The sequence below is a fragment of the Pseudonaja textilis genome, chromosome 3 (genome assembly GCF_049901715.1).
Source record: "Pseudonaja textilis isolate UNSWEBS1 chromosome 3, rPseTex1.2, whole genome shotgun sequence".
Lineage (NCBI taxonomy): Eukaryota > Metazoa > Chordata > Lepidosauria > Squamata > Elapidae > Pseudonaja > Pseudonaja textilis.
This window is the reverse complement of record NC_141992.1, coordinates 102,378,244-102,522,422: the sequence shown is the minus strand read 5'-3', so window position 1 is coordinate 102,522,422 and position 144,179 is coordinate 102,378,244. Positions and strand designations below refer to the sequence as shown.

The 144,179-nt window shown below is 39.3% G+C and overlaps 2 protein-coding genes, 1 long non-coding RNA gene and 1 pseudogene across 9 annotated transcripts; 3 read left to right on the top strand and 1 right to left on the bottom strand.

Moving 5' to 3' along the window:
* Positions 1 to 901: 901 nt before the first annotated feature.
* Positions 902 to 3,570, bottom strand: LOC148126240 (uncharacterized). Its single transcript, XR_015743027.1, has 2 exons — positions 3,448 to 3,570; positions 902 to 3,353 (listed from the first exon to the last, which is right to left on the bottom strand). It is a non-coding gene; the product is annotated as an uncharacterized LOC148126240 (long non-coding RNA).
* Positions 3,571 to 3,697: 127 nt separating this feature from the next.
* Positions 3,698 to 18,230, top strand: GORAB (golgin, RAB6 interacting). Of its 6 annotated transcripts, none has more exons than XM_026703428.2 (5): positions 3,698 to 3,825; positions 5,447 to 5,696; positions 6,487 to 6,588; positions 16,116 to 16,256; positions 17,052 to 18,230. In XM_026703428.2, exons 1-5 carry the CDS (start codon positions 3,762 to 3,764, stop codon positions 17,407 to 17,409), a joined length of 915 nt encoding a protein of 304 aa, XP_026559213.1. In that variant the 5' UTR covers positions 3,698 to 3,761; the 3' UTR covers positions 17,410 to 18,230. The 6 variants fall into 6 exon arrangements, with proteins under 6 accessions (XP_026559213.1, XP_087786645.1, XP_087786642.1 ...); XM_087930519.1 differs by having other exon boundaries at positions 3,744 to 3,825; positions 5,447 to 5,700; XM_087930516.1 differs by lacking the exon at positions 3,698 to 3,825 and adding an exon at positions 3,879 to 4,115.
* Positions 18,231 to 40,757: 22,527 nt separating this feature from the next.
* On the top strand, positions 40,758 to 111,384 carry PRRX1 (paired related homeobox 1). 2 transcript variants are annotated; one of them, XM_026703429.2, is made up of 4 exons: positions 40,758 to 41,500; positions 98,487 to 98,662; positions 102,932 to 103,113; positions 110,182 to 111,384. In XM_026703429.2, the coding sequence occupies exons 1-4, from the start codon at positions 41,257 to 41,259 to the stop codon at positions 110,321 to 110,323; spliced, it is 744 nt and encodes a 247-aa protein (XP_026559214.1). In that variant the 5' UTR covers positions 40,758 to 41,256; the 3' UTR covers positions 110,324 to 111,384. The 2 variants fall into 2 exon arrangements, 1 of the variants encoding a protein (XP_026559214.1); XR_015743026.1 differs by having other exon boundaries at positions 40,869 to 41,500; positions 102,932 to 103,181.
* Positions 111,385 to 115,927: 4,543 nt separating this feature from the next.
* Positions 115,928 to 115,989, top strand: LOC148126239 (U6 spliceosomal RNA; annotated as a pseudogene).
* Positions 115,990 to 144,179: the final 28,190 nt, after the last annotated feature.

The window sequence follows — 144,179 nt, the reverse complement described above, 5'->3', positions numbered from 1 at the left end:
CGAAAATAGATGAAGAAAGTGATTATAGTTAAGATGTTTAACTTCCTAGGTTCACACATTCATGGACAGCCTTAAAATAAAGAAACATCTAAATCTAAACAACACACAGAGAGTATCACACTGACAACAAAGATATGAGGACAACTGTAAGGACAACAAATCATTCTATATAAGATAAAGTAAAACCAGACTACTTATTGGAAGCACTACCCGTATTTCCCCATGTATAAGCACCCCCTTTGTATAAGCCACCCCCCCCAATTTTTGGACTGTGAAGTTTTGAAAAAAATATTTTATTAGAGAAACAAGTTATGAAGAAAGAAAATTTACAAAGAAACAAAATTCGACGCTAGATCTACAACTTCGGTCATGACGCCGAAACGGTGCGGGCGACGCTAGCAATCTACGCATCGGAACGAGAGTAGGAACGAAGCATTCAGGCCGATGCCTAGCGTATGCATTTCTATCGCGACTCGCACTCGTAATCGTATCATCACGTACAATTTTACAAAAAAGTATAGCATACTGCTGGAAAACCAGTTTATTCCTACTTTATTATTTTATGCATTTTTCATGTATAAAAAGTGTACCTGCTTTGTATATGCCACCCCCCTACTTTTTGGGCTTGAAAATTTTGGAAAAAAGGGGTGGCTTATACATGGGGAAATACGGTAATAAAGCTTCAATATTTGGATATGTAATAAGAATGCAAAAGAAGAAAATCCTGATTCAAGGAAAAATCAAAGGCAATTAAAGAAAGATGCCAACAGAAGAGCAGGTGCAAAGATATTTTCACAGATGACATGATCATTAGCTCAGGAGAACTCAAAGAAACAGTTTACTGACAGACAATGCTGGTAAATTGTCAATCAAGTCACAACAATCAGAAATAGCTGAACAATAACAAAAACAAAAGGAGGCTCTTTAATTGTTGCTGAACCATTGTCTTTGACCCTCACCATTTACAGACAAGTTGGAATGCAATAATATGTCAAGTACAACATTATTTCTTTACCACATGCAAGTGAACAAATCTACAGTTGAAACTGCATCAGCTCCTACAGATCATAAACTAACCCAGAAAATTAATAGAAAAATGAGCAATAAACCTAGTGTGAGTTTTACATTTTTATTTTAGGACAGAATCAGTATTACTCAATCAACTATCAATATAATCCGCAGTCAGATAAATAATTAGAAACAGGAACAGTCAAATCATTTTTGAGACTGTGCTCATCTGACAGTAAAACCCCACAAAGTATAAACAAGCTGTTTTTCTAAGTAGACACACATTGCATAGACTGAAAACCTACAATTCTAAGCAATCAATTGGCCTTATTTTCAAGTAAACATATATCCACCATGTAATTAGGATATTGAGTGTGACTGCCAGAACCTTCTTTCTCTGTTGAGGATAAAGTACTGTGAATGTACATATGGGTTGTGTTAGTCATGCAGAAGCTGTTAAAATGTTTCAGAGATAAATCTCAGGGATTATACATGGTCATTCAGTTATGAATATTCCTCAAAGGTCTCTGATGGCAGAACTTTAGAGCCTCTGCTAATCCTTTACAGATCTGACAAGTGTGCAACTGTGAAGGGCATGATGGCATATGATTAAGATCCACATTGCCGCATAAGCAGTATTAGTTATGCTTTAGCCTGCTGGATTATTATAACAGTTTGATCTTGTACATGTTGATGAGAGGGGGAGGGAAATTTGAAGGTTCACAGGATTGAAGAAATCTGTCAGGTTTACTTCCAAGTATGTGTATTTCAGAATCAGGCTAAACACACAAGTATTTATAGTTTGCATTGCTATCTAGAAGTCATAATTATATGGACCTGCAATATATTTAACTAGCTATCTTGCACCCTCATCATGTGTCTCCTTCAAAATAAGCCTACCTATGCTCTGAGATGATTGCTTCCAGTAAACGTTCAAAGAGCTGCACATTTAGAAATAAATTACCTCTACTTTGATGTCCCCTTCATAGATCCTGACCTTGTAGCGATCAAGGAGCTTCTACATCCTAATGACATTATGAGCTGTACCACTGGGAGTGTATATTTATAAAAGAATTCATGACCTGTCACAGACAGGAGATCAGACTGAACACAGTCCACTAGAAGTGTCAAACTTCAGAAGTCTATCAAGAAATCCAAATCCATTCACAATCAGCACAATGACAACATGATACTGAAAAATAAATCACATTCACCATCATCCCAGATTAGAAGATAATTAACAAGTTGTTGGGTGGAGAATAGAAGGCAAGTAGAAGTAGCACAAAGGCTTATGATGTGGCTGGATTAAAACACAAAATCCAACTGATTATAATGCCCAGAGGCAAAGAGAAATTAGGAGCTGCAAAAACTTTTTTTGCCATAAATATCAGATGAGAATAAAATCTTCTCTTGCAGATACGAAAGTCATATAAGTGGAATAGCATAATGTTTAACAAGAGTGCATCAAAATCTAAATACGATAAAACAATTTCAATTTGAATCCAAGTGAAGTCGCTCAGTCATACAGTATGGTGTTATTCCAACCAGAAATGCAGAAAAAGCAGAAGTTGAATAGTGCTATGGTAAATTGTAGCACCTAAATATGTCATACTAATTATGAGAAAGGAATGCTAAAGTTGGAAATAAATTAGCATCTGGAATATAGTAGTGGGAAATATATGTATGTATGTATGTGTATGTATATGTATAAAACAAAGAAGACAGAGAAATATTCTTCAACTTATTCCATGTGTGGACATAGGAAGGAAGGAGGGAGGGAGAAGGAAAGAAGGAAGGACTGATGACTTCAAATTTATGGCAGAATTCCATCTGATATTCAGAACAAATGTGTTACCTGCATCTATTTTATAATTAGTGAGTTCAGAAATTACACTAAGCCTGCGGTAAAATAATGCAGCATCTTTGAAGAATGCATCTTTGATGCAAACAAACCCAGCTTTGCCCTATTTTTAATGCATAATGTAATGATGGAAACTGATGAAATTCAGCCCAAATGTCATTTTGCAGCATAACATTGAAAGGTTTCCAGCCGCAGTCCAGGAATGAACCTGTCATAGCCGCTATTTTTCTTTATTGCACCTCAGTGATCTCGGTGGGACTTTTTCCGCCCAACTTTTTCTGCCCAATACATCAGTCCCTCAGCTTTCCCAAAGGGTTTGTGTATTTAAAATTCTTCTTCGATCCAGTACAAGCAGCCACTCCCGGGATCGTTTCTTCTTCCAGAACAAGGGTTTACATCCACGTGACACAGTGAGCCACCAACTGCTAGCCGCATTGGTAGCAATGGAACTGAAGGGAAGCAGGTGTGGTGAATCCAGTGTATTCTGTGAATGGAGAAAAATTGGGCCGCGTAAGCATGGTCCTAAGCCCTCTTGACCTCGGTACTTGCAAGCTCACGTTCAAACTAACACCACCAACCAGACTTTAGAAGCGACAGGGTTGCGCTCCACCGCCGCGCAATCAGATACTCGGCGGCGCGCTCCCGTTCGGTGACTCAGCAGGCGGACCGAAATCGCTGCCTCGGAGATGAGCAGCAAATAAATATATGGCACCCCACCCAAAGCGAGGCGAGGCCGCTAAGTAGAGATATGCCTTTCGTTTCCATGACTGCACGTGTATAGAGACGCTCAGCAAACCGCGCGAGGCCTCAAGGAAGGCCGGATTTTCCCAAGACGCGGGGCGGGCTTTGGAGACGTGGCAGCGGAAGGCGGAGTGGGCCCGGAGGAGGCACTATGGCAGGGGGTTGGGCCGGATTCTCGGAGCAGGAGCTTCGGCAGCTTCAGGGCCATCGCAAAGGTAATCCCAGCGAGGAAAGATGTTAGCAGCAGCACTCGTGGAAGCGAAGAGCGGCGTGGGCTGCTGGGATTGGCGGAGACCGGAGCGGCTGGAATTCCACGATTCCAAAGCAGCTCAACGGTTCCTCTCCTCTGACGTCATCTCCCCGGGGTGGGGGTGGGGGGCACGCGCGAGGCGCATAGGCTAGGGTGGTCTGCCAGAATGGGAATAAGACCCCCTTAATTTCGGAGGAGCTTTCTCTAAGGAAATGCGTCGGGCGTTATGTAGAGAAAGCAAGGATGAGCTAGGAGGTCTCTGGATTTATCTGCCGCAGGGGAACAGGCATTATTTACAAAATTTCGGATTAAGACAAGATTATTGCGCCCACCCCCCCTTTTAATGAATGTAAAAGTAGATCGTTGCAAGATTCAGCCCAAACCGAGAGTCGGGTTGGTTAAGATACAGCACTAGAAACTAAGACCATAAATGCTAGCCCTCCTTTAGGCACAGGAGCTGGGTTCCTTCGGGTCGATTGTACTCTCAGCCCAGCTCATTTACTTTCTGAGTTGTTGTAGAGAAAATAGGAGAGTGTACACTGTTTATGTTGCTTTGACTTATTCAGAATAAAGATGGGATATAGTTAATAAACTATGACAGTTAACTATGGGATAGTTAATAAATAAATGCCATAATATAGGGAGAACTATTCTCTTCTGTAGTTTGTAACGCTTTATACAGTACAAGGAAACAGGTACCTCAGAATATTAACTTTCCCTTACTAGATCCTCAAAATTCTCAGAGGGGGAAGAGGTTTATGAATGAGAATGAGCTTCAAAGAAAGTGCCTTGGCAGAGTAGAATTGGGCTCTTAGCAACTATTTACCCAAGGCCTAAATAATCTCCCAGACCAAACCCTATTTAAGAAACCAGAGTTTGAGAGTCTCTGGGACCTTGCAGACTTTTCCATCATCTGCCAATTTTCCTACAAAAACAAAGAATATAATGAATCTTCTTTCCCAAAGGAAAGTGGTAAGGACAGATAACTTGTTAGAGTCTACATGGGTTTTGACTCCAGCTTACATCAGTCTGAATTTCTGTGGCTAATATTCAGGGAAAATTACTGGTATTGTTATTTGGGCAGAGGTGGGGAGTAAAGATGCAAAGGACAAATCCTTGATTCATGTTCTTTATTGACATTAATTTAAAAAGAAAAACTGTTGTCATGAAAAAAAAGACTTGATTCCAAAATTAGTGCTGGTCTGCAAATCTCAGTTCTTTTGAATAAAAATGGAAAAGTTCTGCCATTGTATATCAATATCCTCTTCTCGTAGATATATGAAAGTATGGCAACAAGGAACTGATGGGCTTAAAGAAAGTTTACCATATATTGCAAATTAGGTCTATGTACTACTTGTAATGTTAGCAGGAGCTGTAGAAATGTGTTTCTTAGTAGTTTGGGCCAATAGTTTGTTTATAATTTTTAAATATCAATTAATACCATGCCAACTTAAAATACTTTAAATAGTTTTTATGCGGGCTAAACTCAGGACTTATGATCTCACATACATTTCTTTGTCAGAAGTGATTTTTTTTCAGCTGTGTAAAACTAACATCTACCTGTTTGTGCTATTTTGATCTGTCAGGACCCCTGTCCAAACAACAGAATCAAGGGACTTCAGTAAACAAAAGCCGCCAATGTCTGCAGCAGAAAAAGGTGCCTCAGAAGATAGAAGAAAAATTGGAACTTCCAGATGGAGCAGCATTGTCACCTCTGGAGAAGGTTGAGCAACAGGAGGCCAGAAGTCAAGAGGTGGAAGTTGGACTTAAACAGTCTTGTAATAGTGACCCAACTGCAGCAACAAGTTGTCCACTTGTGAAAAAGAAAATGGAATTGTTAGTAAGTCTGTGATAACATTGCAAGAATTTTACCATCCCTGATAATTTAATTGGAGATTTTTTATAGTAAACTGACATGCACATATTTTTCAGTGGTTTTAGGGTATTAGGTAACAAGAACTTTCTAAACTTTCTCTTTTTGTTTTGGAATGTTTTGTCTAGTGTACTACACCTGAGGAATTCTATGTTTTCTATAATGTCAGGCCACCTCCCTCTGTAGAATCATCATTAACTAGTCGATACTTTGTCAACTAGGAATAATTATTCTGTGATTGCTGTATGTGACCTTTCCTGAGGTTTTAGTTTGACCTTCAAAGGCTCCTCCTCATTTGCAGAGAGGGCATACCTATAGAAGTCAAAGGAAATCATATTCAGAAGTATCACGCTATGTGCTACTTCTATTTAAGATTACTCTGGGGGCCCTAATCTGTGTAATTTATAGATTTTCTGTCTTTTGGATCTTGTAACACTTGTCCTTTCTCACATCCATACTATTTGATCATGTAGCCTTCTTGAGGAATGCAGGAACTTTTAGGGAGGATAACTAAGATCTGAAGTATATCTAAGAGACCTGACTTTGAATCCAGGCTTAGCATTGGAAAATTTCTTGGGATTTTTCAAATGTTGAAAAAAATGTTAGATATATCAACAATTATTTATTACAAAGACTAGTTTAAGAAATTTGCTGTATTTTGCCCAAGTTTCTTATGAGATGAGTGGCCATATAAATAAAGAGACAAAAAGGAATAGAATTATTTATTGATTCTTTTATTTTGTTATTGTTCAGGCAGGAGAAGTCTCGGTGGGAAATCCTTCAACAAGAGCAGAAACTGATGGAAGAAAAAAATAAACGCAAAAAGGCTTTCCTTGCTAAAGCAATTGCTGAAAGGTATGGGGTCTTATAGCTGGAAAAAAACAGTGCACATTTTGTGTTCTATATTAGTTAATCAAGTCCACTTCATTCTATTTTGCAGCCCTCCTTCTTTAAATATGATAGAAATTAAAGTCTTGTCAAGGTTTTATTTAAATAGTCTTAATTTTAAGTTTCTATGTAACTATTTTTTTAAAGTTAGCTGCCTGAATACCGGCTGGGCCTTATTTTTTTTTGACCCCTGAAAAAACGGGTAGGCCGTCTTTTCGGTGGTGATTTAATTTCCTCCCCCACCTAGAGCAGCCCATACGCACATACCTCGCTGCGAGACCGCTTCTATGGCCCGATGAAAGCTCCCCGAAGGCAGAGTCCCCAGCTGCTTCAGGGCGTGGCGTTGCTGCCCGTGTCCCCTCGCCTTTAGGCAGTCTCTTTCGGGCGATAGAAGCTCCCCAAATGCAGTCACCAGACACTTTGATCAACCGGTAGAAGCGGCCTCAGGGCGAGTGCGCACACACACACACACTCCCCTCGCCATGAGGCCGCTTCTATCGGCAGACGAAAGCTCCCTTGAAGGCAGAGTCCTCAGCTGCTTCAGGGCGAGGCGTGGCTGCCCATGTCCCCTTGTCTTTAGGCAGTCTCTTTCGGGTGATGGAAGCTCCCCAAATGCAGTCACCAGCTATTCAATCCGCCGGTAGAAGCGGCCTCGCAGCGAGGGCCACTGTGAGGCCGCTTCTACTGGCCGATTGAAGTAGCTGGTGACTGCATTTGGGGAGCTTCCATCGCCCGAAAGAGACTGCCCGAAAGGCGAGGGGACACGGGTAGCCATGCCATGCCCTGAAGCGGCTGGGGACTCTGCCTTCGGGGAGCTTCTATTGGCTATTGGGGTATTCTAGCCTAGGCTACCTGCAGGGTACTCCTAAAGGCAAGTTTTCTCCCCATCCCCCCCGCCCTTCCCCTGCCCATTTCTCTTCACCTCGTGTAGTTCTAACAAACGATGTGAGAAATGGCGGGGAAAAGCATGGTTTGAATAGGCCTAAATTTTAGGGGCGGGGCTTAATTTCACCTCATGCCTAGAAATCATGCTGGCCCTTCCTATTGGTGGAGGCCGTATTGTTGGAGAAACACGGTAGTTAGCTACATTCAAATAGTATGCAAATCAGATAAAGACACTTGAAAATATAATCCCATTAGTTTCATAAGGGTTCCTCAAACTGTTTTTGTTCATGTACCTTGAGACTTTTACCATGAGTCCTAACCACCATAGGCAGTGGCAAATGATGGCATGAGTTCTAATTCAGAACATCTAAAATGTAGCAGGTTTCCTTTCCCAAAGTTGTCCTTAGAAAATCCAGGTTGAAAATTGCTAGCTGCTTTTCTTCTTGCAAATGGATATGTGGCCTTGAATACATTTTGTTAAAAAAATTCTCTTGAGAATAATAGACATCCTTTCAGGAGAATGATGCAGCGTAAATGGAAGCTGGTGGGAATATGTAATGCTGTTCAGTGAGTGCTGGAATTGTGGTAGCATGATAAAGGCATTTAGTTTTCCAGTTTTGAGTTTCAGATGCTTGTAGTAAAACTTTTCTCATATTTTAAATTGATTTGTTAGAAGCAAGTATATGATTTGGCAGGAGATATGAAATTTATTAAACTGATGTCTATTTTAAGCACAATTTCTGGGAGCTTCTGGCGGTGATGCCTTAGTGAAAGGGTGAAGGGAGAGCGGTCTTCATCTCTGGATCCCATTTTTTTCACTTTTGGGGACCCTTCGGGGCGTGAGGAGCCTGGAGAGCCAAGCAGAGAAGAGGGGAAGCCTGGAAGACGGCAAGACAAAATGTGATCGCCAGCCAGCAAGAAGGGAAACCCCTGAAAATCCGAAGTGAAAGTGTCTGTCATTTTATTATGGCAGACCCGAGGCCATGGCTGAACCGTGAATGAGGAGGAAGTGAGAAGATTATCAACAGAAAGTGTCATTGAAGTTAAAATCCCAAAGTTACATCCGTGATGATTTGCCAAAAGTACATTTGAACTTGTTTCCGAGGAAAAAAGAGCTTCAATGAGGGGGGATAACCCCATAGTACAGGCGGCGAGACAGTAAGAAAGAGCTGTGATTCAGCACTTTTTACAAATGGAAAGAGACTGAAGGAGTGGGGGTATATGTTGGAAGTGAATAGTTCTAGGAAGCTGAAAGGTGGAGATTGAAATAAGACAAGAACTGGTGGGAGAAGAAGAAAATCCAGGGAAGCCAGAGGAGGAGGTGGCGAAAAGAAGGTGATAAGGGAGACACGCTTGACTTATCTCTGCTTCTTGGACGGAGGGCAATTACGAGACCCATGTGGCGAGCGGAGAAGGAGAAAGTGAAATCCGATCGGGATGTGAGAGCGATACGAAGGAAAGAAAAGAAAGTCTTGGAAGGAGGAGGTGAAGTGGAAGTGGAGAGACGTTGAAAGGATCAGAAGGAAAGTCGGGACGACAGAGGTGAGAAAGGCGAGGCATGGAGAAAGGAGTGACTGAGCAATTTTCAAGCGGAAGGAGATGGCAGGACATTAATGGGAGCGGAGAAGAAGACAATTTGGCAGAGAGTGGGCTGAAAGAGATGATGAAGGAGGATTGGAAAGAAATGGAGAAGGTACGAGTGGACTTATAAAGAGAGAGACTTGGAGGGAGTAGTAGAAAGACAAAGTGGAAGAGAGAAGAGAGTGGAAAACGGTTTGGACTGAGATGGTGAGATTGGAGAAAAAAGAAAAGGGAAACTTTGAGTGAAGTGTATGAACTGTAAACTTTAAAGAGAACAAAATAGGCCGGTATTGAAATATAAGTTTGATTTATATAATTAACATGATCTGTATGACCTGTATGATTTGAATGTATTTGTCTATTAGAGCACTGTCTTAAGGTGATTGTGGGTATAAGAAATCAAAAAGGAGGCTTTTTCCTTCTTTAGTTTGAAATAACTTTGATGGTATAGTTATCTTGACTAAATACTGATTATTAGTGATAAATAATCTTAGAGTAGGATATTAAGAGTTTAAGAAGAATATATATTGTTGTGAGTATAGAGGACCTAAACTTTGACCCCTCTTTTATTGTATAATGGAGAAACTACAATACATTATGTATAGAAAGAAATAGAAAAGGGGTGCTTGAGTAAGATATATAGAGATACATGCAGATATAGATCTTTCAATTGGCAAATACCTGGCTACTGGATTATTGCTCTAAGTTAAAAGTGAATTAAGAAACTAAAGTGGGGGGGCTTTTTTGTCTTTCCTTCTCTATTGGGGTGATATTTGAGGTTATAATTACTTTGATTAAGTATTGTGTATTGAATTAAGGAAATTAGTGATAAATAAGTTTTGATTACAGTATTAAGAGAAGTGTATAGGTGATTATATGTAAACAGAAATTAGATTCTCCCTTTTATTATAGATAAAAGGAAAAAAGAATAAATTTAATACTTCGTGCACAAGGAAAGGCAGGAGGGCTTTGTCCGAGTAGGATGTTGTTAGATATATAGTGATATTGACTTTGAGATAGAGAAAGGGATAATAAGTGGTGCTAATTCTATATAATTAGATTAAAGAGATTTGAAAAGAACAAATTGAAAGTAAGAGATTAGTTTAAAATATATTGTAAAGGAGATAATAAAATAAGTAGAAATAAATAGAGCTTGAAAATAAGACAAGTGCCATGACATCAGCCTGGAGAACAGCAAAGAAGACAACATCCAGTCCAACATTGATAATTACATCACCGGCAGGTCAAAAGGTGATTGAGAGGATGTCAGGGGCAGAAAAACAAACAGTGGCCAATATGCAAACAATACAGGCTTCATTAATGACCATTCAAGAAACTATGCTTAAAATGCAAGAACAGAAACACAAGAGAATATTTCGCAAAATCATATGGAATTGAAAGGCAATATTAATAAATTAGAGGACAAAGTTGATACTATAAGGCAAACAATGCAAAAGAATGAGCAGAAACTAGAAGAGGTGGAACTTAGAACAGTACACAATGAAAAGAAACTGGAACTAATGGACAACAGGATGATGACAATAAATAAAAGATTAGAAGAACAGATTATCCACCTAGAGATGGACCATGCTGCCTATTACTTGAGGGTCAAAACATCATTGAAAGGAGATGAAAATCTGAATGTGCTTATGGCCGAATTATTTGCACCAGCTTTACAAGGGGAGACCCGAGAGATCCTACTAGAAATCAACGAGGCCTATAAAGTTCAAATGAGTTACGCTCGATGTAACAGGTTACCCAGGGAAGTCCACATGCGATTTGCCAGGAAACAAGTACGTGACATAATATACAAGATAACGCGAGACGAACCATTCGTTTATAAAGATAAAGAAGTGTAAACTCTGAAACAGGTTCCCAAGAAGGTGCACGAACAGAGAAAAGACTCTTAAGTTTTTGGCAATACAACTCACCCAGAAGAACATAATGTTTCAATGGTTAATTCCAGAAGGCTTGTTGGTAACATGGCAGGAAAAGAGGATCAGGATAGATAACTTAGACAAGGCGCAAGATTTCTATAAGTAGATTGGAGGAACAGAAGAAGAAAGCAGCGGTAGAGAGGAGCTAGAGACAGAAAGCCAAGAAGAACAACAACAGCAAGATATAGGAGGCCGAGAACAAGAAGAAGAGAACAAGGAGGAAAAGATTAAGAACACACCCGCAAAGAGAGACTAGAATTAACAGAAGACAGATAATATCCCACAAGTAGAAAGACAGAAACAGAAATGAAGCTATTATCGTTAAATGGTCTAAATGCTGGACTTCCGGTTTGTCGGCTTCGGTGACAGCAGGGATTCGCTTTCTCTGCGATCCCTGCTGTGCTAGCTGCCTTGGTGCCTCCGATCCTGACGGATTTGAGGCTAAGGCTGCCCTGTTGGGGCAGCTGAAGAAAGGGGGGATCCGGACGGGGTGAGGGGCGCGCAACCCCCCAGCCGGCAATAACCCCCTTCTCTCAAGACGGTGCAGCGGTGGTCTTTTATGGCCGCCATAAAGAAGCCGGCAACTGGATAAAGAATGCGCAGGAGGGAGAAGGAGTTTTTTTTTTTAAAGAAAGTTTTTTCTTGGTCGAACTGGGACCTTAAGGACATATTTAACACCTGGGAAAGTAATGACTTGGAAGCTATAATGTTCCCGATTGATGTTTTCAGCTGCGAAGAAAAGTGACGAAAAGGGGAAGTCACTCTCCCTCCCTTATGGAATTAACAAATGGACAAGGGAAACCAGCCTTTTGATAGAAGGTAAAACCTAAACTCCTTTGTTATAAGTGGGAAGGAGAGGCTTGGGAAAACAAATCTTTACCCTAAGACTTTGCTGGAGGAGATGCCTTGAAGATAAAGAGAATAGAAATTAATTCTAAGAAAGATTTAAAGCGCAGATTGGACGTTTCTGCTTTCCCTAATTTGACTTCACTCCTAGAAGAGAAACTGTAAAAAGAAGAAGCTTGCACTCTGCCTGGACTGTTTGATGACTGTGGGATTTTGGGACTTTTGGGAACTGTTTTAAGTTTGGAAATAATTGACTGGCTTAATAATAATAAGAGGATACAGAAAGAGAAGAAGAAACAGTTCAAAATGGCTCTATCTCTTGATGAATTAAAAAAACAATATTTAAAAATAAAGAAAGAAGGCAAAGATGTTATGGGAGAAGCCCTTTGTTTTCTAGATATGGCGCTTGTCATGTGTCAGCAAATTAAACAACAGCTGGAAGAAGCCGAGGAAGAAGAAGCCATTTTTAATGAACTAAACGGTGTGACTAAGAAAGAAAGGAGAAAGAGAGGAGTGAAAAGGAAGGACTTAAGAAATAAAAAATGTTTATGAAAGAGAAAAAGAAGATGCAAAAACAACAGAATGCTAGAAAGCAAAAGGAAAGAGGAATGCAACAGAAAGGGGAAATTAAGAAGGCAGAGGTTTGGAGAGGAGGGAGTAAAAGTTTAGGCAGGCTAAGAAGGAAAGGAAAAGGGGAAAAGTTACAAAGGTATAAGACAAGATGGAGAAAAGGAAATTTTTTTAGGGATAATGGGTAATATATGGGATTTTTTTTTAAAAAAAAGGGGGATTCTGCAAAGTACACATGAGTATTGTAATAGTGGTATTTGTATTATAAGTAGATAATCAGAACTTTTTAAGATCTAATAAAAGAAATGGTCTAAATGCTCTAAACTCACCCATTAAAAGGAAACAGATACTATCTAGATTAGACAAACAGAAATTAGAAATAGTATGCCTGCAAGAAGTCCATATTAAAAAACAATTTTGGAAATGTTTAGAATATCCTAAATTAGGTTATTTGTAGCCCTGGCAGATCAAAAACAGAAAGGGATAGCGGTATATGTTAAAAAAGAAATTAAGGCAGTAGAAAAATACGTAGACCCACAAGGGAGAATTTTGATATTTGAACTAGAATTAGGGTACAAGCCAATGTTATTAGTTACAGTTTATGCGCTAAATGACAACCAAAGTCAATAAAGATTTACATGAGAGAATCATTGAGATGGGACAAGATAATGTATGCATTGTGAAAGATCTTAATGCCATAGTAGATATAAGGAAGGATTATTTTAGTAATGCAAAGAACAAAAAGAAAAGGAAAATTTTGCCCAGATCTTTTTTCAATGTGACACAGGAACTAAATTTGATAGATCGATGGAGGAGAATAAATTTGGGGAGAAAAGAATTCACGTTCTACTCTAACCCACACAAATCGTGGTCTAGATTAGACATGGCGTGGATGAATGCAGAACTAGGATACCAACTAGATTTGATAGAGATTATGACAAATGTATGATCATAACCCATTAAAAATAATTTGGAAAGGAAGGAAAAGGAAGAGTAGAAGGTGGATACTTAATCCCCAAATTTTAAAGGAGAAAGATTTTGTAGAGAAAATTAAGAAAGAAATGGAACTTTTTTTTTTTTTAAGGAAAATACAGTGGAGCAAACATCATTACGGAATATATGGGATACAGCAAAGGCAGTCTTGAAGGGGCTGGTAACAGCATATACAGCGAAAAGGAATAAGGAAAGATGGCAAAATCAGAATAAATTACAGGAGGAGGTTAAAGACCTAGAAAATAGATTACAAAAAAAAAACACAGGATGAAAAAATGAGGAGAGAGATGATTCTCACTAGGCATAAATTGAACATTATAAATCAGGAAGAGAGCGTTAAAGAGGTGAAAAGGGCAAAACAGATTTTTTTTGAACATGCAAATAAACCAGGGAGGTGGTTAGCCCATAAATTAAGATTAGAAAAAGAAAGAAGGTTGATACAAGAATTGAAGGATGATGATGGAAAATTAGAATATTGAATGACTGAGAAAAAGAAAATAGTACAAAAATATTTCAAAGAACTATATAGGGAGGATGGAACAATATTTGAAAAGGAAAGGTCTCCCAGAAATTAGAGAGGAACAGAGAGATATTAAATAAAGAAATAATCATGGAATTGAAAAGGGCGGTTGAAAGGCAGAAAAATAATAAGACGCCAGGGCCGGATGGTCTTCCAGCAGAACTATATAAGTGTATTTATGAATGTCTTGAACCAGTGATGTTAGATGTGTACAATGAGGTATTAGACTTTGCCAAATCATCCGATTCATGGAGAGAAGCGAATATCTCACTAATTCCTAAAGAAGATTTAGATCACAAACAGATTAAAAATTATAGACCAATCTCACTCCTGAACGCAGACTATAAAATATTCGCAACAATAATGTCGGAAAGGCTAAAAATTATATTAAATGAACTTATTCATATTGACCAGAACGGCTTTCTACCTTCTAGACAGATAAGGAACAATACAAGGATAGTATTAAATGTATTAGAATACTATGAGGCCCACCCGGGAAAGCAGGCAGCATTGATTTTCTTGGATGCTCAGAAGGCCTTCGACAATCTCAGCTGGCAGTTCTTGATCCAACAGGTCGAAAACATGGGATTTGGACCTAAATTCAAGAAAATGATTGGCACAATTTATTCGAACCAAAAAGCTAGGGTAATTATAAATGTGGAGATTACTGAAAACTTTAAGATTATGAAAGGTGTTAGGCAGGGATGTCCAATGTCGCCTCTGCTTTTTATCTTGACCACCAAAGTGCTTTTAAATCAGATTAGACAAAGAAAGGAGATAATTGGACTGAAGAGCAAAACAGAAGAATATAAAGTACAGGCGTTTGCAGACGACTTAGTGTTTTTTGTGGAAGATCCAATGGAGTCAGGGACCTATCTAATTCAAGAATTAGAAGAATATGGGGTGGTAGCAGGACTAAAAATTAATAAAGATAAAACAAAAGTAATAACCAAAAACTTGATAGAAAGTAAAAAAAAAAAAAGAATTGGAAAGGAAATTGGGATTACAATGTGTCAAAAAACTTAAATATCTAGGAATTTGGTTAACAGGAAGATGCTCTTCCATAAAAGAGGATAATTATATGAAATTACTTTTACAGATAAAGAAAGTCCTGGCCAATTGGGGAAAATTACAACTATTGCTATTAGGCCGAATAGCAGCCATAAAAATGAACATACTACCGAAACTATTATACTATTTTCAAACAATACCTATAAAATTGGATAAGAAATTTTTTCAGTAATTAGATAGGACAGTAATGAAATTTATATGGATGGGGGGAAAAGCACGAATAAAATTTAAAACGTTACAAGATAGTAGAACCAGAGGCGGCCTTGGACTCCCAAAATGGAAAACATATTATCAAGCAACCAATTTTACTATGGGTTAAGGAGTGGATAAACTTAAAAAATAAAAGAATGCTGCAAACAAAAGAAAGGAACATTTTTCCGTATGTGGTGGCAATGTATAGAGCTCAAAAAATACTGGAAGAAAATACAGAGATGGCTTTTTGAGATTACAAAATATAAATTGAAATTGGAACCTGAAATATTTTTATTAGGTATGATTAAAGGGAATTTGAGTAAAGATAAAAGATACCTTATTGTACACATCTTAACTGCAGCAAGAATCACGTTAGCACAAAATTGGAAGAGTGATAAAATACCACCAGATGAAGTTTTGATTCAAAAAATAATGGACTGTGCTGAACTAGATAAATTCACTAATGGAACTGAAAGGCAAAGAGGATCGAGAATACTATGCGACATGGGAGAGAGAAGAGGTGTGAATGGGTGAAGGATAAGGATAAAAATAATGTATAGTCACAAAATAAGAAACATGTATATACAATGACACAATAACTGTTAATGGAAATGAGATTTTTGTATTTTTTGTTTTTAAAGAATAAAAATTATAAAAAAAATAAGAACAATTTCTGTTTTTTAAAATGTTTTCCTATAGCTCAAGCTTTTATTAGGAAAAAAGAATAGAGTTTCTTGGGAATCTCTCTTCCCTCTCTGGAAATAGAGTCTGCTTTTATAATTTACTATAAAAGAACAAACAAAATTTTTGTCTGGCTTTATCAGGCAACCGTATCTTCTATTTAAAAGCATAGTTGTTTATAAGTACAGGTCAAATGCATTTATGTGTTTCTTCCCCAGATCTAAAAGAACTCAGGCTGAAACAGTTAAATTAAAGCGGATTCAAAAGCAGCTCCAAGCTTTAGACGACATGGTATCTGCTGATATTGGGATCCTAAGAAATAGGATTGACCAGGCAAGCTTGGAATATTCATGTGCTCGGTAAGGAACTAAAAATTGATGAATAATGTCAACTTATTACTATTTTTCTTCCTAATAGTAGTATTGTTTGATTTACTACTTTAAATTATAGTGTTTTCTTAACAAAAAAAATTATTTCATCAGCATCTGCTTTCATTATCTTCAAATTTATTTCTTGCTGTAATGCTTGTTAGCTTTGCCCTGTTGTTATATTTTGCTAATATACCCTGTGGGCACAAGCAATTCAAAAATATGACATAATGCATCACTGTCCAGTGAAAAGCTAAATAAAACTGAAGAAAGCTGTGTTGATCACAGGTCTAATTTCTTTGCATTATGGTTGAAATTGGGTCTTTTAAAGTTATTCAATAGATGTTGAAATAATTCAATTACTCTCTGATAATTGTAATACTGAAATATGACTACTTTCAAATATCTTTAGGTTTTTATGTCTTGATTTGTAATATGCAAACTGCCAATTTAAAAAATTGGCTTCCAGTAAGAGATACAGCAAGCAAACAAGAAATGGAGTATGCCAATTGCTGCAATACCAATGCAAAATTCTGCTCCTGGCAGCACTTTCTACCTCTCAGTAACCATTCAGGTTTTTATAACAGAGTGGCTTAAAGGATGTCAGACTTTTAAAAGTGCGAGTCTTCTACTGAAGCTCAATGGAAATCCCACTATCCCATCCCTGCTACTATTGGCCTTTCCTCTGTTAGCTTTGCTATTAATTTGATGCAAGCCTTTCTCTGACCCTGTTGGAATTATTCCTGCTAAAACACTGTAAAAGTAAACATAAATTATTTTTTTCAGAAAGCGTTATGATAAAGCAGAATCAGAATATGTGACTGCAAAGCTGGATCTCCAAAAGAAAACAGAAGTGAAAGAACAACTTGCAGAGCACTTGAGCACCATCATACAGCAAAATGAACTCCGAAAGGCAAAGAAATTGGAGGAGTTAATGAAAGAGCTGGAAGTAGAAGCTGATGAAGAGAACCTGGAACTGGAGGTAGAAGTAGAGCAAATGTTGCAACAGCAGGAAACAGAAGCTAGAAGGCAAGAGATTGAGACACAAAAGCTTGCCCAGGTTGATGTGCAGTGTACAGATTCCCAGACTTTGAGTAAAGGACATGAAAACGACAACTTTAGAAACATTAATGGAGCAGCTTAGAAGTTCCCATACAGATGACCAAAGTCACACAGTAAACTCTGTTTCTGAAAGAAATTATGATCCATCCAGAACATGTCTGATAACATTATTTTTGATATTTGGAGTAATAAGAAGCACTGGCATATAATGACAAGAAGCCTCTGAATTTGTGCAGTTTTCTAGTCTGTATTATTATCAGAGTACAAGTGTGCATGCATATGCGTGTGTATTATATGTACAGATTATCTCTTTTTCCTGCTTACTGTCTTCCTTTTCACTGAGAAACCTGCATGTGATCCCTTATGAAGGGGAAAGGATAATGTTACCTACATAATATTTAAAGTTCAAAGCATCATGTCAGTAGGAATAAGGAATTGTGTATATCTTACATGAAATTATCATTAAATCCTACATTATTTGCTTAGATACACTCTATTAAGTAACTCATTTTTCAGTGCTCATAAATGAATAGAAAAGGACAAGGTTGAGCAAATCAGGAGGAAATCTGAAAGTATTTTCTATTCTTGTTAGTGATTCTGTAAAAAAATGGTTGGGCCATAATTACCTAATTATTGAGCAATAAAAAGGGAAATACCTTCCAATATTTTAAATATATTATTATTGAAATATAAATAACCATTCAATAAATGGATATCAAAACACTTTTAAACTCATATCTGGACTCTCAAGATTCTCTAGTGATTTCATTATTTCACCTTTTTATTTCATTTGTTTTTGCAGGTTTCTCTACCATTCATGTATTGTTGAAGCGCTAATCCTTTGTTCTTGTATAATCAGCACATGCCAAATTTCAATAAAAATGTTCCCATTTTTTAAAATTGGATTTTTCTTGTATTGCCAACAATTATTGGACTTCAGAGTTACATCAAAGACTTTATCATGTGCACTAAAATGATTTCATAGAAAATTGTTAATATTCTTGTTCTTAAAAATGAAAATGTTGTGGTTAAGAATTGTGAAGGCAAGTACAGTATAGCTTTTTTTTGTATTACCTGTATCTCCCCTATGCCTAGCCATAGCCTAGCCGTAAAACAAATTAATTCATGTTAAGAGCCATTGCAGTTGTTACCGGTTTATTTCCAAAGTGAAAAAGTCACATAGACTAATTTGGTATTAGATTAATATTTAATAAGTCAAGCTTACTTATATGCTATAGTGTCATCAGAGAAATTAAACAAGGCAAGCTTTTTAGGGCGAAGGCAGTTAATGCTTTCGAGGACGAGAAAGATTATTTGAAAGCACATCACTTTTGACAAACTTCTTTCTTTTATTTGTACTATAGTAAACTATGAAAAGTAGTTGAATGTTCTTATTATGACCCAGAAAAAAGTGGCAGTGCCAAAGAGGAGTCACTCTGAGGTCGTACTAGGACCATTAAAAAAAAATCACACCATTGTGTCCACCAGCTTAACTTTTTGACCATATCTTGTGGACACCACTACACTGTCCTCTGTATTCAACTAGCATCCATAAAAAAAGGCCAATCTATTCCAATACCTTACTGATAGGCAGATTCAGCCATCAGCCATTTATCTTCTGGAAGTTCCAAAGTGTCCAGACCAATACCTAAGCAGAATCAGAGTAGATATGTTCAGGATTTACTTGATTATGGCACCCATAGAAGAAAAGGGAATAAATATAAGCACAAAAATAAATGAGCAATAATGTCTTTGCTAAGCCTTCCTCATTAAATCTGATGTAGCTCTAATTATATTAGTTTATATCGGATGGAGACTACAAGATTCAAATAACACCTACACGGTAGAAAAGTTATTTTTATATATTTAATTTATATACCCACCCATATGTGATGCAAAAAAAATCTAACACTATGTTGCCATCTAGTGATTATCTTACTTTTGCAGCCTGGATCTAGGAGCCCTAATTAATTTTAATGTTTGTAAGCCTCCCAGAGTTATCTCTAGGTGAGATGGGTGGCAAACAAGTCTAATAAATAAAAATTTGGAACAGAGTGCTTTAGAAACAAATCCTTTCCATTGAAAGAAAGTGTTTATTTTGAAGGCAAAGCAGCCCATGGGTATGACCAATTAAGACTAGTAGAATCTTACAGAGAAAGGCCAATTTCTCTCGTTTTAATGCCCTAGGTAAAGGTTCTCCTCACACATACACGTGCTAGTCGTTTCCGGCTCTAAGGGGCGGTGCTAATCTACATTACAAAGCCGAAGAGCCAGCGTTGTCTGAAGACATCTCCGTGATCATGTGGCCGGCATGACTAAACTAGGCAAAGTCATATCCTGGCATCACCTGTGGCTTTTGTTAGGAATTTCAAAAGGGTACCCTCTTGTATCACATTTTCTTTAAATTTTTGGGCTTTACGCTCACGATTTTCAGCCTGGACATTTTATCTCAGACATTTTTATCCTATTTATACAATAAGTAATTTTAATTACATCACACCCATTGCTTGTAATATGGCAACAATTCTGCAAAATTTTATTAAACCCTTGAGCAGGCACACTGGCTCACACTTTTTTCACTTTCACATTTTTATTGTGTTTTCAGAAGGCTCTTTAATTTTTGTGTCCCCTTAGGCCTTAGATAGAGTCAACCCTACTTAACAATGACCCACCCAACTCCACTGTACTATCACAAAAACTTTTATGGACTGCAATCCATTCTCTCTCAGTCCACCCATCTTACAGAGTTGTTGCTGTGGGGAGAAATAAGAGGGAGCACTAAAGATCCATTTTGTGAACTTCTATATGAAAAATGGGACATATCTCTCATAATCAAAGGAAGAAAGTTTCTTTATTTCATGTTATTTCAGACAGGTCAGAGATGCCAAAGAGAATCCTCAAATGACAGCCATCCCTTTCTGACTGCAGTGCCCTGGTGACTGACAAGGAATATGCTGAAAGGTAGTAAATTGGAGAGGGGAACCATCACTTTGCCAGTTATGACTGGAACCTCTGTAAACTAGAATAGCAATGACTTGAATCTGATAATATAAAGGCAGGAAAGTTAATGTTATTTTTTAAAAATAATTTAATTGATAATTTTAATTAAAATACTAAAAGACAATATAGACCCCCCAAAAAGGAAAGGAAAGAAAAGGGGTGCAAGAAAAAAATCTTAAACATCATGTTAACTCTAAGTAAATCCAATACACATTTTTCCAGTTCAGACAACAGCCAGCCTCCCCCCCTAAATAATGACATGTCACATTTTAACCCTGATCAAATAAAATAACTTTGTGTTCCTTATTTTTATATGAAACAATCTTGCTCTTTAATCCATTCAGATGATTGTTGATCCTTGTTTTGAATTTATTCAAAACTTTAAACATCCTGCTTTGTATGTCCAGCAAAAATAAGATATTATAATTGCTTTCTGGGATTGTCATTTTTATTTCCTTCTTAACTTTTAAAGCCTCATCCATTTCTTAAATGTCTAATGACAAATTCATGTTCATCTTGTTCTCAGATAGACTTTGTTACTTATCTTTTTCTGCAACATCTTTGGGGAACAGACTGTTCCCAGACACAACACTGCTGACGTTACTGATTCAAAATCCTGATGCAGTTCCTCAAAAATGTCTCTAAATGCCATTATAAGTAGCTTGTCTTATTATTCATCCAATATTGAAAAGTTTTTCTTTCCCATGAAAGAAAAAAACATTTTATTTTTAAAAATTAAAGTCTTAATATTCAAAATCCAATTTCCCAACGTTTTTTTTTTGAACTTTTAATATTTTTAAAAATTTCTATAGCCAAAACATTGTATTGCCTTTTGCTGTTTATTTTAAATTCTTAAAGGTACATCTTCATTTTTCTATAATAAGGATTAAAAGTACTCATCTGTTATTTTCAGCCTGGTCACTTTAAAGATGACCAATTCTAAATTCTTTCAAGTAATTAGTGTGCAATTTGTGAAAGGCTTTAGCAAGGGTAGTTCAGTCTCCTCTTCAAAAGCAACCAAATGGTGCACAGCTTGGACCATGTTGCATCTTTTTGTCCATAGTCAAAGGAGTGGTGGAGGATGCTGGAAGATGCAACTTCCAGTTTTCAGAATGATGAATTTACCCTCCTATTTATGATGCCATCTCTTGATGTACCTGGTCAATCTCAAATCTGTAATAAGCAAGGTGCTTTAGAAACAAATTGGAAAGAGGGCTGGAAGTTAGGTTTGTTTATCAGGATTTCTAGTTCAGTTTCAAGACAATACTTGTACAATTGTCATCCCACCCCAATATTCTGATTTTTTTGTTTGTTTGATATAGGACATTGAACATTGGATATATGGGAGCCTGACAAGCTAAGAAGCAATAATGAATCTATCATGCCCAACCACTCTTCTTCTCACTTTACTATATTTTCTATAGTAGTATCCCACCCCTGAAAGGACCTAATGGCAAAGACTGCAATGGCGACAACACCAAAGCAAACCTCTTTAACACATTCTTTGGCTCAGTATTTGTAAACAGCAATGGATCAAGCCCAGTACTTCCTAGTCAAACCACAGACAACTACAATGACCTAATACATATCAATTTTACAGAAGACATTTTTGAAAAAGCACTGCACAATCTAAAACCATCTCTATCTATTGGACCGGACGGAATATGTGCCTACTTCTTAAAAAAGCTACCCACTGCCATAGCCGAACCTCTAAGCATAATCTTTGAAAAATCTTTCAGGACCAGCTCCTTGCCAAAACTATGGTCACAAGCCATGGTCATCCCCATCTTCAAAAAGGGAGACCCCAGCCTAGTTGAAAATTACAGACCAATCTCCTTATGCTGTGTCACCTGTAAAGTCATGGAATCAATTATTAAACAATCCATTATCCTCCACTTAGAGACAAACAACCTACTCTCTAATAAACAATTTGGTTTCAGAAAAAAACTATCCTGTAATCTGCAACTCTTACACTGCAAAAACATATGGACTACACAACTCGATCAGGACAAAGCAATAGATGCAATTTACATAGACTTCTGTAAAGCCTTTGATTTAGTGGTACACAACAAACTACTACTAAAACTACAATCTAATGATATCTCTGGACACCTGCATAACTGGATAGAAGCATTCCTGTCAAACAGACAACTAATGGTCAAAATTGGGAGCGTCCTAGCAAATTCTGTACCTGTCAACAGTGGTGTCCCCCAAGGCTGTGTTCTAGGACCAACTCTCTTAATCTTCTACATAAATGACCTCTGTGACCATATTAAGAGCAACTGCATTCTCTTCGCTGATGATGTAAAGATATTCAACACCACAGACAATACTGCTACCCTTCAAAAAGACTTTGACCATGTATCAGAATGGTCAATCAAATGGCAACTTCAAATCTCAACAAATAAATGCTCTGTGTTACACATTGGCAGAAAAAAATCAGAAAACAAAATACAAGCTAAATAGTCAAGACCTTGTTGAGGATCCAAACTTTGTCAAGGACCTTGGAGTACTCATCTCAAATGATCTAAGGGCTAAAGCCCACTGTAACTACCTAGCCAAAAAGGCATTAAGAGTTATTAATCTAATCCTACGTAGCTTCTTCTTTGGTAATATCACACTACTAACTAGAGCATACAAAACATTTGCTAGACCTATATTTGAATACAGCTCATCAGTCTGGAACCCATATCATGTATCTGATATTAACACAATTGAAAAAGTCCAGAAATATTTCACAAGAAGAGTTCTCCGCTCCTCTACTCATTGCAGAATACCTTATGCCACCAGACTTGAAACTCTAGACTTAGAAAACCTAGAACTACACCGCCTCCGGTCCGATCTAAATATAGTATATAAAACCATACATTGCAATGTCCTATCTGCAAATGAATACTTCAGCTTCAATCATAACAATACAAGAGCACACAATAGATACAAACTCAAGGTTAACTGCATCAAACTTGACTGCAGAAAATACGACTTCAGCAACAGAGTGGTCAATGTCTGGAATACTCTACCTGACTCTGTGGTTTCTTTGCCAAACCCCCAAAACTATAATCTTAGACTGTCTACTATTGTCCTCACCTCCTTCCTAAGAGGCCTGTAGGGGGCGTGCATAAGCGCACCGATTGTGCCTACCGTCCCTATCCTATTGTCTTTTATTTTTCTTATAAGTATCTATCTCATGTATTCAAAACAATATTTATTCTTATACCTGTATCTTGTAAGCCATTGACAAATCAAATAAAATGTAAATATAAATGTTGAAAATTAAAACTTTGTGTGAGAAATTTCATTTTCTTTACTGACACTATTTGCCTTGTTCTCAAAATTAATAATCTGAAAAGCTCTAATTCTGTACTTTTTCTCCTTAATAGTAAAACAGTTTCTCTGCCCTTCCCCATTCTCTTCAACATAAAAATAAATATAGTAGAAGGATGCCAAAAGTAATTACAACTTTGCTCTGCATTACCTCCATACTCTTTTAAAAGTTACTAGACAGTGCTACTTTTTTCATAAAGGGGGGGGGGAGAGAAAGAGAGGAGGGGGAGGAAGAGGGGGGGGCGGGGAAGGAAAAACGAAAATTGAATGATACACCATGAAGTGCCCAGAGCATTTTGCATAGAGCCCCTTATCCCTGGTAGGGCTGATAACTGGACCTTGCCAGGGATGGAGTTCACACGAGGAGGTAGATGAATTTGGGGGAAAGCACAGCCTCTTGGATCAGGTTTAGTGAGAGTTATGTGATGAGGTGGAAAGTATTCACTTTCTCTTTTTTCTTCCTCTCTTGTCCCTGCCAGGTCTGTTGTGCATCTCCTTCCTTAGATCTGGCAAGAATCAGACAGCACAGTGCCCACCCATTTCAATGTAATGTCATTCAGAAAAGCCTCATTTGCTAAATATTATGATTTTGGAGAAACAGTAAATCTAAATGTTATTTCAAAACATCAAAACATAAGGAATAAGAGGTCAAGGATGATTTCCTGTGACAAACTGGGGGTATTTTTTAATGAGGCTGCAACTTTTATTCATTCTGAAGGTAGTGTAGTCTATTACAAGTTAGGTTGATTAATTTGTAGGGAAATTGGTGGGAGAGAATCAATGCCACTGATTTTTGGGGGGAGTGCTGTTTTGAGTCTGGTATGTTATTAAAATAGTCTATGAAAAAGATATTATATAGAAAATATTTTACTTGTAGCAAGGAACAGTTTATTTTAAGCCAGGATAAAAATATGTGCCAATTTACAAGAAAGATGATCATGTTACTCTTTTTACAATATTGTAATCCCTTTAAATATGAATTTGGCCCACCCGAAGATTCCTTATTGTCATTGATGGACAGACTGGAGACTCTTAATGAATTTAATTTATAATAAACACATTCTCTCACACACATTTTTTTCCTTTTCATTATTTTGCAAATGATTGTTAAATATGGCAGATCCCAATATTTTAAGAATTCTTTCTACCACTAACGGTGTAAGATCAACCTGACTCCCCAAATTGGTTCTAAAATGTATCAGTATTTATAACAGATTCTGTCTAGCATACAGCTGGAGTTGAACTAAAAGTTTGAATCTTCTCTCAGCCACCAAGTTTACGCAGTGGATACGAGTAAAGCAGCATTCATAAGATTCCTGAAAGTGGAAATTAGAAGGAATCATCCAGGCAGGTACCTGGGGTTAAGATGTGTAATAAATAATTACTAAGATCTCCAGTCCATTGCTGAATTGGGCCAATACAATAACATTTTGTAATAAGCGAGGGTAATAAAAATCAAAATATGAAAAGCAAACTTTCAGATTATAATCTTCAAGTAAAAATGGAGAGGAAAGCTTTTCAGCAAGGGATATAAATGGTACCTTACGGTAAATTCTGTACACAAGTAATTTTTGTTCAAATGTTGACGGATTTTTTTTTTTTGCAAACTAAGATTGTTCTTTGTATAGGTTATTGTGTTCACAACAAAGTGAATTTTTTTAGCTGTTCTTCTGAAAATACAAAAATTAGCAGTTAATTATATACGTTATATGTGGTAAAAATATGTGGTTAATGAAGTGAAGAGATACCTGTTTTTGATTATCTTAAACCTCTTATGAAAACCTTGATGCCTGGCATGAAAAAGACAATATCAGACCTTGCCCTTTCTTTATATTTTTATAAACTAAGCATATCTAAATATATGACTTCAACTTATCCATATGGTTTAGTGACACTGGTTTTAAAGATGGGTTACGTTTTCATTAAAGCTGAGGCTTGAAGGGCTGAGGACAGTAGCAGCATTATTGAAAAGTTTCCTGAGTGAAAGGTATGGTTGGATCTTCTTCATTAGGATGAATAAAGGCTCTAAAGACAATGCAGGTGGAAGGCACCTATGAAGAACCTTAAGAAGATGCTCCAAGTGGGATAGCAGTGGCATAGGAGGCGGGTTTTCATGATTTCATCCCACTGCATTATTAAAAAGCTTGGTATCTGGTGCTCCTCCCCACATCTGCTCCCTATCTCAGTTAAGCAAAAATGGATGGCAAAGATCCTATACAGATGTAAAATTATGTCTCTAAATGTAATAATAATATCATAGGATGAAGCTATTGGACAGTGGTTTCTTTGCAGCTCCATTAGCATTTATGAAATTCAGTATTTTTTCTGGATTTGCCAGCAAATCCAGGAAAGTTAATATGTTTATGTATGAGTTTGTGTTAGTTTGGGAATTTGGGACTGCAGCTCATTTTAATATCTTTCCTTAGTTGCTAGGCTAGAATTTTTTTAAAAAGTTTATTTTATACACATTAAACTTAATTTTTCTTGCCAGTGAATTTCCACCATTCCACCACAACAAAAACAATTTAAAAAAATGAATACAAATAACAAAACACAGGTAGAAGAAAGATCAGTTAATGTTTATGTACATTTACACAGTTATAGTATTATAACAAGTCCTTTACATGAAGTTGAGAACATTAGGCTCATTGAACTTTGATTTAAATACAGATCACATTTCTTTCTCTGTTTATGGCATTTCCACTAAACGCTTCTCCATAAGCCAAACTATTTCTTCGTAATCTATAATCAGAAACAGGATGGAGATAGAATTCATTCAGATGTCTGGTCATGCAAGTTAGTGCAAATAAACAAGGATGCTTCCACAGCTTACAGCTATTTTACAAAGGGTTTGCCTGTGCTGTTTCCTTAGGACGCAGTCCGGCGAGCAGTGGTGGAACTTTGTCTCCAAATTACTCTGCCAATCTCTCTCTCTCTCTCTCCCTCCCTCCCTCTCTTTCTTTCTCCCTCTCTCCCTCTCTCTTGTTCCTCTTGCTGTTCTGCTCTTATGTCCTGAGTTGCTATGGCTACTTTAAGGTTCATTATTCTTTTGCCACCTCAACTTCATTGGTGCTTATGTATCCCTTTATATCATTGGATGAAATATTATTATACTTCTCAGTTAATAGTGTCTTTGAGAGAACATAAAAAATGGGGAGAAAAATCATTTCTGTCAAATAACAATGAAACCTACATTATAAATGTCAAAAGAACAAAAAAAAAGTCTCCTTTTCAACATTTTTAGAGACTCTGACTTATTTAAAGATAACCTGCCAATAAACATTTTTAACTTATGCAAAAAGGGAAGGGAAATCTTAAACAGTATAGCAGTTGTGCAAATTTGTTAAGATATTAATCATACCAGCTTTTCCTCTGAAAGGTTTAGATAACTGTGATATTTTATATTGTAATGCATGAAATACATTCTCTGAAACTTTAGATAAACACTAAAATACTTTTTTTAAAGGCAAAAAAAGGTTAAATGTTCTTAGGTACATCCAACTGTTTTCTTCTCTACACAGTTAAATTTGTAATTATTACAAGAGCTGTACACTTTGTGCTCTTTTAGATATGTTTATTATTTTAACGTTATGCCATTAAAATACAGCATAAAATTTAATTCGAGGCATAGAAATAGAGAGATAAGGAAGGGGATTTATTGACAGAACTGGAATATGAGGAATAAAAAAGATAGAGCTCTAAATTACTATCCAAGGGCAAAGGAAGATAATAGTGGAGAAAAAGAAAGTTACATATAAGGGAAATAGGGAAAAAAATGAAGAAATGAGAGAATATTTAAGATGATGACCTTATTCTCAACTGAACTCTCAGTTCTATTTATTTATCAGCATTTTGCAGACCATTACAGATAAGTTATATATCCTTTTTCTAAGTTGCTACATGTGATACAGCCTTCTAATCCAAGTCTTATATAGACAAGAATATGTCTGCTTCTCTTACAGTAATGTATAGATTGTTCAAAGATACCTATTTTTGAACAGATCTTAGATGTAAGATCCAATTTTATTTGCGCATTTTCATATATAGCACTCAATTTGAATTTTAATCATGCAATTTATTTGGACTCAGTTCAAGATAGGAAGTGGAACGAAATTTAAAATAGAATTTTAAAAGAAAAGATATCCCTATACCCCAGTCTACCATACAATCAAATGCTCCACCTCTGTCTTACCACAGAATCTATTTTCCAACTTGAAAGGAAAGGCTGTGTCTATAGATTTGTATTGATCTAGTTGGAGATATTCACTTAATTACCTACAAATCAAACAATGGTCACCTTTTCTTTGAACTGCTGCTGAAGCTAGATGGGAATGCTAGTTGGATGCATCTGGATGTCCTCCAAGTCTCCTTTAGTTCTGATCATATCAGCAAACTGATTGCTACTCTTTGGGGTATGATCTCCATCCTGCAGATATTTAGAATGCACGTTGTGTGTTCTCTTGTAAAGATGTTGTGGCATAATTAAAGATGAATCTTGTTCTCTAATTTGAACCTTCCCACTATCAAATTACAGGACACTCTAGTATGGTCATTAAGTAATTTATGGCATAGGTCATCTTCCAATGAATTTCCAATGAATTTTAAGCAGTGCTATGCACAACCCAGCAACATTATATGTTGTAGCACAGTTGGTATCTGAAAGCAACAGACAGCTACTGCTGCCATATTGCCACCTTCTTTATAAAACACTCTCCATACTAAATGGGAGTCCAGTCAAAATACCATCACTAGAATTTTTTTAAATTATAGATTAAAATAAAATTAAAGATTTTTTAACAAGAGAAAAGCAATAGTTAAAAAAGTAAGAAAGAAAGTAAGAAAAAATTGTGAATAGATAAGAAAGGAAAGATGAGAGGGGGGGGGGAGAAGAGAAGAAAGAGAAAAGATCCAATTTGCCTATTAGAGAGTATAAATTCATTTTTATTTTACTCTTTCTCAATATTATATTGTAAAATAATTTATTTCTAAGTCCATTTTCATGACCCATTTCTCCATTGGAGTATTTCAGAGTCTTTTCAAGTTTGCATACATAATGGTCACCCAGCAGTTTTTATACAAAAAGCATTGTTGCATAGCTCTTTTTAAATTTGTCTATCCATAAATCCCAGCAAGAAAAATTCTGGTTTCAGTTGAATGTTAATGTTTAAAATTCGATATATATTTGAACCCAAAACTTTCTGGCTTTTTTAATAACTGTATTAGGATGAAATGACCCCTCATATTGTCCACATTTTCAGCATAGATTTGGGGCATATTTATATATTTTGAATAATTTTTTGGTGTTATGTATCAATGATACATTATTTTATAAAATAATCTTTAAAATTGTTACGTAGTGTAAATTTACCCCTTTCAACCACATATTTAAAGAGCTTCTCCAGAAATTCTTAACTTACCATGGAGTAATTTTAAAGTGGGAGGAAGCTAGAATTGAACTACAAAGCTAGGCTCAAAGAGGAGGGAAATTAAACCCAATTATTAGCAAATGAAGACCATAGCTACAAACTGCCTTATGGACATACATAATTCACCAAGAGCATGCCATCATCTATTAAGGATGACTCTCATCACAGCATTCATTCAAATTCATACTGTACTCAGGGGTCAAGTTGATGGCTGGCTAGTGCTACAGATCCTCCTTGTTTTTGTTGTAGTTTAAATATTGTAATTCTTTCCTAAAGAAAATGATGCTTATTCCAAAAAAGAGCTTCCGCAGCACAGTACGATATAGCTTATCAAGGAATAACTGAGTTGCTGAAAATTCTTGCAGTTCTGCACAACTTTCTTTCTTCTGTCACATTTGATTATTCATAGGCACATAATTAACTACTGTAATGGATTGGAGCTTTGTTGCTATAAGAAACCTAGGAAAGATATCCAAAGAAAGGGTACCTGAATCTTAGAGTTGGTCTGGAGGTAAGGTTGCTGAAATGATCACTTAGAAAGTAGCAGGCAGATAGGAGCAGGATTCTACATTCCTTATCTTTTTGTTGTTGAAGCAGGGATGTTTATAATGTGCATGTTAGAAAAATATTAGTTATTAAAAGTATATGTGGTGATGTGTACTAAATAATGGCCTGTATTCCTAAGTAGATGTATGTAGCATCCATCCACCTAGCAGAATCAAAGCCCATAGCGCTTGTATAATTAGGATATTGTTATAATTTAAGAGTTTAAGATGCAGAACCATACATGCTCAGAATGTTTGCTCTGGGGGATGAAAAAAAGAAATATGTTTGTATCATTATTGAATTTGCACCAGTGGCCATCTCAAGGGAGTGACATTTGACTATTAAGTCTAAGATCTTGCTATGAGCAGAAGCATGAACACTGCACCCTAAGACTTCATGAGAACCACCCCTTCCCACTTCCCAAATAGGAATACAAGGAGGCAGTAATATAAAAGACTTGCTCAGCATTTTCCATATTCATGAAATTATTTTTTCCTCCCAGCAGTTTATAATGTTGAATGATTTTGTCAATTTGAGTGCTGATATTTTGTTATTAGCTGTGCAACCTAATCCTGGAAGTTTTTCCTGATATATTCCAGGAGAACATGGACCAGACTTATTGTTAAAATTTAAGATACTTCTCTACTTATTATTTTCTAAAATAACTCATATCTGTTTCCATGTCCATCAAAATAAATAAAATAGAAGCTGAAGAGAGCAGAAGGGAAAACTGTTTAAAAACATAGACATTTTTTAGTTCAGCTAAATACTGGATTGGCCTTTATCTTCACTCCTGGTAGTTTTGTCCATGTGTTTATGTAATGTTATTTGTGAATGCAACATTTTCCAAATTCAAAGCCTAAGCAGGAAATTCTTTAGCAATATTCCAAACATTTTCATTTATTATATTTTAAAGACATGACAACAGCAATGAAATGTTTTCAAATGGGTAAAGAGGATGCAAATGACAGTGCCTTTTAAAGATTAAATACAAGTTTAGAAGTCAATGAGATTTTAATTAAATTAAATGGTACTTTAATGGGTACTTACTAGGAAGATTTATGGAAACATATAAATTCAGTTTCCATGAGGTGAAGTCTAAGCTTTTAAGAATTACCCTTCCTTGTTTTTTCCTCATGCAACATAATCCCCAAATATTTGTGAATTGTGACTGAATGCTGAAGTTTCCTTTTTCAAAAAGAGAAATGGAAGGTTGAGGGGGGAGTTCACTGGTGCCAATTTGTCTGCCTGTGCTCTGATTATTGGGTGTATTTTTAAGACTCTGTGTGTGTGTGTGTGCACGTGCATGCGCGCACCATCGCGCCCATAAAGGAGAGTGGCTGAAGGGGGAAGAGAGGTTTCTTCCTTCAGGTTTAGTGATATCTGATATCCATCCTGAGTGCAGCCAGAAGGGCAACTTTCATCTCAGGCTGCAAAGTGGGGAGGGAGACCCTGGGGAAGGGAACAGACAATGGGTTTGATTTTCCTTTTCCTACGCCTTTCTTTTCTTTTTGAAAACTTTGCAGGATATCTTTTATTTCCTGTAGGCAGGGGTGCCTTTTTTAATATTTCTAACTCATAACTCTGATTTCCCCTTCCATTTTAAAGAGTGGGATAAAGAAAAAGTCCTTGAAAAGAAGAGCGGGGGGACTAATGTGCACTTATTTGTTTACATATTCTCCCTCTTGACTGCCCCTGTCTCCTGTCTAGAAGTGCTATCCAATGACCCCTGGCACTGATTAAAGTTTCAAGATGACCCCGGAGGGCTTTCGTTACACAGGCTGGTCATAAAAGTTGTTTAAATGACTAGCTTATCCAAACTCTGTGCTTTCTCTATGCAGAGTTTTGAGTCTGTTCGGTTTCCAGGCACAGAGGAACCCATGAAGAACAGCTCCACTGAAGGACCTCTTGGAAGTTTTTCTTCCTCGTTCTCTTACTCAACTCAGGCATCATCTTGATGTACTTTGTGATTTTGTTTTGCCTAGCCTGTGATGGGAACCCAGCCGCTCTATGGTTTATAAGCCATATGGCTCCTATTTAGCATTACAGCATGTGCAAACCCATTTATTACGAGCTATTTAATAAATTATAGTTAAAATCAACCATGTTTTAGTACAATGTGTTATCTTGGAATGCTCTCTCAGAGCTGATCAGCACAATTTGTCTTCTGTAAATCACTGTTCAGGGTCTAGCCAGGTCTAATGTAAAAGGTGCTTTGGGGAGGAAAAGCCACTCATGGCAGCCATTTTGCTCTAAAAATGTGCACCACGTTGTCTCCAAAGTTTGACTGTGTTCACTGACCTGTCCAATGTTCTTTGATTTTAACCAGGAGGTGAGAGAGAAAACCTTCAAGTGTTAAAGAGTGATTTTTAGTTTGAGTCCAAAACTTTTTTGGAACAGCTCTACATGCACCAAATACTTCTTCTGAAAGTATTATTTGAATTACTTTGGTTAACTACATTCATATTCTCAATCAATCTTGTAACAAGATGTAGTGAATGCTGAACACTAAACTGACTTGACTGCATGAGACATGAACTCAAACATGCGTTCTTAATGTTTTGGAGAAGTAGAATAAACTTTGGTTTCAAATTGCTGCCCTCTTGTAGACTTGATTGGACTCTGATGGTCTGCTCACCCTAAAGTTGCCTGAGGTAGTTGGAGTTCTAAAGCCTAATTTTCAACTGCTTGTAGCATTTCTAGATGACATCAAGATGTTTGGGATTTTTAAAAAAAGTTGAATGGACTGTGGAAACTTATCATAGGCTTTCAAAAATCCTTTGAAAAGGGGCAAAATGAAGAAGCCTATAGCGAGTTAAAAAAACATAATGCAGGTAAGTAATTTAAGTAAGACTATAGCTCTTAATTCAGTTTTGCAGAAATAGTACGCATATGAAGCAATTTTGAGCAAGTGAAATACTAGTTATGGAAAACGTTTCAGAGTGTTCCAACTGTTCACAGATTGTTTTTTCTTAAGGCCAGTCGGGGAACATATGGGTAATAGGTTTACAGGAAGTCCTCAACTTGTAAGAGTTCATTTAGTGACCATTCAAAGTTACAATGTCACTGAAAATAGTGACTTATGATCATTTGTCACACTCACAACCACCAGCATCCCCATGCTCACATGATCAAAATTCAGACATTTGGCAACTGACTCATATTTATGATGGTTGCAGTGTCCTGGGATCATATGATCACATTTTACAACCTTCTGACAAGCAAAATCAATTGGAAAGCCAGATTCATTTAACAACTGTGTTACTAACTTAAGAATTGCAGTAATTCACTTAACAATTGTGGCAAGAAAGGTTGTAAAGTGGGGCAAAATTCACTTAACTAATGTTTCACTCAGCAACAGAAATTTGGGGGTCAGTTGTGATTGTAAGACGAGGACTATCTGTATTTAGTTTTGGTTTTGTTTTGTTTTTATGATTTACATTACACCTTTTTTAATCTGCCATTCTGTTTAAAACGTCAAGGTGGCATACACTGTAGTCATTCCTCTATTTTTTTTTTCCAACTGCAATAATCCTGTGAGGTGGGTTGGCTCCCTAATGACCCTAGGAGTTTCTGGGGCTGAAAGTAGACTGTAACCTAGTTTGTCTTGTTCCAACACTTTAATAGACTATAGTCCTCCTTATTGGATACATTCATTCAGAGGATAGGTAGCCATCTCTCAGGGATGCTTTATTTTAGATTTTTGGACCAAGCAGGAGAAGGACTCAGCAGCTTTAATAGCACACTCCAGTTTGAATTCTCAAAAAGCTGCATGGGTGGAAAAAACAGAGTGGAAAACCCAGCAAATTATAACAGGCAGTTATATAGAAGAGGACCACAGTCCCCAAAGACCGTTATCATTGTCATCATCACCACCATCTCATAATCATCAGCTATATCACCTTCTCACTCTCACCCAGCAGGCAAGCTTTCAAAGGCCCCAAATTCCTTAGAGGGACATCAAATAACTAGTGCTAATGAGAGGAAATGTTCACCAGGATTCCATGGATTAGACAAGAGGGAAGAGCAAGTATCCCAAAGTGGGAACATGATGAGCATACAGATTTCTTGAAGATGCTTCTAGGGGTTTAATTTTTGACACACCCTGAAAGATCTCTCACTGTGTTGTGTTCTGGTTGCTTTTCAAAAATATAGACTGTGTGCCTTATGGGGAAAGAAAGGAAGGAAGGAAGGAGGGAGGAGGAATCTATTGGACATCAATATAGTATCTTCTTTAGCTATATTTTAAAGAGTACTAAAGAGTAATTTTCATCTTTGTGAGGTAAGTAATATCACATACTAATTATCTGAATTTTATTTTCTTCTTTCAATTGACCAAACTATTGGTCTATGATGCTTCTGATATAAAATGCTTCAAATACAATCATGGTTGTTGAATAACCCATAATGATTTATTTCTTATAGACTTGTAGACTTAAGGCAAAAACAGATGGCTTACAAAGTACTTTAAAACAATGATACAGCATGAAGTGTGAAGTCAGCCTTACTATGTGCCAGCTCTCAATAACTGCATCGAGAGACTGCCTTGCATCCTACAAGTTAGCCAAAACAAACATTTTCAGAAACTTTTGTCCCTTCATATATAAAATCCCTCCTTATCAGGAGACTGGTAAGTCTTAAAATTAGGAAGGGGAACTCTACTGTAGAATTGGAATTGAAGAATTAGGTATATGGTAACTTTTGGCTCAGAGCGAAGCAGGATTTTTCTGAAACCAGATTTCTGAATGAATAATTTTTTCCTGACAAAACTCATGACAGGAAAAGCCACTTGGGAAGCAATTTGGAGTAGAATAACAGCAGACAGGAGGGGAATTAAATGCTGCTTTCCCACTCCTAATTGCCCTTCTAAAAACAGTTTTTCTCATGGAAATTGTGTAACTTTGTATGCCTGCATGTGACATTTCATTTGGCTCTGAGAAAACCTTGAGGGGAGAGCATGGAATGGAGAAAGAGAAGGGCTTGGATTTTTCTTTAAAGACTCTGAAGGGGAAGTCACAGCATACTGCCATGCTTCCACCATCTGTAGCAAGGTATCTGGGGCTCTGAGAAGAAGTAGAAAGGATAACGCTGAATGGAACGATATGGGCTGGTGGCTAACATAAGCAGCAGGAAGAAGAACTCACCCAACAAAAAGAATTTACAAGAGAGTTCAGACTCATGAACAAATACATGAAATTCTTTATTGGATTTCGTAATATGCCATTTCAAACATCTGTGCATGAGTACACACCAACTTCTCATTCAGAAAATCCAGGATGTCAGAGAGAAGACTTCTGGCTACTTTGAGATATCTTGGAGTATAAATGATTGGGGGGGGGGTGTGGCAATCATGCAGTGCCATGCTGATTTCTGAAAGGGCATCATCTCATAAAAGTATACCTGCTGCATAAAAGAGAAGTATGGGACGAAGTCAGGTTGAAACTATTTTTGCACTGCTATCAGCATAAATGGCAGCAGAAAACTAAAGATTCTTTATCTAGCAGCAATTAACAAACCCAAGGAAGACAGAAATGCCTGGCTCTGGTATTGCCCTGTAGAGTTACCTTATCTAGCATTTTTATTCCTTCTTCAAAGGTTCTGGGTGCTGTTCTATTGGTATCTCCTTGCCCGTTTCTGCCTTCTCATGAGACATAAGGCAGTAGGCCTTCCTCCTGCTTTTTAAGGAGATGATTTCGCTTATTTCGTGGTTAAAATAGCCCATATGGTTGATGTAGCCAAAGGGTGCCAGCACTATGAGAAGCTTGTGGCCTCCTGGGTCTTTGGCTCCCTATATTTCAGTCCCTGACAATTACAATACATCCCAATGCTGATTTTGTTCAGGGTTTGAAGATTTATAGAAAGACGGGTAGCATGTAAATTTAATAAAATAAATACCTAAATTAAATTAATAAGCCCTAACATTGTTCTGTGCATCTTGGCATATACTATAGTCATGCTGGCCACATGACCACAGAAATTTCTTCGGATAACACTGCCTCCCTTGGCTAAGAAACAGAGATGAGCACCTCCTCCTAGAGTCAGACATGACTGGACAGAACATTTTTACCTTTATCTTTAATAAATAAACCAATGAAGCTCACAGAACAGAGGTGTAACATACACAGATTTAGGGACATATATAACTGCCCATACCATTGTATTTGCACCAACTGAAGCTTCCAAGTAATCTTCAAGGGCAACTCATCATAAAGTGCATTACAGTAGTACATATGGGGGGTGACCAAGGCATGAATGACTGACCATAGAGCCTCCTGATTCAGAAATGGGCACAACCCACACACGGTTCAAAGATGTGCAGAGGCCCTCCAACCCATGACAGCCATTTGCTCTTCCAACAGTTGTGGATCCAGAAGGACCTTCAGATTATGCACCTATCAAAGAGGAACTATCCAAAATGTGATATAGTATTTGAAATGGTTAACATTTTCATTTAATGTTTAATTGAAGCTGATACTGTGTCTGTTAAAACATTATCCTAAGACTTAGCTTAATAATTTGGATTTCCATTGCCATATACTGGATATTGTCTTCAGTGAATAAAAATAGTAGAGGAAAAAAGACCAGGATACCCTGAGAAGAAAATTCAGTGGAGACTCATCCCTGTACTCCAGAGTTACATAAAGGAAGGGACATCTTGTAAGTGTCACATAGGCATGGACACAGTCTAACCCTGGAAATGGCAAAACAACAAGATTAATATTACTGGGTTACATTATGTGTAAGGGTGCATACTTGGTTCCTGCCGAGATACTATCCCCATTGTATTTAAGTGCTCCCGCTTAAATAAATAAAAAAGATATTGGTCGAGTCAGTCTATATTTCACTCAGATCAGCATTCTTTGCAAAAATCCCAGCAGCAGTTAGTGGCCCATAAGAAAAGTGGCTATTTGGCTAGTGACTGCTGCAGACGGGATGATGCTGGATTAGATTGAGTCCCTGCAGTACCAACAGTCCTTCCATTTGTCCTGGGAAGACATCATGGGGTTTATTTATAGGCCAGGGGCCAATTGTAGATGCTCAATGAGTATCAGATGTTTTGCATATGCCCAAATTTATTTTTACTATTTCCTTTACATTCATTGTACGAGGACATACATAGAAGAGAAGGGGGTGAGCTTCGTATCCAAGGTTATCTGGGAGAATTTTCTGGTGTTTAAGGAGACCCTGCCTTCAGGATGGAGGCCTGTATCTCTGCTCTGAGTGTGGAAAGAAGCACTGGAGAAATTTTGTCCCTAATTTGGTAAAAGCCTGGCAGCATCCAACACAGCCTGAATGAGAGAGAAGACAGGATAAAGCAGCCTCCTCCCCATCCAGAGCTCCTTAATTAAATGCATGGCAAGAACCAGGGGAAACACATCTGGTTTCAATCTGCACAGCCTTTGATGGCATCAGATGTTCTTTTCCCAAATCGGGTTGGGGGTTGGAAATCTTGGCCTGCCTGTGGCAGCTCTGAGCCCAGGCTGGCTCCTATCACTGAACCACAGGGGCCCTTCTCTTTCCCTGCCATTGGTTGACCTTTACAGCACACTCACTCCCCCTCTGTCCTGTTACTCTCCCCATGCAGCGAGCACTCAAACCCGCTGAAAGAAGGTCCATGTTTTACCTGCATTTTTAACAATAAAAAATCTCTGTTTGGGACAAGTCCACATTGTTTTGGGGCTCCCTATTTAAGAAATTGTCTTTATAAAAAAGCATTTAGTTTGATGAGATGGGAGATCAAATGAGAACTCTCTGCAATTCTAATGTTGCATTACTAGGTGTGATGAAGACCTTTTTTTGGTGGAAACACATGCTATACAAAACCATCCACCGCAGAATCAGAAATGGTTGCAGCTCTTTTGTTGCTGGTAGACCTGCTATGCAAGGCCTAGTTTCTTGCTAGGTAAAAATTGACTAGGCAATAGAGCAACTTCAGGCAAATCAGCCATTAATTTAATATACGGACAGGCACACAAAAACTATATGATGCAATAATTAATGGGTTGTGGTCTGTATCTTCCGTTTGTGTGAAAACACATGTTAGGCATGAACACAAATTAATAATCTGCATTTTCTTCTGTTATCTGTTAGCTTATTCCTTGGCCAAAAATGAAGGGACTGGATTTTGTCTCACTTTAAAATATTCCTAATACTGCTACTCCTTCAGTTCTATCAACATATTTGCATATGATTCTCACAGCCTCATGGTCAAAATGGAAAACCTTTGTTCTAGAATGCCTCTTTTGAGCTTGAACATGGGAGCTGATTCTGGGTTCAGGCAAAGTAAGTATTGGATACCTGAAATAGAGCAGTACAATTCCCCCACAGTCCTCCCAGTAATCAAAGTACAGCCGAGCATTCCAGGCTCTTCTGGCAGTTGGGTCAGAAACTCTTTAAAATGCTTCTGTTTAAAAAAAAAATCAATAAAAGGACCACCATAAATAGCTAGGCCTTTCCGAATACCCTCAAAGCAAACCTCTGGGCAGGGGATTTCCAATTAGGGGTGTTGCAACAATCATGAAACAGCCTTCTCCCCCGACAGTTTTCCTTCAGAAGGGTAGCCTGGAGAAATGTGGGGGATCCTGTCTTTACCTGTAAATTGTTCCCTGATCCCCTGGCCTTTAGATTTGGACAGGTGTATTTTGTGGGGGGGTAGCTGCGGTTGATTTGGTTTTCCTGAGTTTCTCATTGTTGTTGTCCAAAGGTATGGATTGTCCCCCAAATCTATCTATGACTAGTTTGGGGATTTCCTTCACAAAAGCACCACATCCCTAAATAGCAAGACAGACCTAATCCTGAAAAGGAGTGAAGAAAATTGTACTCCGAGTGCCTCAGAAACTCTAGGAAATGCCACACATTTAAATGTTTAAAATGGCTTAGATAAAAGGTTGAAGATAAAGCTCCCTCCGCTACCGATGATGGGCGTATGACTCCTGCAGTAATAAAAGCTAAGACATTTCTTAGTGACAACTGCTGGAGAAGACGAAGGGTGTTCCTGTTCTGTTGTGGGCACCGGGAGAGTTTCTCCTGCAATAGAACAGGCCTTTGTAATGCATAATGCATGTCAACATTTATATCTAGGACAAAGAGAAAGAAATGCCCTGCAGAAGAAAATATTTTACATGGTTTACTGATATGATCTAACAAAAATTCAGCTTGTTTTTATCACCACTGATTGCGCGGATGAGTCTCTTTTACTGAAAGTGATAGGAGTTAAGCTTTGGGTAAATTGGTGCTGTTGACACCTCTTCCTTTGTATCAACACAAAACAATACCCTCACAAAAGGGCAAATCCCTAACCCACTTCTGTTGCGACTTCCTGCCACTCATGGTTCGGTTCAGATTTGCAGAGCTACCATTGTTTTATGCAAATTTATTGGTTTTCTATATTGCTCTGGTCTGTCTTACTAGCCAGCAGGAAGAGATCCACTCTACTTGGCCATGTCACAAGTCAAATATAATAGGAAATTAAACACATAGGAAGATGACTTCAAATCATAGAGTGGTATCTTTGAAAAGTACTTAAGTATGCAGTGCCAACAAGACTCTAATTTGGCCAGAGAATCCAGAGACCATACATTACAAGAAGACACCAGGACAGAAACACAAGAGAGGAGATAAGCCCTGTCATAATTGGTGCACTAGGTCCTCTAGGGAGAGAGTAACATTAACTAGTCAAGGGGCAACCAGATCTCTTCATATGGAAAAAAGATTAAAACTGATAGTTATAGGAAACATGAAAAGAATCAACACATCCCCATTTAAATATCCTTCATTACACTCAGGATGTTGCAGAGAGGAAAAGCAAGGCTGTTGGCTCTCACCAGTTTCACAACTGTGCAAATGCAAAGTTGTCAAAATAGCATCTTCTTTTTGTAAATAAAATAGACCACCTTCTTTTTTTCTGCCTTTTCCTTTCCTGCTTGGTGAGAAACCAGAAGAAAAGTTGGCATTTAAAAACAGGGAGGCAATAGGAAACGGATATGAAAGCAACTCCGGAAACCAAGGGCTAGGGGAAAGGACAAAGGCTGCCAAGAAAGAGTTGCAGTGGGAGCTGCCCACAGACAAGTGATCAGAGGGGAGGAAGTGGGCCCACATGCTGCCAACATACCTCAGACTCACCTCTCTTGGTCAGAACCACAGTTGGTTATCTGAGCTTACCTCCAGAGTACTGGTTGCATTATAGATGTTACTAATCTTGAAACTGTCTTGGTTTAAACAAGGGAAACAAATTTTAATATGGCAAACAAAGTGGCAACATAAAGGTAAAGACTTGAGCCTAGTGTGATTTCTGTGTAGCTTTCTTGGCAATTTGTTGTCCTTTCTTCCTTTTTTCTTAGAACCCTGAGATTTCCTAGTGGTCTCCCATCGAAGCTCCAATCAGGGCATTCTTACCTATAGTATCTTTCTCAAGGTTAGTACAGATCAGCAGGGTGCTGCCATTTGCTGTATACAGGGCTATTTTAAGGCGGGGGCTGTGGAGAGACCAAATCACAATGTGTGAGCCAAGGGCCAGTCTGAGGTCCATTCTAAAAGGCAGCTGAGCAAAAGGCCGAAAACAAGAGCTTCTCACGGAGCCATTCATGTCGGGACGCACTCCAGTACGTAACCCTGCATTGTATTTACCCCATCGGTTAGGTCAAAAAACAAAACACCCGTACGCGCTGCTCTATTTTCCTCTCATTTGTTTTAGCGGCCCGAAGCAACACTTGGGGGCAAGAAGGGAAAATAGAAGAGAAGCAAGCGAAGGTGATTAGCCACTCCCGGGATGGTTTCCTGAAGAGCCTGCCGCCCGCCCGCCATGCAAATGAGATTCTCCGGCAGGACCTTCAACTAATCCTCCTCAGCCGTTAATTAGCAAAGCAAATAAGCAGCCGGGCTTGGGAGTCATCTCCGGCGTCCGCTTGGGCTTCCCAGCTTTCGACTCTTGCGGCGGCGGCGGCGGGGTGGCGGCGGGGTGAGGGGAGGAATACTTGGCTCTTTGCGGGGAAATGGGCACGCGCGCGCGGGGTTCCGGCTAGCGAGGGAGGGGAGTGGATCCCTCAATGCGAGGGTGGGTTCGCCGAGGCCGGAATGGAAGGGGGAGGCGGCGGGGGCGGGGGAAGGAAGGAGGTCTGTGAAACGTCAGAAACAGCACAAAGCCTTTGCCACGTAATTAGAGGCTCCCGTTAAGTCTGGCTCTGCCCTCCCGAGGCCCCTGGAGCTCCCTCACCCGCCGGCTTGCCAGGCTGCGCCGTTACAAGCGGCAAGAGGGTCGCTTGGTCGGGAAGCCCAGCGCTAAGCTGCGCGGAGCTAGCGCACTTCCCCCAGCAGCCCTCTGCCCTCAGCTCGCGGGCGAGGAGCTCCGCTGCGCCGCTAAAGTCGGCGGGAAAGCCTTGGCAACACCTCCCGCCTCAAGGAGCGCGGCCGGCTAGGGAGACGCAGGCGGGCGACGGAGTTCACGCTTCAGGCGAGTTTTGCTGGGACTGAGGAGGCCGAGGACGTGGCTGAGACTGCCAGCTTTGGGCCGCTCCGCGCGGCTTCCCCACCTGGAGCCGGAAAACAACAGTGTCTGGCGGGCTTTCGTCCGAGACTCAGTCCGTCCTCTTCTGCCTTGGCTGCCCTCCTCCTACTCGGCCGGGGGAGGCAAAGCCATGACTTCCAGCTACGGGCACGTCCTGGAGAGACAGCCGGCCGTCCTAGCCACGCGCCTGGAGAGCCCCGGCAACCTCGACAGCCTGCAGGCTAAGAAGAACTTCTCGGTCAGCCACCTGTTGGATCTGGAGGAAGCCGGCGATTTGGTGGCGGCTCAGACAGACGAGAGCGTCGGGGAAAGCGGCCGGAGTCTCCTGGAGTCGCCGGGACTGACCAGCGGCAGTGACACTCAGCAGCCGGACGGTAAGTGTCGGAGCTGCGGCTTCCCGCCGGCCGCGCGTTTCGGCAGATTGTTCTTTGGCCCTCCCTTTCGGGTGCCTGCGGAACAAATGCTCGCCTGACAGCTTAAGCATAGATCCAGGAACCCGACTTCTTAAGACACGCACGTGTACACCCACGCGTGACACGGCGTTTTCCGGGCGGGGTAGACGGAGAAACAGGATTAAAGCCGAAACCCGCTTGCGGAAACGATGCTGCTCTGTTTTTAAAACGATGCGTTTGAAGGGGAAAATCTGCCCATTCCAGAGCTTGGGTATCGCGGTCCCTGCCGGTCAGCAGGAACAAATATCTATTATTAGGACTCATTCTCATGAACGTAGTTTCCCTTATTTCCTTTCGTTCACGAATCCAGACCGGTTTAATAATTACTCCATTCTGACTTCGCCTAACCGGAAGCGCAAATTTATGTCCCTACTTTTTCACATTTTGTGGCGAGGCGTGAAACGACAACGAGGAGCCAACTGAGAGAGGGGGGGCGGGGGCGGGGGGCTTTTTTCTCGGGTTGTAAAGGCTCCTCTAGCCCCGTGAGAGGCCGCGTAAAATCCAAGAAAAACGGGCGTAGGGAATGCAAACCACCTTCAGCTCAGGGATAGCAAGGGTAGAGGAAGCTTCCAGCGGACCCACCCGGTCGCGTCCCACAGTCGAAGTTTTAATGGTCCTCGTTTGTGCGGGGAAAATTATTGGCGGGCACCAGAGACTTACTTCCAAGTAAGCATGCGCAGCATTTGGTGATCAGGCCGCAAAGCTTCCAGGCGCGCGGCCTCTTTCCCGGGCGAGTCCGCGATTCCGCGCGCTCGCCCGAAATAGCTGGCTGATTCGAAGTGCCCCTCCGAAAAGTTTCTGAAGAAAGACAGCCACTCTCCCCGGGCCGGGATCGGTGGCCGAGCTGGGAAGGGAAGGAGGGCAAAAAGTGAGCGGCTCTGGCGAGAGGGCCCTTAAGTCCGCCCTTGAAGCGTGCAGCGTGAGTGGCGCCGAAGGCTTTGCTGCCTCAGCGACCCTCGGCTGGGGTGTGGTAGGCCCAAGGCTGACGGGTGGCCGCTCAGTTCTCGGAAAACCTCTTTTTGGAAACACTCCTGATCCGCCAAGAGAAGCTGCTTCCCACCCATCCACGCCCTTCTGCTGCAAATCGCAGACCCAGCCGGAGCGGGAGACTTTTTCCAGGCATCAGCTCGAGCCGTCAAGCAGAGCTTTGAGGGGCTTGTCTCGCAGGCCCTTCCTTGCTCCCCTCAATTTGCCTTTCTTCCATTCCCCCACCCCCATGCTTCTCACTGAACCCTTTCAAAATCTTTTGCCATTTCTTGACGAGAAGAAATGGAAGCAGTTTTAGCCTTTTATTCAACCATCGCTGAGTTGCTGCACTAACAACACCGAGCTTCATTCTCGCGGCGACCGTGGTTAGGAAACGTTATCAAATCGCTAGGGAGGAAACGGCATCGATTTGCCTCGGCTTCGGAGCGGTTGCATGTGTGACCCGCAGGTTTCTCAAACCTTGGGAATGGCTGGCTCCAAAAGCTGCCCGCCGGCTTGTTCCCAGAGAATGCCTCTCCCCTCGATGTAGTCGGCTCACCTCTGACTCTCCTGGCCTGTTGCCCTGCCCGTTAGGCCGATCAGAGCCGGCCGCTTTGAACCAGGTCGGTCTCAGGAGTTTTAAGGAAGAAATCCCGCCTAAAATAGGGGGATTTTCTTGGAAATAAATACATTGGGAGTCAGAAATGAGTGGCCATCTGTCAGTGTGCGGTTAAAAAAAAGACTGCCAGGAATAACTTCGGGTACTCTCCAGAGTTAAAGGGCAGCCCGGGAAGTGAAGTCCGCGGTTCTCTTAGTGATATTACTTTTTTTTAAAAGTGAGAAGTATCATCTGAAAGGAAATGCTTTTTTCAAATAACCGATTGGGGATGAGAGAGTAGAGTTTGTAGGATAAATCAGTCCGGCTGCAGAGAAATGTTTCAGCGCCATCTAAGCTCGCTGCACAAAATACCCGCCCCCCGTTTACTTTATACTTTATAGGGGAATGCTATTTGGGTGACTTAAATCTGATCCGTCTGCGCTTTGAAATGTTATTTGAGCGGCAGAGTTTAGGCTTAGGATCCATTCACGAAGGAGTTTTGGTCAGAATCAAAAAAGCAGGACTCCCAGCAACTTCTTTTACTGTACATTCATTTCGGTGAAAAAGGAGAATCGTCGAGTCGGGCAAGGTAGAGGAGGTGGCACATTCCCATTATGCCGCCCTAGTTGCTCGACAAAGTGGGCAGATTCGGGAAAAAGTCGCGGTCTCTAGGAGGCCTATAGCCAGTGATCTGGTGTAAGGCTTTCCCCCGGGAATTATCACAAAAGGATGTCCCGGTGGGATTAGGAGACCCAGCGGAATGGGGCACAATGGTTTTACGGCTACGCGTAAGACCGTTGGGTGGACTTAGGAACACAAAAAGTTACCTATTTGCACTGCCATTAAGAAACGTGTGAAGTGGGCCTTCTGCAGGATTTGTGCCCTGCTAAGGTTTCGGTGTAGGGGAACTCAGTTCAAATGTCTTGTTAACTTTCTGCCACCTTGTGAATTTGTGCACCAGCAGACAGTTAGCAGCGCTCACCAACTACCGGCAATCGACTAAGCCAGATATTGTGTCCCCATATAAGGCAGGGTTTCCCGATCTTGACGCAACGTTCCTTGAAAAAAATCTGCCCCTGAGTAAAGCTTCTTTCCAGCAAGAAGCCTCTTCTTTGTCCCCTGAGAGATGGTGGCGGGGAAGATCCAGGGGGGAAAAAGGCACCCAAGAAAAGATCATAGACAGGTCTATGAGCCAGGCTACACCGTAGGCAGAGGGGGGGAAAACGAACAAAAACGGCGTGCTTATTGGTGAACTGCTGTGTTCTGGAAAGACCCTCATCCTTCCTGGGGATGGGGGCACGGTGCCTCTTCCTCTGGATGAAAGGAAGCTCTTTACCCGAGCCCTTCTCCTTTGCCCAAGCTGAGGGGAGCTTACCCGTTTTTAAGGAAAGAGATTGGGGAGAGGCCTCGCTGAAGAAATGATGGGAGGGTGGATTTGAGCGTCCTTCAGGGGTGGAATTGATTTGGAGGGAGGGGAGTCTGAGTTGAATAAATAGATGCATTTGTTGATATTCCATCACTTATTTTTTAAACAAGAGATAGTTTCCCAAAGATACTGTGACTAGGAGAACTAAATCAGAGAACCTGAAAGAATGAAAATGACCCGACTGCATCTGGATTTTGAATTCTTCATCCTTTTCTTTTCCTCCCAGCTTCCCTCACCTTTCCTATCTCACAGAGATAATTTTATAAGACTGGGTTGAAAGCGCAGTTCTCTCTGTAGTTCTCTATTGATCCTGATCAGAGGAGGAGGAATTATTTAGCTCTTGATGAATCACGCAGCTGAGTCTTCCCTTGGGGGCGCAGCGGGACTCCCCAGAGGCAAAGCCCAAGAAAAGTTACCTAACTTAGTCTTGCTGATTCTGAGCCAGCTGCAGAGCATCTTCCTGGGGGGGTGGGGGGGGGATTAAGGAAGGAGTACCAGGCCTAGACTCTCTAACTAAACTGTGTGGCTTTCTCACCTACTGGTAGTGAGAAACAGCTTGTGAATAGCAGGTCTGAAGCTAATCTGACCAACTTGACAATTAACAACAAAACAACTCTCTAGGTAAAAGGATCCAAGCTCTTTTTTAAAAAAAAATGTACCACTGAACAAGGAGTCGGTGTCTTTGAAATTCACTTAATTACATTTTAATTAGAGCATGTCTGACCCAGTTATCACCTGTAAATATACCTTGCCCATGTGCAGCTGACATTTTTGGCACCTCTGACTGGATTTTAAAAAATGTTTATGCTGATTATCTGTGTGATGAATATATATCTGAATCGAAAGGATCTTATAGGACCTGGTGGATTTTGCTTATCTCCAAAGTATGCCTGCCCTGGCATTCTCGATTCTGCCAATCAAAAAATGTAGTTGTGGATTTCAGATCCTGAAGGAGACTGATTTGCTTTTCCTATTGTGCCTATTACTGCAAAGTTTTCCTATCCTCGCATACACAATGTCAATGAGATTTGGGGGGCGGGGGGACTTTAGTACCCATGGCAATTATTCAGATAAAAACAACAAACACAAAGTTGTCAAGATCAACACAAATTTGAGTTTTCCAGGAGGAATCAGCATACCCGTGCAGATGGAGGATTGCAATAATCGTTGCAGAAAGTCCGGTGCTGTTTATCATCTTACTTCAGAACCACTTTCCCGCCCTGTTCATTAAGAAGCCCTTCAACATTCAGCTTCAGTGGATGTCTGCATAAACGAAAACTTTGCTGGAGAACACTGTGGCTGTGGTCCAAATAAAAAACAGAACGCTTGCCCTTTAGGAAATAGTCTTGGTTACCCACTGAAATTGATCCAGTTGATAGCGATTGGGTCAGAAAGAAACATCTGGAATTGGGGGGCAGAGTGCCCATTTACCTGATGTCTCCCCACCATTCTAAAATATCCGCTCCCGACTTGGTTATTAGCAATTGTTATTCGGCTTTGGATGTTTCCACTGATCGAAGAGGTTCCTCCTTTTTTAGTGTGAATTTGTTTTGAGTGAGCTGTTTAGATCCGATTTATTCATCTATTAACCGGTGAAAAAGCAATGACCTTGACTAAAATCCAGCCTTAAACTAAGCACTTCCACTGATTGCGATTTAAAAGCAGTTTCAGTGTGTTTGGCTAAGTAAAGAGGGTTAAGAATGAATAACTCCCCCAACCTCTTTTTCAGGACATTTTATTTGTGCGATTTTCCTTTTAAAAAACTTAAGTGCTTTGGCTGCGACCCAATCTGGTCTAGGGAAAATGGGTAGCCTGCATTGATTCCAGTGATGTTTTTTCCACATAGGGATTTTAAGTACTTCCACTACTAAACAGCTCAGCGGAACTCTTTCCAAATGAATCGATTTATATCCACATTCTCTCTTCAGCGGAATCGATTTTCTGAGGTAAATGGTGGTAGAGTTTAGAGAAATTAATTGTTTAATCGCTTTGAAGTACTCCAAAATATTCGTTCAAACTATGCCGCAGTACTTTCACAGGAAAAAGGGCAGGGAGGCAGACATGCCACACCAGTCCCGGATAACAAATACTTGACGTTTATCTCTGCTCTATAGTACGCGCATAGAAAGAGAGCACATACGTTTTAAACATCCACACACAGATTACTAGCAGTCCACCTCGTGGTTCCCCTAAATCCAATAATTTCCCCCCTTTTCCACTTAATTTGCAACGGAAACTGGTTTCAAGGCCCGCAACGGTAGTTTCTCAACCGCTTTAAAGACCGAGCCGCGTTTTTACCATTGACGTCTCATTTGACCCAAAAGGGAGCTGCTGCGCTTTCTTTTCAGTTCGCGGCACTCAAAAACTTACTTCAAAGTGCTGCCGATCCCCAGCCAGGTGCATTGACCGAGGCAGGGCTATCTTGGTCGTCTCGTCCTGAACATCGGAAGAAACTCCCCTTAGCTCAAGAGGGCAGGAGCCCCCGGACTCGTCCCTTCCCGTCGCGCTTGTCTTAAAGCAGCGGCGGGGAGGGCCACCTTCAGGGAACGTTGGCTTCTCTGCCCCCACCACCACCCCGCTTTCTCGGGAGTAGTGGGAGTTCTTTAGCAATTACGGATTTGATGAGGTCCTAGTAAGGGGCCCCGCGGAATCCCCCCATCATGCGTGAAAGGGAAGCGGAGTTCAGTGGCTAGTGCTCTGGCCGGCCGTTTAGGAAAAGACCGAGTCTTGCCCCAGAATGCGCCGGAAAATTGGCTGCGGAGACCCTCGGCCGTCCCACCTTCCTTCCTTCGTCCGCCGTTTCTTCTAAATATCCCTCCTAACCCGAAGGAATCCGCCCAGCAGGAGGTAAGGGTGAAAAGGAAACTCCTTGAAATTTAGGGTTCCCGCCATACCTTTGTCCATGATTAATTCGCATTTGCTTTGTTCAGCCTCCTTGAATGCAGGCGCCTTATGCAGCGAACTATAAGCTAATTGCTCTCCATGGCTGTACTGCCGAGTCGAGTGGTTGTGGGTGAAGTGGTGCCTCGGAAGCCCAGGAGCTAAAGGATTGTGAAAATCGCCTGATACGTTGAGGTGTCCGGCTACCTTGGTGCAGCTGCAAGTGAGGAAAAAACCTCAACGATATGAAAGCCTCTCAGCAGTCTGTTGTGTGAATTGGGGTCTTCTTTAATACCCCGAAACTAGGGCGGCTATGTCCGCCCTACGTTGGACCACCAGGTAGTCAGCACATCACTTCAGTGACATTTATAGGTCAGAACAAGCCGTTGGTTTCATCGAAGTGTATTTTAACGTGTGGGCGAAGGTAAAAAAGTAGCTCCCACTGCACGATCCTAGCCTAGAGGGACATGAAACGTATCGGAAACAAAAGGGGGCAATTGGAATTAATATGTTTATATTCTTGATTTCTACTACTACTTAGTTTTCTTGTTACTTCTGCAAGTAAGAGGTGTCTTAATCTTAGGCACGGGATCTGCTGCCTTATATGTCGCAGCCCACGGCCGAACAAGTTTCCACAGATATATCGGGGGTGTTGGAGATGAAGTTAAAGTTCTTCAAAGTAAGGATATCAGCCCCAACAATAAATTTTGCAAGAGATGTTGGGGAAATTTGATTGATTTCTTTCATAAGATTCGGCATTCAGAGCCCCGGGGTTCCACTTTGCAGTAGCCAAGGTGCTCTCTAGTCTAGAGATCTGCCCAGCACAGAATAAAGACTGAGCTCTACTGTGGCGTAGTTTCCCTATTTTGCAACCTAGCAGAAGCCCTCTAAAAGACAACTAAGAAAAGACAATTAAAAAGCCTTAGTTGTCTTTTCAGCCAGTTTTGGGGCTGATTAACTACAAGAGAGCATGCAAGAGAGCTTAGCTGGCAAACTTATTTCTACCTAAGCCGCCGCCACCGCTACCACTACCATTTATGTCGGAGGAAATCTCAGGTAAAAATGTTTCTGACTGCAGCCTCGAAGCTTAAATCCAGCCGTTTCGGCTTGCCGGGGTTTCAGAAATGAGGGCCTTCACGTGAAGGCAAACGGGTGAAAGCAAACGGGCGACCAGACTGGCTGGATCCCCTGAGCACCACAGAGTCAAAAGCTGCACCCCCCAGGTCTACGCGGCAGTAGAATTCCCAAGGTTGGGGGAGGGGAGAGTTGACGTATAACAGCGTTGTCTTCGAGCGAGAAGGAAGAGTTAAGTGGTCCTTTAAATTTACCCCATTGCCCTCCACAGAGGTCCGTTGCTTTATAGAAGAGAGCCCGATCAAGAGGCTCACATTTAGAGGCCAGGCGAAATCCACTGTCGGTAGGGACTAAGTTCTTTTCGCTGGAGCCCTATTTGCTTCTAATAGCGGTTGGCTGGGACAGCGCAGCAAAATCAGACAGGCTTCAGGATTTTGGTAGAGCAGCTTTTTCGTACGTCGGGCAACTCCCCTAACTCTCAGCCAAGTTGGCAAAGATTGGAAAAGTCCTCAGCAGAACAATTCCAAATAAGGCTGGCGTGTTCGGAGGGTCAGTGAGAAAACAGGGACCAGATCGGTCGGGAGGACCCGTGGTTCCGTTTTGTAGCCCGAGGCACCCCCACCAACAACTTTTGCAAAGAAAAGATAAAGCGAGGCACGCGCATAGGCCGCCGCCTTGAAATCCTTCGCTGGAATCCAAGCTTCGTTGGATTTCAATGTTTATCAGTCGAGCTGGTGAGCACGATTAAAGGGCAGAGTATGGAGAGACGTCTTCTTATTATACGATTGGGTTTTCGGAATATTATTGGTCTTTCAACACGCGAAAAACACTCAAGGAACCACAGCACAAATAGTAGGGTTGCCTCAAGTCAGGCATTTACCCCTACCTCCCCGCAAGCTCCCAACATTTGGGATAGGTTTCCTCCAACATTGTGTTCTCCAGGGGCGAGATTTCAATGTCCATAATGCTCCAGCCGCATTTTCTTGGGACATACGATATTGGATTATAGAATTTCCTATGCTCCAACCTAAACAGGAGATTGGAGAAGCTGGTCTAAAAAAATTCGTGGTTCGGGATAAAATATGCCAACAAAACTTAGCTCCACTGTCTAGAAGCTACTTATTTTTCAGATTTGATTTCATTTCGGTTTGGGTCTCTTTTTGTCCTGCAATTTTGATGGAATTTAAGTTTTTTACTCCCTAGAGATCTCGGAGAAAACAGTTTCAAATGCTAAGTATCTGAAAACTTATGGTAGCAAGAACATCTTCACTAGAATCCCGATAGTAAGTGTGAAACTGTAATCTTATGTCTGTAGAATTTTATGACTGAAAACCACTCCCGAGAAAGATTTTAGAAAACATGACTGTGTGCAAGCAAAAAGTTTCCTTCCCAAGAAAATTAATCAGAATATTGCCTGTATCCTATTTCCATTAAGAATTAATATTGTCATATATAGTATGTCTTGAAAGATGCTCCGTCGCCTGAAAATCACCCACATTAAATCTATTTACTTCCTCTGATTTCTAATATTTTAACTACACTGAAATGACGCCTCTGTCACACAATGTGTGATAGTTTTATGTAGAATAAAATGTGGTGATGGTTCTTGGTGATGCTAAATACTTTGTTTTGTTTGTCTTCCTAAAACATGTCAAATGCACAACATAGTCTAGTTATCATTAACTTGCTTTATAATTACACCTTTCTGTTTGAACTTGACTGTTGGACATTCTATGAACCTTTTGTTTGCTGTCCTCTGGCTTTTATTAAGTAAAGTTTGGGTGGACCCACTCAAAGTCAAACAATTAAAATCCCATTAACTTCAATTATGAGATCATAATAAGATGCACACACACTCATCTCCTTCACATGGTCAAACCAGCCTTCCTCACAAAGGAGGAAGCAGATTATTTGGGTTCCTAGCTCACTATCATGGACCTGGAATTGGAATGATTGACTTTATCAGTTATAGCTCCATTTCCAGAGTCAGATAACAGATTAACAGTTGGAAGGGACCTTGTAGGATATCTAGTCCAACGCCCTGCCCACCCAAGCGGGAGACCCAGCCTACACCATTTCTGACAAATGGCAGTCCAGCCTCTTCTTGAAAGTCTCAAGTGATGGCGCTCCCACAACTTCCGAGGGCTAAGCTGTTCCACTGGTTGATTGTTCTCACTGTCAGAAAGTTTCTCCTTGTTTCCAGGTTAAATCTCTCCTTGTTCAGTTTCCATCCATTGTTCCTTGTCTGGCCTACAGGCACTTTAGAAAATAGCTTGACCCCTTCCTCTCTGGGGCAGCCCCTCAAGTATTGGAAGACCTCTATCATGTCTCCCCTGGTCCTTCTCTTTACTAGACTAGCCAAGCCCAGTTCCTGTATGTTCATAAGTGTTCAATAGGCATATCTTGCATAACTAATTTCACTCTTTCTTGAGCAGCAGGAATTCCAAGGGTCGGTCTGGCTGGCTGCTCTTGACCTGGTATGATGACTTATATGTGTTAGGGCCTATTATAATTTTTGATTCTGTAATATTGTTATGCTATAAATCTGTTTCATGTTATCAAAATGAACCCATAATGATAATATGTGCCTGACTGTCATTATGGATGCACCTTTACAATGAAAATAGATTATACATTCTGTTGAAATTTTCACAGCCCAAAATCCAGATGTACTGAAACATTTGAAAGAGTGTTAGCTGCCATTAAAATCAGCAAAACTTCAGAGCCGTTCATTTGTCTGAATAATGTAACATTCCTAAATATTTGGTCGGTCGTGCAATCGTGCATTGCTGTGAAGGAACTTAATATCCACTCTCTTTCTCCACTGGCCATGCCAACATTTTCATTCCCTGTGATTTTCCTACAAGTGAAGAGCTCTGAAATTGGTAGATGTGGTAATATAATGCATTTCCATTTCTCCTGTACCTTCTCCCATTAGCCGCCAGTAATTTTTAAACTCTACAACATTTTTTCCATCGAGATGTCTTTATATTTCTGTTGTAGTATTTACTTAGTGCTTCTTAAATATTACAGTTTGGAATATTATCCCTCCTGTGCAGTGTGAACCATGAGAGATAGTGATAGAAGAGTTTTTCTTATGCCTTAGGGATAAAGACTTGAATCAGGGATGTCCCAATGCATCACATGCAGCCTATTTCAGTGTTTTGAAATGGGCTTGTTTCCATGCGTGCAATTATAAGAAAGTATCTTAAACTCTCCATTATTCTTTCAGTTTATGAATGAAAGTATAATAATTACCATTAGCAAACTCTTACATAGTATAATTTTTCCCCCAAATCAAAAAGCTGACATATTAGAAATACCAAAAGAATCTTTATTTAACAACTGATTTGTCAGATAAGAAAGCAGGAGATAGGGAATTAGAAGGTTGTGGAGGATCTAGTTGTGTCAAAATCACATATGAGCACTTTGACAAAACACAGCTAGTTAAGTTAGACAGAGGACTTAGCAGCAGGAGACATATTTTCTGAAATTATTAGACTCAGCTGATGAAGTTGATAAGAGGCCTAACCTAAAGAAGTTGATCCTTGCTGTGGTAGATCTTAAAGGATGTGAAGTAATGCATCTCTTTTGTGAACTAAATCAGAAAATACTTTCAGGATATTATAAAGAACAATTCATAATATTTGAGATCACTAACATGCTGATTGTTTGAAAGAAACTCATTCAAAACAGTAAGCATTTTGTCAGAACCCAACCTGAAGCATCAACTGAATTTTTTAAGAATGCCTGTGAATACATCAGCAACATTCCAACGGTAATGAAAAGACTGCTTGATCTTCTCCTAAATGTTTTCTTTTTGCAAAAGGTACCTCTTGAAAACTAAGTTCACATTCCAGAAATAGAATATTTAATACAATATTAGCATTTCATGGTTTAACAGTGTTCAGAAAATTACAATTATGAGCAGAGGATGCATTTTTATTAGCCAGATTTTCTTTTTAAAAAAACCCACCAAGTTTATATCTTGCTCTTAGAGGACTAACTTGTTTATTTCCTCTCTGGGCATTCATCACCTCTGCGCTGCATTTTGGTACTTTTTTTTTTCCCTGTGGAGGTTGATATGCTGGGCATTTTGAGCTAGAAACATTTCACTTTTGAAATAGTCAACAGGAAAGAACAGCATAGTAGTTCCATTGATCAACTCTCTCATTCAAGTTTTTGCCTGGTTCTTTATTCCATTCAGATTTATTTTCCCTTGGCTCATGTGACTTTTCCAGGGCTGCTGGATCAAGCCAGGAGGAAAATTAAACTCCCCTCTCTCTGTTTTAATATCAGAAATTTTTAAATGCTGGATTTGAACCTGGCAATATCAGCAAACTCTTCCCTGTTCGAAAGATGGTCAATTTTTCACTCTCTGCAGAAATCCCATTCATTAAATTTTTTTATTGTACTTTGTATTTTTTAATTATATTGGACTTATCAGTATATTTGACTCCTATTATTAAAAACACCAACTGCTTTCTAGGCATTGTGTAATAATTTTTTTTTTAAAAAAGGACACACAGCCTGCTGTTAGATTTTTAGTCTAAAAACAACCTAAAGAAAAAGGGAAGGAGAATAAAATTAAAAGCAGGCATTGGGACATTTCAGTTACAGAAAGGCCAGGTGAAATAGCTATTGGGGAGATATGATTGGGACAGAGAAATCAAATGCAGATTTTCCCAGCTGAGATGGTGCCCTGAATTTCCTGGATCTTTGCTCAGGGGTATTCTGTTCTAATAAGTTCTAATAAAGGACAGTCCCGGGAGAGAAGAAGCCAACTATCTCTTTGTCCCACCGAAGCAAATGCTACTTTACATCTTCCTGTAATGCAGCTTATCCTGAATCCCATCTAACAGATTGGAGTTATGATGCTATAACTCTTATTAGCCTGTGAGCAAAATATAAATAAGATGCAGGAGCTGAAATCTAGAATTTATTCTACAGTGATACCTTCTTTTAAAAATGAAAGGTTAAATAAACATATCAAGAGACAAAAGAGTTGAGGGACGTTCTTGGCAAACAGGAATACAAATTCTAGCAAGTCAGAAATGTCAGGATAGCAAAAGCAGCACCTCTTTCTGATTTTCTGTTTTGCTTCAGTCCCATCTCATATGCTTAAAACATGTCTCTGTAGCAATGGAAATATTCTTGACTATATTTTAATGCCACTGGTGTGTATAATCTCAAAGAAGTCATCTTTAGTCACAATCTTTGGTACGAAGGAAGTTTTTGTTTTATTAAAAACAAAACTGTAGGCTTTCTTGCACTTTTAATTGTTGAGAAATTCTCATTCATAATATATATATATATTCCTGTTATATTAGAAGTATTTTCCATTCACCCCTCATATGGAAAACAAATAAACCAAACACCCTGGCAGTCTTTTAAGCCGTTCCCAGCCTGCTGTATGCTTATGTCCTGTATGCTTAAAAAAAAGCTATTTATGTTGCAATGAATATTTGCTATATCACTAATATAAAAGTGCATAATAAATATCTGTTAACACATGAATTAGCATATCATGACAGATTGTCTTTCATGAGTGTCAACTTTTTTATTTGCACTAAGTGTTCATTCTAGATGGCATAATTGAATGAAGTATGAAACCACGATGGTAGCCCAAGGGAAGAGTCCATTTTAAAAGCAAAACTAACCATTACTCCATCAACAAATCAAGCCTTTTCCTTTCCCCAAATTGCAATGCAGGTTAGAGACAGATGTTCAAAGTACCTAAAGCAGCATTTATTTTTCCTCAGTTATTTAAGATTTGAAAAGGGCTTAGAGTTTGTAACAATCTTTCAAGAATCCAGTGTCCTGGAGTGTCACTTGTTAAAGTATTTCACTTCTTCTTCAGAGGTAACTTTTTCCATGAATTTTCTGAGCAGAAGCTAAGCTGAACATGGGCAGAACTGTTTGGGCTGATATTTGTCTTTACCACATAAACATATGGATATTGTAAATTCTTCAGGGCATAGTTGAATCTGGCTTTCTTTGTCTTGCTTACATGAAAAGCATCATGAAAATCAAGGGACCTGTCCTTCCTTCCTTCCTTCCTTCCTTCCTTCCTTCCTTCCTCCCTCCCTCCCTCCCTCCCTCCCTCCTTCCTTCCTTCCTTCCTTCCTTCCTTCCTCCCTCCCTCCCTCCCTCCCTCCCTGGAAATCTGAGAGAAGCCCTTTCTTGTTTCTTTTAGAAAGTCGTTCTTATCTTCTCCCCACTGGAGGAGGTGTTATATTCACCAAGCGGTGATAATAGTACCACCCAAGAAATGGAGAGAGCTCTACCTGTTATGAATTATGATTGCTTAACTGCCAGAAATAAGCCAAACAAGAAAATGGTCAACCAGAAATTCTAAGAATACTTATTCAGAATTATTTATAAACATATAAAATTATTTTTAAATGGAAATGGCTCCCAATTCATTTTTTAAACAATTTAAAAGGCACATGAGACATGGGAAAACAGTTTGCAAATGTCTGTCAAAAATAATTTGAATTCTTCCTGGAATAAAACCATGCTTCTGAAGGAGAAGCAGAATGACAGGATGGGGGGAGATATGGTTGATCTCCCATGAGAGTCCTTTCAGCATAATGGAAGTAGCAGACAGATCTTTGATATTTGAATCAGTTGATCACAAAAGAACAGCAGAACCACATGAGAACAGATGATTCCTGGGTCTGTTTAAGTGTTATGTTAAGGAGGAATTTCTAAGCATTGGAACTAGAATCCCAAGAACTGGAATTACTAAGGATTGCCTGTTCCAGCAGACCACATTTTTGCTGCAATGTTCAGTAGTATCGAAAGTCACTCAAAAGGAGCGCTATTCAAAGGTAGCACTGTAGGGGGACAGTCCTGAGGTATAGGTAACCCTCAACTTACAGCAGTTCATTTACTGCTACCATTCAAAGTTACGTCACTGTAAAAAGTGACATTGGCCGTTTTTCAGTTATGCCCTTTCCAGCATCCACTATGATCATGTGATCAACACTCAAATACTTGGCAACTATACCTGTATTAATATTATGCCTCTATAATCACACCTGACTTAGTGTAAAAGCACACCATTGTCATAATAACTCTTGGACTTTTGTTTATGAGTCCTTTTGCAGAATTGCATGCAAATGTCAGAAGCAGAATTGCAGTTATTAAAACCACTTATTTGGCTGTCAGGACTTTCATCTGTTTTGGTCCTGAACAGTCTGAAGCTTACGTGGTCAGTCCACCCTTAGTTGCCCTTAACATTCTGCCCTGTTCACAGCTAATCCTTTAGCAAATTCTTGGATGAAGGTTTGCTTTTTCCTGTGTAGGGATGGTAAGTCATGCCCTTTTGGCCTCCAGCCCTGGCACCTAGACTGTTTACTTAGCACTGGGCAGAAAAGGTGAGGTTATTCTAGAGATATGCTAGAGTGAGAGGCCATATCTCAGGGAGTGGTGACAGAGCAGCTTCCTGATCTCTGTGGTTTTCCATGTTTGCACTGAGGCCTGTGATCTGATTCCCCCTCAGCAAGCAAATTGTACAAACGTTTGCCTCCAAGCACTCTCTCCAGCAAAACCTCAAGACTGTTTTCCCAGCATGGGATATTTTTCTTTCCCTTTTGGACTCAGCAGAAGCTGCAATGTGGCATGAAGTAAGGCGCCTTGGAGACTCCAGGGCTGCATGATGTCATGATGGATTACAGGAGAATATCAAGGGGAGAGGGAGAGAGTGGAAGACAATGAAGGAATTGGCACGGGTTGGGGGGGGGGGCGCTTAAGGCAGGAACTGAGTAGCAGCACTCAGATCCGCAAATAGGCAGGTTTGGATAGTGTATAAGAAGAAAATGCACTGGCAGCAAAAAGTCTAATTTCTTTACGTCTCCCCCATTCAATCTTCCCAATTTACAGCTCAGTCTGATAAGGCCTTTCCCTTCTAGCCCTGTTCATCAGCATCAAGCTAATTTAAAATAACACTAGCATCAACTTGGCTGTTCCCATTGCTTCTCTTGTATCTGTTCCAAGACACTGATGAAGGATGTTGCCCTGACTGGAAAAAAATGGCTCTTGATACAGGCAAAGGGAGGGAGGGGTGTGTGTGTGTGTGTGTGTGTTTCCCTGTTTGATTGGAGTTCTCTTTTAGCAAATGATCAAGCAGTACAGAAAATGTCTGCCAGTTGGGGCCCTGCAGTAGAAATGGGAAAGGTGAGACATCAGGGTTCTGTTGGGCTGGGTTCACTAGGTTGGTTTGTCTGCACCTTCATTCTGGTATGTCCCAGATTTAAATAATATGTCTAGATGAGGCAAACAGACAAGCCACAAAACCCCAGTTCTAATTCCTAATTATTATTATTATTTTTGCAAACAGTGCATTTCAGAATACCATTATGCAGACAATAGCAAAGCCTCTCCTGCAAAATGAAATCTAGGAGATCTGCTGTCTTCTTCTTTGTGCTTTGTCTGAAACCTGGAGGTAGCAGGGGCAGGTAAACATGAACGGAATTGAGGAAATAATATGCTAGTGGGGAGGGCAAAGGCTGGGAAAGAAATGGTTGTGGTGGAGGTTGTACAGTGAACAGAGGAGACCTCACTAAACACTTTTCTAATTGCAACAGATGAGCTGACCTTGCTGACAAAATAATTGAGGACAAAGCATTCAAATTTTAATATTTAACTTAATTTGTTTGATTTAGGTACCATGCAGTTACAAACTTCACTCCTTGAAGTAATGGTAGGATAGTATCTATTTAGGAAGGGGAAATGCTACTTTAAAACCAGTAGATCTAATGATGATTTAAAGCTGTTACACTCAAGTGCTTCATGAGCTGGAGGGCATATACCCCTTCTTTGCATTTAACATTTTTTCTCTGGAAGCATCCATTTTCATGTTGATCTCACAACCATGCCTTCATCTCTTGCTCAAAAACTGCAGCTAGTGATATTTATTTTTTGTTGTTATCCAAATTGTGTAATTGCTATATGTGAGTGCTCTAAGTGCTATGTGGGAAGTAGGGCATGCAAAACTGCCCAGAGAAGCCCAGAAGGAGCAGAATTTCATCAGACTCCACTCTATTCCTACAGCAGGATCTGATTGTTGGATGTCTGATTTGCAAGCTGGGCATACGCTAAAGAGCGGGTCAGAATGTCAGAGTAGTAAACCAAGAAGGGAAAAATTGCTGTTGTCAGAAATGATTGTGTCATGATAAAGGACAGGTGGAGACAATACATCTTTTGGTATTTCAGCAATCTAACCTTCAAATTTGTGCCAGGTGGAAAGTACTTCTTCTGCCAATCTAGATGAAGTGGCTTCTATTGCCCACAACCTCATGACTTCCTCATGCAGAATTAAGGCCATACAGGTTAATGGCTGAGCAGAACCTGTTGCATTTAGAAGAATTCAGTGTGTAGAATTGATTAAATACATCAGGACCCTGCTGAACCATTATGGAGGTGTGGTTTCCAGTTCAGATGATATTGCAAAAACCTTTCTTTTCCTCTTGGATAAAACTAGGACAGTTGCCCCTGCCTGCTACAATGAGCAATTTGAGATGGTAGATTTAAAGAGTATACTACTGCTTATTACCAGCGCTGGATAATCTTCCAGTAGATTAGGTTACGTGGCTCAGATCTGTTTCTATTCATCTGGCTCATTTTACTTATCCAAAATTTCCCTCCAAGTTGCTTTCCTCACTTGGTCTGTCACCTGCCTTGATCAAACCAGCTGTTCAGTTGTCTCAGTTGTTGCATAGTCCATCAGATTTCAGTTACCATTTTAAAACTGGTTTAAAAATTACTACCATTCCAATTTTTTGTTTTCCAACAACTATATATTTTGATTAGTAATTTGTAGTAATTAAAACAAAACAGTTTGCAGTTACATAGAATAAGTCTGTGATCTGGTTATACTGTTTAGATTCCTGCTGCACTATAGAACTCTACAGACTTACAGAAGCAACTGTCAAATTAAGCATTTCTTTTTCACTGTTTATCTATGAATGTAAAATAGAAGGCAATATCATTTCCTGAAAGATTACATTTCAAAACATTTTCATAAGAGAAAAGTAGTTAATACTGTACAGGACAGCATTTAGTTGATTACAAGGACTATCAACATCAACACTGATACTCACATTTCACCTGAATCATTGCTTAGCAATGGTTTATTGGATAAATTGCAATTAGTTTAGTTCATACAATATGCTAAGCTACAAAACCAAGATTTACAAATTGCAATGTCTTGATTAATTTAAATGAACTCAGATATGTGTTCATTATTGCATTTATTTCAGCCTGGAGCCTAAGAACTCACAAAACAACAAGAACTGTTTCATATTTCACCATACTTTGGCACAAAAGGTCACTTTTATTACACCTAGTGTTTTCTTTTTTACATAAAACGACAGATTTTAACTCAGTTTGATTGAACATGAATTCATGTTTTTTTTAACTTCAGTATGATTCTTTAGGAAGAAGAGTATGTTTTCAGTATGTTTTTAGGAAGTATTAATATACATTAGATCTTATTTAAGTATAATATTTGATTCTGAACTTTAAATTCTAATTTTACTTAGAAATATGTGCTATTCGGTTAAAATGAAGTCATACAAAAGGATAGTCCTTTTAAAAAAGATATAGACAGGATTTTTCTCTTCTCAATAGAAAGTTGCTTAATATGGTAAAAACCTGTTAGAATGACATAAACCTTCTATAAGGGTTCAGTGTGATACCTTGTTTTCCATCCTTGTCTTTCAGAAACATATGCTGTTGTGCATTTGGGTCAGTCTGAACTCCTGGTGACTATCTGGACAACTCCTTGCAGTTTTCTTGGCAAGAACTTGGAAGTGATTTGCCTTTTCCTGCTTCCTAAGGCTGGGTGAAAGTGACTGGTCCAAGTTCACCCAGCTAGTTTTGTGCCTAAGGACTGGAGGGATTTGAATTCATGGTCTTCTGGTTTTTAGCCTGATGCTTTAATCACTCTCTATTTCTGAAACTTACCTGCCAATTAAATTGAACTCTTGCAGACTTGATTCAAGATGAGCATGAGGACAAAAAGTGAGCAAAAGCAGCATCAGAGACTTTGAATGAAAGAAAAGTGGGCTGGGGAAACTTTATCTCTAGACTGACGTGTTCTGAAAAGACAACAGAAATAAGAGCTCAGTACTGCAAACTAGGTCTAATGGAACAGAGCTGGATCTTTGCAGAAAAACAGAGGTGGTAGAACTTAACAAAACAACCAGAATATTTGTATAAGTTGGAGTTCTTGACAGATCTTTGAAATTATACAAACCAAAGACATGTCTGTGTTCTATGAAGCTTTGAATGCTAGCCCAGGAAAAATAGAAAAAGCTCTTTCCAGCAAATCCCTAACCAATTATAGTCTGTTTTCCTTTACAGAAACAGAGAGCACTGATTTTCTCCTGCCTGTCCTTCTATGACAGGTAATCCTCCTTCAATGATCACTTGTTCAGGAACTGCTTGAAGTTACAACAGTGTGAACTGAGTGATACTTATAATTGGTCCTCAAAGTTCTAGGCTGCTGCTTGCACCTCCACAGTCATGTGATCATGATTTGGACAATTGCAGTGCCTGATGGTTACATGGCCGCCATTTGCCAGCTTCTCACCAGCAAAGTCAATGGGAGAGCCAGCAGGGAAGCCACAAGTTGCTTTGGTTGCACCTTCCCCCACCTGGTAGCAGCCACCCCCAGTTCTGTCTTCTGGCCTGCTTGCAAGCCATCTGGGACTCATTTAACAACTCACAGTCCTTGCTTAACAATGGCAATGAGGAGTGCTGGGACTGCTGTCACTAAGCTAAGTGGTGATGTGATGTCTACCTTTATCAATAACAGAGAACACTTTCTAGGATAATTTAAAGAAATAGTGCTATGGAAGTGAAAGTAGCTAGGGTCATAGGTGGCAGTCATTTTGGCGGGAGTCTTCACGAGTCTGTTATCAAAGATTTTCCAGGCTTTTTGAGCAAATCGTCTCTTCCTATTTTTTCAATTTATTTTGTCTTGTTAAGAAATAAAGATACAAAGTAGAATTCTATGCAATTCTACAGACAGCAAGAAATCTGTTTCCAGGTTTCAACAATTTGATCAGCAATGAAAAAGATGGTTGAGCATTTCAGTTCTTAATGTTTAAAAATAATCTCACTTGATTGCATTTTGTCTTTACTCTTATCTGATTCCTTGAATCTCACAACTAAGTGTTAATGAATTCAATGGAAAACATCACATATTTGACAATCCAGACTAAGGAAGTAGTTGTACTAGTATCACATTCTGAAGTTTTTGTACCTATAAGTGAGCAAATATTCATGCTTCACAAGGCAAGGGTATGTTCAGACAGTTTCAACATATATCTGCATTATTGTCCCAAAATGTATGTGGGTCTGTGTGTGACGGGAAAAAAATATATGTAAAAATTGGAGACTTAGAATTCTTTTTTATTGGCCTAGTGTGATTGGATACACAAGGAATTTGTCTTGGTGCAGATGCTCTCAATATGCATAAAAGAAAAGATACATTCATCAAGAGTCAAGAATCATCAGGTCCAACACTTAATAACAGTCATAGGGTACAATAAGCAATCAAATCACATTAGGAAACAGTCCATATAAATCACAAGGATACAAGTGACCAAGTTACAGTCATACAATCACAAGGGGGAGGGGATGGGTGATAAGGAGAGAGGAGAAGATTAATAATAATAGTAGTGCAGACCTTGTAAATAGTTGGACAGTGTTGAGGGAATTATTTGTTTAGCAGAGTGATGACTTTCGGGGGGGAAAACTGTTCTTGTGTCTAGCTGTTCTAGTGTGCAGTGCTCTATAGTGTCGTTTTGAGGGAAGGAGTTGAAACAGTTTATGTCTGGGATGTGAGGGGTCTGTAAATATTTTCACAGCCCTCTTTTTGACTTGTGCAGTATACAGGTCCTCGATTGAGGGCAGGTTGGCAGTAATTGTTTTTTCTGCAGTCCTAATTATCCTCTGAAGTCTGGGTCTGTCCTGTTGGGTTGCAGAACCAAACCAGACAGTTATAGAGGTGCAGATGATATCTATTCCAAGATATCTAACTTTCAACCCTTATCTCAGCATCTGGAATTGGTCCCATTATTCAACATTCTTTGAAGTAGGGATCAGAAGTTCAGAAAATGAACTGTTCATTTTTTTTAATCTCAAGACATTGAAATGGATTTGCTTTATCTGGCTTCTTTCCTTGTCATAAAGAATTATAGTCTGCCACTCCAATAGGTTTTATTTGGCTTTAATTTGTCAGAGAGTTCAAGGCAGGTTTTCTTTTTAAAATAAAAAATTGAGATACAGTGAAACAGTGTTTCTTACCTTGGCAACTTTAACATTGGTGGATTTCAACTCCAGAATTTCCCAGCCAGTTATGCTGTACATCTATTTGCAAGGGTTGAAGATTTTTTAGATTTTTTTGGTTTGGGCCTATACAAAGGCTTCAAAAAAGAACTCTACCTCTGCTTGAACCATATGAAAAGCTGCACAATATAGTCAGATTCCACTCCAAGCAAAAGTGGTTTGGACACTAATTACTGTGGAAACAAGAAAAGTGGCTATTTAACAGAATTGTTTTTATGATCAGTGGATGCTTATCAAGGGGTGAAATTTTCCTGTTTTCAGGGAAATAAATGCTGAAATTGTGAAGACAGAATTCCATAGATGTGCATTTTTGTGTGGGATGGAGTTTGTCTATCTATCCCATCCATCCGATATAGTGTATATGGCCACCTATTTTGTAAAAGACAGCTTTACAAAATTCAGAGTTTGTTTCCACCCAATTAATCTGTACAATCCTTGGGCTCCCAGCTTCCCATTTCCGGTGCCTTGTAAGTCTAGCAATCTTTTTTTGTGGTGATCAAGGAAAACAGGTATAAAGCCAATATTGCATAAAATATTTTGCTGTTGAGATGGTCCCTAAAATCTTTGACTACACACTGATCATTATTTGATTGCATTCCTCTCTCGTTTGTTCCAAAAGTTTGATGCCAGCATCAGCTTCCTCTCCCCCCACACCCCCAGTCCCAGCACAGTATTCACCTTTCTTCAATGCTGAGGAAGATGGAGTTGTACATAGAACTTCCTGAGTATCTTATTTCATTGAGGTCATTTATTAAGGCAGACAAAACCATAAAATTAACCCAGAGCAACCCAACTTATTTGGATTGGTGTAGAGCTTGTGTACATTTTTATACTTGTAGTACTTTAAAGGTTCAGATAAAAAGACAATCAACTAAATTATCAGCAACCAATCATTATCATCTGGTCATGTCTCCATATCTCCAAAGGCCTTCTGAATTTGAATAAGTGACTTTATTACCACCCGAAAAGCAGGAGTGCCCAGGCCCTACTTCTCTTGGTTTCAGATTGGTGGATTTCCAATTTTTTTTACTCCTCCCACTTCTGAATGAAAGGCAGGCACCAACTTCTTTCCTTTCCTTGAATGGGTGTTTGAGTACATGTGATGTTCATACACGTTTCATGCAGCCTTTGTATACATGTTATTGACTTGCTGCTTCTTTTTCTTTTGTCCTCATCTGGTGCATCTATTGGTAAAAATGAAAAGAAAAGGCCACAATTTTTTCACTTTTTCTGTCACTCGGATTTGAAGGGGTGTTGGGGTTTGAAAGTTTCTGTACAAGTAGTTCTCAGCTTACGACCAAAATTGAACCAAACATTTCTGTTGCCAAGTGAGACCGTTCTTAAGTGAACTTTGCCCCATTTTACGACCTTTCTTGCCACAGTTGTTAAATCAATCATTGCAGTTGTTAAATTAGTAACTCAGTTATTAAATTAATTCAGCTTGCTGATTGAATTACTTGTCAGAAGTTAGCAAAAGATGATCACATGATCCTGAGGCACTGTAACCATCATAACTATGAGTCAATTGCCAAATATCTGAATGTTGATCATGTGACCATGAAGATGCTGCAACAGCCGTAAATGTCAAAATTACTTTTTACAGTACTGTTAGAACTTTGAACGGTCATTCACGAACTGTTGTAAGTTGAGGACTCCCTGTGTGTGTGTTTGAGAATGGAACTCTGACCTGAGCCATGATTAGTGACCCAGATTTAATACCTACAAGATAAAGGAGGGTTGTTCACAGGAAAGACACTGTAGGAATAGTCAAGAGAAGACTTAAGGAGTGTGTGGCTTGGGTGTTGCTAGGTTAGCAAAGAAAGGCAGAAAGAAGCGACTTCAGATTAGCAATTTCTTGAAAAAAGGTAGACAACATGATACACAAAGTTGGGATACATAGAATAAACTTTTACCTGTCCGTCATATTGCTTGTCACCAGTAGGTATTGAAGAGATAGTACTGTTGGATTTGGATCTCCAAAAAGGGGAAATATAATCATGTTACCTTTATGAATGAGTAAGACAACACAGTTTTTGCATGCTCACAATGAAGTAAATTCCACCACCTTCAATGAGATTTTCTTATTGTATTTTCTATACTGTTCCTAGCAGTGCAAATTCTATGACTGCTTACTGAAATAAATCCCACTTTATTCTGCTATATTTAAAGCCACAGTCTGTGAATCAGGTATGTGATTGTCATCTAACAGCATGTGGGTTTTCAATGTATTTGATTTTTCCAAAACAGTTTATGTATAATAGAACAGGCTGATCAGGAATGTTTCAATATAAATAAACCATGCTGATTCAAACTTGTAGCATTCAACAATTTATCAAGCCAGAAAATGGTGAGAGACTTTCAGACGGAATCTTGCTCCTTCAATATCTATATGAGACTGCTTCTGTGGTGTTAGGGAACTGTATTTTCCAAATTTTCTGAAGCCTGTCTCAAGGCTTCACTGGAGTCACTAGAACTTTGCTTCTGTCCTTTCCAGATGTGCTGGATTGCACTTTCTTGTCATCCTTCAGCCAACTATCAATCTGGCTGAAGGATGACAGTGTAATCCTTATTTAGAGGATAGCTGTTTGAAAAAGATTGGATTATTGGTTTCTATTTAAGATAAACATATCTGGATTGCAGAAATGTGAACAACCATTTGATGAAAGCAAAGAGATCTCTTTGCTGCCATCTAAGTCATCAAGCTTTTTGTCACCCAGATATGGTGGCCCTAGTTTCTGTCTTAACTGATCTCCCTGAAACAGGTACTAGTGTTTTTGGCCATAGGTTCCTAGTGGCTAGAGGTAAAGCTCATATCATTTGTTAATTTATCCTATATCTTCCAGTAAAGAACCATTTGGTCTAGTGGTTAAGGTCTCAGACAAGGAGACTGTGAGTTCTAGTCCAGCTTTAGGCATGAAAGCTGGCTGTGTGACCCTGGGCCTCCTTCAACCCAACTCACCTCACAGGGTTATTGTTGTGGGGAAAATAGGAGGAAGGAGTTTTAGAAATCTTTGCCACCTTGAGTTGATAAAATTAATAAAGAATTTCTGAATCTCAGTTGCTATAATTGGATAAAATAATATTGACAGACTTGGAAGGTCTGAGAGTATAGATGTGAAGTTTTTTTCAACATCTAAGTACTTTACAAATGGTTAGTTGTTAGTAGCTTAACATTTACTGCTCAAGCTACACATCTGTCATGTGAGAATGACAAATAACTGCATGTGAAACTAATGTACTAATTCAAATAACTCACAGCATTGAGTATCTTCAGAATTCCTCTGGTTTGAGCAATCGAAAGGGAACTGTTTGTAGAAGCCATAGTCAATTAAAATCCCTCCAGAGAAGAGATGAACCACAAGATGTTCCATTTTCCACCCTAAATCACTAGCTTGCAGCCAAATATATTATGCTCTGAGTATGATTTCTGAAGTTAAAGGCAAATTTGCTGCCAACAATGCACAAAGATTTGGAAAGGCAGCAAATCTCATTTAACCAATGCTAGTTTCAAGGACTTGGTGCTCAAGAATAATCCCTCAGGCCAAATAAAATACAGAATATGTTTGTGGTGCAATTGTCAGCATATCATTACTTCCCAGCTGAGTGACAAAACATATTTGGTGAGGAAAATAGATGTCTCCAAGCTGCCTGCCAAGTTTGGTGAAAAAGGGCTTTTCATGGACATTCTCTTCTCTGTGGAAAAAATCTTTCCTGTTTTCATTTCCCCAGCAAATATTTAACGAGCTGTGTTTTACAAACCTATTAAAAGGGCTGCCTGAAACTCATCTTCAAATATGTGGAACATTTATTTTTCTACTCTGATATATGTCAGAATACTGAAACTGATAGCTTCTTCACAGCAGCTAAGCAAAATATAGAACCATAAAATGTAAGACTTGGAAGGGGCCTTGGTGATCATCTAGTTGAACTCAACTGTCCAGTGCAGGATGCCACAGGTACAGCAATCCTTAGCATATGGCCACTCAGCCTCAGTTTCTATATTTCCACCAAAGAAGAGGCTGTCTCTTCCACCTCTGAAGCCATTTGTTCCAGTGTTGAAATTGACTGATTTCCTGATAACTAATCAAAACTGGCTTCTTGTATTTTTCTTCCTTCCTCCTGATATAATGCAAGCCTACCCCATCTTCTAGGACAGCCCTTCAGATACTTGAAGATAACTTTCATATCTCCCTACAGTTCTCTCTTCTCCAGTGCCTCATTATTTCTTATCATGCTGATTGATCTTCTCCAGAGAAACACATAACAATGTCAACATCTTTCCTAAAATACAACTGGATCTCATATTTTTAATATGCTTTTATTGCTGTTGCTTTGATTTTGTAACTTAATCATATTGTTGGCTTATGTTCAGCTTACGATCCACCAAAATTCTTCTCACATGTACTCCTACCTGATATGGTCTCCCCTATCTCCATCCTACACACACCTCTTTGTTTTTTTTCTAACCCAGTAAAATATTTTGTATTTGTTCCTTCAAAATGTACCTTGTTAGTTACATTAGCCCATTGTTTCAGCTTGCCCTAAGTCTCTTGAATATTGACACTGTTTTCTAGGTATTTGCTATAATTTCTCTCACAATTTAAAAATCCTATTTTCTAACCATATGATACATGAACCCACCTTTCAGCTTGACCCTGAGCTACTGACATATACTAATTAAGTTCAATTATTTCAAAGATAACACATTTGACTCTATCTTTTGCAATCTTCACATTTAGAATTCCCTGTAAAAGTTCATAAAACTCTTTGCTAAAATAAAAATACTATGACCACTGAATTCCCATGATCAATAAAATTAATATTTTTGTTTTTTTAAAAAGAAAAAGATCAGATTGGTTTGGCATGATTAGTTCTTAATAGGCCCATGCCAACTCATGCCAATGCGCTCTTTTTAAATGCTTCCAATCCTGGACAACCTATTGCATAAATGCATATGGAGATTCTCCATCATCCAGGTCATGGTTGTCCCAAAGGTGATTTTTCAAGAGGCGACTGGATTTTTTCAATACGCAACAGAGCTGAAGAAGCTGCTTGGATGAGAAGTGAAATATCTTTAAAAAAAAAACCAGAAAGTCCAGTTGCCTCTTGAAAAAGCACCTTTGGGACAATCTATTGCATAGTATATCCACTATTAATATCAAATTGACCAGGGTATTACCACAGTACTCTCCCTCCCCCACTTTTGAAGGCTAGGAATATTTGAAAACAGCTCTGCTTTAGGAAGAAAACAAAAAATAAGAGATGAGGAGTTGATTTCATTACAATTCACCAGCTTTTCTAAATAGAGGGAAGCAATCCCCCCACCCCCTAACTTCTTCAGCAAGCGTTTCCATGTTTTAGCCAATGTGACTTTCTTCACGCAGATTGTGGCTACTAGCTGATATGCCTCCTGGTGATTATATTTGTTTTCCATTTCTTACATCCTTAGAGTAGTCAAAAGCTCCTTAAACATTCAAAATAGTTCCCTAAGCTGTCTAATTTTTTTTCTTCCATTGAAGGGATATGCGATTGTACTTCCAATGCCTTATTTTGAGAAGTTTCCAACCCTTCTGATTTCCCAGTGACCTGAGGATTTCTTTAATGGGATGCTGCCCCACAGTTTTCTAATCTTATTGAAAATTTATGATTGTTGTTTTGTACTGCCTTAAGCTTAGTTACTGTAAGTCACTCAAAGACTTTACCAAGTGAGATCTTGGCATAATGAGAGACATAGAAATAACAAACTTATTGTATTTTTGTGCCCATTTTTGGGTACCTCCACATCCTGCATATCAGAGGGTGTGCTGTCCCGGGGAATGTATTTTCAGTAATCCTGTACTAGCTCTACTTCAAGCCTTGCCATTGGATTCTTGGTATCCTAAGTCCTAGTCTTAGGTTCATGCTGCATAATATTTTGTAATAAAGTTCCCCTTCATTCAAGAATTTAGCTTGGAAGAGAAGGCCAATCTGGTTTGAGTCATTGCAAATTGGAGGACATAGGAATAATATTTTTTTTCCAGACATGTTTGCCCCTCCCTTTTTTAAGTGTGACGTCAGCTCTGATCTCAGTAGAAGAGAATATTGTTATTCAGGAGATTCTTGTGGCTGTCAGACTTGCTACCCCTGCAGATGACCAGATGTGTATTTGTGAAATTGAGCTCTAGGGAACAAATGAGATAGTTGAATCTGTAGTGATCTCTGGGTTGCAGGGCATTATCTCTGTCTAAGCTACTTGATTCATAAATCTATTTGGAGTTTCCTAGACTTATGGTCTTGGGGCACTAGCTTAGGAGTTCAAGCTATCATAGGCACTATGGACCTATCCCAAGTCATTGAGAATATGACACCCAGTGGATTTGGTTTTTGTTAGGACAGGGGTGATATGATTCAAAATTGGGGGATGTTTCTGTTTCTGCCTTGTCATAGAACATTCACTCTTTGATGGCTTTGGAGTTTTCCTTAAGCATTCTCTACTTCTGGGAAGCAGGACCTACCATATTTATCTGGTCTTTATTAGGCAATGGGATTGGATTTCAGAGGTACCTGATAAAATTCCTGAGGATCTAGTCCTGAATTTGGTTGAGGCCTTAGTTGAAATGACAAAATCCTTAGATTAGATTATTCCTGCATGGTTTCTTTCTGGTTTCTTTCTGTTCATGGATTTTGGAGGGCCATTGGATTTGCAAAAGTGTTCTTTGAGGTGAAATGTCAGAAGAACCATTTAGTGCAATGCTAGAGGAAAACAAAGAGTAAATGTGACTGGAGACGGTTAAAACTTTTTGTTAAGGATTACATCATGGTAATAAGAGCAGGCAAAGTGGAATAACTGTTACTGTGTCTGCAGATTACTACTACTATTGTCTGGCAGTGCTATTGTTGGGGAGAACTGGGTTTGGAAAATCACCTGCAAAGCCACAGTAAATATTTTTCATGGCATCCATCAAATAATACTTGGAGTTCCTTTGTGCGCATCCAATAGATTGGGCACAATTTGATCTTGTTGGCCCTGAAAGACAAGGTCCTTGAAGCTGTGAGTGAGTCCATGCTCTTCTGGTTGGTTAAGGCTTTCTAAGAAGAGGGAGGTGGCTAGTTCCAAGCAGTGGTCAATTTTTTGAGAGATGGAGTAGTCTCACCTGTGTTGAAAGAAGCAGTAGTCTGCCCTCTTTTCTAATTTCTTACCTGTCTCCAATCTTCCCTTGCATAGAGGATGGTCAACTGCAGCTCCAAAGGGTTCTGGATAAAGTTAATTATTTGGATCCTTTTCAGTCAAGTTTCAGACTTGAATACAATATGTAGATGACATTGGCTGGGCTGTTGTTGATCTATGGCAGGACCAAGATAGTGGTGTTGCAATCAGCATTGATGGGGGAAGTGGATAAGAGAGATCTGATCCAGTGCTATTTCTATATCGGATTTTTCAGGGTTTGCTTTTTCTCTCTTCACAGGATCTCTACATCTCCACTGTGAACCTACCAGCTGATGCTGTTGAAGTTCTGTCTTGGTGTCTAGAAGCTGAAGGGTCTGGATAGAGGAGAACAAAATCAGATCTAACTTTCTTGAGACTGAGTGAATCCAGGGGTTTCCCATCTTTATTTTAGGTGGAATTGCACTACTGTTGTGCAATGATATCTGTAACACCATCAAACATCCACCTCTGCCTAGCCTAGGCTCTCGGGGAAGACTCAATAGGTCAATGATGGCGAATCTTTTGGGGACTGAGTGCCCAAAGTGGGCACGCATGCACATATGCCCAAAATACAAGGTGCCCCACATGCATGCCCCTGTCACCCCAGGTGCCTCCCGCACATGCATGACAGAGACCCAAAGGCCAGCTGGCCAATGGAAGGGGTGCACGCATGCATGGTAGAGCTGAGCTGGGGTGCGTGCCCACAGAGAGCAGTGGTGAAATGCTACCGGTTTAGCTAAACCGGTAGTAAAAAGAGCTCCAACAATCAGCTGAGAGGAGAAAGAGGAGAAAGAAGAGAAAAATGCAGGATCGGCCCTCCCATCTGCCCCCGTGCCTTTTTGTTCTTTATCCTCTCAGCTGAATGGCATGGCAGAGTCTCAGCTTGTGTTTGGAAAGTTGTGTGTGTGCATGCGCGAAGTGTGCAATCACTGAGCTGGTAGGGAAACTGGTAGAATCCCACCACTGACAGAAATGGCTGTGTGTGTGCCATAGGTTTACCACCACTGCGATAGGTGAATAAAAATGCTAAATCCAGTCTGAACATCTGGATTACTTGTGATGAATAATTTAGCAATTATAACTTATTACAGCAATAATAATTTAAATGAGCAGCACCACAGATTCCAGTTCAGATAGTGTAATCTGACATATATAGGAATTCTTATTCTATAGCCTTCCACTTAATAACAACTAGGTTGCAGGTCTAATTTTGTCTTCTAAAATTAAAGGTTCCTATAATAAAGAAATTATATTTTAAGGAAACTTGGATGTTGACATCTCTATTGTACAAAATTTCAGTGTACTCCTTCCATCTTTGTTTGATTTTCTTTGAATCAGTTATAGGCAGTCCACTGGCACCCTTTAACATAACAATTGGAGGTTGGAATTTCTTTATGAGTTTGAAAATCTTGGAAGGTTTTCCTTATTTTTCCATGTCTGCTTTCATCTTCGTTGTCTTTACAGATCTTGTAATGCTGCTTCTTGTGTCATCTAATCCTTTGTCTTTCTTGGCATTGTCTTCATTTCTCTTCTTGGCAATTTCCATTGTTTTGACCTCTAAGCTAGATCCTTCTGTCCCTTAGTTTTTAGCAGTCTCTTTTCACATTAATCCTTAACCATTTCTTTGATTTCATTCCAGGGTTTCTCTAGTTTCCTTTCAATTAAGTTCAGGACTTCAAAGTGATTTATTTATTTGTATCCCACTATTCTTATTTTGACAAATAACCCAAGATGGTGAACATTTCTAACACACTTTTTCCTATTTACCCCACCAAAATCCTGTGAGGTAGATTGGGCAGAGAGAGAGAGAGAGAGAGAGAGTAATTGATCCAAAGTCACCCAGCGTGGCTTTCATGCTAAAGTGGGGTTTCAACTCAGGACTTCCCATCTTTTACCTGGTACCTTAATCACTAGACAAAACTTGTTCTCCTGCTTCATTTCTGTTTTCTAGTACATATAATTTCCTAGAACATACATTTTTCCCTTATTCTTTCCAGTCTTGGTATTAAGCCGAGTGATGAGCTGTGCAGAGCAGACCAGATGGCAGAGCTGAGCTGACCAGAGTAGAGACCCAAGCACTGAAGGACAGAATGGAGCTGGTAAAGAAAATGACAAGAGGCCAGAGCAGTGAACGATGGAAGTAAAAGCAAAAAATTAAGCCAGAGGTCCAAATAGGCAGGCGGGGAAGACTCCAGTAGAGAATAAAAATAAATACAGGACAAAAAAAGATAAATAAATAGACAAATAATACAGACAAGACTGGAACATTAGAAATCAAGGAAGAACAGGGTTAATAAAGATCAATCAAATAAATAAGGGAAATCTTACATAATAAGGTAGGGAGAAATTGGAGCTCAAAAACTTAAAAAAATGTAGGGAAGAAAAGGATAAATAAAACTAACTAACAAAACAGTAAGCAAGTTAAATAAATAACAAGGTAGAAAAATGAGTACAAAAAGGCAGAAAAAAGAACAGAAAAAAAGAAACATTTTTTTACCCTTAAAAGAACCAGCAAAAAGAAACAAACCCATGGAACAGGCGACTGCAATATATGTCCCATGCATATATTTATGCCCAAAGAACACACAAGTTACACATGGATTAAATGTAAGCTATATGAACTACTAGAGGAAAAAGTAAGGGGTCTAGTGGCAGCTCTGAGCCAAATTCCAACTACACAAGAAAACTATACTCAAATTGAACCAAATAATGAACAAATAACTCCCAGAGGATTTGACCTTGCTGATAAACCCTTGGAGGAAGACAAATGGAAATATGTCACACATAGAAGGAAACACAATAATCAAAGAAAGAAGCAGCATAAATCTAACAAATTCCTACCGCCCAATCTAACCCAACCAGAAGCAGCCCCATTAAAACTCAACAATCGTTTTTTCCCCTAGATGAAAAATATGCAGACCCACAACCTCTCCCTTCAAGAAAACATGGAGACACCTCGAGAAGAAAGGTAGAAGAGGGAACTAGAAGTAAAGCCGCACTGGACCCAATTCTTACTAATAGAGAAGAAGTGATAGAGGGAGTTGAAGTTGCCTGAACCTTGGGTGAAAGTGACCTTGTCATACTGGAATTCAAACATAAGCAATAGAAAATAATCCAACCAGTGTCTTAAACTTTAAAAGAGCTGATTTTAACAAACTCAGAGAGAGCCTAGGAAAGATTCCATGGATGAAAACCCTAAAGGGGAAAACAACTGAAGAAGCATGAGAAACTCTGAAAAATACTATCATAAAAGCCCCATCCAGCACAATACCACTGAAAAAGAAAAACAAGAAATTCAAGCAGAAACCAGCATTGCTGCACAAAGATCTCTCTGACAAATTGAAAGACAAAAAGGACAAGTACAAAAAATGGAAAGAGGGCCACTTAACTAAGGCTGATTATCAGCAGATAATCAGAACATGCAAAGATAAAGTAAGGAAAGCAAAGACTCAGAATGAACAAAGACTTGCAACAAAACTCAAAGATAATAAAAAAGTTTCAACATATTAATAACAAGAAAAAGTCAAGGAAACAGTAGGTCCACTAAAGAGAGAAGACGGCAAGTAACAGGCAGTGGGAGAAAGCAGAGCTGCTTAACTCATTCTTTATATCAGTCTTTATAAGAAATTATAGCCCAATGTATCACCTATCTGACCTTGATGAATATAAATCACCGGGACTTGACAGATTACATCCCAGAGTTTTGAATGAGCTGGCAGATGTTATCTCAGAACCATTGTACCATATCTTTCAATAATCCTGGAGCTCTGTGGAAGTACCTGAGGATTGGAACACCCATCTTCAAGAAAGAAAAATAAAACAGATCCAGGAAACTACAGACCAATCAGTCTAACATCTATACCTGGGAAGATCCTGGAAAAGATAATAAAAAGCAGATCTGCAAACAATTAGAAGCAAATAAAGTTATAACTAGCAGCTAGCACGGGGTTGTTAAAAACAGATCATGCCAAAACAATCTTATTTCATTCTTTAATAAAGTCACTAAATTAGTAGACAAATGAAATGCTGTGGACATACCAAGGTATACTTTGATTTCAGTAAAACATTTGACAAAGTAGACCATGACCTACTTTTTGGAAAACTAGAAAAATGTGGAATAGACAGCATCATCACCAGATGGAGTTGTAGTTGGCAACAAACCGTACTCAATGAGTAGTCCTTAATGGTACTACATCCACATGGACAGAAGTAAGCAGTGGCATACCACAAGGCTCTGTCTTAGGCCCAGTACTCTGCAATATCTTCATAAATGACTTAGATGAGGGAATAGAAGGGGAACTCATCAAATTTGCAGATGACACTAAACTGGCAGGAATAGCCAACACCCCAGAAGACAAGCTCAGGATCCAAAAAGACTTGACAAACTTGAACAATGGGCCCTATCCAGCAAAATGAATTTTAATGTGGAGAAAAGCAAAGTTTTATATTTAGGCAGGAAAAATCAAAGGTACTGTATAAGCAGGGGTGGGATTCTACCAGTTCGCACCTTCGGAGAACCGGTTGTTAGAAGAAATTGCTGACCTAATCCTGTAAGGAAGGTAGGAAGGAAACATTCTGATGTTACTGACAGAAACTGCTTCTCTGTTAATCCCCACAGTCATAAGAGGCCAGGCGAGGAGATGTGTGCCTTGATATGAGTGATATTGAATTGGCCATGCCCAGCCAATAACATGGCCACCAAGCCACATCCACCCAGTCACATGACCACCAAGCCATGCCCACCAACTAAGCCACGCCCACAGAACCAGTTGTTAAAAAATTTGAATCCCACCCCTGTGTATAAGTACAGATTAGGTGAGACCTGGCTCAAAAACAGTAACTTGGACTTCGAAATCCAAGTGGATGATCATTTGAATATGAGTCAGCAATGTGCAGCCACTGCCAAAAAAACTAATAGATCATTGGTTGCCTTCTCCCCTCTTTGGAAGAGCTTTATACCTCCCGCTGCCTTAAGAAAGTTCAAAACATTCTCAAAGATCTATCTCATCCTGGGCACCCCTTTTATTACCAACTGGCAGACAGTACAGGATAATAAAAACAAGGACAAATAGGCTGAAAAACAGCTTCTATCCCAGGGCAGTAACTCTGTTGAATTCTACTGTATACTGCAATATTAATGCAATATCAGAGGTTTTCAATTCAATGTATAGAATGTGAAGGATGTATGTTTGTGTTTATCTTCATAATCATAATGTACCCTGAAGATGTATTTAATTTCGTTATACAAGGTGCAATGACAATAAAGGAAACTAAATTAAACAATTCTGGGTTGTATAAATGGAGGCATAGAATCAAGATCACTTGAAGTACTAACACCACTTTATAAAACCCCAGTAAGACCACACCTGGAATACTGCAACCAATTTTGATCACCATACTACAGAAAAATGTTGAGACTTTGGAAAAAGTTCCGAGAAGAACAGCTAAAATGTTCAAAGGCCTAGAGACTAAAACATATTAGAACAGCTGCAGGATTTGGATTTGGCTAGTCTAAAAGAAAAATTAGGGACAGTATTCCAGTATTTGAGGGGCTTCCACAAAGAAGAGGGGGTCAAATTATTCTTCAAAACACCAAAGGGCAGGGGAAAAAAAAACAATGATTGGAAACTAATCAAAGAGAGAAGCAACCTGGAATTAAGGAGGAACTTTCTAATAGTGTGGACAATTAACCAGTGGAACAGCTTGCCTGTAGAAATCATGGGCACTTTATCACTGGAGGTTTTTAAGAAGAGACAATCACTTATCTGAAATAGTATAGGTTCTCCTGCTTGAGAAGGGGGCTGGACTAGAAGACCTCCAAGGTCCCTTCTAGCTTCTCTTCCTCAATAGAGCATATTGAGGGATATTTAGCACAATATCATCCATAACTTTACATTGTTTATCCATTTGGATTTCTTAGTAAAATATAGGATGGGGTTACCATTGCCTTCTGCTATGTGATATGAAACGATCAATGAAGTGATCTTCTGCCTCCAGCATATATCTATATTGCTACTGCCCAAAATAAAAACCTGCTTGCTTTATTCACCCAGGTCAGATGATCTTCATAGCTTGGGTTGAGAACATCAACTTTTCATGTACACTTCTGGTATTCTTTGATCATCCCTCCAAGAAATACCCCTTCCTGGCCTTACTTGATACAAAATATAAAACAGTTTTTCTTTTTTGTTATCCTTCGCCATTAAGCAATATTTTGCTGCAGACTGGAAAATTAATTTACTTTTAACATTTAAGTGCCATGGCGATTTTGGATATTTTGGCTTATTGCCACAGTATTTGTACCATATTAGTCCCATAAATATTTCATAATCTTGCTCTTTGTATTTTAACAGTGGAGAATCTACTCTTTCCTCAGACTTGATCATTCTTAATTCTTCTGTAAAAGTGGATAGAAGGCTAGATGTTTTTCCCTTTCAAATAAGGAATATCTGTGTTTTTGGAATATCTGGTCTCAGCCAGTCAGGATTTATTGCAAATGCTTCCTTAAGCATATAGGAAATACTTTTATGAGTCTTCTCAGGTACTTGGGATCCAAGGACACCATGTTTCTTCTCTTTCCCCAGAGCACAAGGTGGAGAACAGAAGTTAGGTTTTAATTACTTTTTCACTGCCCAGGTGAGGAATGTTCCAAAGATCTTGCTGTGAATTTCACAGTCCAGCTGCGTTCCCACTGACATTGTCATTTGCTGCCTATGATTTGGAGCAGATGAGAAAATGAAAAGGCATTGGTAGGACAGAGATGGTTCTTATCCTAGAGACAGGAAAGCAAAAGAGACTGGGGTAACTTCATGTTGTGTGGGTAAAGGAGCCTAGAGATGAACAAAGGTTAACACCAAGATTAACATTAGACCAACAGTCAAGAAGTAAACAATACCCCAATCAAGGAACTGCCAAAAAAGCTAATAGTAAACAGTCCAATCAAGGAACAATCAAGACCACTCCCAACACTGACAAGGCAAGCTGTCAGAAAATAAAATAAGAGCAAACCCTACTAGCATTGATGATGTCGCCTAGTTTGGGAATGAAATATCTGCAAGAAAACAACCAAGCTCAGAGAGTATCAAAGATCCCACAGTTCAGCCCTGGGCTACTTTAGAATATCTTTTCTAAAGAGGACTAAGGATGTCAGATCACTGGATCTAATCAGTAGTTCAAGTTTTAGTTTTTAGGGAAAGGAAGAAAATATTAAGATAAGGGGACACACCCAAGAGTCTATTGACATGAAAAGTAGGGAAAAGTGCCTCCAAAAACACAAGCAACTTTTCAACTATAGCTTCCATTCCAGTCATTTCTGCTTTTAGATTGTCAGGTTATATTCCTTGGCCTACAGGCATCACTCTTTAGTTGCTCAGACTCTTTGTCTAATGCTTGTAAGTCCAAATGTATCCTGGGAGATATATAAGTTACATAATTCAGGGTGTGCATTCAAAAGTATTAAAGAATATGAAAAGTTCAGTATCAGATTAAGGCTCCAAAACTTAGATGGCAGCAAAGAGATACAGAAAACTAGCTTTTTTGTGCCCTCTTGTGGTCATAGAGATCATTGCAGCCCAAATCTGGTAACTAAGGAAATGTGTAGAGTACTGTACAAAAGTGCTTGAACCAAGAGTCAAATAAGAAATTACTAACTACCATAGATTAAAGAAAAGGTCCAGCAAATGTATTAGCAATGGCTTGCCAAGTGTTGTGGGAGCTTTGTGTCCAGAATGTATGTATTGACAAGCAAAGCTCACATAGCCTGATTTCTATTTAACAAGTTGCCAGTTGTGTGCTGCAAAATGAAAATGGAACTTCACAGTGTAGCAACTCAACAAATCCTGTGAGTGTAACTTGGCAGAAAAATTACATTTAGTCTTTTCCAACATGTGTGATTTATAAGAATGCTTGCCACCCAGAAGACAGTGGAAAAATCACATGCAGAAGTCCTCCATGTCTGGAAACATTTTAAAAATATCCTTGGATTTTATAAGTGAGGTGCAGGATCTTGAGGTGCAGTATAAACGTTTATGCCCTCTCTCTACAATGTCTCACAAATTCAGAAATGCTCCTCTCCCACTGCCTTGAACAGAAGGAAGGTTAAAAATCTAGTACTATACCACTCAGCCCTTTTGGACACATTTTCCCATCAGCCTCAGCTTCATGGATAGGAATTGTTCAGGAATTGTTTACTTTTAAGCAGAGTAACCAATTAATCTTCTGATCTCCTAATACAGTATCTGCATACAATAACTTGTGCCAATATCATTACTTATAAGATTACTTTTCAATCATATAGGCATTGTGACAAAGCTCAGGATGGAAGAAATCATTCAGCCATCTTCCTTCTGAAAGAACCTAGAACAGTTAATATGCAGTGTGATGGAAAAATATCCCATGGATACATTAGAAGACTATCATTTATATAAATTAATTTATCCACCACATATTTGTCATGTAATAGATCAATTCTGGTTTCTAAAATCTCTGTCTTCTATAATGGTGTGGCAAAGTAGCAATACACAATCATATCCAATAATACTAGACATAATTAATCAAAGACTGAATATCACTGATTTCAAACAAATTTATTGTCCGTCATTAAATTACTGCAGTTCAAACATATGCTTCTCTTTAGCTGGATGGTATCCATGATAAAAATGACATGCAGAACTGCATAAACCAAGCCCAAAATATTCTCAGCACTACTAATATGAATTGCTCTACAGAGAGCCTTATTTAATATAATGCATTCATATGTCTAATAAAAGAAATGAAGTTATTTTTTTAAACAACAATGATCTCATCTGTCTTTTTGTTGGAAACTTTGTTTTAAACAGCAGTTAATTTTTGGGAAATATACATGGGGTTATATTACTCATCCTTGAGATTTAGAATCTCAAAAGAGTCATTAGATTTTGGCAAGCAACCAGGAACAATACGCTATGGCTATTCATTGGATTAAAAGGTTAAGAGATGTGAGACTCAATAGTGTAGGAATTAAATATGAAATCCATTCAGTGTTACATGGTGGGTTAAAACTGCCATTCCTGTGGGACTACACAGAGCAAGTGTTTTAGAAAGCTTCCACTCTCTTACTTCCAAGGAATTCCACTGGTTTTCAGAGATGATAATATGAGGTCATGAGCTTTGTTTTAAGAAATTATCAGCAATAGTTGATTTCAATCGTGGAAAGCCACCAAGAGTTGTTTGATTGTGTCAGGATATAAATATAATAAATAAACTTTGACTGTATTACATATTGATAATTTTCCTTGTCAGCCACCTCCAGTACTACCAGAAAGAGCAGGTGTGTTTGTAGGGTGAAGTATAAACATTGATTTGGCAATCAAAGATTACCTGCATGTCTCCTTTCATCAATTCCTGGTTTGTGGCAGCATCCATAGAGGCCCTTTTTGTTCAGTTTTGGCTTAGCTTTAACTATTAGTTCATGGTTAAGACTTCTGTAGTACAACTAGTGCAGATTTAGTAACTATGACATTTAGCAAGCATTTTCAGTTATGATGGCAATCAAAAAATTACTTTATTAATCACACTTATACTTACAATCTTCATAGATCTATAAAACAAAACAAGGGCTACCTATAATTTCTCCCATTTTTTCATCATGTAATTTTTCTTTCCCAAACTATTTGACTAATTGAACATTCATAGTCACCTGTCTTTGAACTCACCTCTTCTTTCATTTATGTGATGTGAAATTCATAAATTACTATTCTTTTCAATGTGATACCATTCTGCAATTAATGAAGTAGAATGAGCCTATGGTGGTTGTTTTTCCAAAACAAATTTAAGGTAAGTTCTTAACGTTGTTGAAGTCAGTAGCTGGCATCACTAGGTTCATAATTTTACTTTGCATATTTTAGGAAATCATTCTGAGACCAGCCGAAGTATCCTCAAATCTCTTTCCTCTTTCCTGGTGACCACAAAACAAAACAAATCCTCAACAACTCATGTGAGACACAGGGAACCATCACAACTATTTTACAAGTTTCAAAGAATGTAACCACACACACACACACACACACACACACACACACACACACACAACTGCTAATTTCAGAGAATCAAAAGAGATTCACCACATTATACAAGATGAAAGAGTCTTTTTTCAAGGAATGCCTTGACTTGCTTGTCTGCACTGAAAGACCAATGGAGCCTGGAACGTAATAAGCAGTCTCAGGTTCTGTTGTTGTTGGATCTCATGCTTCATTTTTTGAGTCCATGTCAAGACAGATTTTGCCAGGGGGACCCATAAAGCACATTAGTGGTTCAGGGCTTGGCCTTTTAAATAAAAATGTGCTTAAAGTTCCTATCACATCAAGGTATTATCTTGGGAATCGGTTTCATTTCAGCAAATAAGATTTGTTTCTCTACCTTAGAGTAATCAGAGTTTTGCCTTTGGTGGCTTGACCTTTTGACTATAGCTTGTATTTGTTTCTTTCGTTAGCCTGTAACACCCAATCCATGCCAGTGAATTATAGCATCATTGTTCCTCCTGAGCACTTAAATAGTAAGAGCAGGCAAAGAATCTGATCTGTGGCCAGCCATCCTTGCTTGTGGTTTGGAAAAATAGACAGATGGAATCTTAATTAAAGAGGGAATGTTTGCTAACTTATAAAGCTGATTGGGAAGTATACTTAATGGGCATTTTTCTGATAATGTTTCTTTTATAACACAGAGAAATAAAATTTCAGGTACAATGACCATCCTAGAATTAAATAATAAGAACTCCCTTCAGCAGAGATCTGGGACCAGGTAGACAAAGACTTGTGAACTTATCCCTCATGCATGCACTTATCATCATATGGATCACTAAGAGCTTGAAGGGTTTGTGTTTTGCTCTCTGAGATACACCTTTCTGGGTTTCAGGTAGCTGTAGTCTCAGAGCAGGGAGCCAGGTGGTAGTTGTCACCTGGGAAAACCTAATGCTTTTCAGAGCTTCTGTGCACTGCCAGAAAGACCCGATGGCTAAAGTTGGACTATATGGAACATTTAGGCGTGTTGTTGCTTTACCAGCCTTCTTGCTGCACAGCAACTTTCCAGCCTGATGTGCCATTGTGCACTGTGAGGAAAGGAAAAAAGAAGCCTTGCCCTTTAAGGAATAGGCAAAGTTCTTTCCTTTTTTTGGATTCAAGTTTCCCGGCTGAAAGAAATGCAAAATGATTTGGTCAGCTGCTTGGAAGTCAGAATCAGTTTATTAACAGGAAGGCAGATAAGAAATCTCACAGTGTTCCTAGGATTAATCTAATAAGTGGGTAAGAAAACCCCTTTCTTATACTTTTTCAGGTCCTTTGATTTGGAAGTGAAATCTTTGATTTGTGTGTGTTGAATTCCTGTCTCTTTGAGATTGGGATCTTGGTTTTATGGTCCTGATCCTTTGTAGTTGCTTGTTTGCTATCATGGTTCCTTCCTGCCATGCCTTTTGGTTTGCTTTTCACAGGTTTTTTATAGCTTGCCATCTATTTGATTTCTATGGGAAAGGATCCTAGCTAGTCTGTAGGGTTTTTTCTCTGTATCTCATGCCTGTAATTTTCTCCTTCCTTTGTTGTGAAAAATAAGCTGGCTCCAGCTATTTTAATAGCCCTACTTGACAAAGCGTGGAGGCTGTTTTCCTAGAAGAGACCATCATCTGTGAACTGTCCTTAAATATCACATTTCAATTCTTACTATGTTACAGAGCCCCTGATTATGACATCAAACATGTAAACAAGCTAAATTCACTACTAACATGGGCAACATCCTGCCCACACACTTTTATCTTTCTTGGTGACTTCAATCTACCTCACATTAACTGGACCCTAAACGAATGTAAAACTGAACTCATACATGTAACCTTCTATAATGCTGTAACAAACCTGGGACTGGAACAACTAGTAACCAACAATACTAAACTTAACTGCCTCGATCTCATCTTCTGCAATAGTTTGAATTCAATTTTCGGAATACAAATTAAAGAACCCTTTTCCAACAGTGAGCACAGCATGATTGATTTTTGTTTCAACATACATCCACACAAAAATCAACGCAATGATGTGATCCCCAATTATAACTTCAAAAAAGGCAACTGTGATCTTATAGACAACAATCTCTCATCTCTTGATTGGCAATTTCTATTCACTGGATGCAATACTGTTGAACACCATTACAACATATTTTTACTGGTCAAAAGAGTCATCAAACTATATGTGCCAATAACAATTCCAAAAACCAGAAAAAACAGATTACCCATAACAATAAGGAAACTTCAATCCAAAAAAAGATCACTTTGGCGGAAAAACAAATCTGGTCACGTTGCCAACTTCAAAAGCCAATACAAAAATGTATGCCACCAGATGAAGACTGAATGCACCAATTATCACATTAAACAAGAGGAAAACCTTCTATGCACCAATTCCACCCACACTTTCTACAATTTTGCAAACAACAAACTAAAAGACTCAAGGTCCATCCCATCCCTGAAAGGACTTAATGGTAAAGATTGCAATGATGACACCATTAAAGCCAACCTCTTTAACAAATTATTTAGCTCAGTATTTGTAAACAGCAATGGATCATGCCCAGTATTTCCTAGTCGAACCACAGACAACTACAATGATCTAATACATATCGATTTTACAGAAGACATTGTTGAAAAAGCACTACGCAATCTAAAACCACTATCTTTTGGACCGGATGGAATATGTGCCTACTTCTTAAAAAGCTATCCACTGCCGTAGCCGAACCTCTAAGCATAATCTTTGAAAAATCTTTCAGGACTAGCTCCTTGCTAAAACTTGTAATCTGCAACTCTCATTCTGCAAAAACATGTGGACTACACAACTCGATCAGGGCAAAGCAATAGACGCAATCTACATAGACTTCTGTAAAGCCTTTGATTCAGTGGTACACGACAAACTACTCCTAAAACTAAAATGTTATGGTATCTCTGGACACCTGCATAACTAGACAGAAGCATTCCTGTCAAACAGACAACAAATGCTCAAAATTGGGAGCGTCCTATCAAATTCTGTACCTGTCAACAGTGGTGTCCCCCAAGGCAGTGTTCTAGGACCAAATCTCTTCATACTCTATATAAATGACCTCTGTGATCATATTAAGAGCAACTGTGTTCTCTTCACTGACAATGTAAAGCTATTCAACACCACAGACAATACTGCTACCCTTCAAAAAGACCTCAACTATGTATCAGAATGGTCAAACAAATGGCAACTTCAAATCTCAACAAATAAATGCTCTGTCTTACATATTGGCAAATATATATATATAAGAAAATAAAATACAGGCTAAATAGTCAAGACCTTGTTGATGATGCAAGCTCTGTCAAGGATCTTGGAGTACTCATCTCTAATGATCTAAGTGCTAGAGCCCACTGTAACTACATAGCCAAAAAGGCATTAAGTGTTGTTAACCTAATCTTACGTAGCTTTTTCTTTGGTAATATCACACTATTAACTAGACCATACAAAACCTTTCCTAGACCAATACTCGAATACAGCTCATCAGTCTGGAACCCACATTACGTATCTGATATTAACACAGTTGAGAAAATCCAGAAATATTTCACAAGAAGAGTTCTCAACTCCTCTACTCATTGCAGAATACCTTATGCCACGAGACTCGAAATTCTAGGCCTAGAAAACCTAGAACTACGCCGCCTTCGGTCCGATCTAAGTATAGTATATAAAATCATACATTACAATGTCCTTCCTTTCAATGAATACTTTAGCTTCAACCATAACAATACAAGAGCAAACAATAGATATAAACTCAAGGTTAATCGCACCAAACTTGATTGCAGGAAATATGACTTCAGCAACAGAGTGGTCAGTCTGGAATATTCTACCCCACTCTGTGGTTTCTTCCCCAAACCCCAAAAACTTTAACCTTAGACTGTCTACTATTGATCTCACCCCTTTCCTAAGAGGTCTGTAGGGGACGTGCATAAGCACACCAATCGTGCCTACCATCCCTGTCCTATTGTTTCTTTTATTTTTCTTATACGTATCCATCTCATGTATTCATAACTATGTTTATACTTATACCTATTATCTTGTAAGCAATTGACAAACCAAATAAAATAAATAAAATGTCCAGATCAAGAAATCATCATATTTCTTGATCTGGTCATATGCAGGAAGACTAAGACTTATTAAGATTGGCTATGATAACTGATCTTACAAATATGACTGTGTTTTATCCCACCTCCTTCTTAATAGTTGATATAATTAGGAAGGTGTCTGCTTAAACACTCCTGAATAATAATATCTGTATGCTGCAGTCTTAAAATATGTTTAATTCCTTATTTTTCTGGCAACAGATTTGGCATAGTCTCCATTGAGGTCATTTACTTTACCCTCTCTACTGGGAGTCTTTGGCTTACAACAGTTTGCTTAGTGACCGTTTGAAGTTATAACATCACTGAAAAAAATTACCTATAACCGTTTTTTACACTTTTTACATCCGGATCCTTGGCAAGTGGGTCATATTTATGATGGTTGCAGGGTCTTAGGGTTGCAATGTCAGCAATCCCCTTTTTTGACCTTTTGACAAGCAAAGTGAATGGTGAAGGAAGATTCATATAACAACTGTGTTACTAATTTAACAAGTGCATTGATTCATTTAGCAACATTGACAAGAAAAGTCATAAAATGGGGCAAAACTCACCTAACAAATATCTCACTTAGTAACAGAAATTTTGGACTCAATTGTGGTTGTAAGTCGAGGACTACCTCTATTGACTCTCCAAAATTTCCAAGTCTGAGAGATTTTAGCCTGTCATTGTGTGGTATAAAGTATAGTGTGATCCAGGAGTTCATGGTCACCATGGTAACCATGGGCCTGATCCACATCACTCACAAACCAACACACATTGGGAGTCACATGGTTCACCTGGCTTTTGTCTTAGGCCATTATGACTTGATCTAAAGGTGCTCTGATGTTGTTATGGTCTGATCACTCTTTGATCACTCTTATTGTTTGATTGTTTTTTGACTTATGGTTACTGCCCACCCACTATAGGAAGAGCCTATTGGTATCTCCAGGAAGTTAAATGGGTTTTAGAGAGAACTTGGGTTTTTTCATGCCCAGCTCTTACGCCACACAAGAAGTTTACGGGCTCAGTTCATGGCAAGAAAATGCAGTGGAGACAAAGTTTTCATGCCTTCAGGACATGCCTTCATCCCCTCTCCAGGGCAAAAGAAAAGCTCACTACTGGGAGTAGACAGAATATCACATCATTTGAACTAAAACTAAAACTGAAATTTGGAAAATGTTTGATTGGTAAAGATTTTCTGATGCCTGTGCCATTTGATATTAAAAAGACAGGTAGAAAATTGGTTTTAGTTTATAAATTAAATCTATCAGAGTTTTTGGAATAAAATAATATGATGCTGTTAGAATTTCTTAATTGAGAAAACATTGTAAATTCAAGTCTGTAGAGCATAGTTTGAACTCTAGTCATAACTCACTACTGGAAAAATGAGCACCGAAGAACATTTACCAATTTATCAATGCGCAGAGGATTAAAACTGACTCTTCATTAAAAGAACAAAAAATTAAAACTGTTGTCTGCATTGAGTTTTAAATTTCTGAGTGTGCATTTGGATTCAAAACTGACATGGAAGCTTCCTATCCTGTATATGATATAATCATATCCTATCAGGATTATATACAGATGAGGCATAATCCTCCTCTGAACCTTAGGAGACTGATAAAGACATTTCATTGCTTGTTCTGTTGAACTTTTTTAACCTATAATGGAATATGTTACTGAATCAAAGGCTCTAAGGCAGGTGTGTGACCATCCCTTGCGATGTTGTGGAGAGAATAAGAAGGAAATGGCTTCTATTTTTGAGGCTAATTTTACTTAAAGTATAGATTGAGGCATAGTCAAAAAATGTATGCACAGACTGCTGGGAATTTAATGTCTCTGGAATAGGTGCTACTGTGAATAATTTCCATGGAAGGAAAAATATTCGTGGTGCACTTAAGTTTGATATGCAGTCTTCTTATAGGAAGGAGTTTTCTTTCCTGCACAAATCTGGAAACCTCTAAATGATGGTAGATCCGATTATATGAAGGATAGGAAAACATGTCTTTGGCCTAAATAATTTAAAACCGAGAGCACTGAAGATATATCCAACCAGAGTCATTATTACTACTCAGTTTAAACTGATGGTTCAAGGGAAATATTACTTGAGAAAGTGGCAGCTTTATAAGAATGGTTATTCAGCTATCTTTTAATGACATCAAGTTAGCTAATGATAGTGTGGTTAGCTATGGAGCAAATTAGGAATTGGAAGAGCAGTAATGTGATCCAATTGTTAGGGTGGAACTATGAATACTGGATTTTTCAAATCATCTCAGTTGGGTTGCAGCCTATGTAGATACTTCAGAGAATGGGAAATTATATTATGTAGCTAAGGAGTGTTTATGTCAGGCTGATGTGATATTCCTTTGGAGATCAAATGCATAGAAGATAAGAGAAGAATGGCAGAGGCAATCAGAGTTAGAATATAGTAAACTGATTTTAGGGCTTTGACTGACTTGGGTGGGTGAAACAGATTAGTTTTTTTCCTAATACTTGTTATGGTAAATTCTCCTCAGAATATGAAGAAGTCCAAGGTGTGATGTTTATGGAATGGAAGAAACAATTGACCAGGTTTTTTGGGACTGTTTCTATTATGGCAAAGAAACACGCTTTCTGATATGTTGCTTAATGATAGAAAAATTTGAAAACCTTGTTTTGTAGCTTGTTTTGTATATTTTTGCAGGATTCCAGAATATATAATTTATTGTGAATAACTGAATTTACAAGTTATTTCAGTAGATTGTGATAATAGGATCTATCTTATATGATTCTGATTTTGTATGATTTTGATTGCTTATTTAGTATCCTATGACTATCACTAAGTGTTGTATCTTATGATTCATGCATGATTCATGTGTTTATGATGATATGATCATGATTCATCACTTATACCTTTTATGAAAACTGAGAGTTTATGCACTAGAAACAAATTCCTTGTGTGTCCAATCACACTTGGCCAATAAACCTATTCTACTCTACTCTACTCTACTCTACTCTACTCTACTCTACTCTACTCTACTCTACTCTACTCTACTCCTTGTTCCAGCATTGGTCTCTACATGTGTGTGCATGCACATCTGCTTCATTTTACCAGCAGTTCTAGTGGAAGTGTTAATGCACATACATGATATGCCTGCAATCTGGGAGAAACTAGAAAAAACTGTTGAATTTTCTGGAGGATGCAGCTGCTTTAACATTTGGACAGTGTTTTTCAGCCTTGGCAACTTATAACGTTCACACTTCTATCCCAGAATTTTCAAAGCAGGATGCTGGTTGGCGAATTCTGGGAGTTGAAGTCCACAAAGCTTAAAGCTGCCAAAGTGAGAAACACTGAAGGAAGGATGCTTTGCCTTTGCCAACAGGCTTTGTGAAACATCTCCTTCAATAGTTTGCCCAGCCAATTAATTGTTTTTTCTTCCATATAAATGCTGTTTATTTTTAACAGAACACCAGATATGTTTGTCCTTAATTTAAACTGTTGATTATTTTAAGATTTGGTTCTTTTGAAAATCCATTTAAGATGCAATCTATGATTTAGTTTGGCTGTAGCAACATACTGTATGTGCTAGCAGGTGTAGGTTTCTACCAGTTCTGTCCACCTCTGTAGAACTGATAGCTCTGAAGAGCAGCAGACATAGAACCGGTTCTATGTCTGCTGATGTTTTTGCCCACCCGCCCACCTGGGCTGTTACCTGACCTTTATTTCCTGATTTTTTTCAACTTCAGCTGCCATGTGAGGCACAGCTGCAGTTAAAAAAGCAGGAAAAGAGGGCTTTTTGAAAAGCTGCTTCTCTGCACGCAGCATGCTGATGATGATTTACAATGCATTAGCATTTAGACTTATATACCACTTCATAGTGCTTTATAGAACTCTTTTAAGTGTTTACAACATCAGCATATTGCCTCCAACAAACTGGGTCCACATTTTACCGACCTCAAAAGGATGGAAGACTGAGTCAACCTTGAGCTGGTCAAGATCAAACTTCTGGCTGTGAGCAGAGTTAGTCTGCAATACTGTATTCTAATTACAGCGCCATCACAGCTCTCGGTAATATCAGTATTGTTAGGGAGTGGGATTTGCTCTCAATTTGTATTCTAGTGGCTTGCTCTATTAGTATTGGTGGGAGTGGTCTTGGTGGTTCTTTGGTTGTGCTGTTTTCTGTTGGTTTATTTGACCTACAATCAAGAAGTAAACAATACTGCAATCAAGGAACTGCCAAACAGCCCAACCAAGAACCACCAAGGCCACTCCCACCAACACTGACAGGGCTAGCGACTAAAATATAAAATGAGAATAAACACCACTCCCGACTAACACTGATGATGTTACTTAGTTTGGTAATGAAATGTCTGCAAGAAAACAACCAAGCTCAGAGAGCACCAAGGACTCCTCATGTATCACTGCTTTTGGTAGGTTGTTTATATTTTAAAATTCTTTTTCTTGAACATCATTGTACTTAGTTCTTATGGACTGGGGAGCTGAAAGTCAAGAAATACCTTGTGTTTGAAAGGGCTTCTTCCTGGGAAATAGCAAATGGATGAAATCTCAGTGACTTTCTCTGTTTTATGTGTAACAATAACTATTGTGATTTGTAAAGTATTGTTCAATGTTTTCCAAGATGTGTAAAACCAGTTGGTTGTGATAAATCACATAGTTAAGCAATCTATGCCTTAATATTTGGTGTGAATACGATCTACCTAAAATATTGTATACAATGTTGTGTTTGCTGAGAAGAGTTAATTTTACCTTGGTTCAAGACTAGTATTTCAATAAGCAAGATTGTTTTAATTATTTTTTTTATTTTTTATTTTATTTTATTTTAATTTTTATTGGTTTTTAAAACAAATATAAACAAACAAAACATAAAAACATCAAGCCATCTTCCATATGTATACATACAGTGTGCTGGTTGGTTTACAAATTGTTTTGTGCTTCCATTTCGTAGTCTTCAATTACAATTACATTGCATATAATGTCATATTTTCAATCAAATATTAAATACATTAATATCATTATTAATCAATCATTTGACTATACTTTTATTCATTCATGCTTTATGACATAATCATATTTTACTTAATTTATTTTATGACAGTTCATATTATCATCCCAATCTATCCTAGAATCATTTTGTAGATATAATAAGAAAAGAATAGATCTTTATATATTTAGTATTTTCTAAAAGTCTACATATTTCATTACTATATTTCATTACTATATTGTCTAACCATTGATAGAATAGATCCCAAATTTTATAAAATTGTTTATTATCTTGTTCTCTAATTTCAAATGTCAATCTGCTCATTTCAACACATTCCAATATTTTCTTAATGATTTCCTCCTGTGATGGTGTTTTCTTATTTTTCCAGTTTTTAGCAAATACAATCCTAGTTGCTGTTAATAGATTTACAATCAGGTATTTCAAGTCTTTATTTCAGGTAAAATTCCCAATAAAAATATCTCTGGTTTCAAATCTATATGTTTTTTTATCATTTTTTTCCAACCACGTGTGGATTTTAGTCCAGTATTTTTTAGCATCCGCACAAGTCCACCACATATGGTAATATGAGCCAGGTGTCTGATGACATTTCCAACATTTTTCAGATTTATTCTTGAACATTCTTGCTATTCTTGTCAGGGGAAAATGCCACCTGTAAAACATCTTATACAAATTTTCTTTATATGCTGTTGACATTGTCATTTTATAATTTTGAAACCACAATTTTTGCCATTTCTCTAGATCAATCCCATATCCAAAATTCTTTCCCCAAGCAATCATAGCTTCTTTAATTTGTTGTTCTTCTAGTTTAATTTCTAATAAATATCCATACAATTTTTTAATCACCTTTTCGTCAGTACCTGTCAAAATCTTATCTAAGTCAGTCAGTTTATCATAGAAACATTCCGTTTTAGAATCTTTATCATACCTTGAATGTATTTGTGCATATGAAAACCAATTCATCTTTATACCTTGTTCCTCTAGTTTTTGTATAGATTTAAGTTCACCCTTTTCATTCAGTATTTCACCATAGCTAACTGTTTGTTCCTTTTTGTATATTATACAATAAGAAAATGCTTCAATAGTCGATAGCCAGACTGGAATTTTCAAATAACATTGTCTTTTAATCTTCTTCCAGTTTAACCACAGAGACTCCCGTATATAATGTCTTCTAAAGTACCCCTGTGTTTTAGTTCCTTTATACCATAAAAAAGCATGCCACCCCAACAACAGATCATGTCCTTCTAATGTCAACAATCTAGTATTTCTTAATCTTATCCATTCCTTAACCCACATCAAATTTGTAGCTTGGTAATACAACTCCCAATTAGGCAAACCAAATCCTCCTCTTATTCTGGCATCTTGCAAAAGTTTTAACTTTATTCTCGCTTTCTTACCTTGCCATATATATTTCAACAGAATTTTATTCAAATCTTCAAAGTAGTCTTTTCCAAGCCTAATTGGAATTGTTTGGAACAAATATGAAATTCTGGGTAATATATTCATCTTGATTGTTGATATACTCCCTATTAATGACAGTTGTAAATTTTCCCATTTCACCAAATCTAGTGCTACCTGCTGCTTAAGTTTGATATAATTATTCTCTTTTAGTGTACAGCATCTTGCTGTCAAGTGTATCCCCAAATAATAGGGGTCTGCCAGTTCTTCCTTTTGTCTTGATAGCATATTCTTTATAAAGATCTTTGTCTTATCTTTATTTATTTTCAAACCAGCCACTTTTCCATATGTCTCTATCTTTTCTATCAATTTTGATGCTGTTTCTAGTGGGTTTTCTAAGATAAAAACCAGATCATCTGCAAATGCTTGCAACTTAAATTCTTCCTTTTTAATTTTCATCCCTTTTATATTCTTATCATCTCTAATATTTCTATTTAGTACTTCCAAAGTTAACACAAACAACAGAGGTGATAGTGGGCACCCTTGTCTTGTTCCTTTTCTTGTATCGATAGAGTCTGTCAGTTCTCCCTCTATCATTACCTTTGCCGTTTGCTTATGATATATAGCTTCTATTGCTTGAATACATTTTCTAGCAAAGCCCATCTGTTCCAGCAGTAATAACATGAATCACCAATTCACATTATCAAATGCCTTCTGTGCATCTAGAAATATCAGAGCCATTTGTTTTTCAGGATGTGCCTCGTAGTATTCCAAAGTGTCCAAGATTACTCTCATATTGTCTTTAATTTGTCTCTTTGGCAGAAATCCATTTTGATCAGGATGGATAAAATTATTTAAGTATTTTTTAAGTCTTTCTGCCAATATTGAAGCAAAAATTTTATAATCTGCGTTTAGTAGGGAAAAAGGTCTATAGTTCTTGATTTGTAATGGATCGGCCTCCTCTTTTGGAACAAGTGTAATATAAGCTTCTGACCATGATTTAGGTATCCTCTTCTTTAACATAACTTCATTCATAACTTCTAGCAATGGAAGATTCAATGATTCTTGAAATGTTTTGTAAAATTCTGCCAGAAATCCATCTGGGCCTGGTGCCTTTCCATTATTTTGCTTCTTGAATGCTTCAGTTAACTCCATCATCGTTATATTGCTTTCTAACATGGTTTCAATCTCTTTAGATATCTGGGGTAACTTAGCATTCTGTAGGTACTGTTTGACTCTTTCCTCATCAATATTATCTTGTGTGTATAGTTTCCCATAATAGTCTCGAATGATTTCCTTCTTCTCTTTACTATCATGGCAAACTTGGCCTTGATCATTTATTAACTGCAATATTTTCTTTGATTCTTTCTCCTTTCTCAATTTATATGCTAACCATCTACCTGGTTTATTTGCATCTTCAAAGTAGTTCTGTTTAGCACCTCTAATTTTCTGTTCTAATTCTTCTTTTTCTATTAGACCCATTTTATGTTTGGTTATATCCATTTTTAACTTAAAATGGAATGTCCATTAATGTCCTTTTTCTGTGGCATTTTCTGTAGCTCTTTTTCAAGTCCTTTATACTGATCCTCTAATGCCTTAGAGGGTAATCTTTTCATAGTATTTCTTTTCCTTGTATAGTCTATTATCAAGCCTCTGGCACATGCCTTCATTGTATCCCATATGTTCTGGATTGATGTATCTTCTTTTTTGTTTTCTCTAAAGAAGAAAGCCAGTTCTTTCTTCATCCACTGTGTGAAGTCTTTTTCCTTTAATATAGTATTATTTAACGTCCATCTAGATCTTCTTCTTTGTCCTTTCCATTTAATTGTCATTGGATTGTGATCTGCTCAAGTACTTGTTTCAATATTTATTTCTTGAATATTAGTTAACAATTCTGTTGACTAATAGATAGTCAAATCTATTCTGGACCATGATAAATGTCTATTTGAGTAGAAGGTGTATTGTTTAGTTTTAGCATTTCTTTCTCTCCATGTATCTTTTAAGTTTATTTCATCTACCATTTTTAAAAAAGATTTAGGGAGAGTCTTTCTGTTTTGCTTTATTGTTTTATGTGCTGTATAGTCCAGTTTATTGTCTGCAATTCCATTAAAATCTCCCATCATAACTATATTAGCATAGTCCAGTTCAATTATTTTCATATGTAATTTTTTATAAAATTCTTCTTGATTGTCATTCGGGGCATAAATTGCAATCAGGAGTGTTTTCACATTATTGTCCATTATTTCCACCATTAGTATTCTTCCATCGTCATCAGTATAAATCAATTTCGCTGGAATAATATCTTTAATATATAGAACAACTCCTCTTTTCTTGCATTGTGTCAAAGAAGTAAATATTTTCCCTAATTTTGGCAGTATCAACAATTGTTCGTATTGCTTTTTGATATGTCCTTCTTGCAGGCAGATTATATCAAATTTCAATTTCTCTAATTTATGGAAGGTTTTCCTTCTTTTAACAGCTGAGTTGTCCATTTATATTAATTGTAATCTGTTTTTTTCTCTTCCATGGTTATATTTTGTAGTTAGGTGTAGCAGCTCTCGTAGATCTTGGTTCACGTTATTCTTTGGCTTCCACCTTTCCACCTACTGCTCCTTCTTTTTCAATCGCCATTTGGCAGTCCTCTTGGAATTCAATTAGTGAGATCTCTTTTTCTGCCTCTTCCTCTTTCCCTCCAAAAAATTCTGTATAAAATAATTCTGCTTTCTCAATTGAGTCAATTCTATGTCTCTGTTCTTGCCATGTGAACATTAAACCTTCTGGAATCAGCCATCTATAATTCACCTCTTTTTAAAGTAGCATTTTGGTCAGGAATCGGTATTCTCTTCTCTTCTCATCTCTCTCACTCTTCTGGGTACTTGTTTCAAGACCACAATCTCCTTGTCTTTATATTTCAATGTTTTCTCTTTTGCCACTTGCAATATTTGTGTTTTAATGGCTTTCTTTGTAAATCTGATGTGAACTTCTCTTGGTAAGCTATTTCTCATTGCATATCTTGTGAAGACTCGATAAACCTCATCTATTCCATCCATCATCTTCTCTTCAGTTATTTCCAAAGCTTCGGCCAATATTTCTATCATTATCCCAGCTAGATTTTGTCCTTTTTCTTTCTCTATGTTTTGGAATCTAAGATAAAATTCTGATCTGTCCATCTCCCATCTCATCATACCACTTTTATCTTGTTCAACCACAGTTAATCTCTTATCAATGTCTCCAATCTTCTTGTCTCTTTCTTTATCTTCTTCTTCAATTTTTTGGAGTCTCTCATCATACTTCATCATCATTTGTTGGATGTTCTCCACTTTTTCATCGGTTTTCTCTGTTCTTTGTTCGATGTTCTCTATTCTCTTTTCAATATTCTCTGATCTTGTTTGAATATTTTAAATTCCTTGCATAATCATCTGCGGGGTCACTTTTTCTTGTTCTTTTTCTTGCCTTAACATTGTCTGTATTGAACGTTGTCCTCCAGATGGTGGAGAGGAAGAAGTAGAAGTTGAGGAACCAGGAGCTGTTAATTTCCTACTCATTTCGAGCAATTCAAAATCTTCAGGTTCTTCTAGACCTTAATCCAATTGTGAAATAACCAATTGCAGTTCCAAATAAAAATAGTAGGAAAAAAGAAGCCAAATAGTAATAATAATAAAAAAAGAAAAAAATCTTCAGGTTCTTGTATACCTTAATCCAATTGATTGGTTAGATAACAATAAAAATTCAAAAATGAAGGAAAAGACCATAAACACACACACAAAAGAAAAAGTTGTAAAACCCTAAAAAAGGCAGGAAAGTGAAGAATAAAAAGCTAAAAAAAAGAAAGGAAAAATTCTTCAGGTTCTTCAACACCTTAATCCAATTAAGAGGTCTCAAATATAGAAGGATGCATAAGGAAAAAAAAAGAAGGCCAGAAAGATTAAAAAAAAAAACAATATGGAAGGTAGATGGAAAGACAAAAATACCGGAAGGGAGAAAGAGAAAAAAGGCTACTCCCTTAAAAAGAAAAGGAAGGGAATCATTAATACTAAAGCTTTTCCTTTAAAATAAAAAGCAAGCGTAAAAATTTAACTTCCAAAGTCAAGAAAAAAAAAACAAGTTCCAAAGAGCCAAAAATCCAAATAGCTATTACAAAAAGTAAACTGTTGAGGAGGGGTAGCGCAGCTTAGAAAAAATAAAAAGAGCACACTGCACTTTGTTTAATTATCCAAGGCTCTTGTTATAACTCTCTTCTCCAGAGACTTATCACCTTTTCTTTTCCTATAAGCTTCAACACCAGACTGCAGCTGTTGATAGAAACCCAGAAGAGCACCTGCAATAATACTCTCCCATGCTCTTCCCTCTATCTTATCAAATAGCAATGTCCTTGAAAAGAAGTGTCAGTTCTTTCTCAGCTTTGTCTGGTCAAAAGAGAAATAGAATATTTCCAAGCCTCTAGTTGGCAGTGTTACAAAGTTTCTTTTGCTTTCACTTTCCCCCTCCTTTTTCAAGCAAGATATAATAAGAATTAATTAAAAAATGAAAAAGATATTTAAAAAAAATAACTAAAAGGGAGTCTTTAGCCTAAAATATTATAAAATCAAAAAGGAGAAAAAGAATAGATAAAAGAAGAGAAAAAACCAGTCCAGTTTCAAAGTATAAGATCGTGTGTAAAAAATCCAGCAATGAGAAAAAAAAATTACTTGACATTCCTGTTTAAAATCACCGCTTAATCACTTCTGTCAAAACTTTTATAGATTCTTTCTTTCCCTTAGGGTGTCCTTTCAGATCTTAGAATAAAGAAAAAGTTCTCATCAAACCGGCACACTCTCTCTTTCTGTTCTCTTTCATTTCGGAGCTGTCCCAACTTCAGCAGCTTTAATGGCTGCCTCTTTGCCACTGGCAAAAAGAGCTTCTCCTGGATCTACCAGGGACTTTGCGGTATCTCTGGGATCGACAGGATGCGCTCTTCACTTTCACCGTCTCTTCGGGACAGTTTAGATCTGATTGGACTGTCCAGGAGCAAAGATATCAGCAGCGATCTCAGACCTCCAAGATCACATGCCGTATTGTCGCAATGCTAGCTCCACCCTCCAAGATTGTTTTAATTATTGATTGGGGGTTTTTTATGCCGCCCATCTCTCTTATAAGGCGATTCTGGGCTTGTGACTACTGGATTTAGAAAAAGCTTGGATTCTTTTATTCTTATATCCAGCCATAGTTAAATTATGCTCTGTGCAATTAGTTTTTGTTCCTAGACTCTATATCTGTTATCCTATGTGCAGATTATTCAGTAAGGAAGTAAAATGAAAAAGTGCTCACTGTTGTCCAGAGAAGGCTCATTCTCCCAGTACGTGTCCTCTGAAGCTTCTTCATTCTTCATTGGATTTAACGTTTCTCAAAACTACATGAAATAGATGCAAGGGAAGGCATCTCCATAAATATGATGAATATCTACAGCTGAGGTAAACCTTTTCCTGTGCTAATTTATGATTACACCTGGGATCAGTCTTTCCAGAATCTGTAGGCAATAATAAGGCCCACTTCATTCTTCCTTCATGGATTGGGAAAAGAGTTTTCTTATGTACATTTATTTTTTATTCAATTTATATTTCTTTTCACTTGAGCATTCAAAATGTCTGTAAACAATGCCCCCCACAACCCAAGCATAAAAACACTGTATAAAAGCAGTGTTAAGTTTTAAGTTCTGGCAAATACTCCCAATGATTACTTCAATGAATCCCTAAGGATAGAATGGTTACATACATACATGACATACAAAATTCCAGATTAAATATGATATTACAAAGGTTGCAGATCAAGTGCTGGGAATCACTGCAGGCTCCTAGAGAAAAACATGTAATGGTTCTTAGGACTCCATTATTGATTGTTTGGAACAGGGATACCCTCCCTAGCACATTAATCAGAGACGAAAACTTGTATTAGTTCTAATTTTCATCCAATATCTTGCAATTTCTTAATAAACAGAAGAATTTAGGCATTGACTTTCTAGCCATCATGTAGCTATCAAAAGCTCAGTAGCTTTAGCCAGAAAAAAACTTGGCAGCTCAACTGGATTATTTTGTTCTGCTATTAATCATTTTATTCATTGTGGCCTGCACAATTAAGATCTTGGTTGACCTGAAGTGGTTTACATTGCTGTTGAAATGGGTGTTGGTTTTTTCTTTTTCTTTTTCTTTTTCCCAGCTGAAGGTTTAATGTTGTGTGTTCCTGTGCTTTGCTTCCACCCTGTAATGATACTTAAGGGACCATTTTATGTCTTACTTTACTATAGAGATTGCCTTCAGGGTTATGAGGTCGCTGTGTTCCCAGCATATTGTATTTTCTTGCTGTGGAGCGAACATATTGCAAAATTATGCATGCATGTTTAATAATTAGAATTCTTTACAATGGCTTTATTAGACAGAGGAATGATAAAGCTGGGCTGGATAATATCACAATAAAAAGGACAGTTAAAAAGGAAATTCACTTAGTGGAAGAAATGTAAGTTTTATTATGCCATGAATCTTATCAAGCACATCATCCATCTGGACATGCAGATGTGCTGTGGCCCATTTTTTTAAAGATTTCCTCCATTTCCCTGTTATTATTGTAATGCTGTCATTGCTATTTTCCCTTAGCTAGTAACTGTCTATGGAGTTTCTCAGTCATCCAGGTCATGCTTGTCCCAAAAGTGCTTTTTCAAGAGGCAACTGAACTTTCTGATTTTTCTTTGAAGACATTTCATTTCTCATTCAAGAAGCTTCTTCAAAGAAAATCCAGAAAGTCCAGTTACTTCTTGAAAAAGCACCTTTGGAACAACCTAACTAGTAAACCATTCATGTGGGGGCAGGTTCCACTCAGCTCAAACACATAACTGTCTGTTCTATGGAGGACAGCGGCCTTGGATAAACAAGCTCTGCAGAAAGGCTCTACAGGCTCATACTTGAGCCTCTCCTGATAACAAGATAACCCTTTTTTCCTTCTTTGCTAAAGAAGCTCAGATTTGGATGTGACTAATTATCAAAATCTAAATGTATAAATCTAGATTTTATATGAAAAGAATGAAAATCAGCAGAACCCCCAAATCTACCAACATAGCTAAGTTTGCTTGTCTGCTAGCTTGATTAGATGTCATCAAACCAGTGTCAGTGTATCCAAAGTATGATCACTTTAGCCTGCTCAATAGTGATTGAAACAGAACTCTGGGTAAATTTGTTCAATGATCCATTTATTTGTATCTTGTGTCCTTATATTCTTGGGAGTTTTCAAAAGCGTCAGTACTTTTTCAATCCTACTTCTTCAAAGTCCTACTTTTGCTTTCACGGAGTGTCAAAGGGCATATCACTGCATTCACTATTCTGACATGTTATGGCATCTGAATATCTTTTCCAAGATCTTCATGGCTACTCCACTAAGTGCTAGTCTTCAGCATTTTCCTTGACTACTTGCTCCTTTATGGCTGATGGTTACTTCTAAATGGCAGAAGCACCTACGACTTCAATGTTTTCACTGTCAATTCTAAGTTAGTGTAGTCCCACTATTTCACTGTGCACCTTCCATTTTATCACTGGAGCTTGTGGATCCTTTGCATTTTTGGTTGTCTGAGTAACGTCATCAACATAATGTAGGTCACTGATGCTTCTTTCTCCAGTCTTAAAATCATACTGATCTTCCAATTCAGGATCCCTTAAGACATAATAGCATATAGGTTGAATGCTGAATTTAATATCTACTATTATTTTTATCTATAATTTCATTTCTCATTTTCTGTTCCACAGGGGGAACAAATGCATCCTTTGTTATGTTTTAGAAGGAGCCTCCCTGGAGCCTCCTAGGAGCAAAAACAGGGTCTGGAGTGTGTGTGGTGTTTTTGGCCTAGCAAGCCTCCCTGGAGCCTCCTGAGAGCAAAAATGGGGTGGGGTGGTGCCGGACCCCCCCCCCCATGCCCCATGCCCCATTTTTGCTCCCAGGAGGCTACCCTACACTTACCTGGTTGCCAGACGGGCTTCTTCATGGGGACTCCTGGGAGGGGAGGGGTGGGTGGGGCCAGCTGGTATTCAGAATTACCAGTTTGCCTAACTGGATGTAAGATTAACATCCAGTTCTTGCAAACCGGCCCGAACTAGTAGAATCCCACCCCTGGTTAGTTCTCTCCTTTATTAGTTTCCATCCATTTTCCTTTTCTTGCCTTCTAGTGTTTTGGGAAATAGGTTGACCCCCTTATCTTTGTGTCAGCCCCTCAATTATTGGAGCACTGTTATATAATTAAATACTATATAATAAAATGATTCTATAAAAGGAAGAGAAAGATATCATACGAGAGGAATTTTATGAGAGGAAAGAGAGGAAAAGTGATAATATTCTTTGTAACTAAATCAAGAAATAGTTAACATCAAAAGAGTAAAAAATGGAGGGCAATTTGATAATAATAGGGAAATTTTATAGTTTGGGGAAAATGTATGTGATTCACAAATAACTATGATACCATTTATTTTTTTAGTTGAGTAGATTATAAAAAGATTTTAAAAACCATGTATTTATAATATTCAGTGTTACAAAGAAGCTTAAAATTATTAAAATATTATTGGTCTTGATCTCGTTTGCAGAGCAAGTTATTCATTTTCTTTTATGAAAAAATTTGTGGAGATTTGTGGAGATCCTTAATATTCCTTTACCTCACAAAACAGTCTGATTCTAGGCTATGCATCCATATATGTAATGAATAACTAATATTACTAGTGCATGGCACTCTCTCTGTGTCCTGGTGTATGATATTTCTGTTGTCCGAGTTATTTTGATAAGAATAGTCTGAGCCTTAAAGTCTTTAAGAAGACAATACTGCCTTTTCACTCAGTCAATAGAGGGAGATGAATTTGAAACACTATATTGTATGACAGATTTCGGCTGTCTCCTTTGTCAGGTGATCAGCTGAATTCTGAAGAGAAGAAGAAACGAAAGCAGAGGCGAAACAGGACTACCTTCAACAGCAGCCAGCTTCAGGCCCTGGAGAGAGTCTTTGAGCGGACACATTACCCAGATGCTTTTGTACGAGAAGACCTTGCACGCAGGGTCAACCTCACCGAGGCTCGGGTCCAGGTAATGAATCCAGTACCCCAAAGAACAGACCAGATGACTTACTCTTCTCATTCCATATTATTATTTGTTTAAAAAAAGAAAAACAAAAACAAAGAGGTAGACACATTATCCTTTCTTCCAGCCCACTTTAGAAGTTTTTGTTTAAAAAATGGATCCATCTTTCTATTTGTGCTCTTTTAAAGTGTATTCTGATTTCCACATCTCTGTATTTTATTTCAGATACTGGGCATCAGAATGTATATGGAAACAAACAAACAAAAAATAACAATGTGTATAATAATCAACTGCTGTATTGTGGATATAAATAGTTGCAAGAGTTATCTGCCATAAGATGGGAGAAAGAAGCTATCCTTTATACCTGTATCCCCAGTGGAACAACTGTTCCAAAATTTGGTTTAGTCTGATAAAGGACAAGAGTAGCATTTGGATCACATTTTTGGCACTCCAATAAATTAAATCCATTCAAATTCACCAAAAGTATTAACTATTTTAGTAGGTTGTTACAATATGAATACTTGAATTTTAATACTTGAACATTTATGACAGTTTCACATATAAAAATAATTTCACTAATTATTTTTAAGCTAAAATGTTTTGTTTAAATAATTGTGTTCTTTAATGATGAAGACCAATGTTTCTGTAGCTTGTCTTATTGTATACCAAGTTGTTGACTTAAATGTCTTACTCTGAGCTCCACATTTTGGCAATTTTCAAGGAGCAAGGATGAAATACAAGTAGTCTTTGACTTACAACTGTTCATTTAGCGACGGCTCAAAGTTACAATAATACTGAAAAACGTGCTTTATGACCATTTTGCAGTATTCCCATGGTCACATGATCAAAATTGTGATGCTTGACAAGGTAATGTGTATCCCAAGGTAATGTGATCATCTTTTGTGACCTTCTGAGAAGTAAAGTCAATGGGGAAACTAGATTCACTTAAGAACAGTGTCACTTCCTTAACAATTGCAGCAATTCACTTAACAACTGTGACAAGAAAAGTTGTAAAATGGGATGAAATTCACTTAACAAAATTCACAACCAAGTGAACTTGGCAACATAAATTTTGGGCTCAATTGTGATTGTAAGTCGAGGACTACCTGTAAGTAGGTAAGTATTTGATTAGGGTACCAGCTCTAGACAAATTAAAACTATTCCCTCACTACAGATCTTTCTATTTATTTTTCTGTCATAAACTTACAACCTTAAGATCTCCCATTTTAAAATTTCTAAAACTAAGTCTAGATCAGGGGTATTAAATGTCATCACATTGTTGTCATGTGATGTATTGCAACTGTTTTCTCCTTCGCTAAAATGGGGTGGGTGAATGGCCAGTGTGTGACACATCTAGGTTATGCACACAACTCTGAATCCTCATCATTATATGAGCAAAAGTACTGGAAAACATTGTCTTAACACAACAGTTCCCAACCTTTTGGGCACCAGGGACCAGTTCCATGGTGAGAGGTTTTTCCATGGACTGACAGGGGCGTGGTTTCATGTGCTGCCTGCATCCCATGGGTAGAGCTTCGCTTGTTTGCACAGACCAGTTGCTGGTGTGCCACAGACCGGTGCCGGTCCATGGACCAGTGGTTGGGGACCTCTGGCTTAACATTTTCTTCAAAAACTAGAAATGATTATGGGAGAGAGTATCATTAACTGTTCCTCCATAAAGGTTCAATCACAATACGCTCTTTTAGTACAGACTCAATCAATGCTAATTCTAAAGGTGCCCTGCAAAATTCTGCAGCTACTGCAATACACCCTTTCTTTTCTAAGGTAGGAAGACCTCTTACAGAGATGCCATGACAGTACAGTATAATATAATACTGATGATCCTGAGATGCAGCCTTTCCAACTTCCCAAAAGCTTATGTGAGCCTCAGGCTTACACTACTTTAGGCAACATTAACAAAGGTAATAAATTCATAGAAAAGTAAATAACAGGCACTTTAGTAAAGAAAAGAAAAACCACAGATAACTGCAACCTCAATTCTGGAATGAAAACATTCATGATAGAAGATAAAAACAAGCATCTTGTTCCTAGGTAGTTAGCAAATATAATGACCAATATTTTCTCCAGTGTCTCCTTAATCTCACAATTGTACATGAAAGAAACTGCAAAATCAGACTAATAATTACCACTGGGAAATAAATGACAAACTTTTAAATTGCTATGATGTTTATAATTTAATTAGTCTGAGTAGTGAATTTACATTAGTTGGAAGTGGGTAGAATTTCAGATAACAATGAATCTCGTCAAGCATATACCGTACATGGATGATGCTTCCTATTATAATATTAAATATATGTTCAACAAAAACAATTAAAGCAGTTCAGTATGGGAGTCTATGAATAAATGTTCTGGACATAATCACTGTAGGTTTCCTGTGATTTCAACAAGCCATGGTAAATAATTCCTGTAAAACCTAAAGAGTTTTGTGTTTTGTTTGGGTTGGAATGTGCCCAAAGTGTTTGTCCCAAGGAACTAGCACTATTCATATTTTTGTAGAATATCTTTCTGCATTTGACTTTAATCTATAAAGTACTACAACAGGGGAAAAACTATTAGATTCTAGAAGGAGTTACAAACTTTCTATATTCAATATTACAAATTTTCTATATTCTAACAATCTGAAGAAATTTAGTGGGAATGAGATGTCAATATTTTATGTTTATGTTTCTAATAAATTTACAGCATAGGCATGTTCTAAGCCAAGAAATACTGCCAAAAAAAATATTTCAAAGCAGTGGACTTACTGAAGTTTTCAGAGGGATACCCAATCTATTTTTAAGCTTAGAAACATATGCTCATTGCATTCACTAAGGTGATTGCTAGAAGCCTCAACGTTATTTTGAAGAGCAAGGGATATGGATTGTGAACAATAGCAGATATGGCATTCATCCTGACCCACTTCTAGCATTTTGCTGATAATTATATCAGTCTAATAGATAAGATAGTTAGGGAGCATCTCCTCAGCAGGGCAAGTCTTTTCTCCTCATTGCAGTCATTCCTGCTTGCCAAGTATAGTATCTACCTTTGACTAAATGCTGCCATTGACTAAACCAGCTCCTAGCTTGCCTATTATCTCATAGATTTATTAATTAAATGTATGTGTTGCCAATCTCACTATTCAAAGTTTTTACTTTGTAAGAAGTAGAAACAATAACTTCTTAATACCTTATATACAGTAGCTTAATAGCTTCTTAAATGCAGTAGGAAAGGTGGTGACTAAGTATGAAAACATTTCCAAAACCTAAAAAACTGATATGAACATGAATCAGTTAGATGTTATTATTTACCCAAAAGATTTTCCTCATATGAAAGATTTTCCTCAGTGGCTCACCTAGTCCTTTTCTTTCATCTCTCCCTTTCCAATAGCATCTAGTCAAAGTTTTAGGTCTGGCTTCTTGCTTGAATGAGTGGAAGAGTTTCCAAAATTTATGGGAGTTATTAACTTCCCTAATAAACAGAAGTTGTTTTTCTTGAAAAGGCATTCCAGCCAGAATCCAGTTGTGAAGCACTCTACACTAGAGAGCAGCACCCTGATCACAACTGATCACAAAAATGAAAAGAAGGAGGAGGAGAATAATTTTGGAGCTAAAAAAAAAACCCTCACTAGATCCCTTTGATTTTTTTTCTAAGTAGGTCATTGAAAATTTTTGTGATAGCACTTTCCTTCTTTCACACTTGCTTAACTTGAGATTGAAAGTATTCTTATCTCTGCTTTATAGATAAATGGGCCATATGTATTGAATAGTTTATATAGCTTAGTAGCTTATTTATTTTATTAAATAAATATTTAATATTTATTGCATATTTATTAAATTGTAATGATTACATTAATCCCTGTGAGTGTATGAAAAAATATGTTACATATTTCTTAAAGATCATAATCTCTGGTTAAATAAACTGAAATGATAGTTGTTTTTTGACCCAATATCTTAGCAGTGTTCTCTTTTTATGATGATAGAGTGTATTCATTCCTTTACCTGAAAATGTGGTTAGCTAGCCCAGCTCCTTTTTAGTAAGTGGAGTATTGAACTTATGTTCCTTAGATCCTACTTTAATACCCTCGCTGAATCAAAAGCATCCCCTTCTGGCAACCCCCGCCCCCCCCCCCAATAATTACTATGTAAATTGAAACTTCTTATGCTGTGCTGGCTGGAGCAGTAAAGGATCTATTTTTGATTTTGGTGAAGAACATTGCGATGCCTATTTTCATGCCACAGTGTCTGATACCTGGTTCTGGTGTGCTTCTCTTCCTAGGTGTGGTTTCAGAACAGACGGGCAAAGTTTCGCAGGAATGAGCGAGCAATGCTGGCCAACAAAAATGCATCCCTCCTTAAGTCTTACTCAGGTGATGTTACTGCAGTGGAGCAACCAATTGTACCTCGCCCAGCACCAAGAGCCAGCGACTATCTCTCCTGGGGAACTGCCTCTCCTTACAGGTGACTATATATCTTGTACCCCTGTTGGTTGCCTCTGGTTCACTGCAGCCACCTGTCATTCTTTCCAGGTGGGTGACAAAGCCTAATAAATTATATGTATCCTGAGGCATGTATATCCAAATAAGGATAATGTTCATATAAGGAGAAATCTAGATAAGGACTGTAGAAGCCTATGTCAGTTATGAACTGAATGAGAGCAATTTGCAGTACCCTCAGCAAACTAACATTTGCAAGATTCTTTGGGAAAAGCTGGTTTGTGAAGATAGTTTCGAAGCAAAAACTTGTAGATTATAATCTGAAATAGGCTACTTTGAGAATTTACACTCTTTCTGGCTGGGACACCATGCATAAGTGGGAGGAGCTATTGAAAAGTAGAAATAGGGTAGTGCTGAGAAAAATAAAAGAAAGAGGATTTAATGGAGTTTGGCAGCCTCTTTTGGAAAAACAAGGAAGATAAGAAAAGAAAGTGATTGAGTAATGGGACACACAGCAGACTCACTTGAATTCTCTTGTTTACTTGGTTTAAATAACCAACAGAATACATTCAGAACTAAGATTCGCTTTATAAAGCAAAATATTGTAGCAACACCCCTTTCCCAAATGGTACATAGATGATGACTTAATTTGGCAATTAAGGATCAAACCCTGGACATGATGATACTGCAGTGCTATTCAGCCAATATGGCCAAATGGTGCTGGAACTGCTCCGTTCCGTTTGACAGCAACGCTTCATGTGCTGACTGTTGTCCAATCTGAGACAGCAGAGTATATTCAAAACCTGTTCTGACCCAAGCCTTGTTCAAATCAAATAAACACAAAGTATATATAAACCTTTTTTTTATTATAAAAATTTTATTTGGGTTTTCACAAAACATAATACAAATAAAATTTCTTTTTTTGAGAATAGCATGGTCCCGGGTTATCACTTCTCCATACAGACACAAATTCAATTCCATATTCATCTTTGTGTTCTATTCTATATCTTATTACTATTTTAACATTTTCTCAATAATTTTTCCTTTTCCTTAGTTTTCTCAATCTTACTTTTAATTATGTCATTCCTTCCTAACTTCAATTATATATATCTTTTTCTAAGTTTCAATATCTTTCTAGTCATTATATTTATACTTTTGTCTGTCCTGTTTCAATTTCATATTTTCTTTTCTCATTAAACAAAATTTTTCCCTGTAGTTACTAATTGGAGTATGACACCTTTGTATCTTTTAATTTTTATCCATTCAATTCTTATTTAAACTTCAATTTATGCCTTTACAATTATAACATTCAATATAACACATAACTTCCAGTCAAATTCTGCTTGGTACATTTTTAAAATACGCACTAAGTTCTTAAGGAGAATATATATATTTATTTATTTATTTATTTATTTATTTATTTATTTATTTATTTATTTATTTATATATATATATATATATATATGTGTGTGTGTGTGTGTGTGTGTGTGTGTGTGTATTTGTTTTCTGAGGTTCTCGCGGGTATTTGTATGTGGATCTTTGGTTGTTCGGGTTTTCTCCCGCGTAAGATTCGAAGTATCTAGGCAACGTTTCGATGAAGTCTCATTCATCATCTTCAGGCTTCTGTCTTCGGCTCTTGCTTCTCAGAGTGATGTGAGATTGCAGCTGCTTCTTCCTTTTAACTGCTAGTGGGGGTGGGACTTGATTGGGTGGGGGCTTGGCTGTGTTCTGATTGGGTGGGGGTGTATTCTCATTGGTAGGGGGTTTGGCTGTGTTCTGATTGGTTGGGGGGTTGGCACACCCACTCAGAAGATGAGACACGACCATGGACCATGGACCATGGACCATGGACCAGAAGCTGCACTGCAGCTGCATCACTACCCATTTCAAACCCCTCCGAGCCATACATGAAGCAAACCGACACCTACTATGAAGATGCAGCACGACCACGAACTCGAAGCCAAACAGCAAGATCACAGCTCACCAACTCAAATCCCCCAGCAACTAAGACTAACCTGAGCACAACCAAGCCCCCACCTGAACAGAACACGCCTCCAACCAATCAGAACACGGCCAACCCCCCAACCAATCAGAACACAGCCAAAACCCCTACCAATGAGAACACATCCCCACCCAATCAGAACACAGCCAAGCCCCCACCCAATCAAGTCCCACCCCCACTAGCAGTTAAAAGGAAGAAGCAGCTGCAATCTCACATCACTCTGAGAAGCAAGAGCCGAAGACAGAAGCCTGAAGATGATGAATGAGACTTCATCGAAACGCTTGCCTAGATACTTGAATCTTACTCGGGAAAAACAAAGATCCAACAACCAAAGATCCATATATATATACACACACACACACACACACACACACACACACACACACACAATAATAAATAAAATACTTATTCTGTTCCAATTCAGCTCTATCATTAATGTTAGTTATAATCTTTGACATCTTTAACATTTCTTTTCAATAGGGTATCATACTTCTAGGAACACTAATAATATTTCCATAATTTTTTCATGTTTCTTTCATATTCTTCTTCACTTAAATTTTTATAATACATTTATAATGATTAAAATGTTCCCCTCCTTTCCTAATTTCATTCTCTCATTCTCTTTATTTCATTTATTTATTAAACATTCCATTACATTACAATGAGTATTTTATCTATCATTTTAATCACACTTGTTTCATATTTTCAAAGTTCATTTCTATTTCTAATATAACAATACTATCTTATGTACCCTTGCAGAATCCCCCTTTCAATTAAGTTTTCACCCATTATCTCTGTGTCTTCTAAATAGGCTTATACCCTTAATCCTTGTATGTTTTCCCTGTTTCTCTATGTCCTGTTTCTGTCCTTTATAATTTATTTTCCTTTCCCTCTTCCCTCCCTTCTTCTCCCTTCCCTTTTTGATCCCTTTTCTCTCTAATTCTGATTCTCTCTTCTGTAATCCTCTCTTCTGTTTCTTCCTAATGTTGTAATTACTTTTCAAACTATTCTTTTTTGGGTTGTTTTTTCAAATCTTAAATTTTTCACTCTCTTCCCCCCCACCCTTTCCTTTCTTTTCCCCACATAGAAATACTTGGTCATTGAAGATGGCTTCTTCTTTGTCCCACCCTTCTTGTTCTACAGGCATTTCTTGTTGTTTCTCATAGTTCAGGATCTCCATTTCAAAAAATTGAAATATGAAGCCAAAAGAACCCCTTCCTTCTTGTGCATCTTCTTTCTATTTTTTAAGTTCCATTCTCAGTTCTTCCAAGAGTGATGTCATTTTAAAAACTTTTAAACAACCACCCCGATTAATTTTAGTCCTTTAGATCTGATAGCCATAAATCCAAAAATCACCAAGTAATCCAAATAATCCAAAGCTGTTTCTTCTTGCTTCTTTTTTCCACTTTCTCTTCCTGGGGTTCTCTTATCTTGTTACAAAGTTTCAGTTAAAATGTATATTTTAGGAATCTTTTTAAAGTTTCACTGTTAATTCCTTTCACTTCCAGGTGGTCTCCTCCATTTTTCCAGATCCCACCCTTTTGTTTTTTCCCTTCTTTTAAAAGTTTTTGAGAATCCAGAAATCTTTATTATCCCTTTGACATTTTATTTTCAGCTTAAATACCTGTTAATGTCAAAGTGGATTTTTGCCAGTTTCTTGCTTAAATCTCTTAGTTGTCAATATAGGGAAGAAAAAACAAACAAACCCAAATCCTTTCCCTTCCCTCTCTCATTCGCTGCTTCAAAGTCTTCTTTGGGAACACTGTTGTTCTTTATAATTCAAATTCCAGGGTACTTTATATTGTTGCTTTTTCAGTTCGACCCGGTCAGCCAAAACTTTCTCTTCTTATCTTCCTCCTGCACATTCTTTTCCAGTTGCGTTCTTCTTTGAGGTGGCGATTTCTGACCACTGCTGCAACCGCCTTTGGGAAAGGGAGTAATGACCAGCTGGGGAGGAGAGATGTGGCTCTCCTCAACCCTGCTGGCAGTCTCCCCCCTCTTCACCACCTCTAAGGGGTGGCTTAGCCCTGAAACCAGCTGGCTCGGGGCGCTCCAGTGGCGAGCACAAATCGAAACTGCACACGATCGCAGATTTCAGTCTGTTGCTGAAGAAGCTCAAACCAGAAGCCACCAAAGTATATATAAACTTTTTAAATGCATCTCTGTGAATTCTGTTCATCTTTTTAATGCATCTCTGTGAATTCTGTTCAATCACAGCAAAGAGTCATTAAAACTAATTGTCGCAGATAAGAGCAAGCCCTTTCAAGTTGTGAAAGTCTGCCAAGAACACAAGATTAATTGCAGGGAAATATCCAAAACCCAAAGTCTCCGAAAACAAACCAGAATAGACAGGACTTCCACAAGAACTTGGAGTTGAAATAACTCCTTTGTCTCCTGCAAAGAACCCAACCCCTGAGAGCTGGCTTTTACCCTTTATGGGAGGGGCCATCACCTTGCAGCCTTACTCCCGATTCGCCCGTGCTGCTGCAGCTGCTCTTTCCTTCGAGCAGCCTTGCACGCGCATGCACTGGGCACAGGCTCCTCAGGGTTCTCTGCATCACTGCTGCCAGACTCCACAAGCTCTGAAGGCAGCACCCCACTCTCCGATAGTCCTGGCCCCATCACTGCATCACACGTAGGCCCCTCATCTGAATCCTCGCTCTCAGAGACCTCAACCATGCACACCTGCTGCCAGCGAACCACAACAAAACCACAGACACTTATTCTTCACTTTTTCATTAATCTCTGAAAAATGTTTTGGTGCATCTTCGTCATTTTGACTCAACACTGATTCATTGCATCTCACCTGGCAAGCTGCCCTTTTCATTACTGACAAATTATGAGAAAATGTTGTGTTTTCACAGTAATTGGCTCCTGTGCCCAAAGGAAGAATTGTTCCCAGGCCTAATCACTGTTGTTTTCTTCTCTTATACCATTGGCAGCTCTTTTGCCTGCCACCCTCAAGGATTATCCTTTGAAAGTCTTTTTTTCCAAAGGGGGGGAAAACAAGAAAAAACAAACAAAAAACAAAAGCAAACAGTATTTCACAAAACTCATGGGAAATGCTCTTGGCCAAACTCTGAATAACAAAGTAAAACAAACAAAAATAAATGTGGATCATGTTTTTGCTTGGTATGCCATTTTTTTAAAGTTTTAATTTTATTTTGATTGCCAGTAAGCCTGAGAAAGGCAAGGCAGAACCCAAAGACTGATTGATCTGGCAAACAAACAGTAATGAGGTTTAAACCACTGGGATTATTTCCAGCATCAGACTCTTGGAAATGAATGGGTTTATTTAGGAACTTGGTAAACCTAAGGGAGATTAGTTCACTTCTCTTCAAAGAATTGGGTACTGAACCACTGGAACAAACTTGGTGCACCAGTTCTCAGAAGTGTTCATTACAGATGCCACTGGTCAATGCCTGATTAAAATTAAGCTGTCAAACTCAAAACAGATTTCCAGGGAACTCACAAATAGACAAGCCTACAGCGCATCAACAACACACAACCCTAGTAGAGACAGAAAGCAAATTGTAGCCTACTGAAGATAGTTGGAAATATTTTCCAAAATAAACCTCCCAAATATGTCCCAGAAGAAAAAATCAGAATATTCTTTTGGCTACTTTTAATTTAGTTCTGTAGGTTTTTAAAACATTGACCATTACTTTTACTGTACTCATGTCAGCAAGACTTTGATGAATCAGAAGGACCTTTTCTTCAGATACTTTTGCCTGGTTGTGGATCCAGACTCTGGAATGGAGGGATCCAAGGGAGTTCTGCATTCCTGAATGTAACAGAATTAGCAGCCCCATAAAAGTTTCAATTTATACTTTGCAGGATTGATTCCCAGGTTATCACTCCAGTGATAAATCTAATCTGTAAATAAAAATATATAAGACTTCGAAGCCTGAATGAAATTATAAGAGCTACAGATATGAAAAAGACCCATGACTAGAAAGATCAAAGTGCTATTAGTTGGTAGTCCCATTTATTTTGTGCCCTGGCTAAACATGTGCAATTTCATTTATTCTTTGCATAATTCATTTATATTCCTTTGTAATGCTGCTTATCAAAAATTCTGACATATGCACTGAAGTATACATAAAGCTGCTTTTAGAGAAGTAGTAAACACTGAGATGCTTAGGAAGTATGCCCATAAAAATGAATTCTCTGTAAATTAAAATATATATTAATACCCTCGTTGCACATTGGAATATGCATTGTGATAATAAGAATGGCAGTTTCTTTGATACTCTGATCTGGGATGTAGAAGCAGTTCTTCCAAACTAAATGTGTGTTTGCTTGCTAGGCAAGAGAACCTTGATAAACTGAATTTACTTGTTCAAGGATTATATGGTTATTAATATCTTGTATGTATACAATATGAATAAAGCCTCTTCCTAAAAGTAGTAGTATCTCTCCAATCTGGTGCTGTACAGACAGCCTAGATTTACAATTCCCAGAATTCCCAACTGGTGTAACTGCACAATTCCAATTTATCTGCAGGGCACCAGATTAGGGATGTCTGCACCAAATTACCAGTCTCTTCCACAATCTAGATTTAGTTCTTGGATGGTTCCTATTCCAGTTGTTCAAGTAGTAAACATAATATGAAGGTCTGATATATGAGAGGATATTTTGCTCAGTTACTAATGTTCCTAGATTGTAATTATTTTAGGATCATGAGACAATTATTATGTAGAGAATGCTAACTTATTTTTAATGCATTCAATTTAAATCAGTTTGGTTTTCTTATTGCCCCACCTTTTTTTGAGCCATAGTCCTGGCACATCACTCCAAGCTCAGGAGTACTCCTTGGAAATTAAGATTAGTGGAATACAGTTGCATAATATGGCTGTAAATGTTTGACTCCAAGCTTCTATCCTTCCACTTCTTAGCCACTTCATTTGCAGATGCCATGTAAAGCTTTAACTGCTAAAAATCAAACTGCATTGCAAGACTTAGGCAGGCTAGCTAGCTGTTTTTCTAGATACTTGACATTATGCAGGTCACCTGAATGTACATGAATTGTAGAATCAAAATATGATGTGGTATTGTTGTTTTTCCCCTCTTTTTTCCTCTGTTTCCCAGTACTGCCATGGCTTCTTATTCTGCTTCCTGTACCAATGCCAGCCCAGCTCAGGGCATGAATATGGCTAACAGCATTGCCAATCTGAGACTGAAGGCAAAGGAATATAGTTTACAGAGGAATCAGGTGCCAACTGTAAATTAGAGGGCAGCAACATATAAGAACAGCCCAAATCTACAAAGAAAAATCCCTGCCTGGGGCAACTGTCCTGCTTTGCCATTTGTTCAGACCTGGAAAGTCCAGCAACTTGAGCTAAAGTTTTGCATTGAGGATAAAAGCAGGATCCAAATAAATGGAAAACAGTTTCCAACATGACGTTACAAATACCAATAACCCCACAATATTGCCAAAGTGCCAAGAAATCTCTTCTAGGAGCTTCTTCGGTGAAGGATACAAGGCTTGAATTAATCCTAGGAATGACTGCAAAGCCAAAGATCCTGCACTTGACTCTTCTGTGTTCCCCATTGGACTTTTGTGTTTGCCCCTCATCCCTTGTATTTGAAACCTTCTAAAATACTCTGAAATCTTATGCCAAAGATCCTCATGGTTGTTGATCCTCTGATCCATTCAAAGCACAATGGATCCCAACTGATGTTGTGACCACCAGCATATGCCAGATGCCTTAGCATCTAAACGTTTATGTCTGTTGGCTAGAATCTCACCTTCTCTTAGCTGTTTGAAGTCGATTTTGATTATAGATGTGTCTTACTGTTTATTCTGCCACAACCTCTTTGATATTGTTATGCTGGTTTCCAAAGAATCGCTAAATATAAAAATACGTTACTTTGAACCAATTTCTGCCAATGCAGGAATGTACAAATTTTCAAATCACATAGAACACTTCATCCTGATGAGAATGTATTTGAGATATTACTCTGTGGAATTGAAAAGCTGGTACAAACCTACAAATTTTGGAGAAAACAAAGAGCAGAATCCAGATGTGCAGGTACTATAAATGAAAGTTAATTTCCAATGCAAAAATCAGAGGCCTTAATCTAATACAAAGATAGGCATGCTTAAGCCTATTGTATTGGACTAAGACTCCACATACTTTCTTTGCTACTTGTTTTGTTTCATGCCACACTCAACAGTAGTGCCTGAAATCATTTGATTTATATATACTGTATATATTTATATATATAAGATATACATACAAGCTTTGTGAGTTTTTCTTTTTTTATTAAATAAAATGAACTGAAAGCGTTCTGGTTGTAAGTGGATCCTGTAGAATTTCTAAAATAATCATTTCTGCTGTGTTGTGCTGTGGAAGACAACTTTCAGGAGTAAAGTATGATTCCCTCAGATACATTATGGAATATGACAGCCTAATAGAGCTGGAAACAGTGCACTGGTCTGCAGTATTATTTCTGCCTAATTGAAAAATAAAGAAAATCAGTATACAGATAATGCTTTTCTTCCTTTCCATGAGCTGCTGATCTAGATGTCTTTTGCTTAAGAAGTATTGAAGAAGCTCCACAATAGTGAAAGAATTCAGAAAAGAACCACCCAGAATTATTTCCTGAGACGGGTGACTATAGAAATCAATCAATCAATCAAACAGACCTAGAATATTTTGATCATTGCACTTTTACTGCATGGTGCTATATAGAGGTCCCTTCCTTGCAGCAGCAGATGAAATACACTTAGTGCCCAAGTGGAAAACCTGAATTGGTCCTCCTTGTCTTTCCAGATGATGGGGCTTCATGGAACAGTTTTTTTTTCCTATATGTGTAATGAAGAATGTTGATCACCCTAAATGGGAAGGGGGGGGGGCTTTCCCCAGCTGGGTCTGAACCTTGAGGAAAGACTGCTAGAGTGTCTGAATGAGTCATTTACCCCTTGCAGGGGATGCTTCTTGTGTCATTTAGTCACCCATTCTAGTAGAGATTTTAGCTACAAAGGATAATTGCTTTGTTCATTGTTCAGTTGGTGCCACTTTGTGCTCAGTCTAAACCAGCAATCTGGTACTTTTTACTCAATAACTTGACATGCTACATAATATAGTAAAATGAAAATGAAATCTATAGTAAAATGAAACTCTGAATTTCATTATTTTACTAAAAAAATAGTGTAGAGATAATTTAGATTTGAATTCACAGCATACTGTACTATTTGCAGAAGGGGGAATTTAATCATCTAAAACTCACACTGAAAGACACAAACAAATTGAACTAATAGCAACTATAATTGAACTTTCTCAGATACCAGTAGAATATTATATATTATTATTGCTAATTATTGGGAAGGGATCAAAACTGAAAGGAGAAAGGGTTACTTTTTGTTATAGCAATAGCACTTCGCACTAGCGCTTAAACTTGTATACTGCTTCACAGTGCTTTACAGCCCTCTCTAAGTAGTTCACAGAGTCAGCATATTGCCCCCAACAGTCTGGATCTTCATTTTACCAACTTTGGAAAAATGGAAGGCTGAGTCAACCTTGAGCCAGTGTGAATTGAACTCTGGCAGTCAGCATAATTAGTCTACAGTTCTGCATTCTAACCATTGTGCAACCACAACTGTATCACAAAATTCTCCAGCTAGATTGCTCATGTTTACATTTGATTAATTCCCCCCCCCCCACCAAAAAAAAACCTCAACAGTTTGCATGATGTAATGGACACGTGCTGTTATTTCAACTTGAAATGTGCAGGAGCAGCAACACAAGACATTGAACTAAAGAAAATGTTACCACTATCATTACCCATACCATCATCTATTGGCTGCTCTGTGTAATAGTTCTCTGTCTTTTGCATTCCCCTTCCCCTTGTTAATGGCAGCAGTTCCAATACTCACAGTTTTGAGGCTTGAGGCCTGGTTCAGTCTAGATTGCTATTGATCATACCCTTAACTTTACAAGGATTCAGCTGTGACAGAATTTGGCTGAAGCGGATTTAGCTCTACCAGGTTTCTGGAGGCACCTAGCAGGCTCTTCTCTTGATTGGCCAGGTTCCACTTTTACTCTCCCACGTATCACATGTTTGGCCTGATGGAATCTGACAGCTTGGCCAATACAGCTCAAGAAGGTGGAGTTGGAAGATGATGAAGCAACAACTTTGCAGATGTATCATTTTGTCTGATTTGTATTTCTTGTGGGATGAAATGTGAAAATCAGTTGTGCAGTGTGTGTACAGTCAATCTCCAAAATAACTGAAAAGAAAAAGGCTTTTTACTTTCCCATCACCACGGGAGATCAGTCTCCATGAACTGTTCTAAAAATCCAAGCTTGGAATGAGAACATGAAACTTGAGAAATAGAAAAAATGCTGACTGAGCATACAACAGTTCTTAGTTCTCTGGAATTAATATCCTACAGTTTTGTGACATTTTATAGATATATTATGACATGAGAATATTTGGACCATACTCCACTTAATCAGGGCATCCTTCAGATCCAAAGAAGAATTGGGCTTGTTTTCACTTGGAATGGTGCAGAGATAATTACAGCCTGATGATTGAAAGGTCAACTCGGAACCTGTCTCTGCTCCACTGAGTAGGCCCACCTACATGGGAACTGACTGAGAACAGAATTGTCCTACTACTGAAAACCTCTCCCAATAGATAGATAGTGAGCTATTCTAAATTACAGTATGAAAAATACTAATAATCACAAGCTTGTATTTTTAATTTTTAGTATATAATGAGCTGGCCAATCAGGAGAAGAGCCTCCTAGGTGCCTCCAGAAACTTGGTAGATCTAAATCTACTTCAGCCAAATTTTGTCACAGCTGAATCCTTGTAAAGTTAAGGGCATGATTAATAGCAATCTAGACTGAACCAGGCCTCAAGCTTGGTGCTATAACAATCACCTCAAAACTGTGAGTATTTGAAAATTCCTCAGAGTAAAATGACAAGTGAGACATCTTTTTGATATATAAATTTAGAATGGGGAAACAGAATTGACATAGTTAATGGTCCCATACAATTTCTTCCCCTAGAAATTCCCAGGTACTATATTTTATAAATTTGATCATTTAAATTGATCAGTACATGCTTTCCCTTGGATGCTCATAATTTAGAAATTAACTGTTTGTTTATAGAACACAATATCTAGAATGCTAATTATTTGACAATTATAGAGTAACCTAACCTTACATCACATCAATTCATTATCCTGTTTTTTAAACTAACTTGATCAGTTACCATTTTTATCCAATTACGTTTGAATAAAAACAACATGGGAAAAGAAAAATTTGTAATTAAATAGTTCTCAATAGTTATAATTTACAAGCCTGTATCCATTGTAAAGAATATTAGTCTTTGGAATCTCTCCTTTCAACTGTAATGTGGGAAAGAGTTCAGAATATATTTTTTTCTTTATATTCAATGTATTAAAAAGAAATCACATATCTCAATTAGGCTTCCATTGATTTCTTCAATGAACAAAGTCTGGCAAATTCTTTATTAACACAACAAAGCTGCACATTGGAGTGCTGGGAAGTTGGCTGATTTCCAATTGTTCATCATCTTCATCCATCTACAATAAGAATATTAAAACTTTCTTTATCCTGCAAAAAAACCCCACACCTGTTATTTTCACCCAATCACTTAAACATTTTTAGAAAGATTAGATTTTATTTTATTATATTTAAGGGCTGACACCAAACTACTGATTTCAAAATGTTTTCCTTTACCTTGGTTTCTAGCAATTTGGTCAGGGAAATTAAACCATACAGAAATCCACTGAGTATTAATAAATATTATCAATAAACATTCATGGATCTGTACCCCAGGTAAGTTTCAAGCCATTAATATAAATATATTTTACACATATCTCCTACTGCAATCTTTTTGAGGATCCAAGGATAATGGATTTGACAATAGACTTGAATGTACACTATATATACAGTGTGTATATATACCTGAAGGTATAAAACATTTTCATTTTCTTTTATTTAATTTTCTTTGATTTTTCATTTCCTTTTGCTTAAATAACAACCACACAAACATTAAATTTATTTCAATTGGAACCAATGAAATGTTGAATGGTGATCAAAAGATCCATTCCAATATAGTATTGGAATGCAGTATGGAATACATTTAGCAATGTGGTATGGAATAAATCTCCAACTTCATTTATATCTTTTTTATTTCATCCCCTCAAATTTAATTATTTGATCTTTGTTCAAAAACAAGGACTGCAGTAAAATATGCAAAATAAACCAGGGATAGGGGTTAAGATATTTGTTCCACATCCTCCAACCAAAGTGATTTTACAAAACAAGTTAGAAGTTGATATTACATTTTTTGATCTAAGCAAAGATGCTTTCACAAAATTAAGCAGTTTTCTGGTTCCACAAAAAAACACAGAACTTTAATTATAATTTGTATTGCTAATTATACATTATACTGTATTGTATATATGTACTAATTATAAATAATTGAAGCATAAATAATTATTTTTATACTTCAATTTATACTACAATCATATCAAATGTCAACCATTTATTGCCACTTTTGAATATGAGGAGGCAACAGAGATTCTGGATCATTTTTTGAGACAGGAATACAAGCCTACGCAATGCCTTCCATACTGATGCCAAAGTTGCTTCTGGTACAAAAGTTGCAAAATGTTCTATGCTATAATCTTTCAGGTTATAATTCCTAAATATTTAATGTATGGATGTCTAACAATAAAACATTGACAACAAAACATATTTCTTACTAATAATTGTATGATCAAAGAAAATAAATAATAAAATTAAATGGGAGTAAAGTGTTATTGTATGTCCTTCCACCATTTGCAATTCTCAGCCCTCTCTCCGGCAGCACATATATTAAAATTGGAATGATACAGAGAAGATTAGCATAGCCCTCTCTCCTTTTAATTCATCTGATTTTCTCTTTCTAAACTATTCTTGTTCTTCATTTTATGAACTGATTTTCCTAATTGTCCCGTCCCCCCGCCTTCTGGCTAATTCCTGATGTTCAATCATGAGAGATTTGGTGGTGGAACACTACTCAGCCCCCAAAACCCGATCAAGGTTTCTTAGAGTGCATTCTGTCCTTCGTTCTAGAACAGGTTCTACTGTTTATTTTTAATAAGAAAAGTACAAATTTCTATCAATGGTTTCAGTACTGGAACATGTCCTGGAGAGGGGATGTCCAAAGACAAGATGGTGACTGTGAAGTTGTGGCCCTTTTTTACATGCAGCTTGTGTTAAAAGGGACTTTTTTTCACTACTCCCCATCTTTCCTCCCTTCATGAACAAGAGTATTTGAATGCTGTAGACTTACAATATGGAGAAGCCAGCTGGGAATGTTGGAAGTTGCTTCAGCAAGTCTTCCCCACCCTGCAACTTTCCCTGCTCATGTCACGCTGGTTGTTTGTGCACTCCCACATACCTTTCCCAAACCGCAGAACACCTTTTTGCATACCCACACATGTCACCTTCCTGATCTGCATCAAACCTCTGCTTGTCCTCCTTGACCCATGCAGCACCTCTCACTTAGTCCCATGAAACCTATGCACCCTTCCTGATCCATGCTGAATTCCTGTGCACAGTTCCTGACCGGCACCACACTCTTGAGCATTCTCCCCAACCTCTGTGAAACTTCTTGCACATTCCCATACACCCTTCCCAAAATGCACAGCACTCGAACCAGCGTGGCACCTCTTGTGAACATCGGTGCACCCTTCCTGACCCACAGTGCACCCTTGCACATCTTCCCCAACCCCTGCAGCACCTCTCACACACCTCTGCACATCATTCCCAACCCATGCCTCACTCTTGTGTGCTTTCCCTGACCTGTAGGGCCTTTCTGGTACATTTTTGCATGCTCTTGTATACCCTTCCCAACCCATACTGTATACATGTTTGCCTGTCCTGATTTGTACAGCAACTCCCACACACACTCATTTACACTCATGAGCCTTTCCTGACTCTTGCTGAATCCCCAAGGGGGTACATGGACATGTGCAAATGGCATCAAGTAGTCTGGGGGGGGGGGGTGTTACAAGGGTATGCACAAGAGATCTCAAAAAGGTTGGGGATGTTGCATAGGAATGCAGCGTGGTTGGAGTGCAGAGGTGCATGTTAGGTAAGCAAATAACTGAAACAATGACCCAAAGGGTCACATTAGGGATGGCTAGAAAACATGTATCTGTTGAATATAACTAGAAAGTCACACTAGGACATAATTCTAGACAATCTGGTTGTCTAGAAGAACAAGATTGTTGAAAAAAAATCAATCAGGATTTTTATTCATAGTTATATTTTTGGGCAGGGAGATTGTTATGGTATTCAAAGGCAACATGGCATCCAATAGGAGCAGGAATGAATTTGATTGGTGGCTTCTACAGTTGATGAGCCCAGAGACAAAGATTTGGAAAGTGTGGAGTGACAACAAGGCTTGAAAACATTCCAGAAGTCAAACTTTGGCAGTAACCTGGTGTGCCAGGGAGAATGTACTTTTACCAAGTCTGAGCTTCTGGTCAATATATCCACCTCTGCTTTAGAACTGACTTGGGAGCAAAAAAATAGGATAGCATGGTTATACAACACAGTAGATTAAGCAATGCCATGTGGCACAAGCAGTCTTCCCCGTGTTCTCAAGATGTTGATCCTGGCGGCTACAGTCTTCTTGATTCTCTGCAAAGTCTCTCTGCTCCTGGAACCGAGGCGAGAGTTCTATGCCACAATATCAAAGGAACATCTAATGGCCATGCACCAAAGAAACTTAAGAACCTTTATGGTACTTGAATCATAACAAATTTAAAAAGATCACTTTCAAAATATGATGAACCATTAAAGAAATATGTTTGGCTTCTTTAGGGAAAGTATTTCCAACAGAGATGGATTGCTCTTTCCCATTTATTTTAATGGATTAATCTACCACATTTCTCTGCTTATGTTTTATCTCTGTCCGTGACTTTGCCTTCTTCAGTGCTGCTATCCTGAGCAGGAAGTTTTCTCCAGTCTTGCAAGTCTCTTTCCCTGCCGCTTATTCCCACATCTCCTTCCATGCACAAACATGGGATGTTACCTCTATTTCTTCAGATCTCTTCTCAAAAATTTCTGAGATTATGGCTTAAACTCCTTAATCTTCAAATGTAATTTTGTTTCATTTACTTTGTTGTTGTTCCCACTTTTAAATTTAGCTAGTGATTTTGGAGAAAGCAGCAGCCTGCTTTTTTTAGAAATGAAATCCAAAATATTGGTCTTTAATGTATAATAATAAACAATGGAATGTCTAGTTTCCCAAAAGCAACAATTTCATGTCTGATTTGGTTCTTAAAGATGGGAGACATACATGGCTTAAATCTCAGTTCCTATGTATAATCTATATCGCTACACTTCTGAAGTAGGAGAGAGCTCACAAACAATGCTTTGAATAAGATTTCTTAGTCTGAAATCATGCTACCTAGATTTCAGGGGTTCAGATTTGCCACTATAGACCAACTTTAGTTCTCCTACATTGTTCACCAAGTAGTTCTCCCAGTATGGAAATCTGTAAAAATTATCTAGAAGTTAGTTTAGAGTTTTCAGAAGAATAATTTAGGGTTCCAACTCCAGCCAGGGTTGCACAAGAATAAATAAAAATAAGATACAGACAGCTGTGAGGAAAGAAGAAATATTTATTCCTAAAAGCAAGATAGGCTGCATGAGATACAGTAGCAAACTGTTATAGGGGGAGCTTGTCCAGGATGCGAAAAGTGTCTACACATGGATTCTAGGGTGAACATGCAGTTCCACTGGGAGATCTAAATTAATTCTGTTTGTGTTTACAGACCTTATCCTTTGATATGTGGATTAGGTCTGGGTAACTTATTTCGCTGTTTGAAGAAGTTTGTTTATTTGATTAACTTGGCGACACTGATTCTCAGACCATTATGGATTCAGGTAATATTTTATGGGAAGATGGAAACATAAAGAATAAAACATATCTGAATATAAAACTTCTCACAGGACACTTATTTATAAACTTAATTTACAAATAGTTTATTGGAAAGGATGCATATTTGTTATATGTCTAGTTTTTAATGTTTAACTTTAAAAAAAACCCAATCTCTTTGATAATCATATGTCCACGTCTATTGCTTTTTTCTGGGTCTTTTTAAAGTTTTATTTCTCAGATTCGTATTGAACTGCAGGATTTCCTGGTAGTTTTTCACCCATGTATTAATCAGGCCTGACTCGGCTTGGTATTTTGAAATTTTCCAACCTTGGCTAAGTATTGCTGCCATATTTAAAATTACATGGACAAAATCTGTAACAGGGTCTAAAGAATGTACTTCACCTCTAGGCAAGTTTTTTTTTTTTACTGTTTATTGTTGGAAGAAATACTTTACATCCATCTATTCTGTCCCCAGACATTTCACATATCAAAGCATGAGATATTTCTTCATACCGCCTCCCCCCCAATTGCTGCGAGCACAGAAGTTTTCAACTCACACTCTCTCTCCAGCAGGAATTTGCAGCCGGCTTGAATTCTTTTGCCAAGAGAAAAGTCTGAGTGTGAAAGGCAATTGTTTGACAAGAAAGAGGGAATAGGCGAGGCTGCAATTTCTACATCCTTCATCAAAACTATGGCTGGTGTACTTTGTTTAAAATACCAGGGGAGAACATCCCACAAGACAAGAAGGTTATCCATTTGCTCCTCATTACGCCCCTCACCTGGAATGCAGAGGGTTCAGCCCACAGGAAAGAGTGATTGGCAGGAGTCGATTGGCAGAGGGAGAACACAAGGAAGCAAAACATTCTCAGGAAATGAAAGGCAGCTGGGCTGGGAGGAAGAGTATGGAGGCCCAGTTGATCTTCACCCGCCCCCTCTACTTTGCTGGGGTAAATATTGCTTCCCAAGAATGCTCTTCCACAGAGACTTTGATGCACAGGCTGCAGGGTAATGCCGCATGCAGCTTAGCCCCTTACGCTGAGGCATGATCTTTAACTTTAACAGAGCATCATTCTTAGGTAAAAAGGCTAAGTGTTGATATCCATATCCATCTGATGGTTTCAGAAGTCCCTATGATATCATATAAGCAAAATTGAGGACTGTTTGCTTTTTTGAAGTCTGGCTTATTATCTAACACAATCTTTCTCCTCCTGGTATGAAAGCTGAGATAAGGCTATCTTAAAGCTTCTGAAAGAAGAAAGCTTTCAAGCATTATCAAAAAGAAAGAAAACACCAAATAAACTGTTAAGCATTGCAAATAGATACCTACATGGAAGTAAAGTTACACTCAACTCAGTCTATCTAATACTAGAACTTTTATGTCAGCTTGATTATTACTAATCTTCAAGTAGGTGAAATGCATCATAGGGCAAAATTTTTGAATCAGTATACCTCAAATGGGCTAACTTACCAAATCTGTCCAAAATCCATCATGAGGAGCAGTGCACAGGGTCCAAGGGAATGTGGGAGAAGCCCCTCGTGGGTTGGGAACGATGCACAGGAATGTGTGTTGCTCAAGGAGAATTCACAGGGATGTGCAAGGGTGTGAAGGAGGCATGACGAGAGCCAAGGAAGTTGAGCAGTGGTGTAAGGGAATGCATGAGTGGCACCATGCAGATGAGGGAGGTTGCATGGGGTGTGAGGGAGAGCACAAGATACAATACAGAGGACAGGGAGGATGCATCGGGTTGCACACCAATAGACCACCAGGAGGCTGTGTATGACCAGTTTCATCTTTATTGAGATTCATCAAGTACATAGGCCATTACTATAGATCTATTGTTTAAACCCTTCTACCAGGAATTGAAGTCTTGGGCCATTGTGTGTTATATAGTATACCTGAATTTATTATTTATAATGGAACTGATTGTCAAACTTTCCACAAAAAGGGATATATGGACAACGTTTGAGAGGTACACATCTTCCTTACTTGACAGGCAGAACAATTATCAATTTATGTTCCATGACTCCAACACCCAGACAGGGGAACTACTTCAGTACCCTGTTTATTATTTCCATATTTCTATTTAGTATTTGTTTTTATTGTTCATCACTTAACCATTTGGAGGGGATGCACGGTTCCATCACAAAGTCTGTCACGAAGCCATCCCTTTGTGTGTGCTGAGGTGCTACAGAACCTCTAAACAGTCTCAAGAATTCCAGAACAGATTTGAAGGAGCACAATGCAATTGTGTATAGCATTACCAGTCCTCTGGAATCCATCCATCCATCCATCCATCCATCTTGTGATGGAGTTGAAGTATATACCACTGAATTGCAATTGTATGTGACAGAGGAAAGCTAAGAAGCTGCATTTCAGGAAAATTATCAATGTCTCCCTCCACCCACATTCATAGACCACAACTTTAAAACCTTTGGTCTAAAGAGTTGTGTCACATACAGTGAGGTTGGGATTGGACTCAATGAAGCTTGCAGACACCACCAATACTCTGATTTACTGTCCAGCAGATCAATTTATAGTGAGAGGAAACAGAATAAATGGCAGTTCAGAATCTCTCACTCTTGGCTTTTCATTCAACTTGACTCCAATCATGTTTGGTGGTAGGTAAGGGTCTATCTTGATTCATTTAACTATAGCATCACAGACCTCTCCATGCAATGACACGGGATTTATGCCTTAATAACACAATCGTATTCATAAAGTGTGGGGGTGATTCCTGAAAAGATATACATACCATAGCAATCTGAGAAACACTTCTATGGACCATCAGAGATAGGGTTACAAGAAGGGGCTGCCTGGGAGTAAAACACTATAAAAATGGCATCTGATTGTAGAATGTGTAGCCTCCAGGGGTACTGGCTCAATTTGTGTTTTAGCTGAGTTTTTCAAGATTTCTCCTAATATCAGCTTTTTAATGTATCTCAGTTATTCATAGGGTTTTTAGAGTATAGTGGTCAAGTTCCAAATTTGCCTCTGCCACAAAAAATTATAATAGTTTGATAATTTTTCAAAGTATCACAAAGAAGTAAAAATAGTCAAATATAAATATATATTTAAAAGAAATAAATATAGTCATATCTGTGAAAACTATTACAAAATGGTCTTAAGTCTCATTGAGTCGGATTTAAGCTTAATTGTGGTTAAGTGAGGATTTCTTGAACCTACTGGGTAATGGACTATTTGGTCTCTGAGAGCTTGATGATGAGTCAAGACTAGAACATGACATTTTTGACTTGGAAGTTTTTAAAGTCTTTTGAAAGCTTAACACAAATACAGTATAAGGAGGGATGGAAAGGAAGACAAACTCAAATATCAAATAGGAGATGTAGGAAGCACCCCCAGAGTCAGACATAAAGATCCCAAATGCCTATGTACAAGTGCACAAAGTCTGCGGACCAAACAGTGTGAACCTGAACTATTAATACATGAAGGTAGATATGATACAGTTGGAATAACAGAAACTGGTGGGATGAAACCAGTGGTGGGATTCAAATAATTTAACAACCGGTTCTCTGCCCTAATGACTGGCTGGGTAGTCATGTGACTGGGTGGATATGGCCAATTTGACGACACTCACATCGAAGGATGCCTCGCCTCGCCTGACTTCTACTCATCATGCCCAGCCCCTACCGCTCCCCTCCCAGCCATTCCTTGTCACATCCGGCTGCTCACCTCACCAGAGCAAGTAGTTTTCAAATAAAAAGAATTCTCACCTTGTGCAAATAAATAATAAAGATCTTGACTTTAGGTTTGATGCATCTTGCAAAGTATTACTGCTCATTCTGGTCTCCTTTCCTACTAACAGGTCCATCTCAGATTGTAATTTGCCAAAACCTCTCGTCTTCTGCATCATTCTATGGGAGATTATTCTGAAATGTTTTCTGTGATGTTTGTAGCTTTACAAGTTGGTTTCCGCCAACCCTGTTTTCGCATGCAATTCTTACAAGTTATTTTGACATTCCTTCCTCCTTTTTAAACAAAGTAGTGATTAAGGTGGTGGCCTAGAAACCAAGAGACTCTGAGTTCTAGTCCCATTTTAGGCTTGAAAAAATGGTTGAGTGACCAGTCACTCTCTCAGCCCAAACCACTTCTTAGATTGTGGTTGTGGGCAGGGGTAGGATTCATTTTTTTAGCAACTGGTTCTGTGGGTGTGGCTAGGTGGGCATGGCCATGTGACTGGCTGGCTGTGGCTTCTTCTTTTTTTGCAGTGCCCCCCCCCTGTTTTTTTTGCCTCCTGGGCCTCAGGGAAGCCTCCTGGGGGAGCATTTTTGCTCCCAGAAGGCTTCCCTGGGGCCCAGGAAGGCAAAAAATGGAGCCTGGGGGGGGGGCATGCAGCACCTCCCTGCTCCCCTGTGCCCCTTTTTGTCTCCTGAGCCTCAGGGAAGCCTCCTGGGTGAAGCAGTATGACAGCAAGGGGGATCCCACCACACCTGATCATTGGAACAGCTGATCATCAGGAGGAGAAAAAAAGAAATACCTTGACTGGCGGGGAAGAATGCAGTCAGCATGTCGCGCATATATGCAATGTCGCGCATGTGCGATAAGGACTAACTAGGCGTGGAGGGGAGGGGGCGGGCAGAGAGCGGCAGGGCCAGCTAGGGGCATGATTTGCCAGTTCTGCAAACTGTGCAGAATCATAACAACTGGTTCTATAGAACTGGTCCGAACCATAGAATCCCACCCCTGGTTGTGGGGAAACTAAGAGGAGGAAGGAATATTAGATAGGTTCTCCACTTTGAGTTCCTTATAAAGTAATAAAGACAGGATCTAACAAAATAAATAAATCATTTGTGAGAATGATGCCCTTCTAAAGGAGAAGGGGCACTGACTGCCTTGTCCCATGCCTTACACTATTGCATTTATTTCATTTTTATCCAATTTATTTTTCTCTACTTTTTGGTTTATTCTTCAATGATGGCAAAGCCTGTGAAATTCTTACCTGTTTCACATGTCAGGGTTATGTGCAGTGGTGGGATTCAATTTTTTTTACTACCGGTTCTGTGGATGTGGCTTGGTGGGCCTGGCAGGGGAAGGATACTGTAAAATCTCCAGTCAGAGGTGAGATTTGCCAGTTCTCCGAACTACTCAAAATTTCTGCTACCGGTTCTCCAGAATGGAGGTAAACTCATCCATGTGACTTACAGGCAATGGCAGCAGAAATCCTTAAGCAGCTACATTAAGACCGAAAGGTGGAGGTACCAGGGTGCAAAAAGCAGAGGATCTCAAGGAGAAGAGAATTGAGACCTCCACTTTTCATCAAACTGGCACAATCTAGTCAACTAGGAAAGTCAACCATGCCTCTTTTATGTGGTCTTTCCACTGGAAATTTTGAGATTGTTCCAAACTGACAGTGCAAAAGTTGCCCCAGCCCTACAATGATCTTTCACTTTTTATCTAGAGAAGTGCTGACAGGATTTAAAAAGCAAATTCAACCATGCCCATTTTTCCATTTAATCAGTTTTGCCAAACATCTCCCCAACGCACAATAAAATAGCCTTGTTCCAATATTTGAGGTGCTCCTACAAAAACGGGGGGATCCGTCTATTTTCTAAAGCACCAAGAGACACAGCAAGAAACAATGGATGGAAACTAACTAAAGAGAGAAGCAACCTAGGACTAAGGAGAAATTTCCTAAGAGTGAGACCCATCAACCAATGGAATAGTTTGCCTTCAGAAGATGTGGGTGCTCCATCATTAGAGGCTTTCAAAAAGAGATGGGACAACGATTTATGTGAAATGATATAAGGTCTCCTGCTCTAGCAGGGAGTTGGACTAGAAGACCTCTGAGGTCCCTTCCAACTCTATTACTCTGTGTTCTCTATGTTCTAAATTGGGTGCTTCACAGCAGAAGCAATACAGTGGGCTGGACCACACATGCATTACATTGAGGGTCTATATGATGAAGCTGCATCATTGTCCCCTCCGGGATTCTCCCCCCCCCCCACCCCCAGGAAGAAACAAGAAGTAGCCAACACTGCAGCAGCTATAAAAGGGAGCTCCAAGGTGATCACAGAAGTGTAACTTAATACCCTTTATAATGAAAATGTTTGTAATCTTGTCCTTCTTCCTAAAGGGAAGAGGTTAATCTTCCTAAATAGGTGATTGATGGGTTTTCTGGGTGTCCCTGCCAGTTTCCGGTCAATTTCTGTTGTTTACCCTACACCACTTCTGACAGATTGGAGTCCAATCTCTTCTTGAAAGCCTCCAGTGATGAAGCTCCTACAACTTCTGAAGGCAAGCTATTCCATTGGTTGATTGTTCTCACTGTCAGAAAATTTCTCCTTAATTCAGATAACAGATAATCAGAGTTGGAAGGGACCTTGTAGGTCATCTAGTCCAGGGGTTGCCAACCTTTTGAACCTCAGGGACCACCAAACTCATACGTTTAAATCCCGAGGACCACTAATATGAATTTTTTAAAAATGATAATATATTTAATATAAAATTTTTAGTTTTTTATATTAAATATATATTTAATATTAAAAATTATGTGTGTGTATGTGTATGTATATATATGTGTGTGTGTGTGTGTATGTGTGCGTACATACATATTTAATTATAACTGTGGCTGCCTGGAGTTGGGGAAGGAAGGAGGGCCGGGATGCTTCCATCCAGGGGTGGGATTTTACCAGTTCACACCTATTCGCTAGAACTGGTTGTTAACATTCTAAGCAAATTCGGAGAAACGGATGTTAGAAGAAATTACTGGCCTAATCCTGTAAGGAAGGCAGGAAGGAAACATTCTGGTGTTGCTTACAGAAACTGCCTCTCCGTTAACCCTTATTACATTCTTGGCAGGACTAGACTTCCTGTCTCAGGAACTTCTCTGGAGTTTTTTTTTCCTCCTTTGCTGGTACTTTGCTTGTGTGGAGTGACCATTCAACGTCACAATGGCACTGAAAAAAGTGACTTATGACCATTTTTCACACTTATGACTGTTGCAGCATTCCCACAGCCATGAGAGTCCAGGAGAGGAGATGTATGCCTTGATGTGAGTGATATTGAGTTGGCCACGCCCAGCCAATAACATGACCACCAAGCCATGTCCACCCAGTCACATGACCACCAAGCTACGCCCACCACCTAAGCCACAGCCACAGAACCAATTGTTAAAAATTTGAATCCCACCCCTCCCCCACCTGCACCTTCCAAAGAGACAGAAGAGCAAGGGATGGGGGTCTGAGTTGAGGGGCCTTGAGGCAACTGCTGCTGGGAAAAGCAGGGGCAGAAAGGGGGCTTTGCTTTCCTTGGAGGGCAGTGCCCCTCAGATGCCCCTCCAGGAGCTTCTCAGCCTGCAGAAGGACTGCCACCCTCAGTGATTAATTGGGGGGAGGGGAGGGGAGGGGGAAAAACTGGGGCCTCCAGGACAGGGATGCCAGGGCTCTTCCAGCCTCACCTGGAAGCAGGCAAGTAAAGGGGGGGAGGTTGACACTTTCACCCCCCCAAAGAGGAGAGTTGCTTTCCTCCATCAGCCCTCCATCCGCCGCTTCTGCTGTTCCTCACCTCTCCTGCCCCAGGAGTGGAGCGGGCTCCATTTCCTCCCCACCCGATGGCTGCACCCTCAGCGGGAGAGAAACTCTGGAGCCCAGCAGTGGCCAATCTGGTCCTCCCAAGTGCCACTTCCCCACTGCCCACCTCGAAGAGCCCCTGGGGGGATGAGAGAGGTTCCCCCTCCAGCCAAGCTATTGGGTGCTCCTTGAGAGAGACGAGTCACTCTCGAGAACCCAGCTGAAGTTTCCCACGTCGCTTCAGCTACAGAGACAACAGTTTTCAGGGGGCCGATTTAGCATAGCGGAGCTAGGGTTGACTCTGGCTGTTTCTCTCTGCTACACTACAGACGCGGCAGGAAACAAGGGGCTGCTTGGCACCCCAGCTGCCGCAAATATACCATGGCAAAGGGAGAGCAAATGTGAGTACTGCTTCTTCCAGCCACTGCCACTTCAGCCCACTTGTGCCACAATCCCCCCCACAACAGAACCATTACCTCATTCCAGCCACCATGGGCCAATCCCAAATTTAAAAGCTGTAGTCATCCCGATGGAGGAACTGCCCCGGGGTGACCAAAGGGCCCGTCCTATGACTACTACAGCTCTGGAATATAGGACCAACTTTCCCACCAACATTAGCAGGCTACCCCAGGGTGGATTTTCCTCCCCGCGGTTGGTCTTACCTTCCAGTTCCAGCTCACGTGACTCTCTACTCAGTTTCAAGGTAAGGTTTGTGCTCGGCCGAAGGGTGGGGGTCACTGGGTAGGTGGGACCTGTGGGCGGAGCAGCCTTGTTTTCCCACGTGACCCAGATTAATTGCTTTCAGGGCCTATTTCTCTGCCATTTCTCTGCGCACTACCAAAATTTTGCCACGGACCACCAGTGGGCCATGGCCCCCCATTTGGCGACCACTGATCTAGTCCAAACCCCCCCCCCAACATTTCTATGTTGAGTCTCTCCTTGATCAGCTTCCATTATTCTTTGTCTTGCTTTCGGGTGCCTTGGAAAATAGCTTGACCTCTTCCTCTCTGTGGCAGCCCCTCAAATATTGGAACTGCTATCGTGTCTCCCCTGGTCCTTCTCTTCACTAGACTAGCCAAGCCCAGTTCCTGTAACCGTTCTTCATAGGTTTTAATCTCCCCAGGAAACTTTTTTTAAGAAAAGAAAAGGTAGCAAAGCCAGACCGGTTGACATATGGCAAAATTGTATCTTTCAGCTCTGTTGACCCAATACTAAAGTCAAGAGAAGAACTTGATTCAGAAGTGGTTTACTTACCAGCAACTGAAAGAAAGATTTAAATTGGATAAAAAGAGTTATGGGTTTGATTTTGTTAAAAATGAACTGGAAATTTTATTGTGTGGAAATAATGAAAATATTATTGCTAAATTCATAAAATGTTATTGAAATTGAATTTGGAAAATGAACAAATAAACATTGTATGATTCAGTGGCAAGGAATTTTGGATACAATGTGATGCTTGAACAATGGGAAAATATGTGAACAAAGGGTTTAAAATGTACACTAAATTATAATTTAAAAGAAAATTTTTATAAGATGATGCATTGCTGATATTTAATACCAGATAAGCTATCTAAGATGTATAAAGGTATGCCAAATGAATGTTGGAAGTGTAAAAGTAAAGAAGGGACTTTCTGTCATTTATGGTGGACATGTGATGAAGCAACACATTTTTTGCAGCATGAATTCATATTTTAATACAGAAAATTCTGAAAATGAAGATAAAGATGAAACCAGAAACTTGCCTTTTGGAAAGTCTAATGAAAAAAGACTTGGAGAAAAAAATTGGAACTTTATATATATTGGTAGCAGCAAGATTATTTATACGCACAAAAGTGGAAGGACACTTCAGTTCCCACAATGGATAAATGGCTGCAGAAGTTGATCAAAATTGCGGAAATGGCAAAATTGACTATTTTGATTAAAGAAAAGAATATTAGTGCTTTTGTTTCCACATGGAGACTGTTCTGAACTTTATGTTTGAAGTGGTCTTTTCCACTTTGATTTTGGGTTGTACCGATTCGATTGATAGATGCCTATAGAAATGACTAGTTTATATTATTATGAAAGACAAAAAACAAAAAGTTGTGGTTTGATGTTAATGCTTTATTCTACTGCAGGAGTGTCAAACTCAAGGCCGGCCCATGGTGTGCTTAGATCTGGCCCGTGGGGCTACCCTGAAAACAGCGAAGGACTGGCCCGCAGTGCCTCTGCCAGTAAAAACGGAGCTCAGGAGGGCCATGGGTGGCCTTCCCGGATTCCATTTTCACTGGAAGAGGGTTGCAGGAGACCATCACAGCCCAAAACTCAGCTTGGGAGCCTGTTTTCACTGGCAGAGTGCTTGGGCTGCCACAGGCACTCCCGACACAAGTGACATTGAGCTGGCCACGCTCAGCCTGGCCGCACCTACCCTGGCCCCCTGAGGTCAACTGCAACCCTGATGCGGCCCTCAATGAAATTGACTTTGACACCCCTGTTTTACTGCAACAGAGGGAGTCAGAACGCTTCTTTTTCTTTTTCCGCAACCCTTCCTCACTTATCTTCCCACTCTTCCCCCCATTGTTTTCCTATTTACTTTTGTATTTTGTATCTTATTTTATCTTATAACTTAATAAAAAGTTTGCTGATAAGAACTTGTTGTGGTTCGCTGGCAGCAGGTGTGGACGGCTGAGGTCTTCGAGAGCGAGGACTCAGACAAGGGGCCTGCATGTGATGCAGGGATGGGGCCAGGACCATCAGGGAGTGGAGTGCTGCCTTCGGAGATTGTGGAGTCTGGAAGCAGTGATGCAGAGGACGCAGAGGAGCCTGTGCCCACTGCGTGTGCATGCAGGGCTGCTCAAAGGAAACAGCAGCTGCAACAGCATGGGCAACTCAAGAGTAAGGCTGCAAGGTAATGACCTCTCCCTTAAGAGATAAAAGCCAGCCTGAGAGACCAGTATTCTTTGCAGGAAGCAAAGAAGTTCTTGCACTTCAAGCCTTGTGGAAGTTCGGACTATCTTGGTTTGTGTTTGAAGACTTTTTGTTTGGAATATTTCTTGGCAACTTAATCTAGTGCTTTTGGCAGCCTTGCACAATCTCATTCTTATCAGAGACAATTAGTTTTAATAGCCTTTTAACTGTGAATTAATGGAATTCGCAGAGAGGCATTAAAAGGTTTTGCTTTTATCTCTGTATGGTGTTTGTTTACTTGGAACAAGGTTTGGATCAGAACAGAACTGCTTCTAGGTGAGAAGAGCCTATCGGACCACATAAGCCTCCTTCTCCCAGATGGCCCATTGCCTCTCAATATCAGACAACTTGTGTGATGTGTAGGTACATGATTACAACTTTCATTTCCATTTTTTTACAACTTTCCATTTTTGTTCCTCTGGAGTAAAACCACCCCTACTGCCACATTGCTGGCATCCGGTCTGGATGCCTCAACACTGGCTCAGCAGCAAAAAGCTGCTTCAGTTTTTCAAAAGCCGCTTGGCATTTGATGGACCAATTTAGTTGCCAGCTTGCTTTGGGTTTCACTCCCTCTCCTGTCTTGAGCAAGTTGGTGATGGGCAGGACTATCTGGGCAAATGTAGGGATGAACTGCCAGTAAAAATTTGCAAATCCCAGGACGCTCTGGTTTAAGGCTTCCCATTACAGGATTTCTCCCACCTTGCTCAGGTTCACCTCCACCCCATCCTTGGAAATGCGGTGCTCCGGGTAGTCCAAGAGTCAATAAGGTAGCCCTGATTCTCTTCTACCAGCATAGTAAGCTCAAACTTGACTCAAACTCAGACAGGACTTGAATATTAAGGACAAGATTTTTGTTTTTAGATCCAGCAAAGCAGAGCCCTTTCAGAAAGAATTAAGCCACATCTGCTTAATCATTTTTTCCCAAGTTAAATTTACAGTTATTCAGAGTGACAATCTACATGATTTCTGCCTACAAATTCTCAGTCAGGAATTAATCCTCAGTCCTCAGTCAGGAATTAATTGTTGTTATTGGAAAAATGTGTCTTCTGCTATTCTGCTTCTAGCATAAATATTTTTCTTACCTTTCCCCATCAAGTGCTGGTGAGAAGCAGAAGTCCAAATGCTAATCTAGGGCTTGCAAATTGAAAAGATAACTTTGGACATAATCCAGCAGAATTCTTTTTATATGATTGTTTGAAAAAAATAACATTGCAAAAGTAGTCAAATTCTATAGTTTTCACAGAATTTCAGAAAAAGCTCTCCAGATTCTAGTATCCACCAGATCTGATGAATTATGATTCCCAGAATTCCCAAATACCATGATCATTGGTCAAATAGACCAGCAATGTTTAAAGATTTGCTTTTATTAAAATCTGAAGAACAACAGATCACCAGACTGCCTTCAATATCCCACTTTCCGTAGAACTGTAATTACAGACTGCAGCACCACTATGTGGAGAAAGAATGAGAAAGAAATAACTGCAATCAACCAATATCTGAATCTTCAAATGAGGTCCCATAGAAAATAATATATTGATTTACACACACACACAGAAATAGTGGATACTTTACTATTTTACTTTTACCAAATTTATTTATTTATTTAGCTAAGGCACCTTTATTAAAATCAATCATGAAATGGGAATTGCAAGCTTCCTAGTTCTCTTCATCATGCAAAGTTTTGCCCATACACAAACACAAATGTATGTTGAAGAAGTAAGTTAATAAGAAAATATCAAACTAGATCAGTGGTTTTCAAACTTAGCAGTTTGAAGATGTGTGCGCTTCAGTTCCCAGAATTGGCTATGGATTTCAACCTTTTTGCTGGATGGTAAATTCTAAGAGCTAAACACCTTTTGTGTTCAGATTAACAGAGTTGGAAGGGATCTTGTAGGTCATTTAGTCCAATCCGCCACCCAAGCAGGAGACCCTACACCATTTCTGACAGATGGGAGTCCAATCTCTTCTTGAAAGCCTCCAGTGATGGCGCTCCCACAATTTCTGAGGGCAAGCTGTTCCACTGGTTGATTGTTCTCACTGTCAGAAAATTTTTCCTTAATTCTATGTTGAATCTCTCCTTGATCAGTGTTGTGTTCAGAGACTGACGGCGGTCCTCACTCAGGTCCGCCACCCGGGCAGGAGCGCCGACCGCTCCCATTGGCTGATGCCATTTGACAGCCGGCTATAAAAGGAGCTATCAAACGGCATCAGCTGTTGCTGCCAGCTGACTGCCAGTTAGCCTCGGCAGCCGCGGCAACTCTTTATTCAAGCGAATAAAGTCTTTTAAAAAGTCAAGCCTGTGTCCGTCTCAGTATCTGCCGCTGCTCTACAACAATCACTTTCCAACCATTATTCCTTGTCTTATTTCAGGTGCCTTGGAAAATAGCTTGACCCCCTCCTCTCTGTGGCAACCCCTCAAATATTGGAAGATTTCTGTCATGTCTCCCCAGGTTCTTCTCTTCACTAGACTAGCCATGCCCAATTCCTGCAACTGTTCTTCATAGGTTTTAGTCTCCAGTCCCCTAATCATCCTGGTTGCTCTTCTCTGCACCTCTTCATGTTGCCAAGTATGAAAAAAACTAGTCTACACAATTGAACATGGGGTTTTTAATTGAAAGTCAGGTTCAAGACAGAGATGGAAAATTGAATGCTTTTATTCAATGTCAGGTTATTTTCAGCATTCAGATGCATATGATAGGTAGGGATACAGATACAGACTTTATAAATGAGATTTCCTATGCCTCATTTTATCATCCTCTAATGACAACCAAAATTTACTGCCCGAGGAGCCATTTCCCCTTGCTTAAAGATAGAAGGAAGGGTGTCCTAGCCATCTAGCTTTATTAGATTAAGAGTAAACAAAATGGATTAGTCAGGGTTGATATCAGTCATCCTTAATTTAATTCCCACTGAGCAAAAAGACTTGGAAAGTAAAGTCTCAAGAAAGAATCCTTATATAGAAAGATTTACTGAGAACTATACTACCAAGGCAAATCACATTCTTTCCCCAGCCAATCAAACTAAACTCAGTTTATGGAATTTGCAATCCTTTTGCTGAAAGTTTATTTCAGACCTAATTCCAAACAAAATCTACTTTTGCAGTGGTCTTGTTTAAAATATTTATCCTTATGTTATGTCAATTGCACTAATTGAAAACATTATTGGATGAAGCTGCCACATATCTTTTTAATTTGTGCATGTCGATGTGCATGTGTGTGTGAATATGTGTGTGTATTCTCACAACTAACTGTAAATATATGGTCCCATGCTGTCTACTTCCAAATGAAAAGGCCCTTTCTGCTTGCAATTACTGATAGTATAAAAACAGATTGGAATCAAAGTTAGAAAACATTTTTTCTTGATGTAAAGTTGGCTTTACAAATGTATCCTTTTTTAATATTTAGGCTCTGTAGACAGAAGTAGCATTAGATTGGCACAAAAAACAAAGAAACAATTGTCTTTTGAGAATATATTTTTTCCATCTTATTTCCACAATATTTATTCTGATTTCTGTTGCTTCCTAGCTTATATTTAGTCAAGATACTTAGTCCCTCCCCAACCCTGATCTGCAAAAAATGTTTTTGAGATTCTCTCAAAACAGAGTATTTATGTACTGAGGTGGGGTGGGGAATCTGAATTGGGGACTTCAGAAAACAATTCCAGCATTGAAATTAATCATTACATACAAAAAAGACCCAATTGTACAATGGATAAAGAATAATGAATATTAAATGAATTATTGAAAAAAAGTAGCAGAATTTAGCTCATTGTCCAACTTGGAGTCTTCAATTTCAAGTCTTTGCTTTCAAATTTAGTTTAGCAAATTGCTATTTCCAGGCATAGCAGGTGGGCTGTATTGCTCCTTCTTCATCATCCATTTGCCTTGTTTGCTAACTATTTTGCCTTAGAAACTATTTTGCCTTATTGCACACTTACAGCAAAATCCTAGAGGAGTTTCACAGAGGCATAAGAGGGAGTGGGGAGTGAGCAGAACAGACCAAGACTTCTGATCCAAGCCTTCTTGTCATGTACAGCAATCCACCAGGATCTTAGTGAACTTTCCATTTTTGTTGTCTGCTAAGGATATCACAACCCAGTGAGTGAGTACCTGTGATGGTTCCTTGAGCAAGCTAGTTTTAGCCCTCTAAAACTTTTTTGCCAAAGCAACCTGACCCCAACCAGATAATGGAATGTGGTAGATGAAGATAGACCACTTGTTCTATGTAGGGAGGAAAGCAAGACTTTTTCAGATGTTTTCTATATGATATTGGATGGTAAGAAGAATGGAGCTATTTCTAGCATAAATGCAACTTGGCTAAGCAGAAGTGTCTATCTATTTACATAATCATCACAGTACCTAATGCTTACATAGAAAAATTCTTCCACATTAAGTTCTTTTAAAAAAGCTGGAATACATTAAGATCTGATTCAAGGAAATTTCACAGTATTTAAAATGATATGATCAGTTTACCTATAAATTAGCCAATTAAAATAAAATCAGGACAAGAATTGCTGGCTAGTTTTCCTCAGTTGAGTGTAGTGCAGCCATGTTGCTATGCTGATTTTTTAAAAGAGGCATGAATAGGAGCAAAACCTATTAAAATATTGAAATAAAAATGTTAAGTTTGAGCAATGAGAGGCTGAACCAGAGCATGAGTGCAACAATACTTTATTATAACAATAAAGGGCTGACCGTGCTTGCCACGCCTGGAACTGGCTCGCAGCAATCAGCGACTGGTTGGACCCCGCAGCCTGCTTTTATAGCTGGCTGCTGGGGAGAACCAGCCAATGAGGAAAGGGGGAAGAACGCCCACTCAAAGTGAGTGGACCTGAGTGAGAACTCCTAGTGTTCTCAGGACATAACACCCCTTCCCCCCCCCCCAGATGCGAACATGCATAGTCTTTGAGGCAGGCAGGAGGTTTATGTTGGCGCCCGGAACGGCGTAGCTCTGGAACATCGTCTGTCCGTCCGGGGTCTGCCTGGGAAGGCAGAGTCGGCAAAGTGTCACCAGTGTGCCCCTCGGTTTGGGCCTGCCCTGGGCTCGTAGGGTTGATCACTGGGGATGTGCTCTCGAAGGCTGGATCGGGCTGGTCAACTGTCTGGGCGCCGCTGTCTGTGTTCGGGTTTTCGGAATCGGCTGTAGGTGTGAACTGATCGCCGGGCGTGAGACTGAGGATGAAGCCTCCCCTCGTCTAGTGCCTCTGGGTCCTTGCTGGCGGTGGTGCTGAGGCGTCTGCGCAGTTGGTCTATGTGCCTTCTCCAGGCGCGGCCATCCTCCAGTCTGACCCGATACGACCGCTGCCCGGTGATGGCTACGATCTCGCCGGGATCCACAGGGGGTCTCCAGCGAAGTTCCTCGCGAAAACTGGCTCCTGTAAGATAAAATGTCTAACCCCGATGAGGAAGCGAGGGAGAGTCAGGGCAGTATTGTGGGTGTAGTCTGTCCAATACAGTCCTCAGACGCCTGCCCATCAGGAGCTCAGCTGGGGACTTATTGGTGACTGAACAAGGAGTTGAGTGCTGGCTCATCAGGAACCGCGAGAGCTTGTGGTGCCAGTCATCCTTGTTGAACCTTGCCAGGGCTTCCTTAGTGGTCCTGACGGCCCTTTCAGCCAATCCGTTACTGGCAGGGTGAAATGGGGCTGTGAAAATGTGGCGGATACCCAGGTTGGCAGCGAAGCGGCTGAACTCAGTCGATGCGAACTGTGGGCCATTATCGGAGACAATGGAGTCGGGTAGCCCGTGCGTAACGAACAGGCGTGTTAACACGTTGGTGATTGCTAGTGTGGTGGTCGTGGATAGCTGTGCTACGTCAATCCATTTGGAATAGGCGTCCACGACCACTAGGAACATCTTCCCATGCAGAGGGCCCGCTAGGGTCGATGTGAATTCTGGACCAAGGAGCGCTGGCGTTTTCCCATCTAGTAGGGGTGGCAATGGGGGAGCAGGGCCAGGGATTCCTGGCAAATGTTGCAGGAACTTACCCAATTGACAATGTCCTCGTCTAGACCCGGCCACCACACGTAGCTGCATGCTAACGCCTTCATTCTCACGATGCCAGGATGTCCCTCGTGCAATGCTTCCAGAACTTGGGTACGCAGTGAGGCCGGGATGACCACTCGAGTGCCCCATAGTAGACAGCCCTGCAGACTTGACAATTCCTGCATGTGAGTCTTAAAAGGTGTGAATTTGTTATCAACATTGCCACCCGGCCACCCCCTCCTCACCCAGTCGAGCACCTGGGCGAGTGTTCGGTCTGTCTTGGTTTTAGCAGCAATGTCCAGGGCAGTGATGGGTAGGTCCAACTGGGTGATCTCGAAAATAGCGTGGACAGGAGCAGGGTCTTCAGCCGGGGCAGGCAAAGGGCAGCGACTGAGGGCGTCAGCGTGGGACAGTGTTTTACCCGGGCGGTGTATAAGTCTGTAGGAGTAGGCTGCTAGGAAGAGAGTCCACCTTGTCATCCTAGGGGAGAGGACTTGAGGGTCTGCTTGTCCCGGCTAGGAGGCCCAGGAGGGGTTTGTGGTCCGTGACCAGCTCAAAAAAATGGCCAAAAAGGAATTCGTGAAATTTTTTCACGGCTGCAACAGCTGCTAGGGCTTCCTTATCGATCTGGCTGTAATTGCGCTCCGTAGCAGAGAGCGTCCTTGAGAAAAAAGCGATGGGAGCCTCGGCGCCATTGGGAAGCCTGTGACTTAGTACCGCCCCAATTCCAAAAGGGAGCGTCTGCTGCCAGTATTAAAGGGAGGTTAGGGTCGAATTGAATAAGTACCGCCTCTGACGTGAGTAGTGATTTGACGGCGTTAAAGGCATGGTCTTCCTTGTGCCCCCAGTGCCATGGTGACTTTTTATCCAGTAATCTGTGTAGGGGTTCAGCTACTGATGCTTTATGGGGCAGAAAGGATGCGTAAAAGTTCAATAGCCCCAAGAACGCCTGTAGTTCAGTTTTGGAGGTTGGAGTGGGTGCCTCGTGGATTGCCTTAACCTTGGACTCCAGGGGTGAATGCCAGAGCGTCAATTTTATAACCCAGAAAGTCCACCTGTCTAGTGGCAATGGCACATTTTTCTTTTTCAACTTGAGGCCATGCTGTCTGAACCTCTCTAACACAGCTCGAACTCTTTGGAAGAGTTGGGGTCTGTCCCTGGCCGAGACTAAGAGCTCGTCAAGTAGGGTACTACACCAGGGAGGCCCTGCAAAATCCGCTCCATGAGGGATTGAAAAATACCGGGCAACACTTACGCAAATTGGAGACGCTTGCATCGGAAGGCACCCTGTGAGTGACAATTGTCTGGAGTTCCGCTGTTTGGTTATCTACAGGGAACTGTTGATATGCTTGAGACATGTCCAATTTAGCAAAAATGCTGCCTGGTTCGAATGTGTGTAATAAGTGCTGGATGAGCGGGCACAGGATAAGCGCTAACTTGTAGAAATTTATTGATTGTCGTCTTGTAGTCCGAGCAAATTCTCAGGCTACCGTCTTTTTGAGGGTGTGACAATGGGCGTCTCCCACTTGGCGAAATCTGTTGGCTCAATGACCCCTTGTTTTAATAGTTTATCCAATTCTGCATCTAGTTTTGGCCGAATAGCAAATGGGACCCTACGCGGTTTTAGCCTGATTGGGACTGCTTGGGGTCAACTGAGAATGAGATGGGGTACCGTTATAACACCCCAGCTCTTCGCTGAATACATCTGAGTAATCAGCGAATAAGGAGTCAGTGTCTGAGGTTGAGACAGCATGGACTCCTGTTAGCCCTAGGCCGAGATGGGGAAACCAATCGAGCCCCAATAAGGTGGGTAGATTGCCGTTAACTACCACTAGAGGTAGGTGACCTTTAAAAGCTTTAAAACTGACAAGAAACTTGCCTCTGCCGATTACAGGAATGGTCTTCCCTGGTAGTCCTTCAGGCCAAACTGGCATCTCTGGAGCCGGCTAGTGGATAGGCTTGGTTGGAGCCTCTTAAGGGTGTTCCACGAGATAATTGAGAGCGCTGACCCTGTGTCAGCCTCCATGCGGCACGGTTTACCTTCTAGGGAAACGGATAGAGAAATTTTACTAACAGTGTGGCAAGTGTGCTTGGCAAGGTGATGCGTGCGACAGTTCAAAACTTGCCTCTGTGGTCCCGAGTGCGAGGAGGGTGCCTTTGTGCTGCGCTTTGGGGGCTTGGCAGACTCTCGCGATGTGTCCCCTTTTATGGCAGTTATTGCAGGTGGCTCCTTTAAACTTGCAGGTGGCCCTCTGATGAGATCCCCACAGGCTAGGCACAGTGTGATGTGCTTGGGTGGACCGATGTTTTCTTGTTTGGCTCCTACCTGCGGCCGTCTGTCGTTGGATAGGCGGTGGACTTCGTTTTCATCACTGACGGTTTCCTCCGCTACCACCTCCTCGGAGTGGACTGGAAGTGATGTCAGCTTGGCACTTGGGCCCTGGATTTGGTGGCTGAGTTTGTTGCCAGCTCAGCTGCCAAGGCTTCCTCGACTGCTTGTGCGAGGTTGAGGTCTTTTTTGCGAGAAGGCGCCTTTGCAGGTGGAGGTCCTTGACCCGCAGACTAATTGATCGAGAGCATGTCCTCCAGGTAGGTTCCAAACCCACAATGCAGTGCTGCTGTTCTGAGAGCGGCCATATATTGATTGATGGTCTCCTTGCTCGATTGCTTCCTCATACGGAAGGTGAATCTCCTGGCAATCTGTGAGGGCCTGGGGAATAGTGGTTAGTGAGAATTTCAAGTAACTCAGACCACGGAACGTTTTCAACTCACGAGGAGCCACGGCGCTGCGGCAGTATCGTAGACGGTGGCTCCGCAGTAGATTAGGAAATACGATTTTTTCCGATGCTCCCCCGCATCCGCCAGGCCAACTGCATCGATATAATGATTAAAGCGGTTCTTATACGATTCCCACTTCTCCTCGTCTGGTTTGAACGCCGGGAAGACTGGATTGGAACTCATGGTGCTGGGACCAGTTGAACAACCTGAGGAAAAAATCTCTCTGGGGCAGCAGACAATGTTTTAGTGCCCGTGGTGGGCAAGTGATTTCAGCTCAGGAGAGGCTGTTTGCAATCCTCTCTTTTCTCTCTGGGTTAACCACGTTAGGCTGTTAGCCGTTGATGGCGTTTGGATTCGCGCCTGAGTGGGCGTCAGTGACTGGCTACAGCGCTGTGCTGTACCTTTTAGGTTTGAAATTCAAATGACAACCGTTTGAATTTCACGCCTGATACTGAGTGGCTGCGGCTCGCAGCGCTCCACTTTCCCTGTAGCTGGGCTAACAAGCGGCTACAGATGCTTCTAACTTTCGATTCTGACCGCTCTCTCTGGCTGCGGATCAGCATTCGCTTCTTATCGCTTGCTGGCCGCTTTCTCTGTCAGCGGATCAGCGTTTGCTCTTTTGTTTGCTCTTTTTGTTGGCTGACCGCTCTCTCTGGCTGCGGATCAGCGTTTCTCTGTCGCCGGCCGATCGCTCTCTCTGGGCTGCGGATCGGCGGCTAGTGACTCAGCGGTTGCATGGTGCTTCTGGTAGCCATCCCATCCTCGTCGCCAGTGTTAAGTTTGAGCAATGAGAGGCTGAACCAGAGCATGAGTGCAACAATACTTTATTATAACAATAAAGGGCTGACCGTGCTTGCCACGCCAGGAACTGGCTCGCAGCAATCAGCGACTGGTTGGACCCGCAGCCTGCTTTTATAGCTGGCTGCTGGGGAGAACCAGCCAATGAGGAAAGGGGAAGAACGCCCACTCAAAGTGAGTGGACCTGAGTGAGAACTCCTAGTGTTCTCAGGACATAACAAAAAATATCATCAAGTTACACCAGCACCCCTTTGTACAAGTGTTATGTAAGACCTTGTTTATCATGATGCTGGCACAAACCCCACCCCGTAAGGGAACCATCTAGCTGTTCAAATCCCATGGGCTGCCTTAGTTTCCTGAGTCTTAACCCCAACTTTTCCACCATCGGCAAACTGATCAGGCACTGGGTGCACCCCAGGTCTAATAGGGCCATGAACAGGGCCTTTTTCCTTCCAAAAAGGGTACCAGATTTCCACTCGGGCAGTCGTTGGGATGATGGTGCCACTCATCATTGGGTTGTCTTCCCCCTCACTATCACTCTCATAGAAGGCCAAGCGAGTGGGGAGTTCCTCCCCCTTACTGGATTGGGGACAGACTTCCACGACCTGCTATGCAACCTGCATCTTTTCCTTTGGCTTTACTGGTGGTTTCTTTGCTTCGGCCAGGTCCAGGTTTGCGATATAGATGCATAGCAGGCCAGTCTTGGTGGCCTCCCTTCCCACATCATAAACATACTCCCAGGATTCAGCAGGGCTTCTACTTTGGGACCAGGAGAACATCTCCCTTGCCCCCAAGGGTTGCAGGGTATTTCTTGATTACCCAGCAGTGGTGACTCCAATGTGCAGCATGCTGCCGGTAGTCCATCAGGTCTAATTCCACATTAGTGGCCAGCTAGTACCACACAGGAGGTTGTTAGGCATCCCTCAAGGTAGGCAGCTCCTGGTTCAGGCCATCCTGGAACTGATTGACCAGTAGGGGCTCAGACCATCCTCTCATGTGGGCTACCAAGCTGCAAAACTTTTGAATGTACTCCACAACTGGCCACTTCCCCTGCTGAATGGAGTAGGTCCTGGCCTCTGCTTGGTGGATCTCCATGGGTCCTCAAATCTGTACCACATCTATTGCATCAGGGTACCAAAATTCATCAGCTCAGAGAGAGGGGCTCATCATGGAGTGATAGAACTCACTCCAGAGCATCTGTTTCCAGGCTTGATGTGACAGTGTTCACATGGGAGGGCTCATCAGGGTGCATTGCTTCATACCACTCAAAATAATTCCAACTTGAGTCAGGAAACAGGCTAGCTTTTCAGTCTGGCTGTCAAATTTTGCCTTCAGCAGGGAAGGCTTTTGGTCCTGCTGTACCAAAACATAGCCTGGTGGCAGCCCGACCACAATGTGGAGGCTCCTGTAGCCATGTGGGGAGCAGAGGGGTTTGCCTCAGACCCACTGGATGGAGGCTGCCCCTGTTCCTTGTGGCACAGGTCCTGTAACTCCAGGCAGGCTCGACACCATTGGCTGTAGCAGAGGGGGGAAAGGGGCAACCAGCAGCTTGGCAGATCCCATTCCAGCTCCCGTCAATGCTCAGCTGCTCTCCTGGCTTTCCACTTGCTTAATTGGATCACTATAACTCCAGGATGAACCTGCATCTGCTGCCTTCCCCACGCCACTTGCCCACTGCCTCTTTGGCCCAGGGCAAGGGGTTCCTGGTGCCACCCCTCCACCATACACAGGTGGCTGCTCCAGCTTCTCAACCTGCTGCTTAGGGTGCATGCCGATCAGCTGGTCCCAGGCCCTGTTTGGGCCACTGTCAGTGCCTCTCCGAGGGGGACTTTTCCCAGTTTCACCCTGCCATCTGTCTTCTTGTCAGCTGCCAACATCTTGATATTGCAGCTCTCCTGGAGGAATCCAGATAGGTTGAAGTAGATGCAGAGTTGGTTTAATGTCAGCTGTTCAGCTAGTGAATCTAAATCTAATAATCTGGAACATTAGTTTTCCCCCAAAAGTAAAACTTTATTAGATACACTATAGTGGAACAGAAAAAATGAAACCAGTTCTGATTTTCCTGCACAAAGGCCCATATAGTTAACCTTGAGTTTCCCCTTTGGCCACCCCCCTCAGTTCATTGTGTTGTCCAATTGAATATGCTCCTTTTGTTATGAGAACAGCCTGAATTGTTCAAATACCTGCATGGCGTAGCCTTGGAGGTTGGCAGCAGGGTCTCACAATCTGCAGATGGAATCTTGGCATTCCATTCCCACCCCAGACATTCCAATCACCCTCCCCCCTCCTGATTGTTGTCAAGCTGGAGCGAAAAAGCAACTAGGTAAAAGATGGAATCACTCTTGACACCCATTAATTAGTGGTTGCTGACCATTAGCCTTGATTTTTGCTCCTTCAGTGGCGTCTAATAAATCCCCCAGATACACTAACCATTTTGTAGTTCTTAAGCAGGCATGTCATGGCTGTTGTAAAGGCAAAATTGGGTGGATGAGGAAGCCTCACCACAGAGAACCTATAAAAGAAAATGGATGAAAACAGAATGAAATTAAAATTAACAAACCAAACTATAAGCCAACCAAGGTTGTAACGAGGGCCAAATGGCCTCCAGAAGCATTCTGTTTTGCAGGTTCCAGAAGACAATCAGGGTGAAAGTTTACTGGATGTCCAATAGAAACCCATTTGCTATTACCTGCTAAAAAGGAATATTGCTAACAATTGTGTGTTAGGGACCAAGGCATGTGGGCCTTGATAGGTTAGCATCAGTACTTTAAATTGCAGGTGGTGGCCTATTATTAAATAGTATAAGGCCTAAAGAATTTTGGACCATGCTTTCTTGAGTGAACAACAATTGGTACATAGATGGTTGCATTCAATCAGCTATGTCAATGGACTTTAAAGGCAGCCCCTGTAGAGTGCATTGCAATAGTCTAAGCAAGTGGTGATGAGGGCAGGAGTCACTATAGCAAGTTCTCTCAACAGGTAGGGCTGCAACTGGCACACCAGCTAACTGAGCAAAGGCTTTCTGGCCACAGCTTCTACATGTTGTTCGAGAAGGACCCTGAGTCAAGCTGAGGTACCATTGAAGCAGGAAAGAAAACCCAATAGACAAACAATAACTCTGTCCAGCTACAATTTTAATTCGTTTTCATCTCACTAGGCCCTTACCATATTGGAGGTCACAAGCCAAAAGGAAATCTAGAGATTATTAATAAAGACAATAGCACAGCCATCAGCTATGAACTTTCCCACATGGTATCATGGTATGAGTCAATCTGGACAACTTTGTCAGGAAAAATGTTGTGCAATTCAACACAGCCTCTGGCTGAGGCTCTTCTTTTATCTTTTTAATTTTTTTTAATCTTTTTATTTTTTTATTTTTATTGGTTTTTAAAACAAACATAAACAAACAAAACATAAAAACATCAAGCCATCTTCCATATATATACATACAGTGTGCTGGTTGGTTTACAAATTGTGCTTCCATTTTGTAGTCTTTAATTACAATTACATTGTATATATTCTTGTATTTTCAATCAAGTATTAAATAGATTAATATCATTATTAATCAATCATTTGACCATATTTTTATTCATTCATGTTTTACAAAACAATCATATTTTACTTAATTTGTTTTATGACAGTTCATATTATCATCTCAAATCTATCTTAGAATCATTTTGTAGATATAATAAGAAAAGAATACATCTTTATATATTTATTATTTTCTAAGAATCTACATATTTCATTACTATGTTTTATTGTCTAACCACTGATAGAATAGATCCCAAATTTTATAAAATTGTTTATCATCTTGATCTTTGATTTCAAATGTCAATCTACTCAGTTCAGCACATTCCAATATTTTCTTAATGATTTCCTCCTGTGATGGTATTTTATCATTTTTTCCAATTTTTAGCAAATACAATCCTAGCCGCTGTTAATACATTTACAATCAGGTATTTCAGTTCTTTACTACATATTTCAGGTAAAATTCCCAATAGAAATATCTCTGGTTTCAAATCTATATGCTTTTTTGTCATTTTTTCCAACTACGTGTGGATTTTAGTGCAATATTTTTTAGCATCCGTACATGTCCACCACATATGGTAATATGAGCCAGGTATCTGATGACATTTTCAACATTTTTCAGATTTATTCTTGAGCATTCTTGCTATTCTTGTCAGGGGAAAATGCCACCTGTAAAACATCTTATACAAATTTTCTTTATATGCTGTTGACATTGTCATTTTATAATTTTGAGACCACAATTTTTGCCATTTATCTAGATCAATCCCATATCCAAAATTCTTTCCCCAAGCAATCATAGCTTCTTTAACTTGTTCTTCTTCTAGTTTAATTTCTAACAAATAACCATACAATTTTTTAATCACCTTTTCATCAGTACCTGTCAAAATCTTATCTGTCAGTTTATCATAAAAACCTTCTGTTTTAGAGTCTTTAACATACCTTGAATGTATTTGTGCATATGAAAACCAATTCATCTTTATACCTTGTTCCTCTAATTTTTTGTATAGATTTAAGTTCACCCTTTTCATTCAATATTTCACCGTATCTAACTGTTTGTTCCTTTTTATATATTATAGGACAAGAAAATGCTTCAATAGTCGATAGCCAGACTGGAATTTTCAAATAACATTGCCTTTTAGTCTTCTCCCAGTTTAACCACAGAGATGCCCGTATATAATGTCTTCTAAAATGCCCCTGTGTTTTAGTTCCTTTATACCATAGAAAAGCATGCAACCCCAACAACAGATCATGTCCTTCTAATGTCAACAATCTAGTATTTCTTAATCTTATCCATTCCTTAACCCACATCAAATTTGTAGCTTGGTAATACAACTCCCAATTAGGCAAACCAAATCCTCCTCTTATTCTGGCATCTTGCAAAAGTTTTAACCTTATTCTCGCTTTCTTACCTTGCCATATATATTTCAACACAATTTTATTTAAATCTTCAAATTAATCTTTTCCAAGCCTAACTGGAATTGTTTGGAACAAATATGAAATTCTGGGTAATATATTCATCTTGATTGTTGATATACTCCCTATTAATGACAGTTGTAAATTTTCCCATTTCACCAAATCTAGTGCTATCTGCTGCTTAAGTTTGATAT

What these genes read in the sequence shown, in the direction of transcription:
- GORAB (XM_026703428.2), top strand. Translation starts at nt 3,762, where the DNA reads ATGGCAGGGGGTTGGGCCGGATTCTCGGAGCAGGAGCTTCGGCAGCTT. An exon ending in GTGAAAAAGAAAATGGAATT is followed by an intron (nt 5,697 to 6,486) that starts GTTAGTAAGTCT and finishes GTTATTGTTCAG; the next exon opens with GCAGGAGAAGTCTCGGTGGG. An exon ending in GCTAAAGCAATTGCTGAAAG is followed by an intron (nt 6,589 to 16,115) that starts GTATGGGGTCTT and finishes TTTCTTCCCCAG; the next exon opens with ATCTAAAAGAACTCAGGCTG.
- PRRX1 (XM_026703429.2), top strand. Translation starts at nt 41,257, where the DNA reads ATGACTTCCAGCTACGGGCACGTCCTGGAGAGACAGCCGGCCGTCCTA. An exon ending in TGACACTCAGCAGCCGGACG is followed by an intron (nt 41,501 to 98,486) that starts GTAAGTGTCGGA and finishes CTCCTTTGTCAG; the next exon opens with GTGATCAGCTGAATTCTGAA. An exon ending in GGAACTGCCTCTCCTTACAG is followed by an intron (nt 103,114 to 110,181) that starts GTGACTATATAT and finishes TCTGTTTCCCAG; the next exon opens with TACTGCCATGGCTTCTTATT.